The sequence below is a fragment of the Triturus cristatus genome, chromosome 11, assembly GCF_964204655.1.
Source record: "Triturus cristatus chromosome 11, aTriCri1.1, whole genome shotgun sequence".
Lineage (NCBI taxonomy): Eukaryota > Metazoa > Chordata > Amphibia > Caudata > Salamandridae > Triturus > Triturus cristatus.
In genome coordinates, this window is record NC_140594.1 from 1,121,778,216 (window position 1) to 1,121,909,911 (window position 131,696).

General features: G+C 44.0%; 1 protein-coding gene across 1 annotated transcript; it reads right to left on the reverse strand.

Annotated features, from left to right (window-relative positions):
• Positions 1–4,558: 4,558 nt before the first annotated feature.
• On the reverse strand, positions 4,559–67,732 carry PRSS56 (serine protease 56). Its single transcript, XM_085634024.1, has 17 exons — positions 66,138–67,732; positions 56,287–56,448; positions 53,841–54,041; positions 50,727–50,780; positions 48,378–48,564; positions 37,314–37,422; positions 36,591–36,750; positions 35,198–35,340; positions 31,430–31,589; positions 27,580–27,768; positions 26,468–26,629; positions 21,811–21,907; positions 14,567–14,738; positions 11,679–11,829; positions 8,812–8,895; positions 8,472–8,578; positions 4,559–6,205 (listed from the first exon to the last, which is right to left on the reverse strand). The coding sequence occupies exons 1-17, from the start codon at positions 66,244–66,246 to the stop codon at positions 6,032–6,034; spliced, it is 2,421 nt and encodes an 806-aa protein (XP_085490150.1). The 5' UTR covers positions 66,247–67,732; the 3' UTR covers positions 4,559–6,031.
• Positions 67,733–131,696: the final 63,964 nt, after the last annotated feature.

Sequence of the window (131,696 nt, forward strand, 5' to 3'; positions counted from 1 at the left end):
TACAAGTGAAAAGAAAATTTGGGCTCCGTTGGTAAAGTGGAGAGAAAAGGCAACGTGAGTGCTATGATTAAGCCAATCTTGCTGTCAGCTACAGTCTCTCTTTTGGGCGGTTCCACAGCAGTGAGGAGATGTAAGTGGACACAGCAAATCACTTGTGGGTACTATGTCTGTCTGTCTCAAGGGTCATCGGAGAAGCCCCCTGTGTAAGACCCAGATGGATTAGAGTAGACCCCGACAAGAGTATTGGCAGAATGAGGACACAAAAAATATAGAAAAAAAAGAATGCCCAAGGTATGGTAAAATAGGACACACATTTGACCTGGATACCTCATGTGAAAAAAAGAGAAGAAGGCTTTAGGCTGATTTGCCTCAAACATCAGAAATAAATATCTCAACACTTGTGGGAAAGGGGGGTGGGGCGAGTAAGCACAGCAGCTAAGCGGATGACTTTCTAAATAGGAATTGTTATGTAAACAAGAGTGAACTACATTTTCAAAGCAGATATATTCTTCACCACTACCAGTCAATGCAACAAGAGAGCACAAGACTGCAACAAATATTCAGAAAACTACCTTGATACTGGGAGAGGTGTATACATACAAGGCAAACTCATTTTGCCTGTGGATTTTAAAATCCTTGCCCCAGAGGGGGCCTGGCGGCGCAGCACACTTGTCTGTCACTTTTTCATATTTCATGTTCTCCCCAAAAATATCTCTGCATACTCAAAGAGCACGAATCCAAAGATGTTACTTGTTGACCGGGCTGGTAAACTGCTTTGGTCAACCTCCATTGGAGTTAGCCTCAATTGTAACTAAGGCTCCTAGTTTTCCATTTTTACTGATGTTTACAGGTAAATACAGACAGAAAACAATGTGTTTCTTGTCTGTATTTATTTGTAAAAGCAGAAAAATACAGAAAATGTAATTTTTTGGAGTGATTTTTGATGCTGTCTTTTATGAATTCCAAACCAACATTTGAACAGAGCAACGGCATGGGGAGTTAAAAAACAGCATGGGATTTCCTTAAACTTAGGCATATGTTAACATATATTTGTAAATTTTGCTAATATTTACATGTGGGTGTTGTGTTCTGCTATATTGGCTGCTTAATTTGCTAAAACCTAACAGGCCTTAAAGTATGAGTGCATATTTATCAGTTAAATAAATGTGGAAAGACACCATATTATGGCTCCATTTATTATTAAAACACTAAATAAATACGGATAAATACCAATAGGATGACTGAAAAATAAATATGGATAAATACAGATGGAAATGTTGGAAATATTAATACAATAAAACCGGGAGCCCTAATTGTAACCGATCGAAAAAAAACAAATTACTCCTTTCTGTTTCATAGTAAGATCTTTATTGTAGGTAAAAGTGTACAAAAACACAAACATGAGAATTCCATGTACAAATAAAGAAGAAATGACGTCAGGCAGTGCAACTCTTCCATAGGTTACTGGAAGAAAGTGGGTTTCAAGGACATGCTGCGCCTGATATATTCTTATATACATATTTAACAAATTATACAACCTGAATAATTTACAAAACAATCAATTTTCTGAAAATCAGACGCCTTAACTCATGGATGTTTGCAGTTAAGGTTAATCGATATGGAAGGTTCTGTGCTCCTAATCTGATACTTTTTTCCACAGCGCTCATTGTTCACAGAACCACGTCTAGGCACTTGAGTGAACTTTATAGTGAGATTTTAGTGCTCATGAAAGGATAAGTCAATGCAGCTTGATGCCATCCTGCATTAAGGAAGCAGTATAGGCCGAGAGGTAGGTACATCCTGCACATTCGGTTCTTGGCCTCTCGGCTGAGAATGTGTCCATCAAGGTCACCTACCACCAGTGTGTTTTTAGTCCTGTGGAAACCGATCAACATGGCATTGGTCTGTGACCGCCGACTCACTATTACATGGGCAACTGAGAAAGTCTGAAGGAATGAATTTTAATTTCTAATGCATTTGTCGAATTTGAGACTGAGACAAAGACGAATTAATTTAATCTGGTCTTAATTTTAATTCTTACTTTTCTAGTGCTAGAAGTAAGCAGGTCTTTGGCAGTCACCTGGACTGTCTACAAATATGTCACTTTCTGCTGTTACCTCCTGTGGCATCCAATCCATAGTTCACCACTTTCCCTGCGGACTCTGCAGACAATCTTATCTTTGAAGATTGTGAAGGGTGACCAGATTCTCAAACCAAAAAAAGGGACAGTTCATAGACAAAGAAGTAGGACTACAGTTTGCAGTAACAGTCAACATAAAAGTAGGACTATTTGACAGCTGTCATAGTCATAGAAAGAGGACTACAATGACAGGTGCCTCAACAGACACAGATGAAGAATTACAGACGACAACTCAGGTGTGTGACACAGACACCAATGGATTTTTAAGCTAATAACATGTGCATTATAGGATGTTGGGTTTTTGCTTTAACAATGCCAAGAATGGCATCCAAACTAGTAACTTGCAAAAATGGCTAAAAAGCTTGCCCCATGCCAGAAGTTGAGAAGGGGAAGGGGAAGAAGGAGGAGAAAGGGAGACAAAAGGTACTGTGATGCGGAAAGGGCAGAGGAGGTAGGCAGGTCCGTGTCTCTGAGATGAGGGGAGGGATGAAACAAGGCCTGTCTCTGCCTCAGAGATGATTGGAGGGCTGAGAGAATGCCGGTCTGTGTCTCTGAGATGTGGGATGGGCTGTGACTATAGGCCTATCTCTACCTCTGCTATAAGGGCGGGGGACGGGGACTGTGGCATTTCTCAGGTGCAAGGCTAACTTTAAAATAGATGCAGTATGTTACTGGTGATGTTCGCTCTGTGCACGCTGCTGTCGTACATAAGTGTCTCCTGTTGAGCAGCTTTAAAAACACCTCTGGGCACTGCGGATGCATCTATTCTTTGCTGTGATAAAACCCATGACATTATAGTGCTCAAAAACATTTTCCCGAGTGCATTTTGGGGAGTGCCTTTCTTCAGGGGGCAGTTACTGTCCAATTAGAAGCCAACATTTCTGGTCATCTGGCAGAACCATCCAGTGCCCAGCTTCCTCCCAGGTAGGCGGTCTGAGTAGTGCGGAGAAAGGTACTACAGCACGGGCGTGTTGTGGGTCACAGCAAGCAGAGCTCGCCTCTGACCCTGTGTATCTCACCCAACCATGTCCCATGAGACAACTACACCGGCAGACATCTCACTCCTTCTACATCACATAGGGCCTTCAGATGTAGCAGAAATACTACCCAAGCAGGCTTGGAGGCTGCAGTAACTTGACAACATCACTACTCGCGCAAGACACCCAACGATTCAACCACTCATGCACCTTGTGCCCTCCCAGCGCTCCAAAACAGGGCAGCGTGCTGAAGTCTCATACAGCGCTCTACAAAGACCAGGTGACATGACAGAAGTACCCAGGCTTTAAGTGGGATGAAAAAACTAGGGGGTGGCTTAAAACACATAAGCTAAAAAATCCATGCTTACCATAGTCTCCCGCCCGAAAAATTTGCTGCTTCTGTCATTGTATTCAGATAAATAATACAACATGTAACATTACACCTACAACAAGCTCGGACTATTACCTTTGTCAGTTGTTAGCTGTATAAGATAAATAAGTAACAACTTTGGCTTCATTGTACATAACATTGAAAATGCTGTGAAAGAACTATAACGGGTCTCCTTGAAGGCAGTGAAGGGTGGTATTGTTGCAATAGTAAGATTTTTTTTTTCATCCGGAGGGCAAAAATGGAGAGCCCAATAGGGACCCGTCTTAGCACCTGTGCGAAGTAAGCAGAGAAATGTCCCGTTTTTTAAATAGTATTTTGGTGCGAGTCACTATTTAAAAACCGGGGCGCGCACACACACACACACACACACACACACACACACACACGAACACACACAAGGTCCTTACTAATAGCAGTGTATTCAAGTGTAATCGACTGTACAGGTAGGCGTTTTCACGTGAGCACAGACAGTACAACATTGACGTCACTTATCAACACCATAGACAAGTCTCAGGGATGCTGTGTTAACAGAACGGATGAAAGCATGAGACGCCCCGCCCAGGTGATGCGTCACCTGGCACATAATGTGGAGAAGGTCAGGTTTCTAGCCAGGACTCTGCCCTCGGACAGCTACAGATGAGTATCACTGGCCAGCTTAGAATGTAGATCAAGGGTTCCCAATATGGAATGCCCGCACCCCCAGGGGGTTCGAGATGGCATTTCACGGTGTGTGTCAAAGAGGGAAAGTATGTGACATCATTTATATTAGCATTTTATGCACTTTTGTAGGGGGTGCGAACATTAATCAAACATTTCCTAGGAGTGCGGGGCATAGAAAAGGATGGAAACCCCTGATGTAGATTCAGCGGTGGCCGGCACAGGTAAACATGGTGGAGGGCTGGGGAGGGGTAGGGCGTGGCAGGGGCGAAGCCGACAGATGACAGAATAGGTGTTATTTAAATATACCTATTCCATCATCTGTCGACTTCCCCCCGCTCCCCCCGCTCTCACCCCACCGCCCCACTGCGTTTACATGTGCCAGCTGCCGCTGAGTTGATTCAAGTAGTGGTTGGCTCCTCAGGGAGCACCCGTTTTGTCCATTCACCAAACACGTCCATCTCATGTCATCCACCAAATGTCTGCTTGCAGAGTGCGATGAGTAGATGAACGAGGGAATGATGCATCATTACACTGGCCTATGAGGAAAGAGTTGATGATGAGATATCTAAAGAGAGCACATAAAGCCATCCTCACTCCAGAGGCTCAGACCTTCCTCCTTAGTCTTCACATAGACATGTAATTACTCATGCTGGTGATCGGTGGACCTGCAGACGACGCCTTCTTTTCAGGGGCCGACATTACAGCCTTTGCTGTTGCTCAGTCATGGTGTCTACAGTAGCGAGGACGTACAGGTAACCAACAGCTAGGACTACCAATGCTTCGGCCTACAAAAGATATGGCGCGAGTCTGACTGCCATTGGTTGAACAAGTGGAGCGATCCTGCACAAATGTCAACTTTCATTGGTGGCCTTCAGAAAGCATTTCAAATCTATGGCCTCCATTGGTTCATGATGAAGAAGCATCATATGAGGAGCCTATTAGCAACAGCTTGAGACACTCTACTGTAAGACCTGCTAGAGATTAGGTGGTTTAGAGACTCTGATATAATGGTACAAAAACTCCTTTAACGTAAGGCCACATCATGTGAGAACATCATACGCCTATTCTGTGCATCATCACGCCTGCAATGTTGTGGAGAGTCATTGTGAAGACAAGCCTGGTGGAAACCAGAAAACGTGGAGCATCACCATGCAGCTGCATAGGTCTTGTTGCATACGGTCAAGAAGAACATCTTGCACGCTGAGGTTTGAAGTCAAGGCCACGGGAGCACGTGATCATGTGATGAATGCTCCTCAATGTGTCAAGTCCATTACATTCTTGGTCTCCTGGCCATTGACTGCCAGTTTCTCGAATGTTCTGAAAAATTGCCCTCAAAGGTTTCTAGAACCCAATCTGAGTCTCCTTGGCAGTGTGCGACTTCAGGTAACAATGGGGCTGTACGCCATCCTCTCACTGACTGCACAGCAGGCAGGATTCCATGAAGAGAAAACTTGGTATGGTCAATGTTCAATGAGAACATCAGAAAAGTAGCATTTTCACCAGTCTTGAATCCTGTCCTATTTGGCAATTGAACAAAGAAGGTGGTTTGAATCATCACTTCCACGACAGCCTTCATCTTCTTCCAGACCTCTTCCGGGTCCCTGGTTTCTGTTCAAGTGAGACGGATAAGCATGGTAACATTCATAGACTCTCTTTTCATCAGCCTTGGCCAGCTCAGACATCATCGGACTTTATGTAGACTGTCCGTTCCTTGGCGTGCTATGGAAGCAGCCCTCCAGTAGACTGGCAAAGGCCAGAAACCTGGATGGCATTGGCCTTTCTTTGGTTTCTTTGGTGCTTGAAGCATTGATCTTGGATCTGATCCAGGCTACGGCTTCTTCTCTTCCCAGCAGATGTGGCTTCCTAGGTCTTAAACACATCTAGGGCAGTGGCAATGACAGCCGGCACACTGCGGTCCAACGAGTCCTTCTCCAGGCCCACCAAGCTGTTGAAGGTGATAGCTTTACCAGCCACTTTTGCTTGGACTCGGGCCCGGAACAGCCCTTTGCCATTTTTTGAGCCAAGATCTACCAGGATCTGGAAGAGAGAGAGGGGTCAATGAGTCAGCGATGCTGCCGGGAGCAAGGAGGAAAGCAAGAGACGAATGATGGACATCCAGAGACAGCAAGAGTGAGTAGATAGAACATGATAAACATCAAGTCTCGACAAGGGACATGTGAGTGCGCACTGAGAAGGAATAAAGGAGGTGCACGTAGGTGGAGGGAAGTGGGGAGTATGAGCAAGATATGAAATAAAAGAGAGAGAAAGGTATGGGAATGGGGAGCGGAACTTATATTTGGCAATGGGAATGAGTGATTGAACAATGTTATGAGTGATGACTGTGATGTGAAAACAAATTACAGCGAGATAAGAACGTAAAAAGTCAAAAGAGTTTGTGAACTGACAGAGTAAGCGAGAAACTGTGAAGTCAAGTGCTAGAAAAGTAAGGAAGGGCAAGTAAAAGTGAGATAAGGAATAAGAGGCGTTGAAACAGAGAAAGACAAGGGTGGAAGCAAAGAGAAGACCAATGGTCCTAGATGAAGCAAGAAGCCTTCATGTAGGACCAAGAAATTGTGAGACAGCTAGAGATTGTGAGGATCGGTCCAGATGGTGCGAGAGCAACAAAGGAGGTAGAAGAGATAAGAAAGGAGTCAACACTAATGTAGCAACTAAAACAGCCTTTGTTGAGTAGATTGTCAAGATCATGAGAAAATAAGTAACGAGATCTCGGCAAGGCCAATTACAGAAGCACAAAAAAAGGCAGTGTGGGCATACTGGGCCTCCATTGGCACGTAAGCTGCTTGGCAAACAAGAGAACTGATCTCTTTTATAATGTGCATGGAACCTCCAGGACATAGGTTGTTACCCTAATGATGAAATACAGTTTTTAAAAAGAGGAAAAAAGAAGTAACTGCAAAAACCATAATAGCCTTTCCAGTGAAAAAAAAACCTCCTCAGTAATCTTCAACAGTTCATGCAGGTTTTATGATAGCGAAAAGGCTGGGTGTTTTTTTTTTAATTTCTGGTTTTCAGGTTATGCGTATTTTGTATAGTTTATATTTTTCCACCACTGACGTTGTCTATTTAATTTTCTCTCCTGGGAGGCTCCTTCAAACAGAAAATGTCTAGCGAGCAGAAAATGCTGTGACTTTAAAAACAAGATGGGCAATATTATAAGAGAGTATCTTGGGTGAATTTTGTGCATAAGGACCAACATAATTTATGTAGTATGAGTAATTTTCATGAAAAGTATGACTATTACTCGTGCAGAAAGTTGCACGATTTTACCAACTTCTACTAAAGGGTTGTGTAGATGTTGGCTCTCAAGAACACCATCTAGTTAGGTTCTTCGGAGATAAATAAATAAAATCGTAAATCCGGTATTTGTAAAGAATGAACTACTCACCCCTATGGGTCTCAAGGTGCTGGGGGCCGTTGTGGAAATTAAGTGAGCTATTGCCCAGAGTCACATGGTGCTGAGCTGAGCTGCCGCCGGAGCCGTGGATCAAACCGTGAGCCTTGTGCTCTGAAGTCAGCTGCCCTGGCCGCTGCGCTACACCTCTCCACCACTGCGCCAACCTCTCATGGTGGAGGGTCATAGCTTAATAAATAAGTACATGCAGTTTACCATCCCGCCTAGTCGAAGGTGTTTCTTCCCACAGTCTCCTAGTGATAAGTGTGCAAAAAGTGAGGCAGAATTGAAGTCACAATTCTTCTATGGGCAGCTTTGCTGAAGGCAGGGGCATCACAAAGGACTCAGGGGCTTATTTACAAGCCCCTTGCACTGCTGGGGCGTCACTTTTTATATGGGAAAAAATGATGCGCTGGTGGCGCAAGTGGGTTGTAAATAACCCCCCCCCCCCCCCCCCCTCAGGGTGCACTGTGGGTTGCCAGTGCGATAGAGCAGAGTTTGAGCACTGCGATCTCAGCTGGCTTGAGGGTAAGATAGTTGCTACTCTTCCACCAGGTGTATAAATTCATCACGGTGTATAACGATGTGGTCAATCATCATATAGGGCCTGTTTAAGAAGAATTGCTTCTGGATTAAGACAGTATTAAAACCTAATGGTAATCAGCCTTTTCATGTTGTAAATTTGTATTTCCTGTTTTAAAATTGTAAATTGTCAGCTTGCATTTCATTTTCAGAATTTTTGATAATATTGGAAAAAGAGTGAAATTTTAGAGCAACATCCTCAAATCTTTAGGCACTATTTCTGGGGAACTTTCTCTATGCATTTAAGTACTCTGGGAATTCTGATAGGGGGGAAATGGATATATGACCCTGTGCAGCCCAGTTACTCACCTCCTGGAATACCATGGACAGCTCGGGCTCAGGAACCTGCAGGATCCACCTGTACTGCTCCTTGAGTTTGTTGACGTGCGCCTCAGACGCGTTCAAAGCCTGGCAGGCTGGGCAGAAAAGGGACATGTTGGATTCAGTAAGAGAATGTCATTGAAGTCAATTAACATCAGTTAATCCACTCAGTGGTGTCCTGATTTTCAGAAGATCCACCAGAAAATTTGACAAAAAGGTATTCTAAATTAAATTTATTTACCATAGAGGTTATACTGATCATGTGGCAGGGAAGGGGTGTGCCCACCACTTGCGTACCTTGCGCTAATTTAAGCATAACTCTCCGTACCTGTAAAGTCCTTCCTTCTGTCCACAAGGGCCCCAGACATGTCTCTCTTTTGTCTCCGAGAAGGTCTTCCAAAGGGCTTGGATTCTGTTGAGAGTCACACATACAAAAATAACGTCATGAGAGTTCTACAGTGGTAATGTCCTTTCATCAACAACTCACTTCCTGTCATCCACAGCTCACTTCCTATCACTCTCAGCTCACTTTCTGTTCAATGCCATCTTATGTCTTACGAACAACGATATCTCAGTTAGTATTATTTTCAAAACTGGTAGGTAAGCATGCACAAAACATTGCAAGAAAGGAAGGTAGGGAGACTCATAGTTTAGTTAAATGTGCCAAAGGCATCATATATTGAATCAATACAAGAGAGAACATGAACTTAAAAGGGTACGGACAAATTGGGAACAGTTATTACAGCACTGTAAATATATATACATATAAATATGTCAGTAACCTGACAAACTACGTGCACACAAGTGCTCGTGACACTCTAGGAGGACGGCGCAGGTGACAAATGAAACAGCGATAGGCGGCGCCTAGAGTGTCATGAGCACTTGTGTGCACATAGTTCGTCGAGTTACTTATGTATATAATGTAATAATTGCAAAAATAACTATTGATGGACAGAATGCAGAACAATGTCATACATTCACGCCAGTACAGAGATCTGGGCCTAAATCCATCGTTTTTTTGCTCACCATGCCATTCCAGTTTGAACCCAGCCATATGCAAATCAGTCTTGACCCTGTGCCTCATGGGAACAGTCCAGCCAGAACTGCCAGACAAGGTCCTCCCTGGACTGGAAACAAGCATCCTAGGACCGGTTTCGGGGTGTCACCCCTCTTCAGCCAGGATAGCTTGATTCCAGTGGCATGGGGAGCACGGGACTCACGTCTGAGCATACCCGTCTCACTCGGGGTGACAAATGCAAAAATACCTATTGATGGACAGAATGCAGAACAATGTCATACATTCACCCCAGTACAGAGATCTGGGCCTAAATCCATCGTTTTTTTGCTCGCCATTCCAGTTTGAACCCAGCCAGACTGATTTGCATGTGGCCATGTCTGAACTGGGGGGGGCGTAGTGGGCAAAAGAACGATGGATTTAACCCAGATCTCTTGACTGGGGGAGAATGTCTGCATTGTCAGCATTCCGTCCATCATTTGTTTGTTGTAACGCTTTTCGCCCTAAGTGGGATGGGTATGCCCAGACGTGGGTCCCGTGCTCACTACGCCACTGGAGTCAAGCTATCCTGGCTGATGATGGCTGATAGCCAGAAACCGGTCCTAGGATGCTTGATTCCGGTCCAGGGAAGACATGGCTTGGCAGTTCGGACTGGACTGTTCCCATGAGGCACAGGGTCAAGACTGATTTGCATATGGCCATGTCTGAACTGGGGTGGCGTAGTGGGCAAAAGAACGATGGATTTAACCCAGATCTCTTGACTGGGGGAGAATGCCTGCATTGTCAGCATTCCGTCCATCATTTGTTTGTTATATTGTAATAATAACAGTTGAGATATTGTTGTTCATATACACTACTTCACCCAGATCTCAACTAGGTCTACGGGTTTACTCCTGTTGCTTATACGTATTTTACATCTTACTCCGTGACCCCTCTTTGCATCTCACCTCACACTGTCCAGCACATCACAGCGCGTCGTATACAAACATTTTGGAATTTATTTTAGTCTACAAAACATCTACTAAGGCCCACTACCCACATTAGCTAGGAAGTAAAAAACTCCTTTGCTTTCTGTTTCAATTATGACTTCCAGATTGGGAGCCTCAGCAGTATCCCTAAAGAGGGAGATACCCAGGTTAAATCTTTGTGTCGTCTTATTGCATCCCCTCATCCTCGCCTTGTGCTTGGCAAGGCACTCTTACAAATCCCATTGGCTATTCTGCTTTCTGATTTTCTCTGAGGATTGAAAATCATAAATCAGAGGTGCATTTGCTCCCGTGTGGTAATACTGCGCTACAACTCACCATCCCCGCTCGGCAAGATTGATTGGTAATCGGACTCGTGGACACAGCGAACGAATCATTGATGGCCCGCCTAGGGAGCTGGTGCTGCTTCCCCACCTTGTTGTGGTTGGTACAGGAGTGTAGGGAGCAGGTTCCATATATAGTGCCTGCTAATGCCCCAGGGCACCCCTCAAATACTGTTGCAAATAGAGGTGAGTGATGCTCCTTCCTACGCCTTTACAAGTTGGTAGATCCACAAACCTGTCCCTCTAGGCTGTTACAGAGAATAATACCCAGATCCATGTTGAGTATCTAAAATAATACTCTTAATTAAAAGAATCCAGAGTGGGTTTGGATAATGTGTGGCATCACATTGTCACTTGGCACCCTCATCCTATGGGTTAATTGCATTAGTCCTTCTTTGCTGTTCATGCACTGGACATGGCTCAAACTCCAGAACTTCCAGCAGATTAAGGGTTTCTGGTAGTGAAGCTAGGCTGAGGCACCATGGGCAGACACATGCTCCTCCTCCAACCTCTAAGCAGGGCAGAAGTACTGCCACTTTACATCACCCCCTACTCCACCAAATACTAAAGGACCCCTAAAGTCTCTTGACCCTGATATCCTGCCCCAATCCCTGAGGGTAAAGTCATGTCCAATAAGAAAACAGGCATTTCACAATTCAATATTTTTGATTTTGCAGTTGAATCCCACCTCGCTGCAGCCGCAGGACTGGGACTGCCAGAGGCAGAATGCTCTGTACATGAGTCTGAGAGACTGATGAAACATGTCATGCAATGCCAGATTTATTCTTACTGATTGATTAGATCTGGGTTCTGCCACTGGTATCCAGTGTGTCGCTACCTCCTGTTAAAACTGCTACAGAACTAACCTTACCGTTGAGAACGGGGATGTCCAACTGTTCTGCAGCTGGCGTTTCAAGATGGCCGACATCTTCAGCGAGTCCTTCTGTAGTCAGTTCCTGTCTCAATCTATGGATGCTCAGCCATCCCTGTCCTCTCAGCTCTTCCAGTGACGTATCATCCACCTATGAGGCAAGAAGCATTTTTATCTGTGATTCCCTTTGTTTCATAACATCCATACTCTTACACAATTTATTTTGTAATCAAAAGCACTTTCCCTTGCCAGGAGCTTCTAGTATTATTCTAAACACTTAGCATAAACCCCAAATCTATATCTATGGAACTTTGTTAGCATTTAGAGGCGTTATCCAGTATTCTGCCATGTTCTCTATTAAACCACTTTTGCATCACATCTGTATGGAATACAGGATGCTGCTGTGATATTTTTAATCAGAACATTGAGCTTACACAGGTAGACTGACTACAGAAAACAAAATCGAACTAAAGTAGCATTGTCTTAGCAATATATAATTTTGGTGCAGTAAGTGCCCACACACCCACTTCACTATACTGTTAATTTATACTGCAAAAATAAGTTTGCCAACTGTTTGCTATCGCCTGTGCAGTGCTCAATTTGAGCCGGTGGTTTCCGGGGCTCAGTACTAGCACTTAATTGTCAACACCTGTACTTATAAAAGTTTGTCACATGGTGGCACTGTTTACAGCAGTTGTTTATTAACTAAGGCTACATTATAAATGACTGTTATCTGTTGCCTAATATATTCTTATAGTATTTGGGGTCTGGAATAATCTGGTTTGTCATACCTGTATGAGTGTGATGGTTAGTAGTCATGTTGGTACTGTAAATGGTGACATTAGTAGGGGCAACGAGAAACAACAATAATAAATATAGAGCAGCTATGGGCTGCAATTCTACTCGAGTTCACGTGGCTTCATTTTTAATCTATACGCATTTAGGAAAATAATTTAACTTGAGAGGATGAAGTATCAGACCCAGGGCTTTAAGTGAAATGAAAACAGTGGCGAGTTCTCCAAAAGAGGCGTGGTCTGTGTAATTAAGGGCGTGGCTTAAACACGTAAACTAAATGTAAAGGATTCCCATAGTGTACCGTCCAGCTGGTATTTTGGTGCCTCTATGAGTTTTCTGTTATTGCATCCAGATATAAAACACAGCAACTGACATGCACCTAAAACCCGGCAGGACTATTGGCTTTGTCAATGATCCTTGACTGCTTAATATAAAGCACTTCACAAGAGCAATATACTACACAGAAAACAGTATAAAATAACAAGGTCCTGGAATCAACTCTTAAGAAAAGTAAGATTAAACAAAACATGGAAAATATATACAGGGACTAAACCTCTGACAAAGAATGCATGACCATCAAAAATCGATCATTGTTTTTACCTGTAACATTAAGACCAATGATATAGGGCCCAAGAGGGACCCTTTTCAATGTCGGTCTTTAATTACCACCAGGTATGAGACCTGGATGGACCTGGCACACTTAAAGCCTTGACCAGACCGGAGACAGGTGGTTATTTTATAGCGCTTTATTTGCAGCATGGAAGCAACGGCGTCTACAGTAGAAGGCCGCAGCAGTGGTTAGAGACCTCACTCCTCCTTGTAGTCATTCCTCTCAAATGTCCACTTCTTTAGTCAGTCGTCTTTACTTCGCGACACTGCTTTTAGGATGTAGTGACCACTCCAGAAGGGTTATTCAGGCTTCTCCTGGGTCCTACTATTTAAATGGGTTCTGGTTGCCCAGAGACGGCCTCTTGAGAACTTACTTCTTAAACCTGTTCTATGAGTCTCACCGGCCTCTTCCTGGTTGGGCTGGTTCACCAATCTCACTGGGCTAAAGTGGTCTTTGGTAATCATGGCTGGTAAAAATCACATGAGGCTTTGGCTGCAACACCAGCAAAGCATGGCCACTTGATACTTGGGAAGACGTTTACTTCTTTGGCAGGAGGGCAATGATCATCACCACCAAAACTATTCTCAGCCCCCGCCCCCGATAAGCTCCCTGCCCACCCCACACCTGCAAGGAAGCAAATGCTTCCAGTTACCACCTGGTATATGGGAGCATTAAACCCTTCAGAACAGAAAATACTTTGTTGAATTCTATGGGAAACAGCCTTTACAACAAGATTTGTACCACGTTGCACCTTTACCACACATTTTTTACCATGCATGTTTTTACCACATAGATGCATTTACAACATATGCCTTTACCGCGCATTTACAGTAATTTGGGAGGGGCGTGGATGGGTCTCCCCCATAAATACATTGTTTTTATATAAATAAACAATGCATGGTAATGAGAATTCCGGTCACTGAAAATCTCTCCATGGAATTCCACCGAACCCATAATCAGGGCCTTAGTAGAGTTGTCTATAGGAAATCTTTAAGAGATCACTTTCAAACAACGTCTTGCCTTGCTGGTTTCCTGGATTAACAAAGGAAGAAACGTTGTCTTCACCACCACATTGTTTGCCCTTTATTAAAATAATTGTTTCTTCTCGATAAGAAATGTCATTCCCTCTCATAAATGAAAATGGAAAAGGTCTGGTAGATTATTTATGGAGGGTAAGGAGACACCTACTCATTTACACACACACCGCAAGAGTTCGGAATCCACCATTAAGTTTTGGGCTTGCATTTCTCTCCTTGCTGTACTATGTTTCATACTTAAGTGTTATTGCATGACTTCAACAGTCAAGTAAAACATATACAAGGCCAGATATGATGGGTCATGTTTAAAAGTTGAGTTGAGGAAGTCCAATAATTATTAAATGAATTTTCATGATATTCTCTCTTTTCTGATTATCTAGAGTCCATGTGTTTTCATAGGTTTCTATGTCCCTCTCTCAGTTCATTCTTTCTGTCCTTCTGGTTACCTGGAATAGCTGCTTCTCCATGGTCAGACCATCTGTGTCCACAGCTGGTGGCATCTCATTGGCCTCTGATTCTTCAGTGCTGAGGCCTCTCAGGTGGCTCACCCAGTCCTCCAGCCTGGGGCCAACACCTTGGAACAGGGACTCGAAGGAGAGGCCGCGAGCCTTGAAAGGCCTGTAAGAAGGTGAGAGTGGAGGACACTGATGAGAAACTGGTGCATGGAAAGAAGAGTGCACAGTGTCACCTAGAAGCATGCACTAGAAGCAACATTTGTGAATAACTTTATCAGAAACGTTTGACCCAGAATCAACCACAACCATCACACTGGCTCCTCTCAGCTCTAACCAAAAGCCCTGCACTCTTAGGGGAAGATGGGTAAAAGGCACAGACCTGGAATCTGAATACATAGATGCCCTGGTGTGGCTTCTGTGTGTATATGAGGGTGTGTGGTGTAAGTATGTGTGTGTGAAAGAGAGAGATAGTACAGGTGCATACATTTGTCTGGTGTTATACATGACACTCTACCTGTAAATATATAATACGAGAGTCTATGAGATTCCTTAAGTCATGGGAAAGCTCCTGAACAGTTTACAGTTATTTTCTATTACTTATTTATTTACAGTATGGGTAAAGAGTGGACCCAGTGACAGAGAGGCCTCATCAATTCCTCAAAATAAATAGAAGAGAACATCTAGAATAGGGCCAGGAAAGACAGAGAAGGATAAGCATTGAGATATATTTTGAATAGATCCATTAGAATCTTTTTCAGAAAGATAGCAAGTTAAGGTTGAGTTTTAGATCATAGTAACTATGCACAAAACAGTGAGCTTCTGCTGGTTCAACAACACTACACTGAGGTGGGTGGGCTACACATGCTCAAAGATGGCACCCTTCATAGGATGCACTGACCCTCACCCACTGATGAGGAATGCTTCCTCATCGGGTCATGCTTCTCACAAGGTGGGCACTGCAAGACCCACTGTGCCCTCTTGGGGGCTCTTTGCTGGAGATCTTGTAATCACAGGGGTGCATTTACTATTATTTCACACACCACAGCGCAGCAAGCGAACTTACTGTGCCACACTGCGTGAAAGGGGGAGAGCAGATACAAATATATGGAGTATTTCTTGTCTCTCCTTGCTCTGGCACACAGTGTGCTACCTAACGCCAATTCAGTTGCCCTGGCACCACAGTGCAAGGGTGTCTGTATTAAGGGCAGGGTTGTTTTTGTGCAGAAAGGAATACCTTTCTGCAAAAAAACTATCTTTAGGGGCATATTTCTCTTTCGCTATGTGCTGCAGAATGCAACACACATGGAAAGAGAAACTAACAGGGAAAAATAAAGATGCCTCTCCTTGTTACGCCTCTGTCATTTAGGGGCACCATTTTGATGCAAACCCAGGTCTGCAAGTCTTTGTAAATCTGGGTCTGTGTCTAAGTACATGGGTGGATGCATGGAAACGTCCATGCTCCACTTGCATGGAAACGTCCTTGCTCCACTTAAGTAAAGCCTACCTGACCGGGAGGAACACAAGGCAGGGCTATGCTCTGCGTTGCGTTTCTTTGTATTTACCAAACCACGCAAAGTGTCTTTGCGTGGCTTAGTAAATGCCAGACAAAGGCATGGTGGTCTTCTCTTAACTACGGAAGTGATGTGCTAGCTTAGGGATGTGCCTGGAGCTACAATTGCCTGGTTTTATAATGCTGAATGTATTAACAGGAGTTTTCTATGTCAAGAATAAAATAACATGTGAACCAACAGGGGGAAGCTTGCCACTATTTCTACTTAAAACTAGGTCTGGGTGGAATTTCATTATGCCGGAGTAATTGGAGTAGTTGCTGTAATTCTGCATTACTTCTTTGACGCAGAATTACCTATAATTATACGATTACAACTCCTTGCATAATTAAGGGTACTTTGGGGGTCACAATCCTAATGCAAGAGCACATTGAGCAAGCACAGGTGGCTGTTCACGCTCGCTATTTATGTTATGCAGCATTGCGGGCTGTTTCTTACAGTAAAATGCATCCTTGCTTCTATTTTGGAAATACCGCTAAATGTCATAGTAAAATGGTGCAAAATCCAACCCTAAGAGCACATTTAAAGAGCGCGAGTAGCCGCTCATGCTCAATATTCGTGTTATGTTGCATTTAGCGCTGTTTCTTACCACAAAATGCATCCTCGCGTCCATTTTGGACCCGAGGGGGCAGTTTTACACTAAGAAATATCATTCAATGCAGAATTGCTCTTCTTGCGTAATTCACACATAATCTTGCTGAATGTTTAAGTAATTCAGTGTGATTCAGCTACACTGATTTACAGGAGTTACACCCACCCCTACTTAAAACTTTAAAAAGTCATATCTGCGGTTCCCAGCATTCGATTTGTGTCATCTTGGTGTCATTTTATTTTTTAAATAGCAGTCTATTTTTCTTTTTGGGATTTTTATTCTTTTGTATTTCCACTTAATTACTGTTTAGGGACTGTGTACATATTTCACATAGTACCTCTAAAGGAAGCCTTTCTGCTCTGTGCTGTACCTACCAGAGGGTTGAACTCAGGTTAATTGGGTGACTTTGAGGGTTCACCCTGACAAGTGCTGTAATTTTTCCTTGTGGTGGGGAAGTCACCAATTCAAATAATAATCCAATTTCTTCCAACTTCCTTTTTGGGAAAAACACGTAGGGCTTTATTTAGAATCTGCTGGATGCAGGATGTCTCATCTGCTAAAAAGCAACACTTTCACCCAATGTGGTGGGGAGATACTCGACTCGGGTACCAATGGCTAACAGGTTAAAGATGGCAGAGGGATGGATGTGTGCATTCTACAGTGCTTATGTGTGCTACCCAGTGGTACAAGCAGTGAATGGCTGCTAGGACCCCAGCATGCAACAGCCATGTCAGTTGTGCAGTAGCCCAACATATACGCCTCAACGTCGAAGGCGGAGTCGCGGAGTAGAACTAGTTTCAGCTGGTGTAACAGTAGAAGGAAAAATGACAGTGAGGACTTCAGCCTAGGGCTATGACCTTTGCTTAAAAAAAAAGCTAGACTTGCCCATGAGGAAGTGACACCCTAGAGGAATAAAAAATAGACTTTTGCACAAGATTCGACCTATGAGTTTTATGTTGTTCACGGACAGAACATTAACTCACTGAGCTAGCTCATTAGAAGCATCTGCCCGTCAAGTGTATCTGCTGGTTTAAAATGTTCCTGCGAATGACCCACCTGCTGCGGAGATCGATTTGTGATCGATTAGAGTATATTACTCACAAGAGTAATGCATGAGCTGCAGAGATCTGTAATCACCTATGCATAGCTTTCAATAATCAATAATCTTAGGCTTAATGTAGACTCTGAAGAGAACTACATCTAACCAGCCACTGCGCTGCTTTGAATCCCAGTAAGAAAGCTCAGTGGGTTCATGTGTTTATTGATGAGATCCTGTACAACAATTACGGTTACTCTGACTTCCTGCAGTGCTAACAATGTCTCCTTCTTTTGTGGTCAATAAAATAAATACCGTTGAGATGGCTATTATTTAAAATCTACTATGAAGTATCCAAACAATGCCGTCTGTAGCTTCCTTGTTGCTGACAAGAATGGGCGGTTGTTTGTTTACATATATTGATTGTTGCAGCATTAAAAATGTTTGATCTCAGGCTGCGCCTTGAATGCAATGGAGTCAGACAAGCCCTATGCTAATATGCATTGATGATGCCTGTGTAGTGAGATTGTATTGTACTTGTTAGATCTGTCAGCCTTAGGGTGGTCTTTCCCAAACATTTTGACTACTTACCTCCATTTTGTTGCTGAAATGTGTTTTTCTTGGCCGTAGAACTCTGTCAACTTTACCACTGCTAACCAGGGCTAAAGTGCTTGTGCTCTCGCCCCTAAACATGGTTTAATTGGCTTACACCAGATTGGCATATACAATTAACGTATGAGTTCACTGTAGTGTGGTATACCGTAACCCAGGGCCTTTAAATTAAATGCTATTAGTGGGATGCAGCACTGATTGTGCCACCCACTTAAGTGAAACTCACAAAAACGACATCTCTCGTGAACCGGAGGTTGTGTAGTGAGAGAAAAAGGAAAGCAGAAAGTGATCCTTTATAAGGACGAGAACCCTCACTCACCCGAGAGTGACATGCTTCATCATTGGGCTTCCTCCTCACATTGGGAGTAACACCTTAAAACATGTTCCAGGCTGGCCATTGCAGCCTGAATGCAGTTTTAAACTACAACTTCGACTTGCCAATATGACCCCCTAGCCATGCCTTAAACTTCACTTTCATTGCATATAAGATACCTCTAAGGTAGGCCCTAAGTAGCCCTTTTGGCAGGGGGCATTGTAATTAAAAGGTTGGGCACATCCCTTTAGATTGTACATGCAGTGGAAGCGAAAACCTCCAAAATTTGTTTTTCACTACTGTGCGCCTTATCTGTCCCACAGGATAACATTGGGTTGCCTTAGTACATTTAATAAGTGCTAACTTTTGTTTGGGACCAGGTGGCCAGTTCATGTTTCATATCGATGAAATTGCAATGAAAAATCATCTTTTATGGTAAAGTCGGATATTTAATTACAAATCTGAAAATTCCACTTTTAGAAAGTTGGCATTCCATCTACCTGCCTTAGCACTTTTATGCCTGCAGCTTATCTTTGGTCACATGACTGGGTGTAACTGGCAGTTATAGCTTGTGAATTTCTCCTAGACAGTCACACAATAGACGGATTATAGATGTGCCTGAGTGGGCCACCTGATGGCAGAATTGTGGGGGGAGTGAAGCTGAGCACTGCTCCACTTGCAACTGAATAGGCTGTGTGTGTCACACAAAGGAATTAACACCTCTACATTGTCACTGTAGCCAGATTAGAGCCAGGGCAGGTGAGTCAGGAAAATCCATGCACTTTAAAGATACTTTCTAGAAGCTTCTCCCACCTTCCTCAGGAAGGGCACCAGGTATACAAATAGGACTCTTAGGCCCACTCCTCAGTTCAGTCCTGGACCTGCGGAAGGGCTCTCAGAGGACTGCCTGCTGCTGTGAACTGCTGTTCACTCTGCAAGGCTGCATTGCTGTACCTTGAAGGGCTGATCTGCTAAATGGAGCCTGCCTTAAATCCTCAGAGGCCAGCCCTGTTGTTTGAGCACTGCATCTTCACCAAAACCCAGGACTAAAAGAGTGACTCCAGGGGCTAGTGTGCTGGTCTCCTGTTCAAAGTCACAGGGACACTAAAGGCTCCCACCATTTTGAACCCACACCTGGTCCCATTCTGAGTGATTTCTGAACACCAAAGTGGTGTCCCACTAGCCCTGCACCCTTGGTTGTGTTGCTTATGGTGCCCAGATGGCCAAAACCTAAAATTGAGGACTTAAAAAATGTTTGGCCGAAAACTGATCTGAGAACCAAGAAGAGAACGGGACCAACCTGCTTGCCTATCTGCCTGAGGTGTGTCACCAGTCAGATTGACTTTGTGGCTTATCCCTCTATGTTCTTCTCTGCTGCAGCAAATACTGTTTAGCGGTTCTTTGCTAAAGGGCTATACGAGCCACTGGAAGGGTCTTCGGCTACAACCTTCTGCCTCATCCCGCTGGGGATTTTTACTTCCAAAAAAAGAGTCAAAATGTACAAATATTCACAGCAGCTTCGACCCAAGGCTCCCCGACGAAGATGCTCCCTTCTCAGACACCGCTTGCAGCCTTGACCAGCTGAACTTTACCTTCTCAGAACATTTTTCTCAAAATTTCTTCAAAGTCCGAAGGTAAACGCTGACCGGGCCTGATCCACTTCTTCTATCCGAATTGTGCTCCATTGCAGTCAGTCATATTTTGCGACTTTGACACGTTCTTGCACAATGTCTGAGGTTGGTGCTAGGTGCCACGTGCTTTAAAAGTTTATAACGTTGGTTGCACTGATTGGATTTTTGCTATTTTGGTGTCAAATAATCCACTAAAATGTATTCTATTTTTCTAAATTGGTGTGGGATTTTTCTTGCATTGTATTTTCACCTTATTACTGTTTGTTTGCTACATACATACTTTACATATGGCCTCTAAGTTAAGCCTGACTGCTTTCTGTGCCAAGCCAGGATTAAGCACAGGGTAATTTAGAGACTTTTTGTGGTTCATCCTACAAGGGATTGTTACTGATGCTTGACCAGGGCTCACACCCAAGTCAACCAACAAGCAAATCTCTCACAGTAATGCACTGATTTAAGTCTTTCACCTAAGATTTAATAGTTTAATTACTATCGAGCATCAATGTATGTGCCACCAATTTGCAGTGAGAATTACGTTCTAATCTAGATCATGGGGCAAGTCCATGATATGCAGTGGTAAGCCTTATTTACTAATTTATTCAATGAATTCAGATGTCCTAGGAACTTCGCTCATAGATAGCGCCTCCCTCCAGTGAAGCTGAACGTACATGTATTTAACTTAAATGGATCATGAGAAGGATGTCCAAGGAGTGGCTATGTTCTAGGGGGAAAAATATGGAACCATATAAGTTGAGGTCAAGTGGCAGCTACCCCCAGATGACCAATGTGTGCAAGCCTGAACAGATGATGTCATCTTTCTCTGCTGTTTTGAAATATCTTCCTAAAATGGATGACTAAATCACATTAACAACTAGTAATGGTTCTGCCAGACCCGTGGTTTATTACACTGCCTAAACTTTTATGTCAGATAACTGTACAAGGCAATATTGTTCTGTTCCATTGGGTGTAGATGTTTTTTTTTTGTAGAGTTTTTATATAGCACAAACCTGACCCGAATCGGGTATCAGAGCGCTTTAAATAGCACCGGTTACATTACATCCGGACGCACATGCATTCATTTTTGTTAGGCACGGGGAGATTAAGTGATTTGCCCAGAATCCCAAGATGTTCAGCGTCATTGTCGAGACTCGAACCCAGTTCCCCAGATTCGAGGTCGACCGCCCTAGCCGTTAGACCAACTCCTCTCCCCAGATGTTCTGTTCTTAACTAGACTGGGGCAATATTTTAGTAGACAATATTCAGGACACAATATATATGTCAGGCAACTTCTGACAATGATATGCTGATACCACACTGCTCATTTGTACCTCTTATCTGTACATTGGTAGCACTTGGTAAAAGAGATCAGACCCACTAGGTGCTATCTTATCAGAGGGTCTACTCGTTTACTGGCTGCTAGATGGACCACGGATTGAGCCCTCCTTCGAACCACATTTCTTCTGTAAGACTTGAAGCTTCTTACCTCTCTTCGTCCTCCCCAGGTCTGGGGGTTGTGAATGAAGCATCTCTGGCCATCGGCCGTCGGGCTTCTTCTGAGGACGTGTCCTTCTGCATCTGCTCTTTAGTAAAAGAATAAGTAATTCAGTAATAGAGTTGAGGGAGAGAGGAGGGCAGCAGCGACTCTAGCACCAGGGCATGAAGACCAAACAACCCTCTTGAGTAGGGAAGAGTGTGTTTATGAAATGCATGGTATAATGCTGGTGGCAGACTACAGAATTTGGGGTGAGGCACCCCTGGAGGATGGTGGGCAGATAAGCATGGACCACTTTGTACAGGAAGCTATCATGGACTCCCATGTATTCTCCAAAGCCTGTGGGATATAGGAAACTTTAGAAGGGTTGTTCTATTGTGTTATAAATGTGGTGACCTTCTAACAGCACAATGTGATAGACCGCTAACTCACTAGGGCTGTGGCAATGATATACATATATAACATAGGATGACTAGCCCTATAGGTAGGTAGGCGTAAGTCTTTTGGCGCTGGGCTTGGGAAAAAGAGATCTAATGCAATCCAACTCAACAGGAAAGATAAACTTAGAATTAAATGCTCTATTCTGCCAAGCCAGGGCGATGTGAGCACTAGACACAAAGAAGGGACTCCTTGAGTTCTATTACCTTCCCGTTCCCCTGTTAATGTGAACTTTGGGGTGCACCATCCCTTGGTAGAGTAACATGGTCTGCGGAGGGGTGTTTTGATGCATGCCTAGGACCGCCAAATCCAAGCTAGAATTTAATTCTGCTCATTGTTTGCACTGAAATACATTTTATGTAAATTGATCTTGTGTGAATATCCTAAAAGTTTGACCTGGATCCGGCCCTCTGGGTCTACATTGGCCACCCCATTCTAAGGCATCACTTGAGTACATACTTTGCAAGTATGGGCAGCAAAACAACATATATCTTAACAGATATGTAAAGTAAATAGGTTTTTGTTACTACAACAAGCAAATGTTAATTCTATGAAGGACTTTTCATCACAACTCCCACATTCAGAAGGCCGGAGAGTATTTCTGTAAGTTTGATTAAGGCAGAAACTGGTTTTGCGGGGTGGGGTGTTTGGGGGTCTGTCATGGTATCCCCACTACAATCCAACCAGGGAAGATGTTTTCTGTTTAGCATAAGGAGTTGGATAGTAAGAAAGTTAGGAACTGATGCTAATATTTTTGATTATTTTGACATTAATGTGTAATGTGCCCCTTTCCTTTGGCATAGCATGGGAACATATCAATTGCAAGGGAAATCCACCTGCATCAGGCGATGAAATCGACACAGTAGTTGTTGTACATTGATCTCTGGGTAAGTGTGATTTCCCTTTTTATGTTGCATTGAGCAGCTTTCTTGGTTTGTGATAAAGCAACACAAACCACGTTTAAAGACAGGAGAAGCTTCGATTGTGAGGTGCACACAACAGGGATAAGCCTGAAGGCAGGGTTACAGGTGTTTAATAGGAAGAGAGTGCATATGTGTGTGGGTGTTACTCTGTGTGTATTGAATATGTGTGTTCATGGGAACACAGCTTCAGAGAGATGAGTTGGGATGGTGTGTTTTTGTTTGTGTGTGTGTGTGTGTGTGTGTGTCTGTGCCTGTGTTTGTGGCTGTGCATGCACACAAGTATGTGTCACATTATGGGGACTGGGGAGCTCAACTAGATATTTTTTTCTTTGTGTGTGTGTGTGTGTGTATCTATGCTTCTAAGTGTGCCTGTGTGTGTGATTGTGTGTAGGATATAGGATTATTATAAATGTATATGAGCTGGGGCAGCCCCTGCGGGGGTGAACTGGTAATGTTGTGCATGTGTGTGGGTCCCCCAAGGATGCCACAGAGGTGGCAGTATGTGTCTAGCAGGGTGCGAGTATGTGACAATGTGCCACCTTAGCAGTAGTGCCTGAAAACCCGCCATCAGAACCGCTGTGCCAGTTGGTATGCACACCAAAACTGTTGTTCAGTCACCATGACAATAAAAATGATTGTGTTGGAACAACTGAATATCAAAAGTAGATTGCCAGTAAATTAGCCTATGCAAACTACTGTGTCTGGAACTTTTCCAGAACTTTACCATATCAGTAACGTTTCTCATTAGAGTGACCAGTCTCAATTATGTGGCACCGCAATTAATCAGTCCTTTGGAATTCCTGCACCATTTAGTTTGAAATTAGAATGTCTGAGCCAATTAGACTCCCTATCAACAACGGTGCAGTCGATTGGCCCAACAGAATACACGCGCCTGCTAATACGCCATACTGAATTAACGCAACAGTTCTTTATCCAGTAAAACTCCCATGCCAGTCGTATGCCTCCCAAATGACCATGGTACTTAATAGGATTAACTAATTGCACGCCGCTTAATTTGCAATGCTGATTAATTGCATGGTGGTCCCAGACTAGGACAAGCTTCCGACACATTGATACCAAAGACCAGTGGCAAAGAGGCTAATGGGAAAAGTTTCTGATTGCAAAGCCATCTGAGGCTCCACAGATGGAAACTGGGCAGTATCCCCTCCTTTCAATGAGGTGTGGACCTCTGGGTTTCGCAGGGGTACATGCGTGCTGCTTTACAGCACTTCTCCAGTTCCTCTAACCTCTCCATGAGCCCCTAAATTTTCACCAGAAGTTTTGATTTGATACAGCAATAATCCAGATATGGATAAAGATATACTCCAGGCACCTACTGAAGCTAAAGATGGCCGCCAACTGAAGAGAGACCCTTCGAAAGCATTCTATGACCAGAATTCATTGTGAAATGGAAGCCACTGGAGTAATGTACTTTGGCAATACTCCTTTTTGTTGGCCATGTGAAAGTACACATTCTGAAAACTTGTGAACAACATCCAATCATATAGCTGCATTGCCTTCACAGAGATCCAACATTTATCTGCTATCTGGGATGGACAGAACTCTCAGGGCCCACTTCACAAAGTCACTTACAACTTTTGCTATTCACATAGGAAAAGGGTGTGGCCGGACACTACATCATATCCCAGAAAAGTTTGCTCCTTTGCATCATGGTACATGCAGTCCACAATCTGCGCTCCCCTCAGTGTTGACTTTAGTATAAACACTACAGTCAACACTAAGTGGAGAGCAAATTTTGGACTGCATGTACCATGATCTAAAGGAGCAAACATTTCTGGAATATGATGTAGTGTCCGACCACACCCTTTTCTCTGCCCAAACTGATTTTCATGACCTCTCCTACCATTTTTCACATGTTCCTTTTTGTAAAAATTGCACTTCACCCAACCTGAGTTGGAGAGTATGGCTCAGGTGCGGAGAGTATGGCCCAAGCCGGAGATTCCGGCTCCAACTGCAGACAAAAAGATCCGACTCATAAATGACCTCGATGAATACCAAAAGTCGTAAAGTAAGACTTTTGTCTCAGATTGCCTTTGTGAATCAGGCACCCAGAGTTTTACTCCACGGAATTCCACAGATTTACCTAAAAACTCTGCGAGACTACACGAGCAGCGGAGTTCGGTACGATGCGCTGCTCGTGCTGATTTTTAGCACCGGGAGCTTGTTCTGGGCTGAATAATCAGTGTGAATAATACCACGTGGCATCCAACGTGCTTCTTTCTGCCGCCTGAGAAGATTTTCTACTTGAGCGGCAGCTTTCTCAGCACGAGTGACAACTTTCTCAATGCGAACCGCCTACCTTGAGAAACCTTGCCAGGAGGCAGTCTAGTTCTCAATTTCCTCGCTCGCCAACTTAATGTTGGTGAGCCACATGCGAGAAAGAACTCCCCCACATGGCGGTTGGCGGAGTTTGCCGAAACTCCGCACTCCAAGCGCAACACGTAGTGGGAGAAACTCCACGAACTCTGCCGGAGGAGCGGAGTTTACCACCCACCCCTATTGATATCTCAGATTTTGGAGTAAAATCCCAAGGTTCATCTCTTTTACTGGAGCCAGGTTGATGGCTGCTAAATAGAGGAAAGCTGGGGATCTCCAGTATCTAGTGATGGTTTCATATACTTTATACACAATGCTCATGGCACTGATATTGGTCTTGAGTGACTTTTAAGGCTTGTATGGGAAAGAGTAGCGTCTACTGTTTGTGAACTGCTTCAGGAGTTCCTGGCCAGAAAGGGGCAATGGGGACCATATTGTAACAATGAGGGCCTTTGTATGCAGAAATGTTGAGATTTCTCGAATTACTGATCTCAAATCTGAGCACCAAGTACACCAATTTACTAATTAATCATCAGTGTAGCATGGCTGAGCATTCCAAGGCTTGCCGAGGGTAGTGGCATGGTGAATAGCTCAGACGTCATTGAAAAATGTAACAGCAGTCAATAAACGATTGTCTACCCAGTGCTTTTGTATAAAAAAAAAACTTTTCTTCTAACACACTACATAATTCCGAACAAATAAAATTCAGTGGGCAATTATGATGTATATATAGGCCAAGGTAACAATTACTATCTGCAGGGACCAGCTACTATTAGCTGATTTCAGTCCTCACAAATTAAGTCTAGAGGTTGGCAGAATTGGTGGAGTTTAATTTCACAGAATTCTGCAGAATTACATTAACATTCTGTGAGATTCCCCGGAAATCCACAAATGGGGTGTTCAATAGCAAAGCTGGACACAGAAAAGCAAAGGCATGGAATGGGTAGTACCTGTAATATCCCTGCGGACACGGGCTGAAAAGACTTGGTGGTACATCTGCTCCATGAACTGTGGAAGGGTCTGAGTGAAGAAGGAGAAATCCACATTGTTGCGCAAGAACTCCTCGGCTAGCCGCAGAAAATCCAGGAGCCCCTGCACGTAGGAGCGAAGCTCTGAAGAACAAGAAGAGCACATAAGACAATGCAAGTGCTGAATGCACTCTAGAATTTGTATTTGGGAATTGATGTAGGTCAGGAAGAAGGTGACAGCGGGTCACGTGACAACTGATACTCTTCTTTGTCCAGAGACCCATTTTTATCTTATTTCTCGTAGGTCCTTTCATGTTGTTGGCAGCCTAGGGGTAACTTCAGTAGTCAGTGTTGTCCTGTAAGGCATTCCTACTAACAAACCTTTATTTTCCTCTTTTTCTCCTCCATTCCCTTTGCAGTCCCTTAACCCTTCCTATTGTCCTGAGGCCAAGATCCAGGGCAATCTTCCAAAACTTATTCTCTCCATCCTTAGTTGCCTTCTACAATGGCGTCCCAGCTATGCTGTTGTATTAGATGTTGAGCTATTGGCTGACTGTGGGTATTTTGAGTCCCATGAGGCCTCCTCTCTCAGAGACAGTACATTTTCTTGTTTGGCTCCACATACCTCGTGAAGTCCTTTTCCCTAATTCTCCCCTCTGGTGACCAAGACAAAGGAATGTTGCCCTTCCTCTATGCCCTGTTAGTAGGCCAGGTATTTTTTGTGTGACATATATTCTGCCTTCATGGTCACCCTTAATTTTCCACTTTTACTCTTGCAATTCCTTTTACATGTCTCCTTCTGATGCAAATATACCAGACATCTTTCCTTGTGCATTTCCCTACCTTAATTGCCCTCTTCCACACCAACCTCTCCACTCCTCCCCAATGCAGTAGGTAAGATAGATTGGCTGACATCACATCGTGTCACCTGAGGCTTTCTTGTCCAAGTGTACTAGCAAATGACCTGATAAGATGAGGGACCATGTTTGACCCATATCTCTCAACATATTGAGAACACCTTTTGGACAAGGCACTGGAATGCCTGCTTTGATGTACATGGGCTGCATTTGTGTTTCCCTTGTCACTGCACTCACCACATTTCTTCAGCTTTACTCTGCATTTTTCCTCTGCCGCTTGGGTGCAGCCTGCCTGGCTCAGGTGTGGGGTGCAGGACTGGCTGTAGAAGGAGCAAAGCCGACCAAATTCTGACCCTTGAGCATCCTCTGACAGCTTGGACAGACTCAACAGCTCATGACAGGTCGGCTCCCTGCTCAACGGTGATTCTGTGAGGAAAAAAAAATAACTTAGAGCCTGCCAACATGTCGTGCGACAAGGCGATGGGATGGAACCAGGCGCAAGTCATCATAGTTGAACAAAGGGAGTGAAAACAGGGGGTGAGAAAGAACTTACAACAGACCAACATGGCAGAGCAATGAGAGAGAGACCACTGGTTAGGGAAGTAACAGTAGAGGCAGGGAAATAGGGTGAAATGATGGAAGAGACAGGAGGAATAGAAAGAACAATTCTCCGATAAGAATGGCAGAACAACGGGAAAGAGGTCAAGTGGAGGGAAGGAACTGCAGACAAATGGAGAGAGCTAATGGGTTAAGAAGGAACTGGAGGCAGGTCATCATGACAGAACAATTGGAGAGACACAAGGATTAGAATGGATTAGTGGCGGGCCAACATGGCAGAACAGTAAGAGAAAGACAATAGAGCTGTAGGCAGGTAAACAAAGCAGAACAATGTGAGAAACATAAGGGTGAGAAGGAACTGGAGGAAGGCCAACATGGCAAAGCAACGGGAGAGACACAAGGGGAACAATAAACTGGAGGCTGGCCAACATGGCAGAACAATAAGAGAAAGACAAAGGGTTGAGAAGAACTATAGGCAGGTAAACATGGCATAACAATGGGAGAGACACAACAATGAGAATAAACTAAAGGCGGGCCAACATGTAGAACAGTAAGAGAAAGACAAAAGGCTGGGAAGAACTAAAGGCAGCTCAACATGGCAGAACAATGGGAGGGACACAAGGGGGACAAGGAACTGGAGAGAGGCCAACATGGCAGAACAATAAGAGAAACACAAAGGGTTGAGAAGAATTATAGGCAGGTAACCATGGTAGAGCAATGGGAAAGACACAGGAGTGAGAAGGAACTAGAGGCAGAGCAACATGGCACAACAATGGGAGAGACATGAGGGGGACAAGAAAAGACGCAGGCCAACATGGCAATGGGAGAGACACAAGGGGGACAAGGAACTGGAGGCAGGCCAACATGGCAGAACATTATGGCACAGATAAAGGGTTGAAAAGAACTATAATTAGGTCAACATGGCATAACAATGGGAGAGGCACAAGAGGGTCAAGGAACTAGAGGCCGGTCAGCATGGAAGAACAATGGGAGAGACACAAGGGAGATAATGAACTGGAGGCAGGCCAACAATAAGAGAAAGATAAAAGGCTGAGAAGAACTATAGATGGGAAACATCCATTACAACGCAGTCATTACATCGCACTGCTTTTACAACGCAACTGTTACAATGCAACTGCCTTTACATCGCATGCCATTGCAATGCATGTCACTACAACGCATACCATTACAACGCATACCATTACAACACATGCCCTTACAATGCATCATAAGGTAAATAATGGAAATTTTTCGTTTTAGGTGGGTATGGGTTTTGGGGTAGATGGGAATAGTACTTTTTACCCCTACACTATCCAACACTTTCCCTACTGTTGCACTCACTGGAGTGGGAATAGTAATTTCCCCCCCACACTATCCAACACTTACCGTACTGTTGCACTCACAGGAGTGTAAATAGTACATTTTACCCCTACACTATCCAACACTTACCCTACTGTTGCCCTAAAAGTATTATGCGTTGTAATGGTATGCATTGTAATGGTATGCGTTGTAATGGAATGCGTTGTAATTGAAGTTTTTGAAAATGTGTTGTAATGGCATGCGTTGTAAAATTATGCCATGTAATGGTAGTTGCGATGTAAAAACCACGTTGTAAATGCATGCATTGTAATTGTTAGCATTGTAACATCATATATTCACTATAGACAGGTAAACATGGAAGAACAAAGGGAAAGACACAGGGGTGGGAAGGAACTAGAGGTAGGTCAACATGGCAGAAGACTAAGAGAAAGACAAAAGGCTGAGAAGAAATATAGGCAGGTAAACATGGCAGATGATGGGAGAGAGTGTTACAGCAAACAAATGATGGACGGAATGCTGACAATCCAAACATTCTCCCCCAGTCAAAAGATCTGGGTTGAATCCATTGTTCGTTTGCCCACTACGCCACCCCAGTTTGGACCCGGCCATATGCAAATCAGTCTTGACCCTGTGCCCCATGGGAACAGTCTGGACCAAACTGCCAGGCCAGGTCCTCCCTGGACCGGAAACAAGCATCCCGGGACCAGTTTCAGGGTATGTCACCCTTCTTCTGCCAGGCTAGCTTGAATCCAGTGGCACAGTGAGCAAGGGACCCAAGTCTGGGCATACCCATCCCACTTAGGGCAAAAAGTGTTGCAGCAAACAAATGATGGATGGAATGCTGACAATGCAAAAATTCTCCCCCAGTCAAAAGATCTGGGTTGAATCCATTGTTCTTTTGCCCACTACGCCGCCCCAGTTTGGACCCCGCCATATGCAAATCAGTCTTGACCCTGTGCCCCATGGGAACAGTCCGGACCGAACTGCCAGGCCAGGTCCTCCCTCGACCGGAAACAAGCATCCTGGGACCGGTTTCAGGGTATGTCACCCTTCTTCAGCCAGGCTAGCTTGAATCCAGTGGCACAGTGAGCAAGCAACCCATGTCTGGGCATACCCATCCCACTTAGGGCAAAAAGTGTTACAGCAACATGCTCAGACATGAGTACCGTGCTCTCCATGCCTCTGGAATCAAGCTATACTGGCTGAAGAGGGGTGAAACCCCGAAACCGGTCCTATGATGCTTGTTTCCATTCCAGGGAGGACCTGGCCTGGCAGTTCGGGCTGGACTGCTGCCATAGGGCACAGGGTCAAGACTGATTTGCATATGGCTGGGTCCAAACTGGAATGGCATGGTGAGCAAAAAACGATGGATTTAGGCCCAGATCTCTGTACTGGGGTGAATGTATGACATTGTTCTGCATTCTGTCCATCAACAGTTCTTTTTGCATTTGTCACCAAGAGTGGGACGGGTATGCTCAGACGTGAGTCCCATGCTCTCCATGCCACTGGAATCAAGCTATCCTGGCTGAAGAGGGGTGATACCCCAAAACCAGTCCTAGGATGCTTGTTTCCAGTCCAGGGAGGACCTGGCCTGGCAGTTCGGGCTGGACTGTTCCCATGAGGCACAGGGTCAAGACTGATTTGCATGTGGCTGGGTCCAAACTGGAATGGCATGGTGAGCAAAAAAACGATGGATTTAACCCAGGATCTCTGTACTGGGGTGAATGTATGACATTGTTCTGCATTCTGTCCATTAACAGTTCTCTTTGGATGATGGGAGAGACACAGGATGAGAATAAACTAGAGGTAGGCCAATGCGGCAGAAGAATAAGGCAAAGGGGTGAGAAGGAGCTAGAGGTAGGCAGATCTGGCAGAACAATGGGAGAAGCTAGAGATAGACCAACATGATGGAACAAAAGAAGAGACAAAAGGATGAAAATGGACTAGATGGTCAACATTATAGAAAAATGCAGATCATCAGCACTCTCTCAGCTCCCTACTCCCCCCTCACCATAGAGATTCTCAATTGAGAAAACACACAACTTCTGAACAAAATCAGCCCCTACAATGCTTAAGTCTAGTAGCGGAGAGTGGGGAATAAACTGAATCAGTATTTGACATGAAAGACTTTGGTAAGTGGAAGTAATGGTAGTGACAGCATGCAGTGAACCTAAAGTTGGTGTAAGATGCTTTAAGGAGAGATACATACTACTCATCTGATGACTGATCCAGTCGGTGAAGGCCGTCACCCGAGTGTAAACTCCCGGCTTCCCCTTTTCTCCGCAGCCGTCACCCCAAGACGTGATGCCATGCAGGACATACTGCTTGGAGGTGGGATCCAGACAGGTGAGAGGGCCCCCAGAATCCCCCTGGAATGAAAACATATGACCTTGGTTGGTTTTTATTGGTTTTAGGTGCACAGTAGTGAGACATTCTAAGAGCCATTTCACCCCCACAGAGGTGATCGAAGGAGCTGCCAAGGGAGATAGGACAGTGAGCTGCAATGTAGTAATATTCGTAGTCATCAGCTAGTGCATTGAAACATGGCACTTAGTGCCACTCCATCCTTGCACTCGGATGAGTGAGTGAAAAACTGCACTGATGTAGTGCCCTATCACAACTAACTAATTGCTAGTGAGTCTAGATTTTTTGTGACAATAAGGTCGAGATATCCCAGACTCTTGGGGGCAACCAGCATTGGAAAGCTGTGGTGGATGCAAATGGGGGGGGGGCGGTAGCAAGAGGCAGGAGCGAGGACGAGGACTGAAGTGACTCGACATAATGGAACCTCATTTAGATTGACACAAAGTGCACTTGTGTATATAACTTTCCCACATAACAGGATGGTACTCTCAAACTGATGTGCCCTTAAACTGCATCAAGGTAGTGAAAGGGAGCGCTTAGGTTTACAACAGACCCAAGCCAATGACCAATCTGGATGCAATGTTGCAGTGCACAGGGCCTCGCGGTACATCTAGAAGTGAAGGGGTCCTTGTGAGGGAGGCAGGTCTCTCACTTCAGAGGAACTCTGGTGCATTCACTAGGTCAATACTGGTTCATCTATGGTGCTATAAAAGTGAGTGCTGCATGTTGATTCAACTCTAAGCGCTTCCAAAGGTTTGACAGTTGAGAGAACCGAATGGCAGAACCTTAAGGTCTTTACCTTGGGTCACACAGCTTGTTGAAGTGGAGAAGCTGAAATGCAACTTAGGCATGTAAACTACATCTCCACTCAAATACCTCTAAGTAGACCTCTCAAGAATATTCGCCAATGCAATTCCAAGGTCTCATTGATTGTGTAAATTAGCTGGAAAGTTTTGCAGAAATGTGGAACTCTGGAGGGAAAAGCTAATAAAAACCTCTTAACTAACTATTGTACGTGCTCAAATGGAATGATGTGTCTTATGCCCCATGCATTTGAAAACCCAAAGCATCGATTTGCGCTAAGGATGCATCACTTAGAAATCCTCAGAAACTGCACTGGTGCCCAGCTCTAAGTCTCACCTTCCCTGTTATACCCTGTCTATCTGGAGCTTCCCTCAAGCACTTCTCTCCAGGGTGAGCCTTTTGTTCCATCTCCTGAAGATGGCCCTACTGTCAAAGAACAGGTTAAATGATGCATAGACTGCAGTCAGCACCGGACCCAAAGTCTTAGGGCCTTATTTAGATATCAAAGGACGGATTATTCCATCATAGAGGTGGGAGATATCGTGTCCGCCGAAGTATACATCTCATAGGACAGGATATCCACCACCATTGTGACGGAATAACTAGTCCGCCGAGATCTAAACCAGGCCCTTAGTTACTGTATACAGGAACAAGAAACCAGGGGGTGGATGGAAAATGTTGGTTGAGTCAAAAGGTACATTTCAATGCATAGAGTGGTAATTAACCACTTAAACCCTCCGGAGGTTGTACCGCCATCTCAATTTCTTAAAGCAGCCGACAAGCACATGTAGAAGTGGTCTTCTCCTGTGGCCTACAGCCTGGTCCAGCAAGCAAATCATTGGTCCTTTTCACCAAGGGGTCACTCACTACAAGCCTGTGCACCAGGAGTTCAAGGGCACCCAGTGCAGCTTGAGCTTGTGACCCCTAAAAAATACAAGTGCTCCGTACTGCAGATCTGTACTGATGTGGAAACCTATTGCAGCCAGTGGACCCAAAGACATCTTGCACCCATAAGGAGCCCTGGGGTGGATATTTGAAGTCCCTCATGAGTAGCACATCACCTGTCACCCACATAAATCATTTGTGGGCTACCATCGGTCAGTGGTGAGATGCCCGCCCTCCTCAGAAACAGACCACCTGTGTCACATAATTACTTACCTCTGACTGACATCAGTGGTGTAGGATTTTATGTCTCACGACAAATGATAGAGTCCATGGAGCCTACTCTCAAAGGTAACTATGCATGTGTATATTTTTAACAATTTTTGCTATTCACCTTTTCCAAGTGTAGATTTACCCCTAGGTGTAGACCTCCTCTAATCCGGGGGGAGCCTCCCACAACAACTCCAATGAGTGCACAGTTATTAGCACAAGTAAGTGGAGGTTACCACCACCATGGCAGATGGGAAAATGTACAGAACATTACTTAAGTTTATTACCTTTAAAAAATATATCTTTTATTGCAGAATATAAATGCAAATTGATTTTACATTTTAATTTTTTTATTTAGAACTAATAAAATTAAATGTTACAGCACATTAACTCTTCAAATTAAATGTGCATTCAATAATGAATTTATGTAAATATTATACTTTAATGTGTAAGTAATATGTTGTAAACGTGAAATTTAAAAAATCCCAATATCACTAACCTTTTAAATTGTATTTAATATCTAGAAAAGTTGTTCAACGTTGTGTTTCATTAAAGTAAATTATTTTTATATTTTAAAAAAAGTTTAATTATGTTTTTAAGTAGGTTATTATTAACCAAATTAATTTTAAATATTGAACTAATTTTACTATTTTAACATTTGTTCCCATGGATTGTTATTGTTCTTCTGTCTCTGTGGTAGTCTGTGGCTGTACCTGTGAGTTACCTTGTGTTGGTCTTAACTTACTACCAGTCCGGAGTTTAATACATTCATACCCGTCTTGACAACTTTTCGGCTGCAGTAGCTTTAGAAGTGTAGTTTGTGAATAGCAACGGTTTTACTCTTCGAAAGATGTGTTTGTATTACTGTATTACTACTTTACATACTACAAAATGCGGTTTGTGATAGGCTGCCATCTCTACATAAGAGACCCTGTGGCGACATCCAGGAAGCGAGCTGTAAATACTACAAAGTGCATTTGATTTCTCACCAGGTGGAGAGATCCAACGGTAATTTCAATATGTGAAGCCATCTTAAACGACGTCCACATTTCACATTAGAGAGGTGTGTGCATGTGCGCGCTAGGGGGACAACCTAACTCTAATTCATTACAGCCAGTGTTTCAGGCCTGAACTTTTTAGTCACAAATCACTTACATCAGGTGTGATGGTCTAAACAATTCAATTAAACCAAAAAAAAGACAAAAAAACCCAGATTGCTTTAGGCTAGCAGACAAAAGCCCTTATGTGTGTGTGCGTGTGTGTGCATGTGTGTGTATGGGTGTGTGTGTCTGTGTGTGTATACACGTGTGTGTCTGTGAGTGTGTGCATGTGTGTGGGTACTAACATGTGAGTCTTGGCTTTTCACCTGTTTGAAGGACGGCTGCGCTAGCTTCCATGAGGACAACTCCCCAGTGTGTCTTTGATCTTCTGCTACGTGGAGGGTCTCTCAGTCTTAGACGTCAACATACCTGGAGAACAACACTCATTGACAAGCAGGTGGTCTGTGGTGAATAGGTGGTACCTTGGCTGCGACAATTTCAGAAAAGTGGTTGCAGCAACAGGGGTTCCAAAACCCAGGATAAAACTGCCTCCCACCACACCTCTGCAAGTCTCTCTGTACATGCAATGGACTGTCACGCATACGATACCTACATACCTGGCAGGAGTCGATGCCACCCGAAAGGTACCCAGCACAGAACATGGTGCTGGTGAGCAGGTCTTTGCCCAGTGCATTCCGGCAGGAATCCTGGCTTAGCATTGGTACCCGGGCCTCCATCACTACATCTGCTGAGGGTCCATCTGTCAAGGGTAAAGGTGGTGCAAATAACAAGACAAGGTCACCTTACAGTACTAGAGGTTTTTAGTAACAGAACACAAGATAATAAAATGGGGCAAAGAGTTTGAACAGCAAAGGAGAACAGCATTTCATCATGGGATTAAAGTCAGTGATGAAGAGGAGGATTTGACTTGGGCCCGTATGTACTAGCACATTTTCCTCTAGACACAGAATGGGTAAAACCCTTTCATACATCATGTATGTGTGATTAAAGTCCAAACGGGAATTCTAGAAGTATGAACATTGCTAGCGATCTTTCTGAATTAGAGCAGTTATTTCCTTATTTGTCTTCCTTTTGATAACATTCGATGTCCTTATTAATAAAAATTGCTATTTATTCTTACTTGTATCGATAATTCATAGACCTTTATGGTTTCTCCAAAACATGTATAAATATGCCAGAAATATCTGAGCTGAAGATATCAGAGCAAGTGTAGCTGCTCCAAGTTTATTGATATAACACTGACATTATTTCCTTCAGCATATGGGTGCTTGAATTCCATGTTTGCTCAGGAATCAGCAATCCTTTGTAGTCACCTGTGCTCATCATGTGCTGAGTTCCTTCATATGTGTAAGCAAAAGTGTCTACTGATATGTGTCAGGCCCAGGGTGCCCTAATCGTGACCATTAATGGGCATTTTGCAGCTTCTCAGATAAAGCCGCCAATGCTCATAGAGAAGGGATTTTGACCTGCAAAAGAAATGCGATATTCACTATTGACAACTACCACAACTTGGGAATCACAAACCTACACACCTGCCCATGTGCCTGGATATCCTCTCCAGTGATTAGTGCGCTTTGCAAATCAATATAACATAATATAACATAGCAGAACTTGACCTGGTCCCTCTGCGTCACATCGCGATGCTCTTACAACGCGGTCATTACAACGCACTGCCATTACTACGCACGTCATTACATCAACTTGCAGTAGATGGCGTGCTAACATTAGAAATAGTATAGTTTACTAATCCAACACCTTCCCTACTGTTACGTAGGCTGGAGTTGGAATAGTAAATTATACATTTCTAATGTCAGCAAGCCATCTACTGCAAGTCGATGTAATGACTTGCGTAGTAATGGCTTTGCGTGGTAACAACGCGGTAGTTACAACCGTGTTGTTATGGAATGCGTTGTGATGACTTGCGATGTAATGAGTCATATTCGTCTACTGGTATTGTTCAACCCATAATGTCTGCTCCTTGCTGCTTACCTTGGTAGGCAGAGCCCCAGCCCGCAATGAAGCAAGGTGTGCCGGCGGGCGGGTCCTGCAGGAACTCTGGCAGGCAGACCGGGCTGGCCTTCTCCAGGCCCAGAGTGGAGGTGGTGAGTTCCACAAGAGCCAGGTCATTATTGAAAGTCTTCGGGTTGAACTGTGGAGAAGGCAAAAGAATGTCACACGCTGTTGTTTTTATCGTAGAGTTTCATTTGCAACACTTCGGCTGGGCTAAGTATTCTGGTTTAACTCCAAAATGGAGAACAAAGCAGCAATTGTGGAAAATCTAGAGTCAGAGTGTGAGTAGTCCCCAGAACAGCACAAATGGGGGTGCGGGGTGTGGATATCCCATAGTGGCTTCTTCATTTAGGAAGTGGACACCCAACATGTCAGTATTAGAGGGGGTGACATGTTTGAGAAGGGCTGGGGGTGAAGAGCAGGGAATGGTCCACAAGGGATGTTGATATAGGAGGGATATTGTCAGTGGGTGGGTCAGAGTTCAAAACTGCTGCCGGCATCAGGGAGGGAATGGTATTGAAACCCAAAGTCTGCCTGGACAGCTGTCACTTTTAAGTTTGATTGGTAATGGGGTTTCTGCCAACTCACACTTGTTTGTTTGAAGTCCAAACTTGAGCTAAACAGTGCTTCAGTCATTCAATGAAGATTATCTGGTTCTCTACATCTTCTTGGCAATGAAGGTAATTTCTGGGTCCTACCTACCTTAGGGTGGATAACAATCTGGTTCACCCCAAGAACAGTCTCCCCCTCATCTGGTTTGCTGAGGTCGTAATCTCCTACCACCACCGTCCAGTACAGCTCGTTGCTGTTCCTGCCCCGGAAACAAAAAGTCATAATTTCAGTAAAAATACACTGTCAATTGGTACTTTCTTGCCTCAGGATTACAGAACCTTTGTAGACATTTTATGCATTGTCTGGAATATTCACAAAGGTAAATTACACTTGTGAGTAATTTACACGTGTAAATGTACTCTTTTGCTTTTGAGTAACTTTACTACTTTTGGCTATTCACAAAATCTGAGTGTATAGTTTCTCAAAAATGTAGACTAAAGCCCCCAACCCAGGAAAAGGGGTGGAGCCTAACTTACAAGTGTAAGTTATCACTAAAAAAACACAGTACTGAGTCTATCACCACACATGGCCAACCCCTGGTAGTGCAACACTCTCCAATAGATAATAACGAAAGCAGGCACTTAAATATAACCCCATAGGAAATAATGTTAAATTAAATAAAACCAATTTATATAGGTAAAAATATAAATGTAATTTAATGTTAAATGATATTAAAAAAAATTTGTATGTAGTGCACAAGTAGTATTATATCTCAGTAACAATTCTAAAGATTTTCATCATAGCACCCAGAAATCAATTTTGATCACATGATGGTTTGCTGGGCCTCCCTAAAGCACAGAACGCTACCAATGTTTTTCACTTACACTGCACAAAGTTAAAAAGAAACGAAAAATAATGTGTCAACAAAGAGTGGTACTTCCTTTAATGTGTCTCAAGGAATTCAGACACACTGGATATATTGTAATGGGGTCACAGCCCTCACTGAGATGAAAGGCCAACCATGTAGTGCACTTATCTATTGCTGGCTGCTGGGAAAAACTCCAATTTCGGCTTCTCCAGTTTATGCATATAGCCACCTCCCACAGGCCAGTTACACATGCAAGCACATTTCATGTACTTTTTTTCTCCAAACCTGGACATTCCTTCATGCCACAGGCATGATCTACATATTTGTCTACAGTCTGGAGGAGGTGAGAGGGGTGAGCAGCACAAACTATGGCCATCAACAAAGATGGTGTTTTCTGAAAAAACCTGCCAAATGTCTGTAGGCTGAAATGCACACTGTGGCCAGGGACACAAGAAGTGAGCAGGCTGAGGTCAGTGTTTCTAGATTTGGATTTTTGTCTCATACCTACGCATATTTTATCCCATTTGTGCAAGAAAAAATTGACTTGTTAGGGTTCTCATTTAAAAAAATAAAAATAGGTTTCTGCTTTTTTGTATATATTTAGTTATGACTTCTTGATTACATGGTTCTCATATCTGGTTGACTGGCAGGCATGGAAATTGTCACGTGACAGTCTTAGTAGCTGTACATTTACAGTCCAAGTTGCAGCCTTTTTTCAGGAGGCCTGTGTTTTCAATCCCAGCTGACCCTCTCTACACTTGACCAAATTGTGTGATCGTAGGCAAGTACCATTAACTTTTTATAACTTTCTTCTCATAGCTTATAAAGAATGCCTTGGGGCAATTCAGTTGTGCTCTTTCCAAGCACACGCCTTATGTCTGGAATATGGCACATTACAACGTGATGTAATATATCGCTTGCCATTACAACGTGGTTGTTACAATGATTGCATTGTTAGTACGCGATGTATTACATCATAAGTCTTTACAACGACTTCCACTAGGGGGTGCGCTGGACTTAGGAATAGTATTATTTACTATTCCTACTCAAGTTTGCGCAACAGTAGGGAAAGTGTTGGAAATTTATTTCCAATACCTCAGCGCTCCCTAGTGGAATTTGTTGTAAAGACTTGCAATGCCATTACATCGCGTACTAACAACGCGGTCGTTGTAACGACCGCACTGTAAAGTTATCACGGTGTAATGACCCCGTTGTAAAGGTTGTTTCCCGAATACATTGTCTGGGATGTTTAGTGAAGACTAGGCATTGCACTTTTCTAACTTGTAAACTTTCTTTTAGCATATCACATGCCTCTTCATAGTTTATAGTAGTTCAAAGATGCAGAAAGATCTGGCTATGTCTGCTTTTATCTTCCTTGAGAGCTATTGTAGACTTATTTTTCATTAATCAGTTTTCATTTTTGTGTTAGTTTGTAAAGAAGCCTTGATCCTATTTTCTTGTTTGAGAATGTAGCTACAAATTAATTTTTACACATTTGGGTATTCTGCTATATATTCCTTGTTGCACATTTATGGATAGCACTGCACATTTGTTTTCACACATTTGTTTGCTGAAAGGGTAAATAATTAGCATCTTTGTTGGCATAGATATTACTTTCCATTGTGCACACCTTCTCTGAAATGTTTGCATTCCGGGACTAACAGTTTCACTTTTTTTAGTATATGTTTGAGCCTAAAAGACCTATCATGCAATTTCAAAGAGCCGAGGCTGATAGGAAATGTATTGGAATAAAGGTATAGCTAAAGTGTGGCACTGTATAGTGTTTCTTTCACATGCTCTTAAGAAACCATTTATATGTTATGGAATGGCTGCCTGCCTTCATTGATTAGGGTTCATATATTGCTTGAAGTATTTGTAGATCAGGCAGCATTAGGCACACTAATTCCTGTTGAATTTGTGGCAATTTTAGCCCTATAAATATTAAGTGCTGTGGCTAGTTTTAGCCGGTTGTATGACACAACCACGCATGCCTATTCCACGAGTTCCTTAACAACACGCTCGGAACAACGAATGCATCTTAACCACGTATTCCTTTACCACGCAAGTCTTTACAATGACTTGCCTGAGAAAAAGTGCTGGACTTTGGAACAGTATCATTTGTTAATTGAATTATCCAGTGTTACACTTGTATTGGGAGCATTCTTGGGTCCCTTAAAAGAGCTTGAAAAATCTAGCAACACGGGCTGAGGGGAGGTTACCTTGATTTCAGATTTTGTGGCACATGGTGGAATGTTATTACTCCACTAGTATTCCTTCTGATGATATCTCACTGAGACAACTTGAAATATTATTTGAAAAGCTGTGTACATGGTGCTTTTCTGCAGGTGATGTTCACAGCTGCCAAGTTGGCTCCAGTCACGTGTGATACTTTCAGCCACTCTTGACTTTTAAAAGCACTTTGCATGTTTAGATTTTTTAGCCTATTCCTATTTTAACTACATGTGCTGTGACTACATGCCCCAGAATGCAACCTGCTCTCAGATAAATTGACTGGGCCTGGGTGAGGGTATCAGACAGGACATGGATCTATTAGACATCTGTGGTGTTTTTGGCTACCTTAAAGGAGTAGACTAACATATTATTGGAAAACATATTTTACTGCAGCCAGAAAACAGGGATTTTTTTTTGGGGGGGGTGGGTTTATATAGCGCAAACCAGACCCGAGAAATTGGGTATCAGAGCACTTTACATAGCACCAGTTTCATTACACAAGGAGACATTCATTTTTCTTAGGCACAGGAAGATTAAGTGATTTGCCCAGAATCACAGGATGTTGAGCGTCGTAGCCGAGACTCAAACCCGGTTCCCCAGCTTCGAAGTCGACCGCTCTAGCCGTAAGGCTACATCCTGTATTTGCATGCTCTCATGTGTCCTTTAAGAGGAAAGTCAAAAGCTAAAATTATTCCACCTTTAAAAGTTGTAGTGTTGCGCTCTAGTTCTCGAGCGCTGCGTGATGACGCAGCGCGCGAGAACGCGTGAGGACGAGCGACTGCGCATGCGCGAAGACCCGCGATCTGCCGCGAGGTCCGTTTTCCCGGCGCTCTTCCTTTCTATAGGAATAAAGTTTATTCTACTTATACACAACGGTGTCCTGGAAAATCCTTAGTGACCTGAGTGCCCCACAACCTTACAGTGGCGACGAGGCTGGGACCTGCATGCAGGAAGGTGACTAGCAGAGGGGAACCGGAGCACAGACACACCACGTGGCAAGGTGAAGGACAGGAAGGACTCCAGAGAGGACCGCAGGAGGATAAAACACCTCCAGGGAGCAGAATAAAGGGAGAGCGTGGCAGAGGCAGCGGCAAGACGTAAGGCGCTCCAAGAAAAAAGATACCAGTAAGAACAAGACGGAGAAGGCCTGTCGAACCCAAGAGGGACCCTGGCGGACGCAGCGGCGCGCAGGGACAGGGGGGCGGAAGATCCCCAACAGCAAGACCGACCGCAAGGTGAGAGCGCGGACACGCCAGGCAGCCCGAGAGGCCCATGGGCAGCGCCGGAAGGAGGCACCAAAATGAGCGCGCAAGCAGCCTCACTGACGAATCCAATCCCGTTTCTACCGAGACCAGGGGAACCTCAAATGAAATGGGAAGATTGGAGGGAGTACTTCAAAAAATTACATTGAAGCGCTAGAAGATGAAAATGGGGAGGCTTTTTCCAGTGCGCGAAAGAAAAGGATCCTTCTGCACAACTTGGGCCCAGAAGGGATACGAGTCTATCAGACCCTAGTACCTTCAGTCAGACCGGACGCAGACACTGATGTTTTCCAACATGCAATAGAAGACCTCGACACCCACTACCGACCCGCAGTAAGTGTCTCCATTGACAGGTATAATTTCCAGCAAAGAAAGCAAGAACCTGGCGAATCCATGGACGACTATGTGTCGGCGCTGAGGAAGTTGGCGATAACGTGCAAGTACGGAGCCCTAACTGAGGAGTTCATAAAAGACCAGATAGTCATGCACACCACCAACAAAAATGTACAAGACAAATTGTGGGCGAACAGTGAAGCGTCGCTGAAGGAGGTAATAGCCTTAGTGAAAAAGGCGGAGATGTCGAAAAGGTGCGCAGAAGCGGCCAAAAGGGAGACCAGTCAGCGCACCATGGTGAACAAGGTGGATGACGCAGGACCGCAGGGTCGGGGCAAAACCATGCTGCCCGAAGGGAAAGGACAGAACAAATGGAAAGGGAAACCGGGACAGTCATGGAAGCCGAGCGGAGAGGCCAGCGCAGGATGCTACAGGTGTGGGAGTTCAACGCACTTTGCGCAAGACAAACGATGCCCAGCTTTCCGGGCAAAATGCACGTTTTGTGGGGTCATGGGGCACTATGAAAAAGTGTGCCGCCGGAAACCGAAGAAACAAATGATGAAATATGTGATGCACGAACAACCGGAAGAAGAGGGTGAACAAGAGGAGGAAGACGAGATATTGTGCGTCGACGAACCAGTATTAAGTGTTGGGCATAAGCGATCCCGCAAACCACTGTGCGACATGCGAATAGGCGGCGTGCAAATCAAGATCGTAGCAGACTCGGGATCGCCGTACACCATAGTGCAAAGAGCAGTGTGGAAGGAAGACTTCGAGCCCACCCTAGGATCAAAACTAGAACCACCAGACATACGGCCAGTGTCATACACAGGCGAACCCATTCCCATGGTGGGATATAGGAAGTTGAACTTCGAATTCAAAGGTAGATGTGCGGAGTGCAAGTTGTATGTGGCGGAAAGAGGCCCATCCGTTCTAGGATGGATGGACCAAGGTGACCTCGGGATCAAGTTGGACTAAACGCAAGTACTACTGACAGCGCAAGGGAGCTGGCCGGACCTAGACGAAATGAAATGCAAATTTCTTAAAGTCTTTGGAGGGAATGTGGTAAAACTAGAGAAATTCACCCACAAAATAGTACTTAAGGAAAATTCGATACCAGTCTCGCACAAGGTACGCAACATCCCGCTGGCCATCAAAGAAGCGGTGCAGATAGAACTTCGGAGACTGGAAGAAAATGGTATAATTGAACCCATTGACAGCTCGGAATGGCTAGCCCCCTTGGTAGTAGCCACCAAACCCAACGGTAAAGTTCGCTTGTGTGTGGACCTTCGCGAACTCAACAAGTGTGTGGTAGTAGAGAAATTCCCGTTGCCGCGCATTGAAGAGATGTTGTCAAAAACAAAGGGGATAAGGTGGTTTTCCACCATCGACCTCACTTCCGCGTATCACCAGATTGATCTACACCCTGCCAGCAGGAAATTGACTTCCTTCATAACACCCTTTGGATATTATCAATTCCGCAGGATGCCGTTTGGGCTGGCTTCTGCAGCTGCGGTATTCCAAAAATTAATGCATCGCCTCTTTAAGGACATGGAGGGCATCCAATATTTCCAAGATGACATACTGGTGATGGGGTCTGACAGGGAAGACCACGACAGGAAATTAGACAAAGTGCTTCAAGTGTTGGAAACCAAGGGCTTGACAGCAGAATGGGAGAAGTGCCGCCTAGGGATGACGTCCGTCACTTACTTGGGACATGAAATAGGGGGACAAGGCATTACACCCAAGCGAGCAAACGTGAAAGCCATCTGCAACGCCGAGGCGCCGTCCAACAAAGAAGTAAGATCATTCCTAGGGATGGCGGAATATTACAGCAAATTCGTGCAACACTTTGCCTCCAAAACACACCATCTTCGACAATTAATACGGGACAAGTCGACGTTCAGGTGGGCAGAAGAAGCACAAAAGGAATTCGAAGAGTTGAAGCGCGACATCAGCCAAGCTGTGCCCCTCCAAGGATACGATCCGCAAGAAAAATCCATACTGACAACGGACGCCAGTGAAAAAGGATTGGGAGCAGTCCTCATGCAAGAGAGAAAAGGAGGGACGACGGAGACCCTCTGTTTTGCATCCAGATCACTATCACCAACGGAACAGAAATATAGCGTGATCAAGAAGGAAATGCTAGCGGTAGTATGGGCCATGGGAAGGTTCCGCCAATTTCTATGGGGCACGAGGTTCACACTCAAGACGGATCACAAGCCGTTGGTCAAGGTGCTTACCTCCAGTGGACATGCCAGCGCCACGCCGTGCATAGCCAAGATGACACTAAAGTTGCTGGAATACCGATATGACGTGGAATATATACCGGGGACACTGAACAAGGTCGCAGATTATTTAAGCAGAGCGGCGGTGATGGAGGAAGCCCCCGACCCAGCAGCAGAAGAGGAAGAGATGGTGGCAGTGATGGAGGACATCGAAAGGGTCATAAGTAGACAAGAATGGACCGAAGCATACGAAGGCGACCATGACAGAAGGGAGGTCAAGGACCACATAGTTCGCGGTTGGCCGGAGAAAAGACGGCTGAGGGAGGTGCTCAGGAAGTTCTATGAAGTCAGAGAGGAGCTGTCAGTGGGAGACGAAGGTATCTTCCTGTATAGAGGAGAGAGAGTCATCCCCCTGGTTGCGCTGGTATCCCGCCTGGTTGGGCTGCTGCATGAAGGACACTTGGGAATAGTGAAAACGAAGATGAGAGTGAAACACATGTACTGGTGGCCTGGAATGGACGTACAGGTAGAGCGGCATGTCAGGGAATGCGACCAATGCCAGAGAGCAGATAAGACACTAAACCCACTAAGGCCGGAACTGGGGAGATTCCAGTTACCGAAGGATCCGTGGGAAGAAGTTGCGATAGACATTCTAGGACCGGTATTGGACAGCCAAGGGACGCCCCAATACCTGTGCGTCCTTGTGGACAAGTATTCCAAATGGCCTGAGATACACATACGAGAAGCGATGGATACAGAAACGGTGATCAAGTTCGTGACATCAGTATTCCTCAGGGAAGGAATCCCAAGGATCATTTTGAGCGATAATGGACCACAATTCACTTCAGACAAATGGTACAAGTATGCGGAGAGGAACGGAATCAAGGTGCAACACACGTCCGTGTATCACCCGTCGAGTAATGGACAAGTGGAACGATTTAATCGAGTCATCATGGGATCCATCCAAGCAGCCATCATGATGGGCAAGGACTGGGAGAAAGAGGTGCAGAATATGATATGGGCATACCGTATCACCCCTACAGGCACGGGGTATAGTCCTTTCCAAATCCTGAGGGGACGACACCCTTTCACCAAAGACAATGTAGTGTGGAGAGAGAAGACAATAACCAGCAAGTGGTCTCCGGCGGTGGTACAGCATAACCTGGAGAAGGCCCAGAAAATATATACTGAGTATTATAACCAAAGGAGGAGAGTGAAGACCACCACCCTGAAGAAAAAGAAGGGAGACAGCAAGTACAGCCCTCCCCTACAAGTGAAGGAAGTGTACGACAGAGCGGCTTTGCTCAGAGATGGGAATGTGTGGTCGCAAGATCGTATGACCAAGTGCAACCGAATCGTGGGTTGGCCCCAGGAGGAGACCGAAGGAACGACACAAGAGCAAGCGCCAGGGAAGGTGAAGGTAACAGTACGTCTGTGGAGGAAGGAAGAAATGGTGAAGAGAGCAGTGAGGCGCAGGAGGAGCAAATGACCCCAGAATTCGTGGGACCGAGCAGAGAAGAGAGCAGAACCCCGAGGAGGGAAGAACCGAGCACGCCGAGAAGCCAAGCAGGAAGCCCGGCGGAGGGAGGTACCCCAGAGGAAGGCCACACTCCGGTAAGGCGCACCAGAGCAGGCAGAGCGGTGGTACGACCCAGCCGCTTCCGGGACAATGAACTAGAGAGTAGCCGAACTATCTGGGACACAGTAAGACTTTTGTTTGTGTTTGGAAAAGAAGGGAGATATGTAGTGTTGCGCTCTAGTTCTCGAGCGCTGCGTGATGAAGAAGCGCGCAAGAACGCGTGAGGACCCGCGATCTGCCGCGAGGTCCGTTTTCCCGGCGCTCTTCCTTTCTATAGGAATAAAGTTTATTCTACTTATACACAACGGTGTCCTGGAAAATCCTTGGTGGGGGGAAAGCAGCCCTTTAGTGACCTGAGTGCCCCACAACCTTACAAAAGTAGCGCCAGTTAGATGGTTTAACAGTGGTTTCAAATCAATTGTGAATGGGCACTTTCACACTCTCTCAGTGATTTAACCAATCGGTAACTGCAATTTAAAAAAATATATACCTTTCGCTTTTGCTTTTTGTATTAGGTGTTTACGAATATTATACTTCCATGCTTTAATGTAAAGGCTTCTATAGAAGAAGTTAAAACAAATACTGCTAGGGCCATTGTCTGGGTTAAAAGTCCAGTGGCCCACAGTTCTGACCTTGGCAGGATTGCCTAGCAACCAGGGCCGGACTGGCCGTAGCGGGCATCAGGCTTTTCCCCCCCGGGAGGCTGGAAGGGTGGGGGCTGATTTTGCAGTGGAGAGGGCAATTTTTGCTACTGGGGGTCGGTTTTTGCACCGGTGCTGCTATATCGGCCCCCAGTAACAAAAGCAGCAGGGGGGCTGGTCCGTCAAAATTGCCAGGGCTGCTCTGGGTTCCCTACTAGCATCTCTGATGCCTGTCCTCCTTCAGTGTTTGTGATTTTATGCCAAATGGGAGAGATCTGATGCAGGGATGGCTAGTGGCAAATAAGCTGCGGATTTGTGTAATAGAAGTCGTTAAGGACAGCATCTTAGCGCTGCAGTGCGTCATGTTTTTGCACACTGGTGTTAAAAGAATTGTTGTATATTGCCTTATCATGGGTTTAAAACTCCTTTGCTGTCCAGTGGCTTCCTTAGGGCCCTATAATTGCTGATGACATCACGTTCTGTGACGTCACTTCCGTGAGGTCAAAGGTTGTGCCCTATAGCTCAGCCCAACCCCGGGCCCCACCCCCCGCGGAGAAACGTGGAAGTTTGCTCTCTTTTCAGCAAGACTCCATTTAACTTTGGTCGGACATCCGCATAGCTACATGGAGTTCTCATAAAATCCTCCAGAGGGTAGCACAGGACAACGCACTGTACTCACTATACTGCACAAGGAGTTCCGATAGGCGAGACGGCTGTAATAATCAGTTTTAGCCTATTTTGTGCTGTTTTATTTATACAAACCTAGTTTGCTGTCATCACTGAGATGGCAGCAGTGGTTCAGTGGAGATGCAGAATTATGGGAAATCCCTAGTCTCCCAAACAGGCACATAGTAATGTGTAGGACTGTAAACCAGATATTTGCTAACATTGTTTGCAGTGGGTGGTTCTGAGAATGAACTCACTTGTGCACTTGCACCACAGCCATAGCTCATTCATAGTAGAGCAGATTCTGGTGACATTGGTGACGTTGACAGCGAGTATCTGGAGTTTGTTGATTGGTGTCTCTGAATCATTTACTCCAATCAAGTGACTTCAAATCCTTAGACTTCTATAACTCCAAATTAAGCCAAGCTTGCTAACTTACGTGCGCGCGTTGTACCATAATGTGTAATGGAGGCTGGAATCGACGTGAAATAATTCTTAATTCGATATTCCTGCCATTAGGTGTGTTCCACACCAAGCCTGGAACCCTTAATCCTGCATATCAGGTGTTGAAATGTGTAGAATTAAGGCAACCAAATATTGCCATTGTTGCCCGGGGGCCATGTCCTGGTGAAGACTAGGCCTGGGTGGGGAACTCTGCTCCATTTGCAGACTTGACAGAGTTTTCCCCACTCTGAACTCCGCGGAGCACGCGGAGTTCTGTATAATTCTGCAACGATAAGTTAGTGAGCGCGAGCGAGGAAAACTTTACTCCAGATCACCTCCTGGCAGATGGTCACTACTGCTTGCGTTGAGGAAACTTCCGTTCGCGTTGAGGAAGCTGCTGCTCGATTCAAGCTTCTACTTGAGCGGCAGAAAGAAGCAGCGCCCTCTTGTGCTGTGGATTGTGCAGTTTGAGCCAATTTTACAGCGCAGGACAAACACCCGGCACTACAAACCAATGCAAACGGAGTAACCTAACGCACTACGCCGCTTGCCGAACTCCGCGTAGCACGGTGGAGTTTTTGGGTCACTTTGCAGTGTAACTCCATGAACTCCGCCCAGGCCTAGTGCAGGCACATAGTGCCTGGTGGCCATATAATGAGGGTAGAAACATAGTGCCAAGTGCTAACATGACCAATATTGATAAATGTGTGCATCTGCATCTCGTCACATTAAATACGAACTGTTACACCAGGGCTGACTGCAAAGAAGATGGGTTGCACCTGGAGTCAGATTGAAAGAAAAGCCCATGACAGATATGGCTGGAGAGTCCTGGTTAATGGCATATACCCCAGGAGGGGTAGTATGCATAAGAAAGTAAATCTGATTAAAATGATTAATCAGTTAGTCTGCAGTACAGGTACCAGAATTTAACACAGTTCAAAATGGCCACCGTTGACCTCACCCTGAGAAGCAGTGCGCAGCCGTCAGCACCCATGTCTGGCCCACCAACACGCCACCGCACATCAGTTCCCCATTTAAGCGGACAGACACCAGCCAGGGCCATGCCCCAGGGCCCGCTGCTGTGCCGCCCACGATCCTGCCCTTCACAGCCGTTGCATTGGCAGGAGCGAGTCGTCGACCACAGCTACCTGCGGAGAGGAGGGAAATAAAACAGCTAGAATCATATGTGTTGCACAGCATGCAAGGCTAATGTCTTTCATTCTCCCCAACATTTCATTAATTTCTGCTTTTCATTAATGACTTTCAGTAATTCCTGAGTATTTTGACACATCAAACACAGAAAAAGTGCCAACACATGTGTGTCCATTCTAACTTCCACCAATTGTAAGCCTGCCCGGTTTCTCTTCCACCCTCTCTGTGCACCCTCACTTCCTCCCACAACAAGTCTGTTCAACCTCACTTCTAATAAGGATGTCTGCTCTCACTTCCACCCACACAAGGCTTCTCTGCTCTGAATCTTACCCTCTCTATGTCCGTGGACATCATTTAGGGAGTGCCAGGGGTCGTTGCTGTGACCATTGACATGCCTCTTGTGACCCCTGGCACTGCCTTTGCCCCTAGCATCAGCAGTGGCAGGAACAGCAGCAGCTCATCCTTATGGACATCAGTGGGAGCTTCACTCTCTTTACTGTTTGTCAATTTTGTATTATACTAATAGCGAATAATATTACATTCTTTGCCATTAGTTTAACAAAACATTCAGTACAAATAGCTGGAATATGACTTTCCCTGGCAGCTGAGGTGAGTAAAAAAATGCTTTTAAATATATGTATATTATGTGCGTGCTTGCTGGTGACAGTGGGCCCGATTCACAGAACAAACTTAAGACAAAATCTTAAACTTACTACCATTTCTGTATTCACAGAAGGGACTTACTCATTTTGGTATTCACAGAAGGCACTTACTTATTTCGGTATTCACAGAAGTTAGTAGTCCTAACTTTACTACTCCTAAACTGAGAAAAATTCTAACTTTAAGACTTTCGGTATTCACAGAAGGCATTTAGGAGTCCTAAAGTTAGGACTACTAACTTCTGTGAATACCGAAATAAGTAAGTGCCTTCTGTGAATACCAAAATGAGTAAGTGCCTTCTGTGAATACCAAAATGAGTAAGTGCCTTCTGTGAATACCAAAATGGTAGTAAGTTTAGGATTTTGTCTCAAGTTAGTTCTGTGAATCGGGCCCAGTGTGTTTATGTAAGAGAGAGTGTGTGAATTTATGTGCATGTGTAGGCAGTGTGTGTTTATGTGTGAGTGTGTCTGTATGTGTGAATGCGTTTGTATGTATAAGCATATGTATGTGTGCGTAAAAGTGACGGTCAAGGCGCATGTGAAGTCACTTCCGCTACCCCAAGCATTTTGGTGCATTGACGTCACTGTCTATGTCTGTCCCCCGACTTTGTCTTTCTAAGCCTTTTACCTACTTATCTAACCCCAATTTAACCCAAGGTGACCGTGGCGACCATGCTTTACTATACTCTACCCTGTTACACTTCAAGACTTTAACTTACTTTGACTCCATTTAATTAACCTGTGCATCTACTCTGTTCAACTCCTGTCACAGTTGCTTAGATTACTAACCAGTATTCTTCAATCCTGGTCTGGGGCTTCCTCTTCACAGTTCTTACAAACTTACGGACCCCCTCGCTCCCTTCAGTGATGGGTAATGAGGGTTACTGGTAAGAAATCTAAGCATTATCTCTGAATACTTTCTTCCTCTTAACAGTCCTTACAAAGTGAGAACATATAAAGCTTCTCCTTCTTTCTCTTTCTCTGGCTCTATCATCATTTTCATGATGCCTATTTTTTTTCTATGCCCCTCTCTCTCTCTCTTTCAACCTCTCTCTATCCACCTACCCCTCCTTGTCTGTCTATACCTCTCTTTCTCTCTTTAAGTTTCCCCCTTGTCTCTCCCTCCATCTTTCTCTCTATCTTTTCCTTTTCTATATTTGATTCAGTGTGTTTACTAATCTTCTTTTTCAACATGTCTACTTCTCTTCTCTTCTCTCTCTCTCTGGCTATGTGTCTGCACCATGCTCTGAACCCCCTCCCTTGTCCTATTTGAGTCCTTGTATCAAAACAGTTATCTTTTCAGCCCTTTCCTTCCCTCCTGAGTTCTCTCCTCTGTACTATCACTATTGCTGACATCAGCAGACCACGCAGTCAGGTCTAGATGACATCACAGCAGACCCTGGCCTCAGGCAGGATCAGGCCCTCTGCATGGCTCCCCCCCCCCACTCCTGGCACTCCATTCAGACTCCCCATGCACAGATGGAATGTGTGGGGCTCACCTGCAGGTTCATCCTCCGGGGCTGTGCTCAAGTAGTCCATGTCCTGCTTGAGCTCTGTGAGGGAGATGTAGAAGAGCACACAGTGAGTCCTGGACAAGCAGAGGCCCACACAGCGCACTGGCTGTCAGAACCCCAAGAAACATCTCTTTTACACAACCCATAGAACACCAAACGTAGAGTGGGAAAACTATGGAGCAGTTGTGTTAGATCTACTACCTTGATTTTCTTAAATAGAATCATAGTTGTTTACTTTTATAATTATTAACACAGCCTTGGCAATCCATTGATTTTATATTATCTAAGTGTGAAGTGCATTTTAGTTTCAACCCCACAACACCCCTCAAGAGAAAACCTTGACAGACCAAACTCATTTGCGTCCAAAGTCAAACCCTGCTTAGCAGGTCCTTGGCAGTGCGTGGGCCTACATAGGTGCCCAGTTTGTGTGGTGCCAGAGTCAAGGGGCAACTCTTGTAATACGGATTGAGCAGTTGCCACAGAGGTCCATATACTCTAGGAACTACACAGATCCAATTACACACTATTCTACCCAGAGGAGTGAATGTAACAAAGTGGTCATTTAGATACACTCAACACCTGACAGGAAAACAACCTCTGATACACCTAACAGGGAAAATATGCACCTGGGAATACACTCCTATCACATTAAGCTTAATTGGGTGTAAGATGTGCCTTAGCACATGAGATCTGTTCATAACTACACTGAGCCTGGTTAGATGTAAGTTGTGGTGTAGCACATAAGATCTCACCTGAGCTACACTGAGCCTAGGTGGGTATAAATTGTCGGGTAGGGCATGTGATATCTTGAGAGCTACACTGAGCCGGACTGGGTATAAGTTGTGGTGTAGCACATGAGATCTCTTCTTAGCTACACTAAATAATTGAGTATAAGTTGTGGTGTAGCACATGAGATCTCTTCTTAGCTACACTATATGATTGGGTATCAGTTGTGGTGTGTCTCATTAGATCTCTTCTTAGCTACCTTAAGCCTGATTGGGTATAAGTTGTGGTGTAGCACATGAGATCTCTTCTTAGCTACACTAAATAATTGAGTATAAATTGTGGTGTAGCACATGAGATCTCTTCTTAGCTACACTAAATAATTGAGTATAAGTTGTGATGTAGCACATGAGATCTCTTCTTAGCTACACTAAATAATCGAGTATATGTTATGTAGCACATGAGACCTCTTCTTAGCTACACTAAATAATTGAGTATAAGTTGTGGTGTAGCACATGAGATCTCTTCCTAGCTACACTATATGATTGGGTATTAGTTGTGGTGTATCACATGAGATCTCTTCTTAGCTACCTTAAACCTGATTGGGTATAAATTGTGGTGTAGCACATGAGATCTCTTCTTAGCTACACTAAATAATTGAGTATAAGTTGTGGTGTAGCACATGAGATCTCTTCTTAGCTACACTATATGATTGGGTATCAGTTGTGGTGTATCACATGAGATCTCTTCTTAGCTACCTTAAGCATGATTGGGTATAAGTTGTGGTGTAGCACATGAGATCTCTTCTTAGCTACACTAAATAATTGAGTATAAGTTGTGGTGTAACACATGAGATCTCTTCTTAGCTACACTATATGATTGGGTATCAGTTGTGGTGTATCACATGAGATCTCTTCTTAGCTACCTTAAGCATGATTGGGTATAAGTTGTGGTGTAGCACATGAGATCTCTTCTTAGCTACACTAAATAATTGAGTATAAGTTGTGGTGTAGCACATGAGATCTCTTCTTAGCTACACTATGAGATTGGGTATCAGTTGTGGTGTATCACATGAGATCTCTTCTTAGCTACCTTAAGCCTTATTTGGTATAAATTGTAGTGCAGCATATGAGATCTCTTCTTAGCTACACTGAGCCTGATAGGGTATAAGTCGTGGTGTAGCACATGTGATCTCTTATTGGTTATATTGAGACTTATTGAGTAAAGGTTGTGGTGTAGGGCATGTGACTTTTTGATAGCTGCACTGAGCCGGACAGGGTATAAATTGTGGTGTAGCACTTGAGATCTCATCTTAGCTACAATAAGACTGATTGGGCATGAATTGTGGTGTAGCACCCAAGATCTTTTCTTAGCTACACTGAGCCTATTCGGGTAAAAGTTGTAGTGTAACACGTGATCTCTAGATAGCTACACTGAGCCTGATTGGGGAAAAGGTGAGCCCTGTAGTATGAGATCGCTAAATAGCTGCAATTAGCATGATTGAGTGTAACTTGTGGTTTAGCTCATAAAATCTCTCCATAGCTGTACCAAGCCTGCTGTGGTATAACATGTGGTCTACCGCATGAGAGCTCTTCAAAGCTGCATTGAGCCGGATTGGATGTAAGATTTGGTCTAGCACATACGATTCGTTTATAGCCCCCATACGACAGCTACTACTTGATTATAGGTGTCAGACTACACGTCCCAGAGTTCTGTTGGATAAAATAAAATATAATGAACTCAATGTGAGCCTCAAAACAGAAAGGCACTTGACAGCTACGTGTGTTTTTGGTGGCTAACCAAGAAAAGTGTGATGGATGGAAAAGGATATATTCACTGTAACCACTGCTAATTACTCTGAACAGCATTCTATTCCATTGTTTTAGCTATTTGCTTTATTTTAGAAGGGAACCATCCAGGTAAAAATCAGTTTCTCCATACGTAAAATGGCATATCCCAGCTGAGCTGCTAGACCTCAGCTTTTTATGAGAGTAAACACAAGCACAAATAGGTTTCATACCTATTGGTGAGGTGAAGTTTGAGCCCCTACGATACAGTGGGTTTGGGCACTTTGCAATTGCATAGCTGTGCCGGCCACTGCGGTTCATGTAGGCCACAAAATTGTGATGGATGGAAAGATTGGATCAATCTTTACCACTACTCATAAGGCCATATGCATGAACACATTTTCCCATAGACACAGAATGGGCAAAACCCTTTGATGCATCTGGCCGATAGTAACCTACGAGAGGTTCGAAGATATCTCAAGACCACGCTGAGTCCATGTGGATCCTCTTAGACAGCATTTGTGTGCCCAGAACTACAGACAAACAACCACCAAACCTAAACAAGCTAAGGTGAAGTGAAAGCACCTACTACACTCCTGCAGCCTGAGGTTGCATTGGCCGGCCATCACCTGGAGGCAGGTTCCTGCAGCAGCGCTCCCTTTCGGGCAGAACCGCTGGTAGTAGGAGCACGCCTTGCTCAGGGCCCAGTTTCTTTTGGACTGGTCTGGTACATTTTGGGATTCCAGGATCACAGCACAGCTGGGCTCTGAGGTATGGGTAGGATCAAGAGCTAGAAAAAAGGAGGTTGGAAAACCATATTAATACCTGTGAGTTTTGGGTACAAGTATCATTCATAAAACTCTTGTGCTATTTTATAGTGATAGTGAGAGGAAATAGCCACACAATAAACAGCGGCACAATCACGCACTCTGCAAAGAGCAACCAGGACGAAACGGAATTGGGGTGCTTCTAGAGATGTATGAATAGTACAAGAGAATACAAGCTGCTGGTGACAGCATGGGCAAACTGGGAAGCAAGAGCTATTTCTGTTCAGTTCATATTTTGAACAGTAATGGTGAAAATACCCATTTTCTCCTGTTTGTGCATTAGCACACATATCTGAATTATACAGTAATTTTCCAGCTTTATTCTGACATTATTCAACATCTGCACTTTGTTTACAAAGAAATAAATTACATTTAACAAACAATCCCTCTAACTAAACATGCCCAGTTTACAGAATGCTTCTTGAAACAGACATAACGTCCTACTCAGGCCACTAGAGATTCGTCTTTGTTGAATTATTTCATTTCCCGGATTTTATGGGTCAATTCTGGCCCAGATTCTTCAGTGAAGTTCACTGAGGGGTGTAAAGCTGACAGATTGACAAAAACATTTCTCTCACTCAAATGCAGTTCTAGGGCACATGCTTGGGCATAATGCCTACTTGCAATAGTAGTTGGCATCTGCACTCTGCACTCTCATGAATACCTCACCATAATACCTGTCTACACTCCCATGTGTAAATCTCCATAATCCCTGTCTGCACTCTCATGAGTAAATCTCCATAATCCCTGTTTACACTCTCATGAGTAACTCTCCATAATCCCTGCCTGTGCTCTCATGAGTAAACCTCCATAATCCTTGTCTGCACTCTCATTAGTAATCTCCATAACCCCTGTCTGCGCTCTCATGAATACCTCACCATAATCCCTGTCTGCGGTCCCATGTGTAAATCTCCATAATCCCTGCCTGCACTCCCAGGAGTAAAAATACTTTATTAGGGAGGACCCAACAAGGCAAACCCGTCCCAGCGTGCTGCAGACCTGTGAGAGTGATAAAAACATGCAACGGTCCACCAAGAGTGCTCACCTGCTGCTAGTGAGAAGACACTTCCTACAGACCTACTCTCAATGAGTCTGTTGAACAACTAGTCAACCCAGAAGGGTTGGGTCCAGAGGTTCAAAGTGTAATTAATGCACCGCTCTGTGTCTCTCAGTTCATCAGTGGTGCTTAACCCGCGACTAGGGTACCCGTAGTATAATAGCTTAAGGTAGCTACAGCACCATCTGGTTCACCCTTCTTGGACTCCTAGCTTTAACAAGTCTAAATCACTCTCTGCAACAGGCAGGGCCAATGAGCCCGTGGTGTTCTCAACCAGGTGGCCCTCTACCTGTGTACTGTCACTCATACTCAGACAATGTCTCCTGGAGCTCTGACTGGTGAACCATGATAACAAAATGCACTTCCATCTGGAAACCAAAGCAGCAGACCAGACTCACATCATTGCATTCCTTAACCATGCATTCCTCTGGACCAAAGGGAACCATCGAGGCATTAATGGTCTTAGCCGGAGATTTCGCGGTTAATCTAGAACTCTGACTGGTCTCCTAACCAATAAGTGCCTCAAGTTACTGCTATGAGAGTAAGGAATCAGAGAGCCCTATAGATTCTGGTCACTCTTTCGTTACCAAAACTGATGTGGTGGTCGAGGGAACCATCTCCAAGTCTTGCAACCACGTACCACCCTTCCACTGCTCTACTCCAAGGCAACCATTGCCTTTCTGGTTAAAATCTCTGGTGCAACTAGATAATTCTGGACTGACCTCCAACACTTTATAAACATCCTTAATAAATACTTTCCTCATCTTCTATCAGTTCCACCCATGTTGCTGGTCTCTCTCTTCTCCCTTGAATAGCCTGGCCATTAAGCCTGGTCCTTGCATGGTCAGCATGGCACAGTGGATTCTCTCTTTATTTCCACTCCTATCTGCACACACACATCTGGTGCTGGGCACAGCATAGACTACACCAGGCATTTTCTTGCTCGAGAAGGGAGAAAACCCTATATTAGCGGAATAACTAAGTTAAGTTATTATGCAAATTCTATACCCAATGTGAAAGTTGACAAAATCCAGTTAGAACAAATAGCAGTAAAACATAACCCCCACTAAGTTCCTTTCTCAGTCGCCCCGTACATCCTACATGGATGTGGGCGGTATGGACGTTTAGGGGCTAATGTTAGATGAACTTACGCTCACACTCCTCAGCCTGGTTACCGCAGTCTTGGAAGAGACAGGAGACACAGCCTTTGCAATCCATAAGCAACCGGTTGCGTTCAGCCAGCGCCCCCTGCAGGGCCTCAAGGGCACGCTTCAGAGCCACCTCCAGCACCACGGTCCCTCTGCTGGACACTGCTGTAAATAACAAGAAAGGCAGGTCAGGGGTCATCATGGAATGCTTTCTGGGCAGTGCTTAATTTGCAAATATGTAAGTGCCAGGGCCCTTCTCATTAGGCCATTGCAGCTTGCACCACTCAGTGCCCCTGCCAGCGCTGCCAACGACAGTACCAACACAACAACTACCAAACATCACACTCCTACAAGTGTGACAATTCAATCTATTCCAGGCAACCCAAAGCTATATATGTGAGGTTGTTGGTAGGTATTATTATTTTTAATATATGTTGAATTATTAAACTCTCCATTGTTGTGCTCACCTCAAAATTAGACAAACAGCGCCACCATGTGGTAGCCTGTCATAAGTGTCAGTGTTGAAAATTAAGTAGTGTTGGTGCCAAGCACCGGAAACCACCAGCTCAAATTAAGCACTGTTTCTAAGTCTGTACAGTGCCATGCCATCCACCCAGTATCCTTGAAGGGAATTATTAGTGAAAGAGGAGACAGGTGTGGACCTGGCTATGTGGAATAAGAAGAGGACAGTAGTATGAGGTAAGCTGGACGACTGTGCAAAGGAAGTAGCAGTCTTGTGTAAAACTTGTGATTCACTGCCCAAACCATACCTGTTCTAGTTTGCCAGGCAAATTCACAATGCCCTGTAGACCATATTGTGCCTGGCTTCAGCCTGGGCCAAGGGTGAATAATCTAGCACGGCAAAGCCCCTTAAGTGCCTTCTGGGCCCAGGGATGTGAGGGCCCCTTACTGCCCAAATTATGGATGTGTTTCACACCAAACTGCCAGTAGACAGGCCCATCTTCTTGCATGGGCTAGTATCCATGGCAACCCAACTACTTCACTGGCAAGCCCTACCACACTACAAGCAGGGGTGTGCAAAATGTGAGTGATTTGCACTTGTGTAATTACATGACATTTCATATTAAATTGTTTGCAAATACATGCAATACAAAACTGGAATTTGCAGCTATATTTTACTGAGAAGTGCATCCCTGTGTCCCTTTAGAACGCGGGGATGTATTTTCTGCGACAAATAATAGTGCAAAAAACACAAGCACTGCAAATAGCCCCCACTTGTGTATTGGTTGTTTGCATTGTTGCTATGAACTCAGTCCAAATTTGTGCTGTGAACGGCACATACATATACCACTTGGTGTGATAGAGGTGTTTTGAGGGATTTCGCATAACAAGCATAATGCAAAATTACCGAACTGACACAAGATGAAGACAGCATAATGGAAAACCTATCTACAACTTCCATAATTCTATATTCCTGGTTTTTCGCTGAACAAATAGCATGCGCAGGCCAGATACAATTGTAGTGCATGAGCACCACCAGAAAAAAACACAATTTCAGTGTTAATTCCAAGGCTGGGACATAGGGCTTGCAGAGAAGGGGTGCTTTCTTGAGATGTTATTGCTATGTTCAGCTAGTATACCGAACCACAAGGCACATAGCTGAACACATGACACCCAAACCCAACTGTAAGCAGATTGATGACGAATACATTCAGATAGATTGATTGACAGCTCAGAGGGCCCGATTCACAGAACTAACTTAAGACAAAATCCTAAACTTACTACCATTTTCGTATTCACAGAAGCCACTTACTCATTTTGGTATTCACAGAAGACACTTACACACTTCGGTATTCACAGAAGTTAGGAGTCCAAACTTTAGGACTCGTAAATGTCTTCAGTGAATACCGAAAGTCTTAAAATTAGGATTTTTCTCAGTTTAGGAGTCCTAAACTTTACTACCACTTTTTATGGCTTTACACCACCTTGTAAATATGGCCCCTTTACACGCATCACTTAACGTGAAAGGGACGTGCAATGGGTGTTGCTATGGGCGTTCCACCGCAACACCCATTGCTTTTGATGCTGCCCCAAATTTACAAGGAAGGGTAAATCTGTGGTAGCGCCAAAAACTAACGTCATGCACTAGCAGGCATTAGAATGGTGAAACTAGGAGAAATACTTTTATTTCTCCTTGTTTTTACTTTTTCTATGTGTGCTGCATTCTGCAGCACAACTAGAAATAGCAAAATGCCATTAATTCTTGTTTATTTACAGAAAGGTGTCCCTTCCTGCACATAAAAAATCAATAATGATGATTTACCACTTCTATGTGTGATGCATTCTGCAGCACACATAGAAGTAACACATAACCATTAGGGATTGTTTGTGCGCAGGAATGGACACCTTACTGCACATAAACAATCACTCCTCCAACCCAGGCCCTCTTGCACTATGGTGCAAGGGTGCCTGCGTTGGCGCTAGGCAGCTAAATGTAGTGCCAGTGCTAGGTAAGACACAGGTGGGCACCGTATTCTTGTGAACACGGCGCATTCCTGCGTTTGGAAAATGTAGGAGCGCTGCCAAATTTGGCGCAGCTCTGAGTTCTGACATTTTCTCGTAAATATGCCCCTATGTGTTATTTATTGACAGCTTCCTGCTCTTTGAAACATTAATGCTTTGTGCCATGTGGCTCTAACATGGCCAGATGTTTGCCGCTGGAATCCAAACATTCCCCCCACTGTTGGCCTGCTAAGGGGGCTTTCTCAGGAGCTGGTCCAACCACCAAGACACATGGGGCAGCATTATGCATGCAGCGCTATCCATTATGCATGGGCTATCCTTTAAAATAGTGCGCTCCGCGCAATGAAGGAAAGTGAGCCACAGGATGGTGAATATGCTGCCCCTAGGGCAGCTGCGAACTCGTGCTGCCCCGGGGCAGCGCATTCCTGTGAAAAATGGACCAGCTGCTTTAAAGATGCTCCGTGTTTTCACAGTGCAGGCCGCAACCTGCCTACACTTTTAAAGGGGATTAGAGATCCCTTTGGAGGCAGGTGCAGTCAGTGACTGCACCCACATGCAAGGGGATGTCTGAGTGGGTCCATGGGACCCCCTTTTCTCCTCCAGAAGGCTGGTCTCAGGGGGCACACTGACAGTGCGCCACAGTCAAGGTGGTGCACTGTCAGTGCTCCTCCTGACATCTTCTTTGCCTCTGCACCCGCATCTGTAATAGGGAGCAGGCTGAAAGGCAAAGGTATTCCCTCATTTGCATGGGGTACAACCCCATGCAAATGAGGGAACGCCCCCTGAAGATAGCGCCTGCACTTTCTGCTGTAATACCGCTGTTGATTTTACAGAAGGGGCCTCACAAACGACTGCAGCCCCATCTGTAATACCAAAGTGCCCCAGGGGTGCTCAAAGCGGGTGCAAATGCCCAGTGTGCCCCTGGGGTACTTTGTGTAATACTGCCCCAGATATGCTAAGGACCTGCTTCTTTCTAGGAAACAGCTCAAGACGTGTCTCTTTCAGCTCCACCTCTATTGACTCTGCTTTTAAAACTCACAACCTTAGAAATAATTCCTGACTTTTCACTTTCTCCTTGGTGTTCCCATGATCTTGCGGTATATGGTCCTTTCCAGTGGCGGCTCACCAAGAGAGTGCTGCGAGGTGGTGGGGTTGGGTGGGGGAGGGGCAAGATGGGGGTTAGTGGACTCGGACATATGACGGAACGGAGTAAAGTAAGTAAATAAATAAATAAAAGTATTTACCTTAGGCTCGCTGCATCGCCGAGTTGGCGATGCAGCGAGCGCAAGGTAAATCGTTTTATTTATTTATTTACTTACTTTACTCCGTTCTGTTGTATGTCCGAGTCCACTACCCCCCGGCCCTGCCCCTCCCCCGCCCCACCGCCCCGCAGCACTCCCTCTGCGAGCCGCCACTGGTCCTTTCCCCTCATTATACTTTTACCTCGTAAAGCCAACCCTTCTCCCTCCTGCTGGATTGAGTAAACTGCCAACTTGACTTACAAAATAAATGTCTGCCTCACTCTACTCAGACTCATCTTAAGTCTAATTTTATGCATCTTATTGTCAACCTAATTGCGGTAACCATGAGGAGCCCCAACCCTCAGTGCCTCTCCTCTCGCTACTTCCCTATTTCCCACCTCCACATGAATCTTCCAGCCCTCTCAGATCTCTTGTTTCTTCTCCTACCCTCTACCCATCTCTCCACTCAGTTTCAGAAGGCTCAAGCCCTGCACCCTCTTCCCTTTGAGTTACCAAATGTTCACCCTCCTGCTCTGTGTTATGAGTCCATCATCTAGATATGTGTTCATTCATTCAGTTTGTATGACTATATCAATTTCCAATACAGCTGCTTGTTCACTGCATCAGAGACTTTCTCTAATTGGTGGTGACAAATAAAGTGCACTGACACATTCAATCTTGATGCACTATAGAAAAATGCAAAATAAAATCAATTAATTCAGGGCAGAAGATAAGAAAAGAGGATAATTAGCTATTACGTACAGATAATCTTCATTACTCAGAGTCCTAGCCCTACTCATCACAAACATTACAAGCTGCAGAAAGCACTGGGACGAGGAGTATTCAGGCAGCCCCAGATATTGTGGTGTTTTAATATCCCACAGGGAATCCTGGATACCACATGATGTGGTATTTTCCTCGTCCCACCTCAGGAAACTCCACTGGCTCCCCATACAGAAGAGATGCCAATTCAAGCTGCTAACCAACGCACACAAGGCTCTACACAACCAAGGACCCGCCTACATTAACCCCCGCCTGAGCTTCCACCAACCGTCGAGAAGACTACGCTCCACCTCCCTTTCACTTGCCCATACTCCCCGCATCTACCGAAGCAGAAGTGGAGGACGCTCCTTCTCCTGCATTGTAGCAAAGACCTGGAGCATCCTCCCCACGCACCTCCACACCATCACCTCATTTCCGGAATTCCGAATGGCTCTAAAGACCTGGCTATTGGATTAAGCCTTAGGGACCTGCAAGGGCCTGAATACCCTATTGGGTGATTAGCCGCGCTTTATAAATCCTTATTGGTTGATTGCTGTCACTTCCACCAGCCAGTTCCAAGCTGTGGATACTTCCACGAGGGATAAAATACAGTAGCGTGCAGCAGATTACCGCAGGCTTCACCTGTGGCTGACCTCCTCCCTAGGTGGACATCTTGGAAAGGGAAAACAACGCAGAGGTGTGGTAAATGAACACTACTTGTTACCCGGATATGCGTGAAAACCACACATTGAACCCTAATCTCGATCCACAAAGATTCTCAGACATATCGCCAGAAGTCAACGACATATGTAGATTTCCTGACGTACTCCAATGTGCAATATTTGTAATTGAAATTGCATTCATATGGTGCTTACTACCCCTGACTAGGTGTCAAAGCACTTTTCGGTAAGTAGCATGCTACTTCTGAACCCAAAAAGGATTAGTGGTGGATTAGTATAGGGAAATATATGTTCATTTGAGCGGTGGACAAGCAATTCTTTAGTGCGATTGACTAGGATAATGGAAGGATTGAAGAGTCTAGAAAGTGTTATTTGGGAGATCATAGTAGTAAGATGATGCTTGGGAAGAGTAAAATCAGAGATAAGGGAGGGAAGAGTCTCAAGAAAGGGATTAGGGAAATCATAGTAGTAAGATGCGTCAAATGCGGGATACACGAGGGAAGGATTTAGATAGAGTTGCTTGGAAGATCATAGTCGTAAAATGAGGTTTCAAGTGAGCCGTGGAGGAATAGAGGGGTGAAGAGTCTAGAAGGGTGTATTTTGGAGATCATAGTAGTAGAACGAGTTTTGGGATGAGTTAGAGAGTGGAGTTAGAGGATATATTGAGAGAGGCATAGAGTGAGAGAGTAGTGCATAGGAGAGAGTTAAAGGTGTTTTTCTTTTTTCTTCTTTTTCTACAGTAGGAGCAAAGTAATATATATATAAATACATAACTAAATACAATAAGAACAATTCACAGACAAAGTTGCAACTATGCACCCCCGGGTTACCAGCCTCGCATGAGAGTGGATTCCTAACTTCACAAGGGTTTCCAAGGCACACCTGGAACACTGCACCAGTCTCACAGTAAAGAAACACTTCTGCCACACTTTTCTGAATTCACATGCACATATGATGTCACTTCCGCATGCACACCGGTACGTATTGTACAACTTCACATGAAATGCATGCCCATTTTTGCAAACCCATTTTTTTTTATTTTGTGCTCTCTATAGAAAAAAAACCTTTCTCTCTGTGGAGAAAGCCCTTCACTTGCGGCCCCACAAATGCTGGTGGAACATGTTCTCTTTCCATTCACAACCTGCATCAGGGCAGGGATCTGCATATTCCCCCGACTAGCAGGACTACATCTCCAACCTCTTCCACGGGGGCAAGACGTCAGAGAGAAGTTTCTGAAAATTAAAGTAAGATTGTGTGTGCGTGTGCACAAATCTTGCATTTGCACATTCTGAAATCACTTATTTGTAGGCTTGAAAGGAGCAAATGTGTGAGTGTGGCCAGTCCCTTGGTGGAAAACTGCCTCCAAGAGTCATGTGAGGACAGTCCCAACCAAGGCACGAGACTGGCATGCAATTACCAGAAGAAGGCAAGGCAATACCCTGGCACTGCCAAGGGGAGGCAGGACCTAAGCACATTACTGTGAAAGGAAGACAGGGCCTTAGCCAGGAAGTTTTAGGGGAAGGACACACCTGAGCAGGACAGTGTCAAATAAAGACAACCCCTTAACAGGGCAGTGCCTGAAAAAAGGAAAGTTTCATCGGGGTAGTGCCAAGGAAGGCAGGGTCTTAGCCGGGCATTGCTCAGGGAAGGCAGAGCTGTGCTAAAGAAAAGCAGCACTGTAACAGGGCAGTGCCTCAAAAAGACATGCTTTTAGCTGGGCACTGCCAACAGAACCTTAAAAGGGTTCTGACTCATCAATGGATGGCAGTACCACCATACTTCTGAAGAAAGACAAGATGCAAACCAGAATACGATGCGCTGGCATGAACCAACCTTGCATGGGACTAGTGCACCACACTCAGGTGGCACCTAAAAGTGTCTCAAATCGGTAACGCTAGAGGAATGGAAACCATGTCCACTGTTTTGATTATGAAGAGCCCCAAGTTTCCTGCTGTGGTTTGGGGACCCTCCATCTGTAGTCCTGTAGCTCCAAGCAAAGCCTACAAGGCCCTCGGGTGGTCTGCGGCACCAAGGACAGAGCTGCTGTTTTTAAAAAAAGGAAATCCTAATGTTTTACATTTGAAGGCAGTGCTGGAACTGGGTTTACTCATGGAACCCATAAAAAGGGGGTCCAGGTGTGGCCGAGGAAAGGGGGTGGAGTCACGAGGGGTGGAGCTTGAAAAGCAGAGCCGGACGGTCAATTTATACACTTAAATTATAAAAATCTGCTTTACAGAAATTAGCAGCAAGGATGAATGTGAAAGTAAATATGTTCTAGATTACTTAATTGGTGACAAAGAAGCTGCATTTTAACAGGGTTAAGACACCTGCTGCAGATGTCATTGTGTGTCCAGCAATTTTGAGGGGGTTATAATACCGATAGGATAACTCTACAGGTTAACACTGATTTTGGGGGGTTATGAGTTTAGCCCAGTCACAATTTCGACTCATAAAGTAGCATAAAGGGTTAATGTGCATGCTTCAAAGCACATCGTGTGACATCAATCAATCACAGAATTTGTAAAGCGCACCACTCACCCGCGAGGGTCTCAAGGCGCTGAGGAGGAAGAGGGGGGGGGGTGCCGCTACTGGTGATGAAGATCTCAGATTTGTATCTATCTATATAGGCAAGTAGGTCACTGCTTTTGATACTGAGATCATTTTGTTACTTCTAGTTCATAAGTTGCAAGCCTTCTAATATAGCACAGTGATCTATATACCAGCGTCAAGGAGCTGCACGCAAACTATAAATCATGGCTTTAGATGTTCATTGTTTTTATCTCGATCTGTTGTTATTCTAAGATTGCAAAGAAGAGTTCCTTTGGGAAGTAATAATGTCTTATTAGTACAACCGTGTTAAGTTTTATATCATAACTTTATTTTTCTACTGACTGTTCACTCTTACATATCACCCCTACTAGTAAACAAATGTTGATTCCTACTTCTTTTAAGTTATAACCCTCATTGTCTTATGTACCATTTCCTGTGCATTGAGTTACACACGTGTATGCTTATTGTGCCTTTGTGTGTGATGTAAAGAGCTCTGACACCCTACACTGACATAATTAGCTCTATAAAATAATTATTTTTTTTAATTGTAGGTGGCGTATACATCAATATTAGTGTACTCATATAGACAGATAAATCTTGCATTCTTACAGTGCAAGTACATCTCTTACAAAGGCAGTTGAACAAAGTTAAAATCCCACCTCCAAATCACAGTTTCTCTTAAGTACTTGTGAAGTGATATCAAGCTGTGCACCTTTGTTTCTTTCCAGTATTACACTCAAACAAAAGGAGGGCTGTCAGCCCTTCAAATGCAGCCTTTGTTTTGGACTCAGCTGGAAGACTAAATAGGAAAGTCCCCTTGCTGCCGGCACGTTGCTGCTCTGAATGGAATGTAGATATCTGCGGATGCTGAAGAATTGCGTCCTGGTGTCGAAAAATGACAACCGAAGCCCTGCCAAGTTTCCAAGATCCATGTGTGATGTGCTGCTCCAGTCTGGGTTTTTTTGTTGAATTCTGGGACTTGTAGTTTTGCTTATTGCATTATATAACAGGACCACAGGTCCCACAATTCAAAGAAAAAAATATGAACTGGAGCAGCAGGTCACGCATGGACCTGGGAAACTTGGCAGGCACGCACCAGGACAAATTCAGCATGTCTCCCTGGGTCAGCCAGATCCGTCCCCAAAATAGCTGCGGGAACCGGGATCTGGCGGGATCCCCCCTACTTTGCAGTACTGTCTGTAGGTAAAGGCATGCTGTGACAGTCTGCCCGCCTCTTACACACATACCACACATTACCAGGAGCTCACAGAGCCTTTAAGATGAAAGGGCAGCTAGGATGGAAGAGGGGTTTCAAGGAGCAGCGGCCAAGGTGGTTTTAACATCACTTTTTAGGAATAGGCTCTCACACTTTACAACAGGTAGTAATGGCTGCCAAGCTTCTAATGTCAAGCCTGCTATCTGCAACTGGTCCTGGCTTTTTTATCCAACAGCTCTTTGTAACTGGGACTCGGTATTTCATGTTTTTAAGTATGGTAACATATAGACTTAGCATGAAAGGTGATGTTAGATAAAACGTCAGGGCTGGGCTAAGTGGTCCCGCCTCGTGACATAGGCCACTTAGTCGGTTTTAAACGGTCAGTAGCAGTGCTTAATTTGAGCCGGTGGTTTCCGGTGCTCGGCACCAGCACTTAATTTTCAGCACCAGTACTTACGACAATCTGCACATGGTGGCAGCATCTGTCGAAATTAGAGATAAATTCAACAGCTGTTTATCAAGGCAATACACAATAATACATGACTAATACCTACCATCCAGGTCCTTTTTATAGCTTTGGGGCCTGGAATTGTCACACTTTTAAGAGTGTGATGATTAGTAGTGTGTTTGTGCTGTCACTGGCAGCTCTGACAGAGGTAACGAGTACTGCAAGCTGCAGTGGCCTCGTGAAGAGAGCCCTGGCACTTACGTTTTTTTTGTTTTTACAAGTTAAGCACTGGTCTGTAGCTTCCAAAAAGAAACCTTCCGCTTTAAAATGATGAAGGCTTACACACCCGCGAGCCTCGTGCTAATTAAGCCATGATAAAATCAAGAGGCTGGTAGCACCAAATGGTAGACGCAAAGAAAGTACCTGCTGCATAAGGCCCGCGTCAGTACAGCGTAGGATGGAGACATACTGACCTCTTAGAGTGCCGGCTGGCATGTAGTACAGGTCCTTGCCGACGGGGGCGCTGTGGCTTCTTCCTGCGGCCAGCAGGAGGCAGAGGACAGTCCAGCCCCAGGGCTCCATCGTCTTCTGGCGGAGCGGAAGTCTTTACCGGAAACAGCTGGCTGTGCTCGTGCGCTTCTGGCTTCTTTTACACTTTGTGGCTATTTTCTCCCCTTTGCGACCCCACTGCTTGCTCCTTTTTTCCTGTGCCTCTTTCCTCTATTGTGTCGTCTTTTAGTTCAGTTAAATGCCTATTTTATACTACGTTTTCCTCAATGTTGGGAATATACCATTGTTCAGCTATATATACTGGTGGATGAGACACCTGACATGTTGCAATAAAGTTGTATGCTCAGGGTCACACAGTTTGTTTGGTCCAGTGGAGGAAACTTATTTGAAGACAAACCTCCTGGTGTTGCAAATGGCAATTTCACCACCAGATCAAGGCTTCCCTCTTGCTTATTCTTCTCTCACTTCCTTTTGGGCTTTTGTCTTACCTTGGTCTGGTTTTGTTCCCTCAATCTATCTTCTTGTTCTTCCCCTCAACTCAGTCCTCGCTCTTGTCATCCTCTCTTTCGCTCAGTTTATTTTCTTGCTCTCTGACTCAGCAAACCTTTGACTCCAGTTCTGCGTTTTGTTGTCCTTCAGCTCTCTCAGTTCTGAGTCCTCTTGCTCCCTCAGTCCCCAATCCTTTTGTCCTTTCTCTCCCTCACGTCCGAGTCCGCTTGTATTCTTGCTCCCTCAGTTGTTAGTCCTCCTGTACTATCACTCCTTCAGGTCTGAGTCCTATACTCTCAGACCCTTAGTTCTGAGTCCTCTTGTACTGTCACTCCCTCAGTTCTGAGTCCTTTGTACTGTCGCTCCCTCAGTTCTGAGTCCTCTTGTACAGTCACTCCCTCAGTTCTGAGTTCTCCTGTCTGCACGTTCCCTCACTTCTGAGTCCTTTGCTCCCTCAGTCCTGGGTCCTCTTGCTCCCTCAGGTCTGAGTACTCTTTCTCTCTCGCTCCCTCAGTTCTGAGTCCTCTTATACTCTGGCTCCCTCGGTTCTGAGTGCTCTTGTCTTCTTGCTCCCTCAGTTCTGAGTCCTCTCGCTCCCTCACTTCTGAGTCCTCTGCTCCCTGAGTCCTCTCGCTCCCTCACTTCTGAGTCCTCGCTCCCTCACTTCTGAGTCCTCTCGCTCCCTCAGTCTTCTCACTTCCTCAGCTCTGAGTCCTCCTGTCTTCCCATTCCCTCAGTTCTGAGTCCTCTCCTCCCTCACTTCTGAGTCCTCTGCTCCCTGAGTCCTCTCGCTCCCTCACTTCTGAGTCCTCGCTCCCTCACTTCTGAGTCCTCTCGCTCCCTCAGTCTTCTCACTTCCTCAGCTCTGAGTCCTCCTGTCTTCCCATTCCCTCAGTTCTGAGTCCTCTCCTCCCTCACTTCTGAGTCCTCTGCTCCCTGAGTCCTCTCGCTCCCTCACTTCTGGGTCCGCTCGCTCCCTTAGTCCTGCGTCCTCTCGCTCCCTCACTCTTCCAGTCCTCTCAGTCCTCGCCTGGAAGGCCTGTCTCTCCCCTGCCCTCCGCGCGCCCTGAAGATGGACAGACGGACAATGATGAAGACGGGAGGCCGCCGCGTGCATATATACAGTGCGGCGGGGGGGGGGGGGGGGGGGGGCGGGGCGCGCTTCCCATGCTTCGGAAAAGCAACTGTTTGAATTCATTAATGCAGCCTCGGCCGTGCCAGGGGGGCGGGTGGCGGCGGGACGAGCGGGCAGTGATTGGGAGAGTTGGCAGTTCATTAAAGGGCTGAGGTGGGCCGGGTGGGCGCAGAGAGAGGATGCGCCGGTGGCTCGTCCTCCCCTGAATGGCGCCTTTGTGCTCCGGGCCCGGAGAGGCCGGGCCATCAAAGCCCTGTCCTAATGATCAGAGGCGGCGCGCTCCCTTCATCCATTCCACGCTTTTATCCGGACCAATAAAATATTGTCAGTTCCTATCACTTTGGTCCTGCAAAGAGACACCGTCGGAACAAACGAGGCCGCGAGAGCATCCGAGAGGCTGCGAAGAGCTTGGCGGGAGAGAGGCTGCGGGGAGGTGTCAGTCAGGCCTGGGTGGAGGGGTCGAGCGAAAAACGGGACACATTGCGGCCCTTGTTTCCAAAATGCACGCCCCGCACACATGCACGCTGCTTCAAAGTGGTTCGTTACGAAATGGTTTGGCTGGGAGGGGGGTGGCAGGCTTTGATGTGTGCGGTGCCCTGTGATGTGGTCCAATCCAAGGGGCTGGCACGCGGACTGCAGGGCCTGGCGGGAGCTGTGATCTGGCCGTCCCGGATACTTCCAAGATCTCTGCTTGATCATCGTTTTATGTCTGATGGGAGGTTTACTCGCGTGGTGAGTGAAATAAGGGGGAAAAAACATACAAACCATGATGCATTAAAGAGAAGGGGCTACGTGCGTGACGTGCGTGAAAGCTTTCAGTACCAAAGTGTCCAGGCCTGCACGTGGGTCCTCATACATATACAGCAGTGGGCCCTAAGTCCCAGGGGTCTGGGAGATGATGTAACAGTAACACCTACCAAATAAAGCGCGCATATCAACCACAAACCACCAACATATCATGGAACACAGCATCAATACTATCTGTGCTTTTCTTGTGTCTTACTCGGTGCTATGCCATATTAGGTCTTACATCATGTCTTGTCTGCTTTTCTTTCGTTTAGTCTTTTTTGTTTTGTTTCCTGTCAGGGCTTGTCTTTTGCCTTATCCTGTCTTGTGTCTTGCATAGTAAAGTGCCTTGTCTCCTGTCTTTCTCTCTAGCATCCTGTCTTGTCTTTTGATTAGCATTGTCTTGTAACTTGTTTTGTGATGTTTCTTGTTGCCTGGTATTTTGTGGTTTCGTTTGCATTCTTCTTTCTTACCTTGTCTTTCCTCATCTAGGTTTGTAAACTACCTCTCAGCTGCCAATGTCTCGTACAATGTTGTCTTTTTTGGACTATTTATGTCATCTTGTGTTTACTTATGTCTTGAGTCATTTTTTTCCTGTGCCAGATTATTGTCTCATCTTGTTTTTTATTGTCTCTTCAGGTGTTTTGTAGTCTTTAACTCTGCACAGTAAATCACTCTTATATGCTTCTGAATAATGACCTTTGTAAAGGAATGTCATTACTTTAGAGATCTATTTTTGTAGTGATGTATAGCGTATGTACAAAGAAAACGTGCCTATATTGTGTCATGGCCATAGGTGTAAAAACAGGGTTACTATAGGGCTGCTCCGATAATTTATCAAAGCATTCTATTCATCCAACATTGCTATTACCGATTCCTCGGGGGTTCTATCTATAGACATTAAGAACATCACATGGGATGTGGACCCAATGGCATAGCAATGTGTGACCATGATAGTCCCAATAGATTTTGCAGGCAGGACTTTCCAATGAGCCCTCTCTGAAACTGTTTCCTGGCAGTAGATCACAGCGTGACACAAACCGCTACCAGAAAACCCACTAGGCCATGAGGGACATCGCTTTTGGGGTCAGCCCTCGGAGTTTAAGAAAAAAGTGAATATTCTTTTGGGGGGCGCATGATTGCCCCCTTGGGAGATTATTAAAAACACTAAGTTAAATTTGTCAGGGTCAGCCCTTTTGATCATGGGCTGCTATATATATATATATATATATATATATATATATATATATATATATATATATATATATATATATATATATATATATATATATATTACCTACTGGCGGTCGCCAGTAGGTAGTTATAGTTAGGACCACGTTTCCATAGGAAATCCGCAACATTCTATTTTGAATAACTTTGGCGCCGGTTGACGAATCCTCGCGAATTTTTCAAAATAGGTGGGGCGCTACGCTCCGCTCCTACCCTGAAAGTCTCGGGGGGATTCGTCAAGCGGGGGCTGAGATAAAAGGGGGGTCCCAAAACGCGTTTTTCCCATGCATTTTTCCATAGGACCTTTAGACACAGCTACAGCCCGAACGGCTGAACAGAATTACTTGAAATTTGGCAGAGAGGTAGTCCTCAGGTCAAGGAAGTGCCTTTTGTAGGTTTGGTGTAGATCTGTTCAGTAGATTCTGAGAAAATAGCCTTTAAATCAATATATATATCTGAGCCAGCTTACGGTGCGCTTACGGTGCGCTTACCGTACGCGTACGGTGGCGTGCGCGAGCGCGATTCTGATTGGCCCTTAGATCTTAGTAAACATTCGAATCGGTCGAAACCAGGAAGCGGCGGCCGCCATTTTCTCTCTCGCACTCTGACAGGGGGTTGAAAAACAAAGTGCAAATCATGTAAAGGGGCTGTTTACACAGCTCCCAAGCACCTAGCCATGTCGAGGGAGTCCCCAACGATCCCCCAAGTGAAAAAAGGCAATTTTAATTTTTTCAAAAATTTCGCCGATTACGCTTACCGTACGCGTTCGGTAAGAAATAATAATAAAAAAAAAAATATCCACATTCTCCCCACCCCGTGTGCAAAAGGTGCCCGAAGGACACCTTTTGTGCATGGCTCATCTTAGTTAAACAAAACGTATATTTTACCTGTCACAACGATGCTCATCATATGACCTCCATGTGCGCACGGTGCGCGAAGCGCATCATGCGTTCATGGCCCATCTAGTGTAACGTGGGCACGCGGTGCGCAAAGCGCACCGCGTGCTCACTGTGCGCGCACGGTGCGCGAAGCGCACCGTGTGCGCACGGAACGAACTGCGTTAAGTGGGCGAGCACGCCACAAATGGCGTAAAGTAACTTAGCATTTAAAAAACCGTACAAATTCACTGAAAAAACCATAGATTTCACACACGTTATAGTTAGGAATTAGCATTTAAAAAACCTTGCAAATTCACTGAAAAAACCATAGGTTTCACACATGTTATAGTTAGCTGGACATTTTACTGATAAAAAACCAATGAAATTCCCCCGTTATAGTTACTGTATGCAACTATAACTCACGCGACCGTAATCCTCTGCTGATGACATATGTGTCTTTATGAAAAAAAAATATTTGTAATATATGTATAGCTAAAATTTAATGGAAGAAGACATGGGCAAATAAGTGTCTAAATACAGTATAAGCATCAGCAGAGGATTACGGTCGCGTGAGTTATAGTTGCCTACAGTAACTATAACGGGGGAATTTCATTGTTTTTTTATCAGTAAAATGTCCAGCTAACTATAACATGTGTGAAACCTATGGTTTTTTCAGTGAATATATATGTATATATATCTATATATATATATTCACTTAAAAAACCATAGGTTTCACACATGTTATAGTTAGGTGGATATTTCACTCGTAAAAAACCAATGAAATTCCCCCGTTATAGTTAGTTCAGATAACTATAACTCGCGTGCCTGCAATCCTGCTCATGACGTCACTCATGACATGGTCAGTGGCATCACTCATGACACCACTGATGACATCATCCTTGTGATAGAGTGGCGGTCGCGCGAGTTATAGTTATCTGAACTAACTATAACGGGGGAATTTCATTGGTTTTTTACGAGTGAAATATCCACCTAACTATAACATGTTTGAAACCTATGGTTTTTTAAGTGAATTTGCAAGTTTTTTTAAATGCTAATTCCTAATTATAACGTGTGTGAAACCTATGTTTTTTTCAGTGAATTTGTACGGTTTTTTAAATGCTAAGTTATATATGTATTATTATTTTTTTTATATATTAATTTTACAATAAACTACGTATTAAATATATATATTTTTTTTATGGATTTTCACCGTGCGCGCACCCCCGCGATTTAAAAAAAAAAAAACTAAAATGTTTTTTTCTGCCTTCTGGGTCCTTCAGGGACCCCCTGACAAAGGCTAGGGGGTCAGGAACTCTCTACCCTGCCCCCTTTTCACGTTCGCCACCTTCCTTTTTCACTCTCACACTGAAAACAAACAAAATGGTGGCCGACACTTCCTGATTTCGACTGATTCGAACGTTGACTGACATGTAACCACCAATCAGAATTACGCTCGCGCACGTTAGGGTGCGCGCACGGTGCGCGGCTATAGATAATTATGTACTTAACTGTAATTTTCTCAGGAACTACTGAACAGATTGACTCCATATATGCAAAAGGCACATCCCTGACCTGAGGACTACCTCTCTGCCAAATTTCAAGTAATTCTGTTCAGCCGTTCGGGCTGTACCTTCCACTAAAGGTCCTATGGGAAAATGCATGGGGAAAACGCGTTTTGGGACCCCCTTATTTCTCGGCCCCCGCTTGACGAATCCCCCCGAGACTTTTAGGGTAGGAGCTGAGCGGAGCACCCCATTAGTTTTGAAAATTTCGTGAAGATTCGTCAACCGGCGCCAAAGTTATTCAAAATAGAATTTTGAGATTTCCTATGGAAACACGGTCTTAACTATAACTATCTACTGGCGACCGCGAGTAGATAATATATATATATATATATATATATATATATATATATATATATATATATATTCCCAAAACGAAGTTCCACTCGCGCTCTCAGAGTCTCCTGACACAGAAAACCAGGCGTTGTTCAATTACAATGGGGGTTTATTTCAATCATAAACCCGCCGTCACGGCGGGTTTATGATTGAAATAAACCCCCATTGTAATTGAACAAAGCCTGGTTTTCTGTGTCAGGAGACTCTGAGAGCGCGAGTGGAACTTCGTTTTGGGAATATATTTATTACCGGTTTCTCTCCGCCGGTCTTGCGCCACCCCTTAATGATTGAGGACGCTGTAGGAGAAACTTGGATTGATATAATATATATATATATATATATATATATATATATATATATATATATATATATATATATATATATATATATATATATATATATATATATATATATATATATATAATGTATATATATATATTTTGAGAGAGAGAGAGAGAGAGAGAGAAAGGGATTAGTGATGTCATTTGAGATGTCATCAGTGACATCACTGACCATGTCATGAGTGATGTAATATCTGAGGTCATAAGCAGTGCATTGCGGGGGGGGGGGGGTAGGTTATAGTTAGCTCTGGTAACTATACCTGCTGAATTTCACTGGTTTTGTATGAGTGAAATGTGAGCCTAACTATAATGTCCCTTTATTTTTTTCTGTGAATTTCTATGTTTAAAAAAAATTCTATTTCCTAACTATAACATCCTTGTAACCTTTGTTTTTTTAAGTGCATTTCTAAGGATTATATTTTTTTCCCTAAGTGTAGCCTGTAACTTTTGAGAGTGAGTGTATGAGTGAGTGCATGAGTACCTCATTGGGTGTGTGAGTGTGTGCATGAGTGTCTCAATGGGTGTGTGAGGGTCTGAGTGGGCCTGGGAGTGGCTGCATATGTGTCTCACTGGGTGTGTGAGCAGGTGCAGAAGTGTCTGTGCGTGGGTGCGTGGGTATCTGAGTGGGTACATGAGTGAGTGTCTAGGTGGGTCTGTGAGTGGGTGTGAGTGTCTGAGTAGGTTTGTGGGTGCCTCCATGTGTGTGTGAATTAGTCTGTGAGTGAGTGCATAAGTGTCTGAGTGGGTCTCTGAGTGGGTGCATGAGTCTTTCAGTGCACACATGAGTGTCTGAGTAGGTCTGTGAGTGGGTGCATGGCTGTCTGAGTGGGTGTCTTGGGTGCATGAGTGTCTGAGTTGGTGTCTGAGTGGGTCTGTGAGTGGGTGTGAGTGTCTGGGTTTGCAGGTGCCTCCATGAGTGTGTGAGTCAGTCTGTGAGTGAGTGCATAAGTGCCTCAGTGTGTCTGTGAGTGGGTGTTTGAGTCTCTGAGTGGGTGCATGAGTGTCTAACTAGCTGTGTGTGTGAGTGTCTGAGTGGGTGTGTGACAGTCTGAGTGGGTTTCAATGTGTCTGAGTGGGTGTGTAACTGTCTCCATAAGTTCATTAGTCAGTCTGTGAGTGAGTGCATGAGTGTCTGAGTAGGTCTGTAAGTTGGTGCTTAAGTCTCTAAGTAGGTTTGTGAGTCTGTGCAGTGAGTACATGAGTCTCTGAGTGGGTTTGTGAGTGACTGTATGAGTCTCTAAGTGGGTCTGTGAGTGAGTGCATGAGTCTCTCAATGGGTCTGTGAGTGAGTGTGTGGGTCTGTGATTGGGTGTCTGAGTCTCTGAGTGGGTGCACGAGTCTCTGAGTGGGTCTGTCAGTGAGTGCATGAGTGTCTAAGTGGGTCTGTGAGTGGGTGCACAAGTGTCTCTGTGGGTCTGTGAGTGGGTGCATGAGTCTCTGAGTACATCTGTGGGTGAGTGCATGAGTTTCCCAGTGGGTCTGTGAGTGAATGCATGAGCCTCTGAGTGGGTATGCTAGTAGGTGCGTGAGTCCGAGTGGATCTGTGAGTGGGTACATGAGTGTGTGAGTGAGTCTGTAAGTGGGTGTGTGAGTGTCTAAGTGGGTCTGTGAGTGAGTGCTTGAGTGTCTGAGTGGGTCTGTGAGTGGGTGCAGGAGTCTCTGAGTGGGTTTGTGAGTGGGTGTATGTTTGTCTCATTGGGTCTGTGAGTAGGTGCGGGAGTCTCTGAGTGGGTATGTGAATGGGTGCGTGAGTGTTTGAGTGCTATAAGTTTTGCCCTCTTCTGCTGTTTTGTTTTTTTCTGCTTGTTTTTCTGCCCTCTGTTTTGCTTTTCCTGCTCGTTTTTCACCCCTATTTTTCCCCATGTTGGATCTTAGGGCGTTATAGGAAGTTAAGGCTGTTTTTTCACTGCATATTTATAAGGGCCGCATACCTGATCAGGTGCACTTGCGGGTATAACTAGCTAATCAGCGTGGGTATATAAGCTCCTCCTTGCTGGCCGTCTATGCTTGGTTTCTCTTCCGGTTCTGGTTACCGGAAGGACTTTGCCGGCTGTTGCTCCCAGACCTTCGTGGATATCATTGATTCCTAGCTCGGCATTGGATGTGTCCTTTTCTGGGACTCAATTTGGGACGCTTTGGTGTTTTTTTCCCTTCCTTTCTTGATATTTTTGTGGATTGTTTTGTCACCCTTATCCTTACAAGGAATCACGGCCATCTGGAAAGGGTAAGAGTACGTTAGACCCGCATTCAAGTGCACCTAATCTTGTGTGTTTGCTTTTGGATATAATATTGCATTACATTATTTCCTGTATCTTTCTTCTCAGGGCTTCCTGTCCCTTCCTTTCATTCCATTGTGGGTCATGCAGTGAGGCAGAGGGAGGCACCAGCTGGATATTGTTTTTTCTATCCCCTGTTTTCCCCCATCTTCTCCTGGCGCCTTGGTGAGCTTTCACCCTTAACCGAAAATCAGGAGGCAGCAACTGCGGCGTGGGTAGCGGATTGGGATACTCTTCGCTCCTGCAGTGTTGGGCTATCATCAAAGTGGTGCCAGAACAGAAAACCAAGCCTACAAATTCTAAACACTGCCTGAGCGAAGATGGAGCAGGATGGCTTAAATCCAATGTCAGTAGGTGAAGGGAGTAGGGGGTGGTTCCCACTATGCAGGAGTTAATGGCTGCTCCTACTATACTTCAGACCGAAGTTCAGGAATATAGGCAGGAAAATCATGGCTTACATCAGGAATTGAATAGCTTTAGAGCTAGAGAAAATCCCTGGGGGAAGGGGTCGGGTCCCACATCCAAAGCGCAGGGACCTATAGTACAGCCCGCTAGCTTTCAGTTTGACCGAACAGCTAATCAGGGCCGAGTAGTGTTACACTTCTAGCTATTACTGTTACCACGCCAGTTACGGTTCCTTTGGCTATTCCAGAACGCTATTCCAGAAAGGTTTTCTGGGGATTGCAATAAATTTGGGGTTTTCATGAACCAGTGTCATTTGCACTTTATGTGCCGCCCCACTGCATTTCCAGATGATTCAGCTAAGGTTGCGTTTGTTATTTCTTATCTAGCTGGTACCGCTGCTATGTGGGCTGTTCCTCTGGTGGATGGGGATGACCCCGTTTTGTATAATTCTCCAGCTTTCAAAGAGCAAATGCATTGTCTCTTTGAGAAGCATGCCTTTATGGAGGCTAGTGATGCAGAATTGCTCAAACTGAGACAAGGAAAACAGGATCTCTTAACATATATTTCCTCCTTTAACGCTCTGTTTTCAGAAACACATTGGCCCCTTGCGAAAAGAACTTCTTTATTTTATCAGGGGTTGTGGGAAGAGTTAAAATATGTGGTATCTCAAGTAGTTAATCTCCCAGATGATTGTACCGAATTTATCGATTTGGTAGTGAAGCTGAACCATCGGTTTTCTGAAAGGAAGGGGGAAAGACATTGATTTCAGGCTTCTAGGGTGGTAGTCATTAGAGGGGAGTCAAGGGTAAGTAATGAGTCCAAACAATTGCCTGAACCTATGCTTGGTTTCTCTTCTGGTTCTGGTTACCAGAAGGACTTTGCCGGCTGTTGCTCCTGGACCTTCGCTGATATCGTTGATTCCTAGCTCGGCAGTGGATGCGGGTTTTTGCACAATGGACCTCCTTTTTTGGGACTCAAATTGGGACACTTTTGGTTGGGCGTGCAAATAAGAAGAGTTCTTTGTTATAAAATACAATCTCTTACAAGGAATCATGGCCATCTGGAAAGGGTAAGAGAAGATTAGACCCGCATTCAAGTGCACCTTCTCTTGTGTGTTTGCTTTTGGATATAATATTGCATTACATTATTTCCTGTATCTTTCTTCTCAGGGCTTTCCTGTCCCTTCCTTTCATTCCATTGTGGGTCGTGCAGTGAGGCAGAGGGAGGCATCAGCTGGATATTGTTTTTTCTTTTCCCTGTTTTCCTCCATCTTCTCCCGGCGCCTTGGTGAGCTGTCACCCTTATACGAAAATTGGGTAGCAGCAACTGCAGCTTGGGTAGCGGATTGGGATACTCTTCGCTCCAGCAGTGTTGGGCTATTATCAAAGTGGTGCCAGAACACCCTGCTTCTACCTTGTTGTTGCCTTTCCTGCTTGTTTTTCTGCCCTTTGTTTTGTCTTTCCTGCTCATGTTTTGCCCTCTGTTTTCCCAGCCCGAGGACCACCACCTCCCCGGGGCTTTACTGATATTGAGAAGGGGGTCTGAGGGGACCCCCTCCATCTAACTCTAAGAGCCCTGGGGACCACCACCTCCCTGGGACTTATTTTTTTCCAAAGGAGGGGGGCTACACAGAGCCCCCTCCTGGTGCTTTCATATGCCCCGGGGACCACAATCTCCCCTGGTCTCACTTAAAAAGTATGCAGGGGCTGAGTGGATGCCCCAGGCCTCGGGAACACCACCTCTCCAGGGCAAAATACTCCCTTTAAAGTGGGAGGGGGCCACACGGTGCCCTTCCAGGTCTAATTTTGGCCCTGGCATCCCCAACCTCTGGGACCCGGTCACAAATAAATGAGGCCAGCATACTTAGCTTCAATGGTCTGATTTCGACCCCGGGGGCCCCACCCTCCAGGACACAGCTTCCTCATTGTCGGTGTCCTGGAGCCCACCCAGGAAATTCAGCCATCACCATTGGGGACTACGAGGGGAGCGTCACGGCCCTGCGGTCCCTACTGGCTCCTGCAGGACCCAGCATTTCTCTCACATACAGGGAGCTGCGAAACATGCATCTCCCTGTCTGTGAGAGCAATCCTTTCATCTGTTTTCCTACCCACATGACAGCGGGCAGGGAAACAGACAAAAACTCCTTTCTCAGCAAGCAGGAGCCGTTTCACAGCTCTTGCTTGTTGAGAGCGAAGTTCTTGTTTGCTCTGACTTGGCAGGAGCTGTCAAAGCTCCCGCTAAGTCAGAGCAAACAGCTTTGTCCCGGGGTGGAATGCCGGGACATAGCAGGAGTTAGGTCTGGTGGGTGGCGGTCCCCAGAGCCATACAGGGCTCCTGGAAGAGGGTAGCAAGGCCCCTCTCCTGTGTAGTTCACATGCCAGCCCGGGGGAGGTGGTGGTCCCCGGGGCTGTATATGGCCTGGGAGGAGAGCCACGCAGCACCCCTCCAAGCTCATTTTTTTTATTTCGGCCCCGGGAAGGTGGTGGTCCCTGGGGCCTGGGGGTCCATGTGGCCCCGGTACAATAAACAAAAAAAACTACAGGTAGGTGGTGGTACCAGGGGCCCAAGGGTATCTGCGTAGCACCTCCAGTAATACAAAAATAAGCCCCAGAGCGGTCCCATGTGCCCCTCCTCCTTTAATTTAAAAATATGTGGACAAGCCACGGGACCTGGCCCACCCAGGGGCTTTTTCCTAAATAAGCATGGGGGGCAGTACTTTTTATTTTTTATTGCCGAAATCACAGACCCGCCACAATTTTTGGTGAACACTTTAAAAAAAATGCTTTCTTGCCCTGGCGGGGTCCCTCTGGGACCCCCAACCAGAGCTAAGGGGTCAGGGTATTCCTACCCTGCCCCTTATCTTTTTTAGGTCTAGCCTAGGCTTCGCTTGCCCTGTCTCTTCGAGACATGTTGTATTCGGACTTTAAGCTCTGCCCATTTCCCCACCCATGTATTTTATTGGCTTCTTTGACTGTCATTTCCAAATGTTTTTTTTTCATTGGCTAATTTCTTTAGTAGCCCTTCATAGGTGGTACCTCCTTTTCTCCTTTTGTACCCTCCCATAAGGACTGCCCCTGTTACACATGATGTTACCCAGGATCTATTATTTACAGTTTGTGAGCACTATTTTGTTAATCACCTTTTCTGAGCTGCTGTTGCAGCCACAAGCAGAGTCCACGTGTGTTCCTGGCTGAGCATGGTGCCTGATCATGGACGCCATGCTTTATCTTTTGAAGACACTCACTCCCCTCTCCACTCCACGACTAGCATCTATATAGCATGTTTGTTTGCAGTGCATCACACCGCACTTCTGCTTTAATAATGGTGGCTTATGCATGGCTCGCCAAACTTTTTCAAGTGGAGCGGCATGCCACGTTTGATCTTAAACCATGGCGACCGCGCGCCTTTCTTATCTTGTAGCGTGGCTCACCCAACTCTTTTCTTTTTAGACTATATGTTAATTTATGCAGCGCAGCACACTTTTCTTGATCTTCAACAATGGTGGGTGCGCACCTTTCTTTTATTTAGCGCAACTCGCCCAACTGTATTTTTTAATATTATGGTTTAGAAACTACTGTGGAAATCCATGTAGCCTTTAAGGAACACTTCCCCAGCCCCCTTCAGAGTAGTACCGGCTGGGAAGGGGGGTGTCCCATCGCAGCTGCCTCCAGCTAGCTAATTCTGGCAGTCCGGCTGGATGCTCCCATGGAGTGAGGGAGGGCAGTCTGGGCATGCTCCTGGCTCTTTGCTTCAAACAGAAAGAAGCCTGCTTCCTTTCTGCCGCTGTCTCTCAATTTTTTCAATTTAAACAAGCATCTGCAATGCAATAGGTCTCGCAATAGTGACAGTTTGAGCTATTGGCATTGCAAATAAAAATGTTTGTTTAATTAATTTTTTGGTAAAAAAATATCTCAGCAGTAGCACAAGGAATAAAAGAAATTCCACAAAGCAAGTAAAGTGTGCAGTACCACAGGCTGTAACTAGGTGCCCCTGTGGAGTTGTAAAGGGACCTGTATTAGCCACATAAGGTACTGCACCCTTAATGTCATTATAAAGACAAAGATTGCAGTTTCCAAATGTTTTTATTGGAAGTGAGATTTTTGTTAGCTTGCATTTTAAAAATGCACCATTGTTGTTGAATTAGCTTTGTTTGTGTCTGTATATATATCTATATATATATATTCTTTGAAAAAACCACAGGTTTCAGGAACGTTATAGTTAGTTGGACATTTCACTCGTACAAAACCAGAGAAATTCAGCCGTTATAGTTAGTTGAGCTAAGTATAGCTCAAAGCCCGCAATGCACTGCTGATGACATCACATATTACATCACTGATGACATGGTCAGTGACATCACTGATGACAGTACTGATGACATCTCAAATGACATCATCCAGTGACTGAGTGTTTCTAAAAACAAATCTTTTTAGAAACACTCAAAACTAATGTTTATATATATATATATATATATATATATATATATATATATATATAAACTGTCCACATCCTCAGTCATCCGGGACACAAATGCGGCGGTGCACAAACAGGGTCCGAGGAAATCCTGAATTTATAAACGTCTCACCATGTGTATATCATACACGAAGGCACTCCTCCCCAAGAACGACACAGCATATCCAAAGTTCCTTCACGAAAGTTTTAATGTGCTTTAAGCCAAAAGGTTTACCCAACGCGTTTCGACGAACATATCGTCTTGGTCACGGGTAAGTATCTGTTTCCTTTCAACAGTTAAATACATTCACCACAAAAGAAAAGAGGCGTCAGCACTACGCGCAAGTCTGGCGTACAATAACATAAAAAGAGGACTACAGTTTGTATGTGTGCCTGGTTGATAGTTTGGCGGCCATCTTAGAACGGTAACACACTTTTATAATGTTTACCTTAAAAATCCAATCTCAATAAAGTTATATAGTTAACAGTGAACAGAGGCGAGAACAAAAAAATGTTAATTCACATTTCTGCAAACATAGCAGTGTAAGCGGTGTGCCAATGACAAACAAGTTTGCTTAATCCTCTATTCTTTTTTATATATAATTCACGCAACTATAACTTCATTAAACATTGTTCTCAAATGCCTCAATATCGTATTGTAGTTCTCAAACCTAAAAGTTCGCATAATCTCCACATCCTACCCAAGTGGGTAAAAGTTATAAAAAAATGAAAAAATGAAAAAATGATGAAATGATGAAAAGGTATCCTATCCAAGTGGATGGCAAGACCAGATACCTGAAAGGAAAATATCCATGTAATAATAACTTTTCTACATTGCATAATATGGTTATATTTCCAATTTACACAGTCAATTTGCATACTCGCTCTTGATTTAATTGACAAGAGTCTAAGAACTATCCTGAAATAAATCAACTTCAATATAGCAGCATCTGTAAAAACACTCAAGCCCAAGTGGGCCAGCAATTCATTCTATGCTTCTTGTTCTGACTCTTGTGATTATGCTTCTTATTGTCACTTTCAATCTTGATCGTTGCCTCTTTCATCCTTTATTCTACATCTGGGATCACCTAAATATAGCAAGTGGAGATAGCAAACAAAACAACCGTCAATCAGACTAGTCCTCTTATATCAAAATTGTAGCGCCGATGCTCTACATCTAGAAAGGATAATACAGATTAAATGGAAGAAAACATCAGAGCTAGATTACTGGTACAAAATTATGTGTTAAAATTTCCGGCAGCCTGACTGGAGATAGTACAATGAGGTTCAGAACATACGCTTAGAAATCAGAAAATAGAGACCTGATTATTTAGAATATAAAGCCGCAAAGTCTCGCTTACACCCATAAGGTTTCACAGGGGAATAATGGGGATCAAGACATTCATCCCAGTTCTGAAATATAAGCTTACAAATGTATTGCCAAATTATGTTCAAGCTTAGTTACCCAAATGCCAAGATAATTCTTCTTCCGAATTTAAACCTGCTGGAATCTTAGTATCGAGTTCCATAATGTACCTAGACTCAAGTTGACGTAATTTGCGAATTCTATCGCCACCTCTCATGGAGGGCAAGATTCGGTCTAAGACAAAAAATCTTAAAAGATTGCGATTACTTTTGTGGAACTCTTCAAAGTGCCTGGCAATAGGGGACAGTTTGTCCTTATTTTGGATTGCCCTCATGTGCTCCAAGATGCGTTTCTTAGCAGCAAACATAGTGCTGCCAACATATTTCTTGGGACAAGGGCATATCAACACATAGACACAATAATCTGACAAGCATGTTAAGTGTTTCTCAATGCGTCTATTAATGTCAGAAACTGGAAAATACACTGTTTTAACATTGGTACTGGTTTTGCATGCCTTGCAGGACATGCATGTATAAAAACCTTGAATATCCATGTAAGATCCTCTCTTACCAGGTACCTCATTACTACATAGTCTGTCCTTTAGAGAATTAGCTTTTCTGTAGGTGACAATTGCAGCATCTCCTACAATATCCTCTAATGTAGGTTCAGTCTTCAAAATCCCCCAATGTCTATTTAGACATCTTCTTACATCATGAGAGCTAGAGTTAAAAGTCGAGATGAATCTCACAGCCTGAACATCATTCTCCTGCACTTTATTCTTAGGTTTCAATAATTCAGATTGTGTAAACTGCTTTGCCTTTGAGAGTGCTTCTTGTATCACATTTAATTTATAGCCTCTCTCAACAAATCTTTTTGTCATACAGTCGCTTTCATTTTCGAAATCAGCATCCGTACTGCAATTCCTCCGAGCCCGGAGGAATTCCCCATACGGAATGCTGCGGATCAGATTTTTAGGATGGTTACTTTCTGCGTGTAACAAAGTGTTACCTGCAGTGATCTTGCGATACAGTCGAGAACATAGCTTATTATTCACAGCTTCAATTTCCAAGTCGAAAAATTGGATTTTCTGGCTGCTGATTGTTCCCTCAAGCTTCAGATTCTTGGTATTCTTATTCAGAGTGGAAATAAAGTTCTCAGCTAGTTCACGAGAGCCATCCCAAATGATAAATAAATCATCAATATACCGCAGCCACATCTTCACATGGCTGCGGTATAACTCATTCGTACTGGACACCTGCTGCTCCCAGCAGCCCATAAAAAGATTAGCAAAGCTGGGAGCAAAACAGGTGCCCATGGCTGTCCCTTGTTTTTGTCTGTAAAATTTATCATTAAAGATAAAAAAAATATTCTCCAGACAAAATTTCATCATAATTAAAACCATCTCATTATGTTCCAAAAATGACACAGATCTGGTATCCAAGAATTGTTTGCACGCCTCTAAACCATCAACATGTAGGATAGAGGTATATAGGCTGCAAACATCCAAGGAAATTAGCAGGAAGCTGTCCTCCCATCTGACCTCTTTGATTTTGTTCAGAAAGTCTCTAGTCTGATTGACGGTTGTTTTGTTTGCTATCTCCACTTGCTATATTTAGGTGATCCCAGATGTAGAATAAAGGATGAAAGAGGCAACGATCAAGATTGAAAGTGACAATAAGAAGCATAATCACAAGAGTCAGAACAAGAAGCATAGAATGAATTGCTGGCCCACTTGGGCTTGAGTGTTTTTACAGATGCTGCTATATTGAAGTTGATTTATTTCAGGATAGTTCTTAGACTCTTGTCAATTAAATCAAGAGCGAGTATGCAAATTGACTGTGTAAATTGGAAATATAACCATATTATGCAATGTAGAAAAGTTATTATTACATGGATATTTTCCTTTCAGGTATCTGGTCTTGCCATCCACTTGGATAGGATACCTTTTCATCATTTCATCATTTTTTCATTTTTTCATTTTTTTATAACTTTTACCCACTTGGGTAGGATGTGGAGATTATGCGAACTTTTAGGTTTGAGAACTACAATACGATGTTGAGGCATTTGAGAACAATGTTTAATGAAGTTATAGTTGCGTGAATTATATATAAAAAAGAATAGAGGATTAAGCAAACTTGTTTGTCATTGGCACACCGCTTACACTGCTATGTTTGCAGAAATGTGAATTAAAATTTTTTTGTTCTCGCCTCTGTTCACTGTTAACTATATAACTTTATTGAGATTGGATTTTTAAGGTAAACATTATAAAAGTGTGTTACCGTTCTAAGATGGCCGCCAAACTATCAACCAGGCACACATACAAACTGTAGTCCTCTTTTTATGTTATTGTATGCCAGACTTGCGCGTAGTGCCGATGCCTCTTTTCTTTTGTGGTGAATGTATTTAACTGTTGAAAGGAAACAGATACTTACCCGTGACCAAGACGATATGTTCGTCGAAACGCGTTGGGTAAACCTTTTGGCTTAACCCCTTCAGTGCCCATGACGAGCTGGACTCGTCATGGGCCGTGGTGGCGCTGTGCCCATGACGAGTCCAGCTCGTCATAGACCCCGCCCGCTAATGCAACGGCCGGCACTGGGCGGGGAAAGGGGCGGGCACTGAAGGGGTTAAAGCACATTAAAACTTTCGTGAAGGAACTTTGGATATGCTGTGTCGTTCTTGGGGAGGAGTGCCTTCGTGTATGATATACACATGGTGAGACGTTTATATATATATATATATATATATATATATATATATATATATATATATATATATATATATATATATATATATTATCTACTGGCGGTCACCAGTAGATAGTTATAGTTAAGACCGAGTTCCCATAGGAAATCTAAAAATTCTATTTTCCATAACTTTGGCGCCGGTTGACTTATCTTCGTGAAAGTTTCAAAACTAATGGGGCGCTCCGCTCAGCTCCTACCCTGAAAGTCTCGGGGTGATTCGTCAAGCGGGGGCTGAGAAAAAAGGGGGGGTCCCAAAACGTGTTTTCGCCATGCATTTTCCCGTAGGACCTTTAGTCGAAGGTACAGCCCGAACGGCTGAACAGAATTACTTGAAATTCGGCAAAGAGGTAGTCCTCAGGTCAGGCATGTGCCTTTTGCTTAAATGGTGTAAATCCGTTCAGTAGTCCCTGAGAAAATCACAAGTAAAATCACATATATATCTGGGCGGAGCCTAACCACACATCTCATCGTGAGATCTGATTGGCTGTCAGCACTTCATCCAAGAAGTGTTGGCAGCCATCTTGGGACCAATATACATGATAGCACCTCATTAAAAAGCATTGCAGTTAATAGAAGGTTTTAAGACTTTAGTTACATTATAAATCATTTGTTGATGGTACCATACTCATTTTAGGAATTGTGGTGTGTTCTAAGGTGATTTTACCATGTGAAAAAGCCTTCTGCTGTGATATCATGAGTCATGTTTGAGAGAAAACTATTTTCTCATGCTTTTCCCACAGAGGTTTGGAAGGTGATCTATAAGCTAACTGAGAGCATATTTTCTGTAAATTCACATTATCTTTCTCAGTCATGTGAGAATGAAGTCTGACATTCTCAGTAAAACATGTACATCCAACAAGGGCAGAGACTGTCAGTTGATTCCTTTGTGTTCTACTGCAGCTTCCCAGAGTGTTCTAATGAACCACTAGAGCGCTAACAGTCCTACTTATGACAAACGTATGGCACACCTGAAGCCATCTTGGTTGGAATAAAGTGGTAATTCTTAAAACATTTAATTTAAAAAGGACCAAAATGATCGGGTTCATTTGCCATAGAAAGTATGATTAGTGCTGCAGAAAGAAAAATTAGGGCACATTTTGAGTGACTTCTCAAATCCTCTTCTATTTCATTAAAAAATTCTGACATGCAGACTGAAACATGCACTTTCAATACCAGCAGCAGACTTCCCTGGTGAGCAGTAGCATTACTACAGTGATCTAATAAGCAACTAGAGTGCTAACATTCTGAATTTATGGCAAATTTGTGACACATCTGAATGCCTTCTTGATGGAATCAAAGTAAAAAACTGAAAGTATTTCCTACTGAGGAGACTGTAGTAAATGAGGAAATTAGGAAACATCATAACAAATAAGTCTCCCAAAATGGCCACCAGAGACAAAAGAGCCCAAATGTAGCCCAAATATCACCCAGATGTAGCCCAAGTATAGCCCAATGACAGAATGTCCCAGAGTGTTCCAACGAACAACTAGAGCGCTAACAGTCTTACTTATGACAAAAGTATGGCACACCTGAAGCCATCTTGAATGGAATAAAGTGGTAACACTTAAAACATTTAATTTACAAATGAACACAATGAGGGGATTAATTTTGCCATAGAAATTATGATTAGTGCTGCAGAAAGAAAAATGAGGGCACATTTTGACTTCTCAAATCCTCTTCTATGTCATAAAAAAATTCTGACATGCAGACTGAAACATACACTTTGAATACCAGCAGCAGACTTCCCTGGTGAGCAGTAGCTTTACTACAGTGATCTAATGAGCAACTAGAGTGCTAACATTCAGAATTTATGGCAAATGTGTGACACATCTGAATGCCTTCTTGATGGAACCAAGTAAAAAACTGAAAGTATTTCCTACTGAGGAGACTGCAGTAAATGAGGAAATTAGGAAACTTCATAACAAATAAATCTCCCAAGATGGCCACCAGAGACAAAAGAGCCCAAATGTAGCCCAAATATCACCCAGATGTAGCCCAAGTATAGCCCAATGACAGAATGTCCCAGAGTGTTCCAACGAACAACTAGAGCGCTAACAGTCTTACTTATGACAAAAGTATGGCACACCTGAAGCCATCTTGAATGGAATAAAGTGGTAACACTTAAAACATTTAATTTACAAATGAACACAATGAGGGGATTAATTTTGCCATAGAAATTATGATTAGTGCTGCAGAAAGAAAAATGAGGGCACATTTTGACTTCTCAAATCCTCTTCTATGTCATAAAAAAATTCTGACATGCAGACTGAAACATACACTTTGAATACCAGCAGCAGACTTCCCTGGTGAGCAGTAGCTTTACTACAGTGATCTAATGAGCAACTAGAGTGCTAACATTCAGAATTTATGGCAAATGTGTGACACATCTGAATGCCTTCTTGATGGAACCAAGTAAAAAACTGAAAGTATTTCCTACTGAGGAGACTGCAGTAAATGAGGAAATTAGGAAACTTCATAACAAATAAATCTCCCAAGATGGCCACCAGAGACAAAAGAGCCCAAATGTAGCCCAAATATCACCCAGATGTAGCCCAAGTATAGCCCAATGACAGAATGTCCCATAGTGTTCTAACGAACAACTAGAGCGCTAACAGTCTTACTTATGACAAAAGTATGGCACACCTGAAGCCATCTTGATTGGAATAAAGTGGTAACACTTAAAACATTTAATTTACAAAGGAACAAAATGAGGGGGTTCATTTTGCCATAGAAATTATGATTAGTTCTGCAGAAAGAAAAATTAGGGCACATTTTGACTTCTCAAATCCTCTTCTATTTCATAAACAAATTCTGACATGCAGACTGAAACATGCACTTTGAATACCAGCAGCAGACTTCCCTGGTGAGCAGTAGTTTTACTACAGTGATCTAATGAGCAACTAGAGTGCTAACATTCAGAATTTATGGCAAATGTGTGACACATCTGAATGCCTTCTTGATGGAACCAAAATAAAAAACTGAAAGTATTCCCACTGAGGAGACTGCAGTAAATGAGGAAATTAGGAAATTTCATAACAAATAAATCTCCCAAGATGGCCACCAGAGACAAAAGAGCCCAAATGTAGCCCAAATATCACCCAGATGTAGTCCAAGTATAGCCTAATGACAGAATGTCCCAGAGTGTTCTTAAGAACAACTAGAGCGCTTACTGTCTTACTTATGACAAAAGTATGGCACACCTGAAGCCATCTTGATTGGAATAAACTGGTAACACTTAAAGCATTTAATTTAAAAAGGAACACAATGAGGGGGCTCATTTTGCCATAGAAATTATGATTAGTGCTGAAAAAAGAAAAATTAGGGCACAGTTTGAGTGACTTCTCAAATCCTCTTCTATTTCATTAAAAAATTCTGATATGCAGACTGAAACATGCACTTTTAATACCAGCAGCAGACTTCCGTGGTGAGCAGTAGCTTTACTACAGTGATCTAATGAGCAACTAGAGTGCTAACATTCAGAATTTATGGCAAATGTGTGACATATCTGAATACGTTCTTGATGGACTCAAAGTAAAAAACTGAAAGCATTTCATACTGAGGAGACTGCAGTAAATGAGGAAATTATGAAACTTCATAACAAATAAATCTCCTAAGATGGCCACCAGACACAAAAGAGCCTAAATGCAGCACAAATATCACCCAGATGTAGCCCACATGTAGCCCAATGACAGAAGTGTGCAAAACACTTATTTTTTGTGTATTTGCAGTTTTATATAGTGCAGACTTGTAAGGTATTGGAATGCTTTACATGAGCATTGGTTACATCACACTACATCAAATTCATTTTGGTTGTAGACATGGGGAGATTAAGTGATTTAACCACAATCACAGAATGTTGAGCTGAAGCAGAAACTCCAACCTGGTTCCCCTGTTGCAAAGTCTGCAGCTCTGGAAGTAACCCCACATCCTCTCGCCAAGGTGCAACATTTAATCAAGTGGTCATCTGGATAAAAAAACATAAAGATTACAAATAATTAAAAAGTTCTTTGTCGCTATATGAAAACTCAGAAAATATGTCCTCATTTTAGTTTTTTAGAGCACTAACCATAATTTTGCTGCAAATAAGACCCTCTCATATATGTAATTTCTAAAGGAAATACTCTAGGTATTACAGTTTTGATTACATCAAGATGACGTCAGGCGTTCCACACTTTTGTAATAAATATAGAATGTTAGCAATCTAGTTGTTCATTGGGATACTGTTGAGAGGCAGAGGCCAGGGGCACGGACTCTGAAAATTGAAGGCAGGTAGGAGAGTGCAGAGGCAACAATTTGACCACACTGGGCAGGCAGGAAGGGCAGTGGCAGCACAACAGACTATGGAGGGCAGTGGAAAGGGGGGCAGGGGCAACAAACCAACATCACAGGACTGGCAAGAGAGGCTGTGGCAATATAATAGACCATTGTCGGAAGAGGCAGTGGTAGTACAACCATACATGGCAACAGACCCATTTCAGCCAGGAAACGTCGAATGCTTTTAAGCTCAAATGGGCTTTATTTGATCTGTCTCCTGTCTACAATCTCCTCTTTTTCAATGTAACTCAAAGGGGAAACTCAATACCCCAGTTTTGTTTCAAAATCCCCCTCTTACCAAGTTCAAAATGTTCGCAAGTATGGTACATTGAATCATGGTAGGCAGGAGGAATTGGGGTGGGGACATCAACTCGGATAACAGAGGACAGGAGGGACATGGAGAGGTGCACCAAATTGACCCTACAGGGCAGGCATCAGGGTTTGCAGCAGCACAATACACCACACAGCGCATGCGGGACGGGAGTGCAGCACAACAATCCATAGAAAGCAATAGGGAGGGGACAGGACCATGCACATGGACAACAGAGAACAGATGGGAAAGAGGCAATGGTAGCTAGTTGACCATAATGGACAGACAGCAGAGAAAGCTGCAGCATAACAGACCATAAAGGGCAGGAGAGACCGATCAGGGGCATTACAATGGAACAGACAAGCCAGGAGGGAGGGAATAGGGGGTCTGCACATAGAAACAGAGGGCTGGGGGCAAGGTGGCAGGGCGGGAGCAGCAAGATGACCATGGAGGTCAGGCAGGATGGGCACTAGAAACAAGACACACCATGGAGAGCAACAATGAGACTATGGTGGCATACACACAGACCATGGAGGGAAGGTGGGAGGGGGTCAGGGGCAGCTAGCTGACCACACAGGGAAGGTGGGAGGGGCCATGGCAGCACAGAAGACCATGCATGGCAAGCGGGAGGGTTAGTGGCAGCACAATGGCTATGATGGGCAAGAAGGAGGGTGCAGGGGCATGCACAAAGGACCATGGAGGATAGAAGGGAGGGTCAGGACCTGGGCACAGACAAGAGAGTTCAGGGGAAGGGGCCTCACAACAGACCGCGCGGGCCAGGCAGGAGGAGCAGTTGCAGCACAACAGATCAGGGAGGGCAGAAGGGTGAGGCAGTAAAATGGACCATGGAGGACAGGAGGAAGGGGATAGGGGCATGGCATGTGGACATGCAGGGTGGAGGTGGCAGGGACAGGTTACAGTCATCTGACAATGCTAGGCAGGTGGGAGGGGAGTGGCAGCTCAACAGAACACTCAGAGTAGATAGGAGTGGCAGGTCCATGGAACATAGTGGGCAAAAAGGATGGAGCAGGGGCATGCACAAAGACATCGGAGGGCAGGGGGAAGGAGAATAGGGGCAGCAAGCTAAGCACAGAGGCTAAGCAGGAGGTCAATGATGGGCCATAGAATTGGGCAATGGAGGGCAGGAGGAGTGGACTGGTACATCATGCGAAATGGAGGGCAGTGGCAGCACATCAGACCATGCATGGCAGGAGGGAGGAGGCTAGTCCATGGATTCAGACAACAGAGGATAGGGAGGCGGTGGATGGGGCAGCAAGCTAACTGTTCAGAGAAGGTGGGTATTAGGAACTTTATTGTTTTTAAAATGAGTGTCTGTGCGAACTACTTAAAATATGAACAAGTATGCAGCATAATCTCACTTTTATTCAGGAAGAAGAGAACGTTTGTGACTGTGACTCCGGGCTCACTTGGCAGAAACACCCCCTGACCCTCCACCCCCATCGCAAAATGTAATGCCCGTGAAAAGGGTAGGTGGACGCAGTGTTATATAGAACATAGTCCTGAGAGCACGATTGAAAATGAAAACTAGATGTAGTATATGGTATAAACTATGCACCAAAAAGTGTGATATAAGATGAACCGGGGCGTGAAATATAATATGCAATACATTGTGCGCAATGACAGATTCATTGGAGAGCCCGAGATAGCACAGGCACTAGCGCGTGCTATGCGATATGCGCCTTGGAGTGTAATATGCACAGGGCAGTGTTGTGTAACATAACTAGTCTCTAAAGTTGTAATATAAAATATGTGCTGGGGAGTGTAACGTTGCATATGCACTGTGACAAAGATATGGATCCCAGATTGTAATATGTATGGCATAGCGCTGTGCGTTATAACATACACATCGAGGAAGGCACGTTAGATGGGGCAATATAACCCGTGCGAAGGCAAGTGTGGCATGACATATTCACGGGGTGGTGTTATAGTGCACATGGGCTAGAGAGTGTCATAGCATACGCACTAGCTGGTGGAATACAACACAGAGGTGTGAGGCAATCGGCGGGCACTGATGGGTGTAACACAGCATTGGGCTCAGCCAGGAGCACGCTGTGACTCTCAAGTGAGGTTCGTCTCCTTTCCAGAGAGTAAAATAAAAAGTATTACACATCCGGCGGTGGATGTGTTTTTTATTAACCGTGAGGGGGGTTTCTTGCATAGTTTGGTCGAATTTTTGTCAAATCCCCTTTGAATGGCTTGGTGTGCGTGTATATTAAATGTGCCCGTCAATAGCTACCCATGTTTGTATAAATAAACGACAAGGGTGTCTACTTGGAGAGCACCCACCGGCGGGGGCGCCGGGATTAGGCACGGTAGGGCATCAGACACGTCAGAGCTTCACTAGCGGTGTAAATACATTCCATGTGGATTCATTCTATGCATAGTCGCCTTTTAATGAATATCACGCAAATCGTCATGGTGATAGGTACATACGGTTTGTCCAGCATGTCCTAGGTGTTTCTATAAATATATATATTTTTAAAATATTAAAAAACAAAGGCCGGCCCCGGGGGAGGGGGTCCCTGGAGCCATAAGTGGCCTGAGGAGGGGGGCACCGCAGCCCCCTCCTAAAGAATTTAAATAAAAAAAGGCCATGACCTGGGGGTTGGGGTCCCCGGGGCCGATTAAGGCCTTGGGAGGGCCAAATTTATATTTTTCAACAAAAAAAATTAGGGTGCAGGCCCTGGGGATGGGCTCCCCAGGGCCAGTAAATTAGAAAAAGAAGGGGGGCCACACAGCCCTCTTTCTTAAAAAAATAAAATAAACAAAAGACCGGCATCGCGCTGGAGGCCACGCCCCCTCCTTGCAGCACTCTGCAAACACGCCCCCTGGCCAGTTGTAAATTGGGGAATTAATTCCCCTTCAATACTGAGGGTCCCTGAGGGCCAACTAGCCCAACAGGTATCTCCAGTGTGCGCCAGGGAGCTGCGTTGCAGATAGGTGTTCTGAGGCCACGCCCCTTTTTACACCTCTATGCAGCGCAGCTCTGTGGCGCTTACTGGAGGTACCTAGTGGGCTAGTTTGACCCTAGGGACCATTAGGATTCAAGGGGACTTAATCTCTCAACTCAGAACGGCCACAGGGCGCGTTTACACAGTGGTGAAGCGAGGGGACGGGGCCTGAGGTGACGTGTGCAAACACGCCCTGTGGCGCATTTTAAGTGGGGGAAATAATTCCCTTTCAATCCTTAGGGACCCTGGGGGCCAACTAGCCCACCAGGTGCTTCCAGTAAGTGCCACTGCTCTGCGCTGCAGAGAGGTGGTGCAGGCCGTGCCCCTTTTTACAACTCTCTGCAATGGCGCTTACTGGACATACCTAGTGGGCTATTTTGCCCCTAGGGATCCTCAGGATTCAAGGGGAGTTAATCTCCCAAATTAAAAAACGGCCACAGGGCATGTTTACACAGTGGTGAAGGGAGGGGACGGGGCCTGAGTTAACGTGTGCAAACAAGCCCTGTGGCGCGTTTTAAGTTGGGGAAATAATTCCCCTTCAATCCTGAGGGCCCCTGGGGGCTAACTAGCCCACCAGGTGCTTCCAGTAAGCGCCAAAGAGCTGCGTTGCAGAGAGGTGGTCCAGGCCGTGCCACTTATTACACCTCTCTGCAACGCAGCTCTGTGGCGCATACTGGAGGTACCTAGTGGGCTAGTTGGACCCTAGGGACCCTCAGGATTCAAATGAACTTAATCTCCCAACTAAAAACGGCCACAGGGCGTGTTTACACAGTGGTGAAGGGAGGGGACGGGGCCTGAGTTAACGTGTGCAAACAAGCCCTGTGGCGCGTTTTAAGTTGGGGAAATATTTCCCCTTCAATCCTGAGGGACCCTGGGGGCCAACTAGCTCACTAGGTGCTTCCAGTAAGCACCACTCCGCTGCGTTGAAGAGAGGTGGTCTAGGCCATGCCCCTTTTTACATCTCTCTGCAACGCAGCTCTGTGGCGCTTACTGGAGGTACCTAGTGGTCTAGTTGGACCCTAGGGACCCTCAGGATTCAAGGGGATTTAATCTCCCAATTTAAAATGGCCACAGGGCGTGTTTACACAGTGGGGAAGTGAGGGCACGGGGCCTGAGGTGACGTGTGCAAACACGCCCTGTGGCGCGTTTTAAGAGGTAGTTTTAATCCCCTGCCCTATTATATACTAGGGGCTTACAGAGGAGGTCATGCTGATCACAGGGGGACCCCAACGCATAGTGTTCCCTAGTGTATGTAGGTGTTTTCACTGTATTCTGAGTGTCTTTTAACATAGCACTGGCTCTAGGACTGGTTAGTCAGACTCAGTTACCACCAGTATCCGTCTGAAAAAGTTGAGGGTACAGGATGATTTTGCAACAAGGCTTCTTTCTGCTCTTCTGTTTGTTCTTTCTGCACATTATCCTTCTTCCTGCACTTTTCTTCGTCTTTGAGGACTTCTGTTGCTTCTTTCTGCATTTCTTTTTTTTCTTTCTGTGCGTTTTTTCTTCTTTCTTCACATGTCCCATCTCTGTAGGCATAGTTAGAAATTAGCATTTAAAAAATCTTTGAAATTCACTGAAAAAAACATAGGTTTCAGGCACGTTATAGTTAGGAATTAGCATTTAAAAAACATTAGAAATTCACTGAAAAAACCATAGGTTTCAGGGGCGTTATAGTTAGCTGGACTTTTCACTCGTACAAAACCATTGAAATTCCCCCGTTATAGTTAGTTCAGCTAACTATAACTCGCGCGCCCGCAATGCACTGCTGATGACATCACATATTACATCACTCATGACATGGTCAGTGACATCACTCATGACATCACTGATGACATCTCAAATGACATCACTAATGACATCACTGATGACATCATCCTTGTGATAGAGTGGCAGACCTCCTCTTTCCCTAATATAACCTTTGATACACACATTCAAAAATAGAAACTACAATGTTCAAAACAATGGACATACCAATACCAGTTACAACAACCTATTCAGTAATTCTAAGATCCACATACACATCCACTCATTCCCCAACAGTCCTATACAGTCACTCATACATGTACTCACTCATCATATGTACTCACACACCTATACATCCTGTTACACAACGCCACGCATCCATAGAGTTACTCACACACATAGTCACTCATGCTAATAAAGAATCAAACATCCATTTACTTGCATATACAGTTATACACACACCACCACACTTACTTCTACAGAAACTTACACATACTTAGTCTTTTAAACAATCACTTATAGAAACACATACTTATTCATACAGGAACTCTTTCAATCTCTCACTCTCACATATACTCACTTATATACACCAATAGTCACATATACTAGTTTAAAACATATGTAGTTACTCATAAAGACACTATTGAGACAGTCTATCACTCACTAACACACCCATGCACACACTCATCCACCCATACAGTCCTGCACACATGCTGTCTTCAACACATACAAACAGTGAGTCACTCATTCATGCACCTATGCACTACGTAATACCCCCCAGCGAACCATACAGACACTCAGACACTCATACTGAAACTCAAAAAATCAAGTAATAACCTATATAGACACTCATGTAGCTACTCACCAACCCATGCAGCCACTTATACACAAAGTGAGAGACTGATACAGATATTTACACATTTAAACATTACTCACTAAGCCATGTATTCACTAAGATACACTTAATCAATCAGTTATACAATCAATTTTTCAAAAACAAATCATCCATTTAGACACTTATATACCCATTTATTCTTCCATCGACCTTGAGATATACATATATAAAACATATGTAATTTTCAGAAAAACACACATTCACAGGATGATGTCATCAGTGATGTCATTTGAGATGTCATCAGTGATGTCATGAGTGATGTCACTGACCATGTCATGAGTGATGTAATATGTGACGTCATCAGCAGTGCATTGCGGGCGCGCGAGTTATAGTTAGCTGAACTAACTATAACGAGGGAATTTCAATGGTTTTGTACGAGTGAAAAGTCCAGCTAACTATAACGCCCCTGAAACCTATGGTTTTTTCAGTGAATTTCTAAGGTTTTTTAAATGCTAATTCCTAACTATAACGTGCCTGAAACCTATGGTTTTTTCAGTGAATATATATATATATATATTCACTGAAAAAACCATAGGTTTCACACATGTTATAGTTAGCTGGACATTTTACTGATAAAAAACCAATGAAATTCCCCCGTTATAGTTACTGTAGGCAACTATAACTCACGCGACCGCAATCCTCTGCTGATGCTAATACTGTATTTAGACACTTATTTGCCCATGTCTTCTTCCATTAAATTTTAGCTATACATATATTACAAATATTTTTTTTTCATAAAGACACATATGTCATCAGCAGAGGATTACGGTCGCGTGAGTTATAGTTGCCTACAGTAACTATAACGGGGGAATTTCATTGGTTTTTTATCAGTAAAATGTCCAGCTAACTATAACATGTATGAAACCTATGGTTTTTTCAGTGAATTTGCAAGGTTTTTTAAATGCTAATTCCTAACTATAACGTGTGTGAAACCTATGGTTTTTTCAGTGAATTTGTACGGTTTTTTAAATGCTAAGTTACTTTACGCCATTTGTGGCGTGCGCGCCCACTTAACGCAGTTCGTTCCGTACGCGCACGGTGCGCTTCGCGCACCGTGCGTGCCCACGTTACACTAGATGGGCCATGAACACACGATGCGCTTCGCGCACCGTGCGCACATGGAGGACATATGATGAGCATCGTTGTGACAGGTAGAATATATGTTTTGCTTTTGATGTAATAAGCCATGCACAAATGGTGCCCTGCGGGCACCATTTGCACACGGGGTGGGGAGAATGTGGATATTTTTTTTTTTTTTTTTTATAATTTATTACCGTACGCGTACGGTAAGCGTAATCGGCAAAATTTTCGAAAAAATTAAAATTGCCTTTTTTCACTTGGGGGATCGTTGGGGACTCCCTCGACATGGCTAGGTGCTTGGGAGCTGTCTAAACAGCCCCTTTATATGTTTTTGCACTTTGTTTTTCAACCCCCTGTCAGAGTGCGAGTGAGAAAATGGCGGCCGCCGCTTCCTGGTTTCGACCGATTCGAATGTTTACTAAGATCTAAGAGCCAATCAGAATCGCGCTCGCGCACGTCACCGTATGCGTACGGTAAGCGCACCGTAAGCGCACCGTAAGCTGGCTCAGATATATATATTGATTTAAAGGCTATTTTCTCAGAATCTACTGAACAGATTTACACCAAACCTACAAAAGGCACTTCCTTGACCTGAGGACTACCTCTCTGCCAAATTTCAAGTAATTCTGTTCAGCCGTTCGGGCTGTAGCTGTGTCTAAAGGTCCTATGGAAAAATGCATGGGAAAAACGCGTTTTGGGACCCCCCTTTTATCTCAGCCCCCGCTTGACGAATCCCCCCGAGACTTTCAGGGTAGGAGCGGAGCGTAGCGCCCCACATATATATTACCTACTGGCGGTCGCCAGTAGGTAGTTATAGTTAGGACCCTGTTTCCATAGGAAAACCGCAACATTCTATTTTGAATAACTTTGGCGCCGGTCGACGAATCCTCGCGAAATTTTCAAAATAGGTGGGGCGCTGCGCTCCGCTCCTACCCTGAAAGTCTCGGGGGGATTCGTCAAGCGGGGGCTGAGATAAAAGGGGGGTCCCAAAACGCATTTTTCCCATGCATTTTTCCATAGGACCTTTAGACACAGCTACAGCCCGAACGGCTGAACAGAGTTCCTTGAAATTTGGCAGAGAGGTAGTCTACAGGTCAAGGAAGTGCCTTTTGTAGGTTTGGTGTAAATCTGTTCAGTAGATTCTGAGAAAATAGCCTTTAAATCAATATATATATCTGAGCCAGCTTACGGTGCGCTTACCGTACGCGTACCGTACGCGTACGGTGACGTGCGCGAGCGCGATTCTGATTGGCTGTTCGATCTAAGTAAACATTCGAATCGGTCGAAACCAGGAAGCGGCGGCCGCCATTTTCTCTCTCGCACTCTGAGGGGGGCAGCATAAACAAAGTCAAAAAACATCTAAAGGGGTAGTATATTTAGTTCTTAACCACCCAGCATCGATATAGGTGTCCCCCAAAAACCCCCAAGGCCAAAAAAACTATTTTAATTTTTTTCGAAAAATTGCCGATTACGCTTACCGTACGCGTACGGTTAAAATTATTAAAAAAAAAAAAATTATCCACACTTTCCCCACCCCGTGTGCAAATGGTGCCCGAAGGGCAACATTTATGCATGGCATATATTGTTCAAGGAAACTAAAAATGAATACCTTTCACAACGAAGCACATAATATGTCCCCCATGTGCGCAGGGTGCGCGAAGCGCAACGTGCGTACATGGCCCATCCCGCATAACGTGGGCACGCGGTGCGTGCAGCGCACCGCGTGACTACCGTGCGTGCACGGCACTAACTGCGTAAAATCGCCGATTACGCTTACCGTACGCGTACGGTTAAAATTATTAAAAAAAAAAAAATTATCCACACTTTCCCTACCCCATGTGCAAAAGTTTCCCGAAGGACACCATTTGTGCATGGCATATATTTTTCAAGGAAACTCCAAATGAATACCTTTCACAACGAAGCACATAATACGTCCCCCATGTGCGCACGGTGCGCGAAGCGCATCGTGCGTACATGGCCCATCCCGCGTAATGTGGGCATGCGGTGCGCGCAGCGCACCGCGTGACCACCGTGCGTGCACGGCACTAACTGCGTAAAGTGGGCGCGCGGTGCGCGAAGCGCACCGCGTGCTCACTGTGCACGCACGGTGCGTGAAGTGCACCGTGCGCGCACGGAACGAACTGCGTTAACTGGGCGCGCATGCCACGAATGGCGTAAAGTAACTTAGCATTTAAAAAAACGTACAAATTCACTGAAAAAACCATAGGTTTCACACACGTTATAGTTAGGAATTAGCATTTAAAAAACCTTGCAAATTCACTGAAAAAACCATAGGTTTCACACAAGTTATAGTTAGCTGTACATTTCACTCGTAAAAAAACAATGAAATTCCCCCGTTATAGTTAGTGCAGGCAACTATAACTCACGCGACCGCAATCCGCTGCTGATGACATATGTGTCTTTATGAAAAAAAAATATTTGTAATATATGTATAGCTAACATTTAATGGAAGAAGACATGGGCAAATAAGTGTCTAAATACAGTATTAGCATCAGCAGAGGATTGCGGTCGCGTGAGTTATAGTTGCCTGCACTAACTATAACGGGGGAATTTCATTGGTTTTTTACGAGTGAAATGTACAGCTAACTATAACTTGTGTGAAACCTATGGTTTTTCAGTGAATATATATATATATATATGAATATCAGGCGCGTCCTTCCACTTCCCAGCGGGCGAGGAGGAAAAGCACACGGACACCAGACGTGCTTCATAAAGATTTATTCAAGGTTAGTAATGGCGAGGCATGTCATTACGCGTTTCGGCCACCAGGTGGCCTTGATCACATAAAGTAACAACCATATTGAATACCCTTTTATACAGCATTTTAAAGTCACGTGATGATTGGTGTTTAACGATATAGAAGAGATACTTATGATTTGCTTGTCATTATGTAGCCTGATAGAGGTGTACAAATACATGATCAGTGATAAGGTACAAATACTAGTTATTTAAAGTGCTTGGGTTGAAGTACAAAAATGCAAGTTATGTGCAAAATATTCTGCAAAAGGTGTAAATTGCAAATTGTTGCATAGGATATTTGGTTATAAATGGGGGGGTAGCTAAAAAAACCATTTTAAAATTGTAAAATGCATTTGATAAAAACCCTCAAATTTGATCGTTTATAAAACAATATCGAGATGTTTATGTGCAAAATACGCAATGATTAAATCCACATTGATCAGCAAAAGAAAGAGAGAACTCTCAACCTAGTTTACAAATGATCATGGGTACAAGGTTCAATAACTGACAAGCAGAAAATAAAAATTCAAAGCCTGATGACCATATATCGTTCATGTGAATCCCAATTTATAAAACAAGTGCAAAAAAATGTGTCAAAGTGATGGAATAAGGGAACACGAGAAAGGAACCCATATGTGTCTGGCAATGGAAATTCATGAAATGTCCCGGCTTGCATATCAATTGAGTCCAAAATCAAAGTCCAATTTCAAGTTGTGAAGGTTGGTTAGTGGGCGTTCGCCACAAAATTAAGATATGCATTTCTTCAGTCACAATATTCCCAAACATATGATGGCTTGTGGGCTTTGTGGAGGCTATATTGGGTGTATTTTCCATTGAAGATGTTGCAAACATCGGTTCCGGCCAGTATATGGGCGACAGTTTGGGATGGCAGTAGGCTGGTCAAAAGTAGCCAATCAGAAGGCGGGGAGAGGCAAAAGAAAAAGAACCAAAAAACAAGAGAAAAACACGCATTTAAAACTAGTAAATGGGTCATCAATTAAAAACCCTCATTGTAGTGTTTGGACAGTAATAAGTAATGTTGCTTCCTTGTTTTACCAACTATTTATGATTAAAATTTTGAAATAGCATAAAAGAGACTAAAATCAAGGAACAAATGACTAAGCACAAAACAGATATCAATGGATATCTCATTTGACTCTTTCACATGTGTATATTCACGTAAAGATATTATGGTACTATCATATGCAATTGTATAAATCCTCAGAATTGTTGAGTCCTGTGGGGGCCTTGCTGTCGAATTCAAGGATGTACCTTGTTTCGAGTTGTCTTAACGATTTTTCTCTATTGCCCCCTCTACGTTGTGCCGGAATATGGTCAATAACAAAGTACTTAAGACAATTAAGGTCATTGTTGTGATGCTTTTTAAAATGTCGCGCTACGGGGTAGCTTGAGTCATTGTTGACAATAGCTCTAAGGTGCTGAAGGATTCTGGTGTGGGCTTGAAGTTTTGTACTGCCAATATAGTTTAATCCACATGTGCAGTTTAGGACATAAACCACGAATTCTGATTTACATGTATAATGGCCCTTGATTTGTCTGGCATATATATATATATCTCGCTCCAAAAATCCCTCTCTCCCGTCCGGGAAGAAGGCAGCAGCACTCACGGGTTTGGTTTTGTGGCCAGTTTATTAGCGCTTCACAGATGCGTTTCGGGTTCTCCCTTCGTCAGTGTGTTAACACACTGACGAAGGGAGAAGTCCGAACGGACTCCACTTTTGTTTTACCCAAATTAATTTATTTTTTTGAATTCGTGCGCTCTGCCGCCATGACGCATTTCGGGCTCTGCAGCCCTTGATCACATGACGTGCCCCTTGCATTTGTCCCGTTTTTAAAGTGCCAGTGCATAAATGCTTGCCATAGGCATAGACAAAATACTACCATGCCGTAAACGTTTGTATCTCGAGTATTGTTCCATTATTACATGATGTAACTGTAAAATACATTGCAAAAATTGTCACATATCTCATGATTCATGACTTTTGAGCTGTTGGCTCACTTATCATAAAGTGCACTTGTGTACGTATAAATACATCAATAAACAGCACTTATAAAATCAGAGAAATACAAATGGTAAAAACATGTTTAAAATACCTAAACATGATTAACATTAACATACAAGTATTGATCAAATATTCGCAGCATGGTTTTCTGACTGTGCAAAATTGGCAAATAAAGTGCAAAATTGTGTTTAGATATCACCTGTGCACAATCCAGTCTAGAACCGAATTGGTTAATCCTACATATCCATCTATAAATTTAAGATTTATAAGAATGGAAGGAAAGTCAAGGGGAAAAGAAAGGGGAAAAAGAAAGAAGAGAGGAGAAAAAGATTAAGAATATATATATAAATATATATTTTTTGTAATTTTCATTTTTGAGGGCCTTTGAGGAATAAGTCTGTACCATTGATTTTTGTTAAGGAGTACCGGTTACCCAGTTTTTCATACACTCCCTAAAGCCACGTATACATATATATACGCCATGGTGTATTGAAGAATGAGTGGATCTATGAGTGTCTGAATGGATGATTTAGTGAGTGCAAGACTGACTGTATAAGTGAGTAATTAAACGTGTCTTTGTGAATGCATGGGTGAATGACTAATATGTGTGAATGTTTGTATCAGTCTGTCAGCTGGTGTGTAAGTGGCTGCATGGGTTGGGGAGTAGGTACATAAGTGTCTATATGAGCTATTGATTAGTAGTCTGAGTACCTGTATAGGAGTCCGAGTGTCTCTGTGGGTGGATGAGGGGAGTGAGACTCCCTGCATGGATGTATGAGTGGGTGAATCCCGGGGTGTATGGGTTCATGAGTGCATCTGTGAGGGACTGTATGGGTGAGTGATTGTGCATATGGCTAAGTCTGTGAGTGAATGGATGTCTCAGTGGTATGTGTGTGAGTAACTGCATATGTGTAAGGCAGTATATGTGAGTGTTGGAGTATATAAGTGACTGTATGTGAGAGTGAGTGATTTTGAAAGTGGCTGTAGGTATAAGTGCATGCTTGTGTCAGTGATTGTATAAGAGAGTAAGTATGTCTTAGTATCTGTATGAATAAGTGCGGAGGTATGTGTATAACTATATAGGTGAGTAAATGGTAGTGTGATTGATTATTTGCATGACTGAGTAGCTGTGTTTGTAATTCTATGGGTGAGTGGCGGTGTGTGACTGTTTGTATAGGTGTATGAGTGCATATGATAGTGGCTGTATTGATGAGTGACTGCATGTATGAGTGAATGTATAGGTGACTGTGTGGATGTGTGTGTAGACCTAGGAATCAGTGAGTGGGTATGCAGTTTTAGGTATTGGTGTGTCTATGGTTTTCAGAATAGCAGTCTGTAATTTAGAGTGGGTATATCAAAGGTTATATTAGGGTGTGAGGAGATGTATCAGATTAGCACGTGGATGATGTCATCAATGATGTAATTTGAGATGTTATCTGTGATGTCATCAGTGATGTCACTGACCATGTCAAGAGTGATGTAATTTCTGATGTCATCAGCAGTGCATTGCAGGGGTGCAGTTATAGTTAGCTCAACTAACTATAACGGCCAAATTTCTCTGGTTTTGTAAGAGTAAAATGTCCAACTAAATATAATGTCCCTGAAACCTTTGTTTTTTTCAGTGAATGTCTAAGGTTTTTTAAATGCTAATTTCTAACTATAACGTCACTGAAACCTGTGGTTCTTTCAGTGAATTTCTAAGGTTATTTAAATGCAAATTTCTAACTATATTGTCCCTGAAACCTATGGTTTTTACAGTGAATTTCTAAGGTTTTTTTAAATGCTAATTTCTCACTATGCCTACATAGGTAGAACATGTACAGAAAGACGAAGAAATGCGTAGTAAGAAGCAAGAGAATTGCAGAATGAGGGAAGAGAGGTGCAGAAAGAGGAAGAAAGGTGCAGAAAGAAGCAAGAAAAATGCAGAAAGAGGCAAGAGAAGTCCATAAAGAAGAAGAAAGGTGGAGAAAGTAGCAAGAGAAGTGCTGAAAGAAGCAACAGAGGTGCAGAAAAAGGCCTACTTCGACTGTACCTTACCACAGACTCATACAAAATAGCCTAATCACTAATCCTTCTCCCAAGATGTCTTAACCCTCACTTTTCTCTTGAAGCTTCACAATTAATCAAGTGCTCAGAATGTTACGCCTACCAAATATAAAACAGTAATCCTAAGCATATAACTGTTGTAAGCCTGACCAAGTTTGTGAAGGTATGCATGTGTGTTTCTGCTTTTAACTTGTGACATGTTACATAAAAATAAACATATAAATACTTTAATACCTATGTTTCAAACAGCATACTCTGTTAATTTGTGTACAAAAAGGTAGAAGCAAGAGAAGTGCTGAAAGAAGTAACAGAGGTGCAGAAAGAGGGAAGAGGGGTGCAGAAAGAGGCAAGAGAAGAGCAGAAAGAAGCAACAGATGTACAGAAAGAGGCAAGAGAAGTGCAGAAAGAGGCAACAGTGGTGCAGAAACATGCAGGAGAGGTGCCGAAAGAAGGAACAGGGGTGCAAAAAGAGGCAAGACAGTTGCAGAAACAGGCAAGAGAAGTGCAGAAAGAGGCAACAGAAGTGTTGAAAGAAGCAAGAGAGGTGTAGAAAGAAGCAAGATAAGTGATGAAAAAGACACAAAAGAGTTGCAGAAAGAAACAAGAGAGGTGCATAAAAAAGCAAGAGAAGTGCAGAAGGAGGCAAGTGAGGTGCAGAAAGAGGCAGAAGAGGTGCACAAAGAAGCAAAAGAAGTGCAGGAAGAAGGCAAGCGAAGTGCAGAAAGAGGAAGTAAGGTGCAGAGAGAAGTAACAGAGGTGCTGAAAGAGGCAAAACAGGTGCAGAAAGAGGCAAGAGAAGTGCAGAAAGAAGCAACAGAGGTGCAGAAACAGGCAAGAGAGATGCAGAATTGGCAGAAAAGGTGCAGAAAGAGGGAACAGGGGCACAGAAAGAGGCTAGAGGGATACACACATTTGCAAGGGAGGTGCAGAAAGAAGCAAAAGCAGTGCAGAAGGAACCAACAGAGGTGCAGAAAGAGGCAAGAGGTGTGCATAAAGAGGCAAGAGGGTTGCAGAAAGAGGGAAGAGAAGTGCAGAAAGAAGCAATAGAGGTGCTGAAAGAGACAAGAAGGGTGCAGAAAGAGGCAGGAGAAGTGCAGAAAGAGGTAACAGAGTTGCAGAAACAGGCAGGAGAGGTGCAGGAAGAGGGGTGCAGAAAGAGGCAAGAGAGTTGCAGAAAGAGGGAAGAGGGATGCAGAAAGAGGCAAGAGGGGTGCAGAAAGAAGCAAGTGAGGTGTAGAAAGAGGCAACAGAGGTGCAGAAATAGGCAAGACAGGTACATAAATAGACAAGAGAAATGCAGAAAGAGGCAACAGAAGTCCTGAAAGAAGCAACAGAGGTGTAGAAAGAAGCAAGATAAGTGATGAAAGAGACATAAGAGTTGAAGAAAGAAACAAAAGAGGTGCATAAAAAAGCAAGAGAAGTGCAGAAAGAGGTCAGTGAGGTGCAGAAAGAGGCAAGAGAAGTAAAGTGCAGAGAGAAGCAACAGAGGTGCTGAAAGAGCAAGAGGGTTGTAGAAAGAGGCAAGAGAAGTGCTGAAAGAAGCAACAGAGGTGCAGAAAGAGGCAAGAGAGGTACAGAATAGGCAGGAAAAATATGGAAAGAGGGAGTAGGGGTGTAGAAAGAGGCAAGAGAGAAACATAAATGTGCAAGAGAGGCACAGAAAGAAGCAAGAGCAGTGCAGAATGAACCAACGAAGGTGCAGAAAGGGGTAGGAAAAGTACACAACTAGGCAAGAGGGGTACAGAAAGAGGCAAGAGGTTTGCAGAAAGAAGGGAGAAAAGTGCAGAGAGAAGCAACAGAGGTGCTGAAAGAGACAAGAAGGATGCAGAAAGAGGTAAGAGAAGTGCAGAAAGAGGCAACAGAGGTGCAGAAACAGGCAGGAGAGGTGCAAAAAGAGGTAAGGGGATGCAGAAAGAGGCAAGAGGGATGCAGAAAGAGGCAAGGGAGGTACAGTAACAGGCATGAGAGGTGCAGAAAGAGACAAGAGAAGTTCAGAAGGAGGCAAGAAAGGTGCAGAAAGAGGGAAGAGGGGTGCAGAAAGAGGCAAAAGAAGTGCAAAAAGAGGCAACAGAAGTGCTGAAAGAAGCAACAGAGGTTTAGGAAGAAGCAAGATAAGTGATGAAATAGACACAAGAGTTGCAGAAAGAAACAAGAGAGGTGCATAAAAAGCAAGAGAAGCGCAGAAAGAGGCAAGTGAGGTACAGAAAGAGGCAAGAGAGGTGCACAAAGAAGCAAAAGATGTGCAGAAAGAAAGCAAGAGCAGTACAGAAAGAGGAAGTAAGGTGCAGAGAGAAGCAACAGAGGTGCTGAAAGAGGCAAGAGGGGTGCAGAAAGAGGTTAGAGAGGTACAAAAAGAGGTAAGGGGGTACAGAAAGAGGCAAGAGGGATACATAAATTAGCAAGAGAGTGCATAAAGAAGCAATAATAGTGCAGAAGCAACCAACAGAGGTGTAGAAAGAGGGAATAGGGTGCAGAAAAAGGCAAGTGAGGTACAGAAAGAGGGAAAAGGGGTGCAGAAAGAGGCAAGAGGGGTGCAGAAAGAAGCATGTGAGGTGCAGAAAGAGGCAACAGAGGTGCAGAAAGATGCAAGACTGGTGCAGAAACATGCAAGAGAAGTGCATAAAGAGGCAACAGAGGTGTAGAAAGAAGCAAGAGGAGTGGTGAAAGAGGCAAGAGAGGTACAGAAAGAGGCAGGAGAGGTGCACAAAGAAGCAAAAGAACTACAGAAAGAGGCAAGAGAGGTACATAAAGAGGCAGGGGAGGTGCACAAAGAAGCAAAAGAAGTACAGAAAGAAGGCAAGAGAAGTGCAGAAAGAGGTAGTAAGGTGCAGAGAGAAGCAACAGAGTCGCTGAAAGAGGCAAGGGGGTTGCAGAAAGTGTCAAGAGAAGTGAAGAAAGAAGCAACAGAAGTGCAGAAAGAGGCAAGAGAGGTGCAGAATAGGCAGGAAAGGTGCCGAAAGAGGGAACAGGGGTGCAGAAAGGCAAGGGGGATAGAGAAATTTGCAAGAGAGGTGCAGAAAGAAGCAAGAGCAGTGCTAACGGAACCAACAGAGGTGCAGAAGGAGGCAAGATGGGTACAGAAAGAGGTAGAAGAGGTACACAAAGAGGCAAGAGGGGTTCAGAAAGAGGCAAGAGGAATGCAGAAATATGGAAGAGACGTGCAGAAAGAAGCAAAAGAGGTGCTGAAAGAGACAAGGAGGGTGCAGAAAGAGCCAAGGGAAGTGCCGAAAGAAGCAATAGAGTTGCAGAAAGAGGCAATAGAGGTGCAGAAAGAGGCAAGAGAGGCACCGAAAGAAGCAAGAGAGGTGCAGAAAGAAGGACGAGGGGTGTAGAAAGAGGCGAGAGGTATGCATACATTTACAACAGAGGTGCAGAAAGAAGCAAGAGCAGTGCAGAAAGAACCAACAGATGTGCAGAAAGAGGTAAGAGGGGTACAGAAAGAGGCAAGAGAAGTGCAGAAAGAAGCAAAAGAGGTGCAGAAAGAGGCAAGAGAACTGCAGAAAAAGGCAAGAGAGGCGCAGAAACAGGCAGGAGAGGTGCAGAAAGAAACAAGAGAAGCGCAGAAAGAAGCAAGAGAGGTGCAGAAAGAAGGACGAGGGGTGTAGAAAGAGGCAAGAGGTATGCATACATTTACAACAGAGGTGCAGAAAGAAGCAAGATCAGTGCAGAAAGAACCAACAGAGGTGCAGAAAGAGGTAAGAGGGGTGAAGAAAGAAGCAAGAGAAGTGCAGAAAGAAGCAACAGATGTGCTAAAAGAGGCGCGATAGGTGCCGAAAGAGGCAAGAAAAGTGCTGAAAGATACAAGAGAGGTGCAGAAAGAAGCAAGAGAGGTACAGAAACAGGCAGGAAAGGTGCAGAAAGAGGGAACAGGGGTGCAGAAAGAGGCAAGAGGGATATAGAGATTTGCAAATGAGGCGCAGAAAGATGCAAGAGCAGAAAGAGGTAGGAGAGGTGCAAAAAGAGGCAAGAGGGGTACAGAAAGAGGCAAGAGGGGTGCGGAAAGAAGGAGAAGAAGTGCAGTAAGAAGCAACAGAGGTGCTGAAAGAGATAAGAAGGGTGCAGAAAGAGTCAAGAGAAGTGCAGAAAAAAGCAACAGAGTTGCAGAAAGAGGCAATAGAGGTGCAGAAAGAGGCAAGAGAGATGCTGAAAGAAGAGTGTGAGGTTCAGAAAGAGGTAAGAGAAGAGCAGAAAGTGGCAAGTGAGGTGCAGAAAGAGGGTGAGTTGTAGAAAGAGGCAAGTGAGGTGCAGAAAGAGACAAGAGTGGTACAGAAAGGGGAAAGGGAAGTGCAGAAACAGGTAAGAGAAATGCACAAAGAGGCAAGAGAAGAGCAAAAAGAGGCAATAGAGATGTAGAAAGAAGCAAGAGAAGTACAGAAAGAGGCAAGTGAGTGCAGAAAGAGGCAAGAGAGATGCAGAAAGAAGAGTGTGAGGTTCAGAAAGAGGTAAGAGAAGAGCAGAAAGTGGCAAGTGAGTTGCAGAAAGAGGGTGAGTTGTAGAAAGAGGCAAGTGAGGTGCAGAAAGAGACAAGAGTGGTACAGAAAGAGGCAAGGGAAGTGCAGAAACAGGTAAGAGAAATACACAAAGAGGCAAGAGAAGAGCAAAAAGAGGCCATAGAGGTGTAGAAAGAAGCAAGAGAAGTACAGAAAGAGGCAAGTGAGGTGCAGAAAGAGGCAAGAGAGGTGCAGAAAGAGTCAAGGGATCTGCAGAAAAAAGCAACAGAGTTGCTGAAAGAAGAGAGTGAGGTGCAGAAAGAAGAAGAAAGTTGCAGAAAGAAGCAAGAGAAATGCTGAAAGAGGCAAGAGAGGCACAAAAAGAAGTAAGAGAGGTGTGTGCACCATCATTACCAATTTATTACCCACATTTAGCAATAAGTTACACGTGACCATTCCAGCTTTGCAAAGGGCCTTCCACCACGCTGTGACATGTGAGGCTACATTTTTGGGAATATTTGAGCCGTTTGAGCTAGAAAAAAAGTTTTTTTGTTCAAATCTGCAGATCATGCGGCAGATGATGGAATATTTGGCAAATGCGGCAAATATTTAATTATGTGAAAATTGGTGCAGTCACATAATTCCAGTGGCCCTGCTCATACCTCTAACTAGGTTCAGAAGTGCTCCTCAGTGGTTCCTTCTTTTTTTGTGTCTCATTGATTTTATACTTTAGCTTCTATGGAAACGAGACTAAACCTGAGGATACCACTCTACAACACAGACTACAATACCACATAATTACTCTCCATAACACATAATCCCACTCCACATAATTCCTATACACTAAATACCACATACTTTCTATCCACATAATTTCACTGCACAACACACCACATAATTCCACTACACTTACTGGAGGTACCTGGTGGGCTAGTTGGCCCCTAAGTACCCTTAGGATGGAAGGGGACTTAATCCCCCAACCCAGAATGCACCAGGAGGCACGTTTGCAGAGTGGTGCAGGGAGGGGGTGGGCCTCCCATGAGTTGCCACTTTCTTTTTTTTATTTAATATAGGGGCTGTGTGGTCCCCCTTTACTTAACCCTTTTGGGCCCCGGGGACCCCATCCCCGGGGCCTGAGCCATTTTTTTAATGAAAAGGAATGGGGCCGTGCACCTCCCTCCTGAGGCCAATTACGGCCCAGGGGACCCCATTCCCGAGGCTAGGCCTTTCTTCTTTTTGTTTTTAAAGGGAAGGGGACTGTGCGGCTGCTCTCCCTAGGCCAATTTCTCTCCAGGGACCCCATCATCCAGGGCTAGGCCATTCCTTTTTTTTTTACAAAAAAAGGCAGTGGAGCCAAGCGGCCCTCCTCCCGGGCTTTTTTCAGCCCTGGGTACCCCATCCCCCTGGGCTTGGCCATTTGTCTGATAATGTTTTAGTTTTTTTAAGGAAGGGGGGCCATGCGGCCCTGCTCCCCAGGCCAATTTCTGCCCCGGGGACCCCATCACCCACGGCCTGGCCATTCATATTTTTTTTAATAAAGGGAGGGGGGCCATGTGGCCCCTCTTCCCTGGACAACTTTTGACCCCGGGGACACCGTCCCCTGGGGCCTGGCCTCCTTGATGGGGACTGCGAGGTGGGTCCTAACACCCCGCGGTCCCAGCCAGCTCCCAACCTCCTGCAGAAGCCGGAATTGCTTATAGACAAGGGGAGCTGCTGATATGCAGCTCCCCTTGTCCAAAAGCAATCTGCTTTTCTTCTTGGAAGTGAGAGCAGGTTTCCTGCTCTCACTTCCAAGAAGCAAAGCAGTGTTTCCTATGGCAGTGCGGGAGCCATGCTCCCACCCTGCCATAGCAAACGGCAATGTCCCGGGGGTGGGCACCCTGGGACGTTGCAGGAGCCGGCACTGGAGGGTCGCGGTCCCCAGGGCCATTGAGGGCTCCAGGAGGAGGCCGCGCAGCCCCCCCAGCAAGTTTGAAGCCCCAGGAAGGTGGTGGTCCCTGGGGCCGGAGGTCTACTACAGACTCCCGTATTTACATATTCAATGCTGTGGGGAAGTGGTAGTCCCTGGGGCTTGGGGGGCCTGTGAGGCCCCCCCACATTTATTAACTCAATGCCCAGGTAGGTGGTGGTCCCCAGGACTGTGGGGGGTGCGTGGCTCCAGCACTTCATGATCAATGCTCCGGGGAGGTGGAGGTCCCGTTGGCAGTGGGAGGAGGAGCCCCCACACTTTATAATTTAAATTTAAGCCCCGGGGAGGTGATGGTCTCTAGGGCTTGGGGGGGCCCACGAGGCCCCCACACCCATAATGGGAAATGCCCTGGGGAGGTGGCTGTCCCCAGGGCAGCGTGGGGGGCAAGAGCCCCCCATGCATTTTTTTGAAGCCCCTGGGAGGTGGCAGTCCTTGGGCTGCATGACCCCCATGTACAATAAATAAAGCCCCAGCAAGATGGCAGTCCCTGGAGCTGCGGGGGCCCCCGCGGGCCCCTGCAGCCTAATAAAACATTGCCCCCAGGACCTGGCCACCTGGGGGCTTAAGGAAAACAAAGCTCGGGAACCACACTTCAGTTGATTTTTTTGTGCCCTTTTTTTGGCCCTGGGCCTAGGGGGTCAGGGTGTTTCTACGCTGCCCCCTTTTCTTGTTTATTTATCCTTATTTCTCCTTTTTTTTGTGCTACCAACACTTCCTGGTTTGGAGTGTTGACAGCCAATCAAAATGAAGCTCGGGCTCGGGAGGGTTCGTGAACCCTCCTTTGCCCTATGATATCGATATTTTTATTTTTAAAATTTCTCACGAACTACTGAAGGGATATACGCAAAATTTTCAAAACTCGTGGCCCGCTCCGGTCCGCTCCTATCCTGAAAGTCTCGGGGTGATTAATTAAGCGGGGGCCGAGAAAAAAGGGGGGTCCCAAAACGTGTTTTCCAGATGCAATTTTCCATAGGGACCGTTAGTCGCAGCTACCGCCCGAACTGCTGAACGGAATTACACCAAATTTGGCAGAAAGGTAGACCTTGGTTCAGAGTCATGCCTTTTGCTTAAATGGTATAAATCCATTCAGTAGTTCCTGAGAAAATCAAAATCACATATATATCTATGGCTGCGTTGGATCCGCGCACCCAGCCATGCACGAGCTGTATTCTAATTGGCTGTCAACACTCCAAATCAGGAAGTGTTGGCAGCCATCTTGTGCCTCGGTAGAACCGAGGCACAAGAAACCTAATAAAAAAACACACAAAACGTGAAAAGGGGGTAGGGTAGAAACACCCTGACCCCTAGGCCTGCTCAGGGGGTCCCGCAAGGACCCCCAAGGCCCCCCTCAATTTTTTTTTTTTTAAATCAACAAAATCCGCACTGGGTGCGCGGATCCTGCCGATCAAAAAAGAAAACGAAGTGCGGGCTCCCGCGCTTTAATGCTAATTAGCCCCCAGGGGTGGCCAAATCCCGGGGCCATAATAAAAATAAAGTGTGGGGGGACCCAATCCCCCCAGACTGCCCCGGGGACCTCCACTCCCTGGGCAAAGTATGAATAATAGTGGGGGCACGTGGCCCCCGCAGTCCCGGGGACCGCCACCCCCCGGGGCTTAATAGTTTAATGTGGGGGCCTCTAAGGCCCCCCCGAGCCCCGGGGATCGCCACCCCCAGGGCTCAACTTTATTAACATTGCGGTGGGGCCACACAGGCTTTTTAAAAATAAATAAATACCCTGTGTGGGGGGGGCTCAAGCCCCCATACAAGCCCCAGGGACCGCCACCTCCCCGGGGCACTAAAGATTCAAATTAGGGACCACTACACCCCGGGGCTTTGTAAAAGATGGGAGGGGGGCCGTGCAGCCCCCCTCCTGGAGCCTTGTTGTGTCCCTGGGGACTGCCACCACCCAGGGCCGGCTCCTGCAGTGTCTCGGGGTGCCCACCCCCGGGACACTGTAGTTTGCTATGGCAGGGCAGGAACCTCGCGGCTCCCGCCTTGTCATAGCAAACTGCTTTGCTATTTGGAAGAGAGAGCAAGAAACCTGCTCTCTCTTCCAAATAGCAAAGCAAATTGCTTTTCCACAGGGGGAGCTGCATCTTAGCAGCTCCTCATGTGGAAAAGCAATGCTGGCTCCCACAGGAGGCGGGAAGCCGGCGGGACCGTGGGGAGAGGGCCAGCCCCGGGGGATGGGGTCCCCAGGGCGAACAAGTGGCCCGGGAGGGGGGCCACGCACCCCCCTCCCCAAAATGTAATTAAAAAAAAAAAGGCTGCCCCCGGGGGATGGGGTTCCTGGGGCCATAAATGGCCTAAGGAGGGGTGCAAGGCAGCCCCCTCCTATATGCAAAACAATTATTTAAAAATGGACATGCCCCTGGGGATGAGGTCCCCGGGGCCGATTATGGCCTTGGGAGGGGGGCCACGTGACCCCCTTCTCGAATTTTTTATTTAAATAAAAAAAATAAGGGGCAGGGCTTGGGGGATGGGGTCCCCAGGGACAAAATATTAGGAAAAGAAGGGGGACTTATTAAACAAAAAAAAAAGAAAAAGACCGGCATGGCGCTGGAGGCCACGCCCCCTTCTTGTAGCACTCTGCAAACGCGCACCCTGGGGCGTTTGCAGACGGGGAACGAATTCCCCTTGAATACTGGGGATCCCTGGGGGCCAACTAGCCCACCAGAAACCTCCAGTATGTGCCAGGGGGCTGCATTGCAGAGAGGTGGTCTGAGGCCACACCCCTTTGTACACCTCTCTGCAATGCAGCTCTGTTGCGCTTACTGGAGGTAGCTGGTGGGCTAGTTGCACCCCAAGGACCCTCACTATTCAAGGGGAGTTAATCCCCCAACTTAAAACACGCCACAGGGCGCGTTTGCACAGTGGTGAAGGGAGGGGGCAGGGCCTGAGTTCACATGTGTGCAAACACATCCTGTGGCGCGGTTTAAGTTGGGGAATTAATTCCTTGTCAATCCAGAGGGTCCCTGGGGGCCAACTAGCCCACCAGGAACCTCCGGTAAGCACCACGGAGCTGCATTGCAGAGTGTTGTAAAAAGGGGCGTTATTATAAAGGAACAGTGGTCCCATTCAATTCGAGTAAATTAAAGTGCCACAATTAGTTCAATGAAAAATTGGGTTTTATGTTTGAAGACAATGCAAAAAATAACTAAAGGATTACAGTAAATAGTGAGAAAAGTAAACCAGTGAGTGAGTTGGTGGCAGGGTAATAGGAAATCAGCCGATTTCCGGTACCCAGGCAAGTGATTTAAAAGGTGACTTTTTGGTGCTCAAAGGTAATTGTTATCAAAAAGTCAGTAAAACATTTCATACTCCGACATTTCAATTTTGTGATACACTGGAGTTTAGAAATGATTGTCGACGACGTTTCGATCCCTTAACGAGTAGTGGGATCTCTTCAGGACAAGAGAATGATAATTAATTGCCTGGGAGGAAGCCTAGTGGGGAGGGGGAGAAAAATAACAATATGCAAAGTTAGGAAGAGAGCATAGGAAGAGTAAAGGGAGGCGAGAGTGGCTTAAGGGTAATATGCGAGAAGAGAGGGATGTTAAGGGGGTGGTGCAGAGAATTAATTAAAAGGGTGGTCGGAACTTACAGTGCCCGGAACGGGAAGAGGATGACCCAATCAAGTAGTATCTGATGCGCAGCCGCGCCAAAATCAACACTAGGCTGTCTTAGTGTTGTAGTCCGGAATGAGGTATAGGCGGGAGTTAGAGCCTGTAGGGGAGAGGGAGAGTCAATGCGGGGGAGGAGTGCGGGAGCGCAGGGTGCAAGTGGAGGAGGGTTGGGCAAGGGCTTACCAGAGATATGGCGAGAAACTAATTCGATGAAGCGCCCCGTCAGAGAACGTCTCAGACCTGGGCTCGACGGATGTCGCAATTCCGTGTGGGCGGAAAAGGGGCGTGGCCTCTGAACACCTCTCTGCAACGCAGACCCCTGGCGCATACTGGAGGTACCTGGTGGGCTAGTTGGCCCCCAGGGACCCACAGGATTAAGTAGGAATTAATTCTCTAACTTAAAACGCGCCACAGGGCGTGTTTGCAGATATGTCACCTCAGGCCACGCCCCCTTCCTTCACCACTGTGCTAACACACCCTGTGGCGCATTTTAAGTTGGGGAATTAATACTGAGGGTCCCTGAGAGCCAAATAGCCCAACAGGTATCTCCAGTATGCGCCAGGGAGCTGCGTTGCAGACAGGTGTTCAGAGGCCACGCCTCTTTTTACACCTCTCTGCAACGCAGCTCTGTGGCGCTTACTGGATGTACCTAGTGGGCTAGTTGGACTCTAGGGACCCTCAGGATTGAAGGGGAATAATTTCCCCAACTTAAAATGCGCCACAGGGCGTGTTTGCACAGTGGTGAAGGGAGGGGATGGTGTAGGAAAGTGGCTCTATATATACTGGACTGAAGTAAAATCAGACGAACTACGAATTCCGATTTACTCACCTGTTATCAGGAGAGACCTCAGTGCTGCATCTTTGAGCGCAGTACTGATCCTGAAAAGTAATTCTAACTGTACTTACCAGTAACTTGAATTTCCTTCCATAGGCTAACATTGATTTGTTTTACTTGGAAATTCTTCTAAGTGTGGAGTTTTGGAACTTTAAAATATTTCTCTAAAATCAGCCGAACTACGATTTCCGATTTGCTCACCTGTTATCAGGAGAGACCTCTGTGCTGCATCTTTGAGCCCAGTACTGATCCTGAAAAGTAATTCTAACCGTACTTACCAGTAACTTGAATTTCCTTCCATAGGGTAACATTGACTGGTTTCACTTGGAAATTCGTGTGTGTGTGGAGTTTTGGAACTTTAAAATATTCATCTAAAATCATGCGAACTACGAATTCTGATTTACTCACCTGTTATCAGGAGAGAACCCAGTGCTGCATCTTTTAGCCCAGTACTGACCCTGAAAAGTAATTCTAACCGTACTTACCAGTAACTTGTATTTCCTTCCATAGGAATCCATTGTCTGGTTTTCACCAGAAAAGTTTCCAAGTGTCAACTTTTAAAATGCAATAATATTCCTTAAAAATCCCTAGTGTAACCAAAACGCTTTTACTCAACTGTTTACAGGAGATGTCCCAGGACTGAATCTAGGATTCAGTCCTGTGGTTAGAAAAGTAATCCATAAAGTAACTAGTTTGCATTTAACTAGAAATTCCCATTGAGCTCAATGTTGCATTGGGTTTGAAATTGTGTTGCCAATTGCAACAACTGTAACTACTGTACTTAAAATTCTATTGCCTATTTGCAAAGTATTTAAACTAAAGTAATTCATTCTGAGAAAGTATATTTTGTAATGTAATGTATAATGTAATTATAATGTAATTTAAAAAATAGAATATCTAAAAATTAATAGTTTAATAAAATGTAGTAAATCAGTATCAAAAAAATAAATATAAAAATTAATACATTTAAAAATTGTCATTTACAAAACCTTTGAAATTCACTGAAAAAAACATAGGTTTCAGACAAGTTATAGTTAGGAATTAGCTTTTAAAAAACCTTCGAAATTCACTGAAAAAAAAATAGGTTTCAGACATGTTATGGTTAGGAATTAGCATTTAAAAAACCTTAGAAATTCACTGAAAAAACCATAGGGTTCAGGGGCGTTATAGTTAGCTGGACATTTCACTCATACAAAACCATTGAAATTCCCCCGTTATAGTTAGTTCAGCTAACTATAACTCGCGTGCCCGCAATGCACTGCTGATGACGTCACATATCACATCACTCATGACATGGTCAGTGACATCACTCATGACATCACTGATAACATCTCAAATGACATCACTCATGACATCACTGATGACATCATCCTTGTGATAGAGTGGCAGACCTCCTCTCACCCTAATATAACCTTTGATACACACACTCAAAAATAGAAACTAATATTTTCTAAACAATGGTCATACCAATACCAGTTACAACAACATATTCAGTAATTCTAAGATCTACATACACATCCACTCATACACCAACAGTCCTATATAGTCACTCATACATGTACTCACTCATCATATTTACTCCTACACCTATACATCCTGTTACACACCGCCACTCATCCATAGAGTTACTCACACACATAGTCACTCATGCTAATAAAGAATCAAACATCCATTTACTTGCATATACAGTTATACACACACCAGCACACTTACTTCTACAGAAAGTTACACATACTTACTCTTTTAAAAAATCCCTTAAAGAAACACATACTTATTCATACAGGAACTCTTCCAATCTCTCGCTCTCACATATACTCACTTATATACAGCAATACTCACATATACTAGTTTAAAACGTATGTAGTTACTTATAAAGACACTATTGAGACAGTCATTCACTCACTAACACACCCATACGCACAATCATCCACCCATACAGTCCTGCACACATACTGTCTTCAACACATACAAACAGTGACGTACTCATTCATGCATCTATGCACTAAGTAATACCCTCCACTGAACCATACAGATACTCAGACACTTATACTGATACTCGAAAAACCAAGTAATAACCCATATAGACACTCATGTAGCTACTCACCAACCCATGCAGTCACTTATACACAAAGTGAGAGACTGATACAGATATTTACATATTTAAATATTACTCAGTAACCCATGTATTCACTAAGATATACTTAATCAGTCCGTTATACAATCAATTTTTAAAAAAAAGAAATAATCCATTTAGACACTTATATACCCATTTATTCTTCCATCGACCTTGAGATCTACATATATAAAAAATAATTATTTTCTGAAAGACAAACATTCACTGGATGATGCCATCAATGATGTCATCAGTGATGTCATTTGAGATGTTATCAGTGATGTCATGAGTGATGTCACTGACCATGTCATGAGTGATGTAATATGTGACGTCATTAGCAGTGCATTGCGGGCGCGCGAGTTATAGTTAGCTGAACTAACTATAACGGGGGAATTTCAATGGTTTTGTACGAGTGAAATGTCCAGCTAACTATAACGCCCCTGAAACCTATGTTTTTTTCAGTGAATATATATATATATGTATATCCCGTGACAAAGGAGTGAGGAAACTCCGATACGCGTTGGATTTTATATGTTGCCAGAGTGGAATAAAAACACTGATAAATACTGGAGTTGCGGTACTGTGGTGTTGTGTTTGGCCGGGGAGATCCTTACTGGCCATGGCTACAGAATTTGATGGCTATATATATATATATATATAAATATGTATATATATAGGAGTTGAATTTTTTATGCGAAGAGAGAAGACAAACTCTTCGCCCGAGGCCACAAAGAAATCACGCCGCACAATTGCAAACTATAGGAGAAGGCAGAGACGGAAAGCAGGGAAGCGTCATTCACAACAACAAAAAAAGAGGTCGGGGATACTGGAAGAAACGATAAACCATGTAACCCCCAATAACAACACAGTAATCAACCTTACACAGTTGGAACTCACATCTGAGGAAACCCGCATCTTGAGTCTTGGTCTCTCTTTTTGTCCTAACTTCAACTTCAACTATGCATCCACCAGGATGGATATTTACAAAGGGGTCAGAAAACTAAAACTAAAAAATATTTCATGCTTCAGGGTGACAACATTCGGACTAGACAAATCAGTTCGGAGGTAGATTCCAGTACACAATCTATCCTTACACAATCTGATGTTCTCTTATTCAACGAACTAACTGATCTATGGGATGGCAATATGAGACAAGAGCTATCAAGTAGTACAGCTACAAATGAAACTACATGTCATGGAAGCATTAAGATTTGGACCCCTTTTAAACCTACATCTACTTTCAATCCAATTGCCCCACGAGATGCCATTGACGTGTTCCACAAAACTGTTACCGCTAACATCAAAAAATTAAACAAATCTGTATTGATGACTAGTAAAAAATATAACAAACAGGATCAGCAATATTCTAGTTTGATGCAAAAACTACAAAAAAATATAAATATAGTCATACATAACCGTGACAAGGGTGGCAACATCGTCCTGTGGCCTCAGGAGGAATACAGAAAAGAGGCATTAAGTCAACTTAATGATCGACTATGTTACAGTCGCAGCAATACAGCACAGCTAAAAGACACGTATCTGAACTTTTATAAGAAATTGGCAACATGGAAAAAAGAAGATTTAATCAGTGAGGACAAATATAGATTCCTTAAAAAGGATAATCCTATGACCCCATCAATATACTTTATTCCTAAAATCCATAAAGACAAGGAAAAACCCCCGGGTCGTCCCATCATTACAGCTAAAAATGGACTTCTGGAAAATACATCTATATATGTTGACTATTTTTTACAAGATCATGTTAAAAATTTGGAATCATATGTTCGGGACACTGGGGATTTCATCAGGAAGATCAAAGATGTGCAATGGCAACAAGACTATTTGTTAATGACTCTAGATGTGTCTTCTCTTTAAACCAGTATCCAACATTCTGATGGTATTAATGCTGTATAATATTATTTGGCAAAACGCCCCACATATGATCAACAGCATAGTGAGATGATCATCTCGATGATTGAATACTGCTTGTATAACAACATCTTCATGTTCAATAATTTGCTCTACCAGCAAATTCGGGGCGTGGTGATGGGAGCCAGCTTCTCCCCCAGCTATGCTTGTCTGCATATGGGCTGGTGGGAGGAGCTGGTCCTAAAAATTGAACATCAATCAATAGTCAAAAATCATATTATCAAATGGCTTAGGTATATTGATGACCTCCTCATAATATGGCAAGGCACAAAAGAACAAGTTCAGAACTTTGTAACTTCCATCAACCATAACTCTTTGAATTTGGAATTTACTGCCACTATCAGTGAAACAGCGGTCAATTTTTTAGATACCCAAATCTATATTCATAACAATCTCTTAGAGACACGTCTCTACAGAAAGGAGATGGCAGGCAACTCTACTTTACATGCTCAGAGCTCTCATCCTAAACATTTGATAAACAGCATACCATACGGCGAAATGCTTCGCCTGAGACGAATATGCAGTAATGAAACTGATTTTAAAAAAGCCCAAATTGAGAGCAAAAACAGATTCCTCGAGCGAGGATATGCTCCCAATATTATTTCACAGGCTATTATCAAATCTATGAGCAGCTCTCGTGATGCACTCCTTAGAGACAAACAGACACAGATAATCTCTTCTCTTCCTGCTACTAGCCCCATAGCCAATTTCGTTTGATTTTGGGATACAGTCGCCAGCATGAAGCTATTGAAAAAATCATACAAAACAACTGGCCTCTTATACTCAATGATCCAGTAATAGGACCCCTGCTTCCCCAGCGTGTGTCCATTACTTATAGCAAAGCCCCCTCCATGAGGGACAGCTTGGTTACTACAAATCCTGAAATCATTGAAAATACAACTTGGCTTCAGACACATAGGGGTTTCTTCAAATGCAAGACATGCAAAGCATGCATCCATGGCAAAAATACCAGTACATATTTAACGCCGTTCTGTGATAGAAAGTATAAAATTCAAAAATTGCTCACTTGTAAAACAGAGTATGCTGTATATGTTCTCATGTGTCCGTGTGACCTTAAATACATAGGGAGTACCAAACTCCAGGTCCACAAAAGAGTCTTACAGCATTTACGTGCCATCACAAATCAAGATAATACGTATCCCGTAGCTCGCCATTTTAAAGAATTTCACCAATCTAACAACAAATATTTGAGCTACTTTGTGATTGACACAATATCTCCTAGTAGACGTGGTGGTGACACGGACCACAAACTGAGACAACTGGAGACTCGGTATATTATACAACTTGATACTAAGTCTCCAGGTGTTCTTAACGTCACAGAAGATCTATATACATGTCTGTAAATAGTTGCCAGACTAAACAAGAGATCATCTATCTTTTCTTTTTTTTTTTTTTGTTTTTTTTTTAAACCGTTTATTGCAATCTCAAGTATATACAAGTATGGGCCTACAACCTTCCGGCCGGCCGCTAGAGTAACAGGAGCACCTGACAAACTTACAAAAGGGCACTTGGCGTTGCAGAGAAGTAAATCAGGAGGCATCAACAACGTGGGCCACATGACTCTAAGCCCACAATACGGTTTCATTTTATACAAACATAACAACATAGAAAAACCACACCCGCAAGGCACCCCGCAATCGAAGGTAACCACACGTGCTCCTCAAGTGAGGGACCCCGACCATACACAGGAGTCTAAAGAGGGGGAAGGGAAACAAGTCCAGGACTGGGGGAACTCTGTGCCCGGGGCTGGGGAAGGGGGTCAACTAGGGGGACGGAGCCGGTGAGGCAGCAGGCAGCAGTGGTGGCTCGCAGATACCCCCGCGGTAGGCGTTCCAGGGGCCCCATATTTTCACCCACGCCCCAGGCTTGCCCCTCGCCACATACACCACCTTTTCTCGGAACATGCACCAATCCATATGTTCTTTCCAGGCCGACACCGCCGGGGGCCGCTGGGATCCCCACAGTTGAGCGATGTCACGCTTAGCAATCATATATCCCAGAGTCACCCATCGCGTCTGCGGAACCGAGTAATCAGTTGGTTCCCACACATTCAGCAAGCATCTCCTCGCTTCAGGCAACAGCGCGACATGCGTAACCAGACGCAGGACCTCATGCACACCACGCCAGAATCGCTCCACCTTCGGGCATTCCCACAAAATATGCAAAAAAGTCGCCAAAGCACCACACCCACGCTTACACAACCCATCCTCGGCATAACCCATACGCAGAAGCCTTGGCCCCGTCATGTAAACCCGGTGGAGTATCTTAAGCTGGACGAAGCGAAATCTATCTTTTCTTAAATTACCGCTGACTGTTTGTTACTTTTTCCCTCTGTGCAACTATATATTTTATCTTGGTCCTATGATATATATTGATCTATTACCCTAAGGTCTTAAACTTTGGATCCTTTTAGGAAATTGTTTTATTTGGAATGTGGTTTTTATGTATCTATCTATTTATTCATATTTATGATTATTTATTATGATATATATGTCTATCTGATAATTGCAATGATATTGACACTATGTCCATTTGCACATATATATATTTATATATTTTATATGTATTTTATCTAGACTTACATTCACATTTCCACTGATCTTTATTTATCAATTTCATTTTATCATTAGGTAATTTTATCTTTGCACAGCACACTTTGTTAAGAGTACCAGACATATCGTATTCACACATGTACATATTTACATCTGTTCATAATACAATCTTGTAGCAATTTTCTACACATTATGTGATGCGATGATGCGTCTAGTCTTTAGCTGACCATTGAAATCAAAATCAGTTGGGGTCTTGTTGCCAAATTTGATGGTGATATTTCACTCCATATACCGACTTATTTGCTCCTTCTTTTTGATTATTCAACTTCAAATTTGAGTACAAACGGAAATGATTGAAGTGTTAATATTTGAATCATCAATTGAAACAGGACGTGTAATTAGCATGTTCTATTCTAGCTTTTACATTATTAATTCACACTCAATATTATTTAAAAAAAACAAAAAAACTTTTTTGTTGCACTTACATATTATTTATCTTGCTTGATTTTTTTATGATTTGTGGCACTTCAATTTAATTTATTTCATTTCAATACGATAGCACGTCCACTCCATGGCCAACAGTAAGATCGTGTAGGCATCTTATTTTATATGGACCATTTATGTCTTACCACATATCACTATTTAGGTTCTCTATACATTTTAAATAAGTTTTTTTCATTACACAAAACCCTTAGATTAATTCTAACTTAATCCTGATATTGGACGACTTTATTTGACTATAGTCCGTAGGATTAGCAGTATTTTACTGACCATTGCTTAAGATGCTTAATTTTAAAACGCTAAATCATCGGACAGAATAGGATTAATTGTTTGAAATTTTACTAATTTGTTAAAAACACTATGGATGCAAACAATGTAATTCATTTGCTTTACACGTATTTGGCACAGCATTTTGCATGTATTTGATTGCCAAGTGTTGGTTTTATCCTATTTTGTTTATGTCTATGGTGGGGAGAACATGTGACGTAGCTACGTATTGCACTTGCACTTTATAAATGCACTGTTGATTGGCTCCGGCATGTCATGTGAACAAGGCTCGATGAGCTGAAACGCGCCATGGCGACAAGAGGAGTAAATTATATCTTCTAAAGCACTCACGTCGGGTCTGTGTCCAAGTTTGTTCGGTGAAGACTACTTACTGGATTTGGAAAGCAAGTAATATATATATATATATAAAAAGCTTCCAAAGTTGCTCCTTCCGACAGCTGAGGACCCGAGGAAGGTGGCGCACACACCGGCGGAGCACGCCGGTAATAGGATCCAGTTAAGAAAATTGCTAGTCGTGCGCTCTCAGTAATGCGGATCACAGATCACTCCAGAGTTTCAAGGGTGTTTAATTACGACGCGTTTCAGCTTGCAAAGAAGCCTTGTTCACGTAATACAACAGTGCAACATAAACCATGACTGATAAAGCTTCAAGTTGTTAACATAAACAGAGGACAAACAGAGTCTACACTGTCGTCCTGTAGCTCTGGCGGCGGACATCTTGGAATGGTATATTGCCACGATATAGTATCACTGGCGTGAAAAATCATTCAACTCATATGCTAGTAATGTCAATGTATAAATTGTATAACATTTGTAAACAACAATTGAAATGTAAACCCCTTCAGTGCCACGCCCTTTCCCCCTCCTGTGCCGGGCGTTGTATTAGTGGGTGGGGTTCATGACGAGATAGTCTCGTCATGGGCACAGCGCAACCGTGCTCCATGACGAGACTATCTCGTCATGGGCACAGAAGAGGTTAATCACAGTAAATAATATACATTGTTTTCATAGAATAAATGTAGCCGCATATGTCAAAATAATCGAACTAGAGTAGTGCCGGCCACTTTATGATGCGTGGTTAACGATAAAATTGTTACGGTAGGCACAATTGATGTATATTATCACACGCAGATAAGCGAAGAAAAGCGCACTTGTCAATAGGTATATTGTGCTTTCTTCAGCTTTTGAATAAAACAAAGGATACACTGTCAACACTCGTGTTGCTGGGACAACGTGTGGAGGGCAAGTGCCCCTGAACTATGTGCACACAATTCCGACATACCGTTATTCAGAACTATTGCCTTGATGAGTCCTATAGAATGACCCGAGATGGACATGCAAGCATGTGGAATAGTCTAGAGTACTAGAACTCTGATATGTGTGACTAATGTGTGCTAGCCAATTGAGAAAAACAGATAACCAATGTCATAAATAATGGCAAGTGCCCATAATGAAATTATCAGTGATCGACAGATCTAAAGCCATACGTGCTTTCTGTAGCCGGACAGTCATGGTGCTCAGTGATGATAAGGGGAAAAGGGTAGGTTGCCCGTGAAAAGTGCGTGCCAGTGTCTGGGCACCTTCCTTTCCTCCTGAAAATAAAATAGAAAAAGAGATATCAGGCACATGTAACTCGAAACAAATTACAATCGTTACAGAATTTCTCATGTGCACAGATCTACCAAATGGGAAGAAGAAGAGTCATACATCGCACGGTAAAAACATGTTAAAAACATATTGCAAGACGGAGACTGTAGAGGACGTCACATCAGGGGAGAGGTCATATGTCAACTAACAATCTCTGAGATGTATTGACAATTCCTCATCCTGATTCAACCCACCCGGCACTTTGGTCTGGAAGTCCACGATGTACCTGGACTCCCTTTGTCTTAATTTGAGCTCTCTATTCCCGCCCCTGGGATTGATGGTGATTTGTTCAAGAATAAGGAATCTCATAAGAGCCGGGTTAGAGAAATGTTTGTCCCTAAAGTGGCAGGCCACTGGATATTTTTCATCATTATGTGTGATTGCCCGATAGTGTTCTAGTACATGTTTCTTGGCCAAAAGTGTGGTACTGCCTATGTACCAGAGTTTCCATGGGCACTCAATCACGTAAATGACGAAGGTGGTACTACAGGTAAGAAATTGTCTTATTTCTTTGTTGACACCATTGTATAAGATACTTTTGATAAAAATGCTGTTTTTGCATGCTTTGCAATGGCCGCAGGGAAAAAATCCCTTCAAGCCATGTTCGTATCTGTTTAGATAGATGGTAACATCACTGTGAACCAACATGTCCTTGATGTTTTTGCCTTTTCTGTAAGTTATGCTGGGCCTATCCGAGATGTTATCACCAATCGTACTGTCACATTTGAGAATATCCCAATTTTTCGCAAAGATTTTACGAATTTTGTTAGAATCAGAATTGTAAGTCAAAATAAGTCGGGTGTTATCGTCGTTGTTATCTGCAGGTTCAATCATTTTGTCGGTTATAGTGAGTGATCTAGGCACCGCATCTGCTCTCTTTTTAGCTTTCTGTAACACCCAATTGGGATAACCTCTGATTTTGAATCGAGCTAACATTTCATTGCTTTTAAGTTGGTAGGCCTCATCGGTATTACAGTTCCTCCTTGCCCTCAGCAGCTCCCCATAGGGTATGCACCATTTGAGTGTCTCAGGGTGGCTACTGAGGGCATGAAGGGCACTATTCCCTGCTGTACTTTTCCTGAATAGAGTGGTTTGTATTTTCCTATTCCTAATGTCCAAACTGACATCAAGATATTCGGCATGGACTTTGCTGATGTTACTGGTTAGGATAATGTTTTTGTTGTTGATATTGAGTCTGTCAATAAAATGAATCGCCTCCTGTTCACTGCCTTTCCAAACAATGAACAGGTCATCGATGTAACACATCCAGATAGTGACATGCTCATGATCTGCTGTCCAATCAGGGTTGGTGAAGATGTCTTCCTCCCAGTGCCCCATAAAGAGGTTCGCAAAACTGGGAGCGAAGCAAGAACCCATCGCAGTGCCAATAATCTGTCTGTACAGGATACCATTGAAAAGAAAGATATTACTGGAAAGACAATACTTTATCATTTCCAAGATCATTTTGTTGTGTTCTCTAAACCGAGCAGGTCTGGTTTTGAGAAAATATTCACAGGCTTCTAGTCCTTGTTGATGATCAATAATAGTGTACAATGATTGTACATCTAAAGTGATCAAAAGGAAATCTCCATCCCATTCTAGACCATCAATTTTGTTAAGAAAATCTTTGGTGTCTCTGATGTAGCTAGGTAGACGGATGACATTGTCCCTGAGAAAGTGATCCACATACTTAGACGCATGCTCAGATACACTCCATCTCGAGGAGACTATGGGACGTCCTGGTGGATCTATGGGATCTTTGTGGAGTTTGGGGAGCAGATACAGAGCAGGAAGAATGGGATGATCATTCCTTAAATAACAGAATTCTTCCCATTCAAGGATACCTTTATCCTTCCAGATGGTAAGTTTTTCCCATAGTTCGATGATGCTATTATTGTATCCTTCACTGCTGGTGGGTTCATAGTACCTGGTGTCATTGAGTTGCCTATGTGCTTCTGCAATGTATTTGTCCCTGTCCATGATCACAACATTGCCACCCTTGTCAGCTGGACGGATGACAATGTCAGTGTCTTCCATTAGTGACTTAAGTGCCTGTCTTTGAAGATACGAGAGGTTGTTGTTAGTAGGGATGTGACTTTTAATCCTGTTTCTGAAAGTGCATAAAGACTTGCCAACACTTTCGTGAAAAGTAACTATGGTGTCATGGGGAAGTGTGGGATAGAATGTGGACCTGGGTCTAAAGCCTGATAAGGCATTACTGTCAGTGGTGAGGCCGAGGCGTTCACAATTCTGAGTAAGTTGCCCTGTAGTGTTTGTATTGTCGGGATCTTCCTGATTGAGTTGTATCATAACAATGAGGGTGTCGATATCACCCACATTGATATTGTCCAGGTCACTGGGAGTAAATGTCTTGGTTCTTCTTGTCTCTCCTAACCTCTTCAGTTTGTGCCACTTTTTAAGTTTAAGTTTCCTAATAAACTTGAATAAATCTATTCTGGCATCACTGTAGTTAAATGAAGTAGATGGACAGAAGGAGAGTCCTAAGCACCGAGTCATCTTTTCAGTTTCATTCATCACCCTCTTGGATAGATTGATAACAGTCTTGTTTACCATGTCAGTGTCCATCAATGAGCTCTTCTGGAGCCAGTGCTGTTGGTTCCCACGCCGCCCCTTGCTCTGCCTCTTCTGCCATCGCTGCTGTATTATTTTTCTGCGGTTTCTGCGTTTCCCCGGCCTCTGCCGCGGCCTCTGCCCCTCTGCCCTCGTGATCTTGGTGCCAGAGTGTCCTTCTTCGTCCGTCTGCTCCGGCGCAGGTGACGATATTCCTCTAAAAAATTCACGGGACGAGTTGTGGAATCCATATTAGAGGCTGCTTCAACTATATATATATATATATATATATATATGAAACCAAAATCCCAATGAGCGACACGCCGGGTCAAACATGGGCACAGACTCCAGTTGAAGATTCAATGAATAGTTTATTGCTTTAACATGCCATGATGACATGTTTCGACCACAAACCTGTGGTCTTGATCACATAGCGCTCTGTGCAAATACAAATGGTTTATATACTCATGCGAGTGACTCTTCTGTGTTCACTATGACATTGCAAAAAGGCAGCATATTTATGACATGTGGTAAAAGTACCGACTCATCAGCCGATGACTAGGCGCAAGATGTCAAGCAAAATACATTCACAAACATAAACAATAGACTTGTGCTCTATATAACAGTGAGATTGGCCGTGCAGCCTATAACTCCAGTGATGCGCTGTATTGCTAAAGGTAAGACTATGTAGGTGCTATTTGACGTGTTAGAGAATGTAAAAAAAAACCAACAACAATGCTGTTCTGTTACTGGTGCCCCTAAACATCGGTGTGGATAGTAGCTCGCGTAAGGGTCCCGGACAGCGTTTAGCGGGTAGCCATGTGAATAACGCTGGGAATGCGTGTACTGTAAGTGAATGTATGCCATGTGGCAACAGTTGAGTCGCAGGAACTGAGTGCGAGGATGAACACGTACTAAGGCGCATTAAGGCTGGACACTGACAGTGAGTGCCCAGTCCGCTGTCTAAAGATGGAAGGGGGGCATCAGAAAGGCTCAAGCTATGTCTGCATAGTGCAGGAGCTCATGAAGGGCAAACGGAATTGGTGAGCCTGTATCAATGAGTCGAAGTCTATGTGGGATATGTTATGTCTCCTAAGTAACTAATGTCATGTAAGGTAAATATGCTGTCTAGTGATGTCACTAGTGAGTAAAACTAAGAGAATATGTGTGTAAAGGAGGAGAAGTTGGAAGGTGCAGAGATGTCTTGATATTAAACCCAAGTGTGCGCCCAGGATTGGCGAAACGGGTGCTGTGAATACAAAATGTACTAAAAGTGAAAGTGAGGATATAAGTGGATAAAACAGGGTTAAAAAATGGACAACCAACTAGAAGTCAGCCGACTTCTATTGCCTATGTGAGCGAAATGATCAGTGACATAACTGCAGCAACCCCTTGTTATAAGAAGTTGAAAAGATCTTTTCTGAGATTCAGTCCTGCTGTGGCCTTGGTGTTGAGTTCAATTATGTATCTAGACTCTAGTTGTCATAGCAATTTCTCCCTGTTACCGCCCCACCTGAATGGTGGAATAAAGTCAATTACACAGTATTTCAGGTGGTCTAAGTAGTTCTGATGTTTCTCTTTGAAATGCCTAGCGATAGAATATGTTGAGTCACTCTTGACAATCACTCTGATATTTCGCAAAATACGTAGGTGCACCTGGAGTTTGGTGCTACCTACATACTTGAAGCCGCAACTACAAGTGAGGATGTAAATTGCATACTCCGTTCTGCAAGTCAGCTTTTGTTGGGTAACTTTAGGTTTGTTCCTGAATTCTGCTGTTATTTGGGTGGTGTTGAGGCCAAATTTACAGGCCCTATAGCTACTGCACTTGAAGAAACCCTTGACGCCTGAAAGCCAGTTGGTTGGGGTGGTAACCCCAGGGCTGTTTCTGACTATTGCATCATGCATGGACTGGCTCTCCTATATGTGATGTCTGGTCTAGGGGCTACCATGGGTCCTAGTGTGGAGTCAGTCTTGGTAATGCCCCAGTGTTTGTTTAAAATAGCATTAAGTGCCCATGCCTCGGTGTTTTGTGTGATGATCAGGCACGTGGTGACACATTTCTCGGTGGGCAACTCTGGCTGAGTGTCAGTGTAGCTGATGTTGTCTGTAGTTGCGCCATGTAACAATTCCTCTCTGGGTATGGAATTAGCCTTATTGATAGCTGCAGTGATGGACTTCTCAGTGTATCCTCTGGCCTTAAATCTCATGTGTGACTCATTCTGGCACCTGATTAGGTCTGTGGTGTTACTGCAAATGCAGCATTTCCCCATACGGAATGCTTGCTATCAGATTCTTGGGGTGGAAGATGGTGGCGTGGAGAGTGGAGTTACCGACAGTGGTTTTTCTATGTAGGGTAGAATGTAATGTGTTTTCAGACACATACAGTGTTACATCTAAAAATCCACTGACTTAGTGCTCATAGTGGCATTAAATTCCAAATTGTACTCATTACAATTGATCTCATAGATGAATGACTCTGCACTTTCTATAGAGCCATTCCAAACCACAAAAACGTCATCTCTATAACATAGCCAACAAAGGGTGTTGTTTGACCTAGCTCCTAGTGCGTTACCCGGAGGACCCGCTCCTCCCACCAGCCCACATGAAGACATGCATAGCTGGTGGAGAAGCAAGCCCCCGTGGCAACACCCCTAAGCTGCTGGTATACCTTGTTGTTGAACATGAAAAGGTTATGATGCAGACACCACTCTATGAGAAACATGATAAGTTCATTATGTTTGTAGCAATGGATGGGTCTCTTGGCCAAGAATTGTTGGCATGCATTTAATCCATCAAAAATGACGTATGTTGGTGTAGAGTGAAGTTATGTCAAGAGACATCATAACACAATTCAGGGACCAAGGAACAGTTTTGATTTTCAGAAGAATGTCACTAGTGTCTCTTAAATATGTTGGTAAGTTAGTGACATGTTCTTGAAGAAAATAGTCAACGTATTTTGATATATTTTCACATATATGTATATGTATAAATATATATATATATATATATATATATATATATATATATATATATATATATATATATATATATATATATATATATATATATATATATATATATATATATATATATATATATATATATATATATATATTACCTACTGGCGGTTGCCAGTAGGTAGTTATAGTTAGGACCTAGTTACTATAGGATAATGGGAATATTCTATTCGCAATAACTTTGGCACCGATTCATGAATCTTCCTGAAACTTTCAAAACGAATTCTTTGTTGAGATCAGCTCCTATGTTGAAAGTTTGGGGGTGATTCGTCAAGGGGGGGCAGAGAGAAAAGGGGGGTCCCAAAACGTGTTTTTTCAATGTTAATTTCCATAGGAAACTTTAGACAAGGCTACAGGTCGAACGGGTGAATGGAATTACCCCACATTTGGCATGGAGAAGGGTCTTGGTCGAGAAAGCACACTTTTGTTTATTTGGTGTAAATCCGTTCAGTAGTTTTTGAGAAATATCGAAATTTACAGATATCGATATTTGGGAATTCTGCCATCTGATTGGCTGAGGCGTTTCGAGCAGAAGCTTGCTGCTGATTGGTTGTGAGCGCTGCAAGTGTTTGCAACTAGGAAGTGTTGGCTGCCATTTTGTGATTCCGTTGAAGTGAGTAAGGGGGAAAAAGGCCAAAAAATGTGGGAAAGAGGAGGGTAGGAGCACTGTAACCTTTGTGGGGTGTTTAGGGTGTGCTATAGAGGGGGTGTGAAGTGAACTTATCATACCTACCGGTGTGAAAGTTCTAGGCTATGAAAATTTAGTGAGATATTGGCTAGTGTGTGATGTTTCTAAGGTGAGCTTGTGCGCGACTCGAGGATTAAAGCGTAAGCCCACACTATGTGTCTTATGCTGTGAAGTCATGTGCCCTGGCCGCTGCAGTACAGTTGTGGAAGTAGTGTCCGTTTGTGTTTATAACTACTAAGATAAACTATCGACCCGTAGTGGTGAGAAAGTCGTGGGTACGGAAAATATGTGAGCTATTGTCTAGAGTCTCATGGAAGGAGGAAGTGTTGGCCGTCATTTTGTGATTCCATTGAAGCGTGTAAGGGGAAAAAAGGGTGAAAAAAGTGGGAAATAGGAGGGTAGGAGCACTGTTACCTCTGTGTGGTGTTTAGGGTGTGCTATAGAGGGAGTGCGAAGTGAACTAATCATTCCTACAGTTGTGAAAGTGTTAGGCTATGAAAATTAAGTGAGGTATTGCCTAGAGTGTGATGCTGCTAAGGTGAGCTGCTGCGGGACTCGGGGATTAGAGCGTGAGTCTAAATTGTGTGTCTTATGCTGTGAAGTCATGTGCCGTGGCCGCTGTATACAGCTGTGGAAGTAGTGTCAGCATGTGTTTATAACTACTAGGATGAACTACTGACCCGTACTGGTCTGAAAGTTCTGGGGTACGGAAAATATGTGAGGTAGTGTGTAGAGTCTCATGCTGCTAAGCTGAGCTGCTGCCGGACTCGGGGATGAAAGCGTGAGCCCAAACTGTGTATCATATGCTGTGAAGTCATGTGCTCTGGCCGCTGTGCCACATCTGTGCAAGTAGTGTCAGCATGTAGTTATAGCTACTTGGAGGAACTTTTGTTTCGAACATTGTAACTTGTGTATGGTGCTTCGGGGGTGGTATATAGGGAGTGCGAAGGTAAATTTGTGTGTATGAAATGAATTTGGTATTTGGAAAGTGGAAAGCACTGACTCCTACGGGTCTGATGGCGCTGGGGGCGTAAGGTGAGGTGCTGCTGGAGTTGGGAATAAAGCTGATGAACTACTGACCCCTATTGTGAACTTTTAACATGCACGTGCCGTTGAATGTTCGATAAAATGTTGCAAAAGTATATCGTTAGGTTAAAAAACAAATGTTGAACTTTTAACCTGCAGGTGTCGTAGAAGGTTACAGAAAGTGTGGTGATAACATAGGTTGAACTTGTGACCTGTATGTGGCGTGGAATAATAAGTAGCTTTTCGGAAGGAAAATTCAAAATTAACCAATGGAGGTAAGTTTTGGAATGTCGTTGAAGGAATGAAATATTCTGATTTGTTCTTTACATGTATTTATGTGTGGAGCCACAGAGAAATTGTGTCATTCCTGGTTTCATTCTTGATGAAGTCGGAGCTTTACATGTACTATGTGAGAAAGAGAGAATTGTATGTGTGTGTCATTTGAAATCTGGATAACAACTACAAAGGTGAGTTAGAAATGAAAAAGGTGTGTTATGTGTTTTATAGCATTGATTAAGTATTTGAGGTGATGTTTTTAATTTTGAAAGTATTTTTTATTTCAAAGTAATATAGAGTTAGTAAAGTGTGGTGTTTGATATTGGTTATGAAATAGGAGTTTTTCACAGAGAAGAAGTGTAGTTTGTCATCTTTATTGGACTGTATTGTTTTGAAAATGAGGTACAGCGTTAATTTGAGTTTGTAATGTATTTCGGGAGATAAGGAAAATGTTGCACGTTTTGAACTGATACTTTTTGTGGAAATAGTGGGGAGGGCGGTGGTGGTAGGAGACGTATATGTTGTTAAGTTAAAAGCGATAAAACTAAATGCAGAAATGTTATGTGGGCAGGTTGTGGTCTTATTTTTGACACTGAGAGGTAAGTTTGAATGTAAGTCAGGGTAGGTTGTTGTACAGTGGGGGCATGTACAGTGTTTGGAGATTACATGGAGAGGAGATGGAGATAGGAAAAGTGATACGTTCATTTTATATGTACGCATAGTTTGAATCATGTGATCCTAAGTTGAGATAAATATGAATATGGTTTCTGGTTTGCATTTGGGTATAGTGAATAGTTTTTGTAGTTTCTGACTAGTGAATAATAAAAAGGTAGATATACTAAAATATATGGTAGTAAACATATTAATTATTGTCTGTTCTTATGGAATAGAAGTAGTTGGGGAGTGCTTCTTTAGAAGAGATGTTTTATAAATGTGTGAGAGATAAAAAATGTAAATGTGCGGTATATTTTCTGTATGAGATTGTTGACATTAGGGAACTACATGTGATTATAAGTGATACTATTTGTCAGGCTGTGTCGCTGTGGCGATATATATGTAGGTGTTGAAGTGGTTCGTGTTTTACTGATGGTGAGCTTCACTATCCCTTTTGAGACACTCGTCAATTAATTCATTCCATGTAATATCTTTGATATAGATAGAGTAAAGGGACTGTATATCAAAAGTTTGGGAATTAGAACTTTGTTTACTCTCCCCATGCCCTGCTATACACTCTACAGTGTGTTTAAACGACTTTTGTAACATATAGATGTCTAGCTAGTAAAGGTGGTGTAGTTCGACTGGGCCCATTTATAAACCGTGATATGGGATGGTTTATGTTTTACCCGCCAATTTGCATGTTTGAATACTTTTCGCTGATAAGTGTTCTGGCAGACACCTGTTAAAATTAACGTTGTATATGGGTATAGTGGTGCTACTAGGAATGGGGGGTTTGTGTTTGATTTCGTACTGTTAAGCAAGGGCGGGGGTGGGTGTGGGGAAGGTAGTTATGTTGCTGTTTGAAACACAGAATATAGTAACGTGGAGATGTGGAGGTATATGGCTATAGTGGTGGTTCTACGTTTGTGGGGCTCTTTCTTTTATTGCATAAGGTTAAGCAAGGGCGGGCGTTGAGGTGGTGTAGTGGTACTGTGACTATTTATAAACCGTCTTATGGTATGGTGTATGTGTGAGTTGCAAAATTGCAGGTTTTAATAGCTTTTGCTGATGAGCGTTCCGGCAGACACCTATTGACATTAAGTCTATGTATGGCTATAGTGGCGGTAACAGGAGTGATGGGGTTCGTTGTTTGATTTTGTAAGGTTAAGCAGGGAAAGGGTGGGGGTGGGGGAGGTGCGTATGTTGCTGATTATAAGACGGATATTTGT

Excerpts from the sequence above, each read along its gene's own strand:
- PRSS56 (XM_085634024.1), bottom strand. The coding sequence starts at position 66,246 with ATGGAGCCCTGGGGCTGGACTGTCCTCTGCCTCCTGCTGGCCGCAGGA. Across the intron at positions 50,781-53,840 it reads CCTCAGGCTGCAGGAGTGTA|AGCTCAAGCAGGACATGGAC; the intron begins GTAGGTGCTTTC and ends TCTCCCTCACAG. Across the intron at positions 21,908-26,467 it reads TGTCCGCAGGGATATTACAG|AGCAGATGCAGAAGGACACG; the intron begins GTACTACCCATT and ends CTTTTACTAAAG.